The sequence below is a fragment of the Vipera berus genome, assembly GCF_964194415.1.
Source record: "Vipera berus genome assembly, chromosome: 1".
Classification (NCBI taxonomy): domain Eukaryota; kingdom Metazoa; phylum Chordata; class Lepidosauria; order Squamata; family Viperidae; genus Vipera; species Vipera berus.
Window position 1 is genome coordinate 314,148,895 of NC_138202.1, and position 109,628 is coordinate 314,258,522.

The window sequence follows — 109,628 nt, forward strand, 5'->3', positions numbered from 1 at the left end:
AAATCTACGTTCCTGAAGCCCAAGGTATATAGGCACATACTTTCAACTCTTCCCTTCCCCCTTAGTTACTTTCTTCACAGGTATTGACACTGTCATTTCTTCAATCAATTCCACATCATTAGTCAGTATTGGACCAGACTAGGGACCTTCTTGTTTTTTCTTCAACTTTTTACAAAATGCAAATACCAGCAAAAGGGATATCTGTTGGACATGTGATTCAGCTTTCCAGGAGATAAACACAATAACTGAAGTCTTATCATGCACTCTTGAGAACTTGGTAAGTTAATTTAGAAATACATTTCAGGCATAGTGTAGAAATCTCTCACAATTATATCAGTGTTCTTTTTAACTCTATTTAATCTTACCCAGATTCTTTCAGCAATTTCCTGGAAGGAAAAACACTGACGTGAATAAAGTCTCCTGGACCTAGACATCTATCATTCCTATATAAGCATTACATTATTTATATTCTGGCTTAGTATAGATACATAAAAGTAAATCATGTAGGCCATAATACACAGTAATATGTGATGCTTATGTAACATGGCATGTGCCTACTTGAATACAGGTAGGCTGCTGCTCCCTACAGGATTAAATAACAAATTGCTGTTTTCATACGTAATAAGGTTTCAAAAACAGTGATGCACAAGGCGGCAAAGAAAAAGACCAAGGGCAAACAGGTCCAACTACTAGATCAAGCATGTCAACTTGTGGTGAAATATGGAGTATTCTGAAAAGGGGCCTGCTGAATAATTGCCCAAGTGTATTAGAAGCGCCGTATGTTTTTGAGTAATATTTTAGGCAGATGCAGACTAAAATACAAAACGTAGCAGAACTCAGTTACACACTTTACACATGTGCAAAGGCACTTCCATTTATTATTCTCGAATGAACTCTTCTGTTTGAGAAACGAGGAAGGAAGCCACTCCGAAGCGGGTGGAACAGTACTATTTGCACAAGGCAACTTGACATCTGGGCTACGTTATACAGGGCCCTTTGGCGGTTGAAAGTGGGAATACGTCACCTCACTGAATGACAGAGCAGTTTTCACCTTGCACTGATGAAACGGGGCTGCGAAAATCCGGACAAGCATTCAGACGTCAGCCCAAAGACACAGAAGCCGTGGTTGTCCGAAGTTTCGCAGCCCTTATCCGTAGCCGTGCCTTCCTTTCGTCAGAGCAACTACATCTCCCAAAGTGCCCCGCGCGATCCTAAAATGGATTCCCTTCCGGCAGGGAAGCGACACTAGGGTGATTCCCCAAGCTGGAGGGCGTTTGAGTAGGAACGGAATTGAGGTGGAGAGCTAAACGGAAACGGGTTCTCCTGATAGAGGGGCTGGCAAGGGCCGGTTCCGGGTGTCACTTACTTGGCGACGGAGGTGGAAGGGGGGGGGGGGAAGGAGAAGAAGATGGCGTCCGACATGGAGACAGAAGTGCAGGCCCTTGACAGAAGCCTCCTGGAATGTTCCTCCGAGGAGATTGCCCTGGTAAGGCCCTCTCCAGAAACAGCGGGCGGCACCTGTCTCTGCCGCGGGGCTCCAAGCAAAGCGTAGCAGGCAGGAGAAGCGAAAAACGGACGGAGACGGTAGACAGGTGGCGTCAGAACCGGGTTGAAGCAAAGGATGGTAGAGGAGCGAGGGTGGGAGGGCGCCGAAAGGAGTTGGGCTGTCAGGCCTGTAGTTAGAACAAATAGGCGGGTGGAGGGAGGAGATGGCGGGGGTCTGTCCTGGAGAGACGAGATCCAGGGAAGCTTCTGAGTGTGAATAGCTCGCAACGAGTGGGAGAGATTCAGTAGATAGGTGGCAGAAAAGAGGGCTGCGAAGCGGTGGCTTCCCTTTAGGAAGAGAATGAGGAGGCAAATGGGTTACAAAAGAGGCGATTTGGGGGATGGAAGGAGACGGTTTCGAGTCCTTTTTGCTTTGATCGGCTAGGGAGGCAAAAAAAATAAATTATCATTTGGTAAACGTAGGCAGTGCTCAGTATATCGTAAGTATATTCCAGTCTTTGTTGTGCCATTAGGTTCAAGAGTTGACTGAGAACTGAGCCATCTCAATGAATTGGTAAACGTGGGTTGTTGCCTGCAAGGATTGAAGTAGAGAATTGAAAGAAGTGTTTTGCTTGTTTTATTTTGGAGTTGCAGCAGACTGCAGTTGCTGGTCATGATTTTTCCCAAACACCCCCCCCCACACACACACACACCTTTTAATATTAGAACAACTTGTGACAGTAAATACGGATATAAAGAGAAAAAGTCTTTTAACGTAATTGTTTTGTGGTCTTAGGATATAGTGCTCTATGAAACGGGGAGTGTGAACCAAAAATGACTTGAAGTGTGCTCCATTTACCTTACTTCAAGTGTAATCCCATGTTTTCATTTTCCCACAGTAGAATTTGATTTACTTGATTGACATTTATACTTAATTAACTATGTAGATTATTTTGTAAACATTCTGCAATGCTTGCTATATTGGTCTATTATGGAAAATAATAAGTTTTATAATTTAAAGGTTAAAATTCAATTACAATATTTTTTATAAATGACACCCTACTTATCACTTGCCTATAATTTTCAAAGACAAATTATTTTAGTTTACTTCAAAATATTAAGCATTTAATAGCCTGATACTTTTTGATTTGAAACTATTTGAGGAAATGTTAGAAATTGGCTGTTCACCAGATATATTCCAGTGAGTATAACCTGTGTCCATATTGTAGACGTAGCCCCAATTAATATAGAAAATGTCAGCTTGGGGAATGCTGATGTAATACAGATCCTTAGCACTGTCTAGTGGCAGATTGAATAACTCCTTTTGTTCTGAATAATCAGAACACTATCTTCTTTTATAATAGTGCCAGTGCTGGTCATTTGGCCTATTTTGTTTATGCAACCAGCTCTAAAGGGCAGATTGGATAGTTAAATGCCAATTACAAATTTACTGTTTGCTTGGTATTGAAGGATGATTGCTCCCATATCAATAAACTACTGCACTCATCTCTTAAATACTGCTATGATGTATGGGCAAATAAATAAAATTCGGCCCTTCCATAATAATAATAATAGTAATAATAATAATAATAATAATAATAATAATAATAATAATAATAATAATAATAATAATAATAATAATAATAATTTTATTTGTATACCGCCCTTCTCCCGAAGGACTCAGGGCGGTGAACAGGGCAATAAATACTAAAATACAAAAATACAAACATTAAGAAAAGATTAAACAAAGTGCCCAATAACTTACAACAATAAGTTAAAATACGTTAAAACAATAATAAAACCCAAACCCATCAGGCCAGGCCAGCTACTCCATCACAATAGGACAATTCTCAATCTATATACTTATTAGCAAATTATTTTTGATATCAGCCTTTTAAACTAGTCAAGATTTATGTTTAAAATAAAGAGTTGGTAAATTCTGTTGGTTGCCTCATAATTCATTTATTGAGGCATCAGTTTCCTGTTTGTTCAAAGTTAAATAAATTCAGCTATTTGTAAGGTTTTAAATATTAGAATGTGTTAGTGATTATTATGTATATCCATGTTTATATAGAGAGAGGGAGGGAGGAGGAGGTTGAATTTCTCTATGGTCATAGTCAGGTGAATCCTGTGTGCAGTGCATCTGTCAGAATATTTGTGGGAACTGTTACTCATTTTTATAGTGATCAATCAAAATAGTTTATTGTTCCTCTCAAGCAAACTAATATTTAATATATGTTGAATATGTATTTGTGAAATGTTATGATCATTAAAACAGGAAAGTATGAACTAAAGTGTGAAAAATATTTTGTAGCTTTTACACACACACACACACACACACACACACACACACACGGTGTTGAGTGGAAAATTAAAATGTTGGTATTAAATATTATAATACCCAATTATAATTGGGTTTGCACATTTTCTTCAATACATGCCATGACTCTGATTTTCTGTATAAACTATGCACAATATGGGATTAAAAAACAGACTTGAGTATCTATTGAATTAAATTCACAATTATGTAATATAAAATCTGCAATTGTGTACTTCATTGCAATAGCCTAATTTAGATGGGAACATTGTTCTGTTACTGTTGTTAAAAGGGTAAGAGCCATTACTGCTAGTGTATAGAAGTCTAGGTTAGATTTTAAGAGATCTGGTCCAATGGTTAGATTTTTCTGTATTTTCTTCACCTTTTTTTGAATCAGCTACTTTGATATAGATGGTAGAGGACAGGAAGGCCTGGAGGAACGTTGTCCATGGGGTCGCGATGTGTCAGACACGACTTCGCAACTAACAACAACAACTTTGATATAGTAGTACTTAGATGAAAACTTGTAATGTTTTGTAGCATTTTGGTATGTTTTTGACAAGTTCAACTATGTAATGTGGTTGTATTATGTGTGTTTCCTGGCATTTATCATTGTTTATCATTGTTTATCCATTTCTTTGCCAAGTTACACTGTGAGAAGAGCTGATTATTTTGGTAAATATTTCTCATTTATTTAACAAATTTATATAACCATCCAATTCAGCACAGTGACTTCCGGTAGCATACAACATTAAATCTTTAAGTAAACTTCCATTGCCAAGATTTCTTGAGTAAATTACATGACAATTAACAATAATGTTATACATAAAGCTCTATTGTATTTAGTAGGACTTATTCTAAATAATTATATACTGCATTTCAATATTACATTATCATAAAGCTGACACATATTCTAAAAATGTGTTTTCTGATATATTAAGTTTTAAAAAGCATTAGGTATAGGATTACAATGGGCTACTCATTTTTCCTGAAATGTATTCTGCGGTTGCTGTTATGGACATTTGAATGGTATTATAGCTTTACCTAGTTTTAAAAGAGTGTTAGGAGTTTGGTATGCATTAAAAGAAAATGAGGACTTGGCATGTTTTTAAGAATATTTCTCTCATGCTTCATATGTAATAAATTTTTCCCCTGTGGTCAAAGGCTGCACGTGCATGCGGGCGTATGTGTGTGCGTGCGTACACACACACACACACACACACACACACACACACACACACACAGAAGGGCAGCCAAAAACTGCAAAAAGCATAATAGTCATATGGTAATATTTATGGAGTTGGGAAGGCTAGAATATTCAGTCATTTTAAAAATTTATTTTTGAATTATAGAAATTATTTTAATAATTATAATCATCTAGAAGATTTACACACCAATTTCTTATTCCTGAATTTTCTGTTAAAATCTAGTGAGAAATCATCTTGCTGTTATTACTAAAATTTGGTAACATGATTTTGGGGATAAAAAGGAACTTAGAGTAGTTGTAGCCTTATCCTGGTCCTAAGAAAAACCCAATTTATTTATGACTGAACAAGAATCTTTTTAATTATTATATTTAAAAAAAACTCTTAAGAAAATCTGAATTTGGCAAAACATAGTAGAGGAGAGCTGTGCATATAGGATATCAGAGTCAAACTAAACTAACAGACGTCAATCAGTATATTGGAAAAATCATGTTTTGTAATTAGGATGAAATTGTAATAAATTACATAGAAATATCAGCAGGTTTTTTAATGAATGTAGGTTGTTTTAATTCATCCTTGCTTATCACAATTATACAAAAGTTGCAATGTTATGGTATCGAAAGATCAAAGAGTGACAGCAGCACTATTTTTAGGCTTTATCGTGATATTCCATTACTTGGTGCTTTATCCTATTATCCTTTGGGTTTTTGAATTTCACTGCAACAGTTCACAAGCAGAAACATAGGCATGGTACAGTATTTTTATCTCTTACCCTATTAACTTTTTCATTCTTGTTTCTTACAAGTTCAAGCTAAATGCAAGTAATGCCTTTGCAGAAGAAGGGTGATGAACTTCCACAATTTTAATAGGTTTAAAATAGTTTTAATTTTAATGGGCATCTAGCAGCTATCTATTTGTATGGTGAGCAGAGCAATTATTTTTTGTTACTATTTTAGTTGCAATAAAAAAATAGAAAAAGGTCCAGATGTAAGTTTTGAGAATCTTTTGGTTTTGCACATATATAATGTTGGAAAATGTCTGCACATTACATATATGATCATCATCATTATGACCAGCTTGTGACCAGCTCCAAAGACATATGAGTGGTGGGTAAAAGATAGGAAGCATTTACAGAAATGTTGGAGTACCTGGTAATTGTCTCGATTGATTAAGGCAATTCTTATGCTTTTTTGCTTATAGGTTCATGATAAATTTAACAACTTTTGTTAAATCCTTAGGAAGATTTTAAAAAACCACAAGTTTGAATTCCTTTTGCGTCTACTTTTACACAACATTTATACAGTGTATACAATTTATATAAACACACAATTTATTTGACATTCTTCAAATACAAGAATGTATGGTACATAGGTGACATCAACTTATGGGTGTACAGAGCATTTCAGTATGGTCAAAGTATTCCTGTGAATTTTGGGTGTTAAAGCCAGCTTTAATATTGAGCTTAACGTTTTTCAATCCATCAATAGCTTTTATTCTTAAAACTGGGTAGCTGTATCTTATTTTAATTTTGTACTTTTTCACTTTTTTCTTGAAGAACTGGCTGCAAGCATCTGATCTTCCTAAAGAAATATATAAGCACCTAGCCTATTATGTGCCCCAAATTTACTGCAGAGGTCCCAATCCAGCCCCTGAAAGAGAAGATATGCTTGCACAACATGTTCTTCTGGGCCCAATGGAATGGTATCTTTGTGGTGAAGATCCTACTTATGGCTTTCAAAAACTTGAGCAAGCAAACAAACCTTCACATCTTTGTGGCCGGGTTTTTAAAGTTGGAGAACCTACCTATTCTTGCAGGTAACTACTATTTATTTTAAACTGTCCTTTAAAATTAGCATATTTACTTTGGTATGTTACTAAAATGAGTTAAATGATGGTTATGTGTAATATTATTGAAACAATCCTGATGGTATCTTGATAATTAGGGAAAAAATTATTGATATGCTAATAAAATTGTATTTTGGAACTTAATAACTATTAGTGGGCATCAGTATGAAAATAGTAATAAAAATTAGATCAAATCATAATTTTTCGTGTTGTGCTTCATGGAACATAGGGCTATCTAGAATCTTACATCCTTTTTTATGAACCTTCTGACCCATGAGGTTGTATGACTGACAGGTTTAAAAGCAGTTATCACCTTACAGGAACAGAATATTTTTTTATCAGTTAAATAATGGCAAGGGTCATTGAGTTCCCAAAATATTCTATAGCAACAGGCAACTGTGGCTTAAAGTATGTAATTTGTCCAAAATGTTACACAGATACCGCATTTATATATGGTTATTTTAAAATTAAGATTGGCAGTATGTACTTTTTCAGTTGTAAAATGTTCAGTATGATACCTGTGACCCAATGCTTTCTATATTTATTTTATTTTATTATTTTAATTCCATTTATATCCCACCCTTCTCTGAAGACTCAGGGCGGCTTACAAGCTTAGCAGTAAGCTATATTTATATATATTTTTCAACATGAAGTGCAGGTATTAAAACATATTCTCATACAAACAATAATGTTTATACTTTCCAGGATTTCAGTACAGGTATATAGTAATTTTCAAGCTGGATCCAGAGTAGAGCTGAATTCTGAAATTCCTTGTTTTACTTAATAATTAAAGATAAAAATACCCTGGGATGTGCCTTAAAGTTGAGCAAATAAATCCATCTTTCTCAACAGGCAGTTGTATAATTAGTATGGTAGAAAGGAATTTCTGCTAAAGGAAATGTAATAGCATATGCATTTTCTTAGAATGAGAAATAAATACAAGATCTTTTGATATATACACCTTTCTCAGAATTACATTAATCTTAACTATAATAATCTTGCATCAAAGACAAAGTCATTTTAAAATTTTATACTTCTGGATTTATAGTAGTTTGATGCTATAAATGCATTTCATGCATTTTTATATATAGCATGAAATTTATTTTCTGCTGATTGTTAATATAGATAAATATGAAAATCTAGATGTTAGAAAATAAAAAGAGACTGAGTGGGAAGACCATCATAACTTTTAAAAAGACTACAGTTTTTAAAATATTTGATTCATAGCTCTAATGAGAAATAAGCAGAAACAGCAATACTTAACAAAGAATGAAAGCTAAAAAAATTTACTACCATGGAGTTGGAAGCCATTACCGTAATAAAGCCTGAAAAGTTTTCAGTTCTCCAAAGAGGTTACAAAAAAGTAGAGTTAGAAAGTGACATACTTTTCTACTTGGATAGAAAATGAAACAATCTCTGGATGCCAACACATGATCTTAGAATAGAAATGGCCAGTAATTTGGCAAAACAATAAATTTTCTCTTTGAGAGGGATCTTTTGTGAATGTTTAGGAACTAGATTTATATCCATCCATTTCTTAGGGTTAGAGCTCAATCTACTTTTAAATATAATGCTTTTTTGTTTCTTCCTAGTAAGTTTTGGTTGACATTTTTTCCAAATATTTTCTTAATTATCTTAATTCCTAAATTCTATTTTATTTCTGAGATACATTGATTTAGATTAGAAGACGAAACTCTCATTTTTCAAGCAGTTATGAAGAAGTGAAGTCTGTTTGCATAACCCATGATAAATATAGAATTCCATTCAGAAGTTTTGTATTGGATTGAATTGTCATTTTAGAAAGATGCATAAGTGTTAACTATCTCCACTTGTTGCATTGTAGCAGTTGACTCCTATTTGATCTTTTCTGGGAATTTTCATAATGGCAATTAATTACGCTTATAGGAAAAGGTTACAGTGTGATTTCCTTAGAAAGCTTGTAAATTTACACTTACATTTAATTATTAAGTCAATATGTCAGAATTCTATACAAACACGAAATTAATATTTTTATCATGTGCAAAAACCCACGACCCCATTATATTACACGCTAATCATATTATTCAGCGTAATATTTGACTGAATCTTTTAACTTTGAATATACAATGTATAGGTCTATCCATTGCATCAATTACCGGTAAATGCATACATATATCTGCTATCCAAAAGAGTCCAGAATAATCTTATCTTTCCATTTAATAATTGTGTTAATTATTTCCATTTAATGATTGTAGAATGCATCCATAATTTTTCACATAGTAATAAATTTCAAATTTGGGGTATATAATTTAAAAGCACATTCACATGGTTGTTGTACTGTTCAATATAGGTATTCCTCGACTTATGACCAATTGGGATTAGAAAATTCATTGTTAATTTGTGCAGTCATTAAATGAGACATCATGGGACCACAGCTTGTGTCTTTCCCTGCCAGCTTTCCCATTGACTTTGCTTGTGGGAAATCATCTGAGAAGGTTGCAAATGGCAGTCAAGTGACTGCAGGATTCTGCAGCTGTGATAAATGCAAGCTGGTTACCAAGTGCTTGGATCACAAATCACTTGACTGCAAGGATGCTGCAACAGTTGTAAGTGTGAGAACCAGTTGCAAGTCATTTTTTTCAATGCTGTCATGACTTTGAAAGTTGCGAAAGGAATGATCATAAGTCGGGGACTTACCTGTATTAACAATTTTGCGAATATCAAACCAAAGTGGGATATTGATTAACACACTCATACCACATAGATAAATGTACCTTCATTTGTATTGCAGTTTTAGCATAATTGGGGTCATAGTCAACTCTTTGAAAATATTTTTAAAGGAATCTAATAGACACAAAAAAAGATTATTTTTTGATTAGCATCATTTGGTAGGAGATAGTCTTAATATTAAGTCTTCCATTAACTCAGTATCTTAGGAAATAATACCTTATTCTAAAACTCGTAACCATTAATGGCCACCTTGATATAGTTATAATTTTTAATGGTTTTAAGAAATTGCTATAGGTTTGGAAAAGTCAAAGTCATTCATATTTCAGGAGTTTTAGATAACATCCAGGCCAAACTGCAATTCAAGAAATGTTTGTAATTGAGTATATCAGACATGTCAAACACAAGGCTCGGGGGGCCAGATCCGGCCCACGAAGTGGTTTCATGCGGCCCGCGAAGCCATCCTGGAAACAGTGAGGGAACGGTCCCCACTGCCTTGGCCCTGGCCCAGAGACCCTCCTTCTGCCAGAGACCCTCAGATCTGTCCCACTCCTGCCCAGGCCCCCATAGGCACCCTTGATGCGAACGATGTAGAGCTGGCCGTGCCCACCCAGTAGGCCATACGCACTCTAGCCACGCCCACCCAGGCCATACCCACCCGGCCCCCTGAGGGCAATCGCAATGCTGATGCGGCCCTCAATGAAATTGAGTTTGACACCCCTGGAGTATATGTCATTTCACAGTTTCACAGAGTTTAAACACTTCCTGTAATAAACAACTTATTTAAAGTATTACAGGTAGCCCTTGACTTATGACCAATTGTTTAGTGACAATTTGAAGTTACAACGGCCCTGAAAAAAGTGACTTATGACCATTTTTCACACTTATAACTATTGCCGCATCACGTGGTCAAAATTTGAACACTTGACAACTGGCATATATTTATGACAGTTGCAGTGTCCCAGGGTCATGTGATCACATTTTATGATCCTCTGACAAGCAAAGTCAGTGAGGAAGCCAGATTCATTTAATCGTATTACTAATGTGTAACAACACAATGATTCACTTAATAACTGTGGGAAGAAAGGTTGTAAAATGGGGCAAAATTGACAACAATTATCTTGCTTAGCAATGGAAACTTTAGTCGTAATCTGTAATAATGTTTTGTGCCTTTTAAGAAAATTATTTGTTTTTAGCTAAAATATTGTCTATTTCTGATGTTACCAGCTTTTTCTCATAATTTCATGACATAAATAGTTAAAAATACTGCTGCTTATTCTTAGAAATGGATGCCTGAAGGACAAAAATCATTTGTGCATATATACATATGTCTAATCCCCTCTCCTCATTTTCTCTCCTTTACTCCCATTTGTTACCCTTAGCTAATGAACAGGATTTCTATGAATATAGAATGGCCTGAATTACTTCCACTGTATTAATTTTCTTGAGCATTTAAAGTATTTTTGTGCATTTCCTTTTCTTTTTTCCTCCATCAGAGATTGTGCAGTTGATTCAACTTGTGTATTATGCATGGAATGCTTTCTGGGAAGTGTTCACAGGGAGCATCGATATAGGGTTAGTAAGCTTGCTTATTACTTTAGTGATTCTTTTTTTACTTTGAGTTTATGCTTTATAGGGCTGTGCAAATCATTGCCAGGCATTACCAGTAAAACCAAAAAAATACTGCTCCTAAATACACTTGTGACTTCCAAAAGGCTCACTGGGGCTATTTTGAAAACTAGAAGTGTGTAGTATTTGGGTCTGAAGAGTGCAAGGATCACGCATGGCTACCTTCACTGTACCATAAGTTGCTCTTTAAATAAGCTGTTGCTACTTGCAAGGCATGAGAAAGGTGGCATACCTTTAAAGAGTAACTGACAGGTATAATGAGGGTGCCCCTGTCAGATCTGAAAAATCCTTTTGCACTTCAGATTCAAATTCTGCACATCTGTCAAAGACCTTCTGAGATCATCTGTATATAATGCTCATATACAGAAGACATTTCTACAAGCATTTCTGTTTTGCTTTGCTGTCAGTTGTGGCAAAAAAATGTCTTCTGGATCTGTGTGCAGATGATCTGAGAAGGATCCTTAAATAATTGAGCAGAATTTTTAGGAGGACACTGTTGCCTCTGCATTTCAAGGAGAGGCATTTAACTTGTGGTGCTGTGTGATTAAAACAGTTTTCACCACCAAATAATTTGTCCAGCTATTGTGTCATAATTCATAATTTCAGCAAATAAAATATAACAACAATAATAAATTTCCTCCTTTTCCCTTCCTTGGGTAGTCAGCTTTCTTCTTAGGTTGTCTCCATCCCTATTCTAGCCTCATTTTTTGTTGCATTTGTAGAAGTAGAGAGGTATTTTTGTATGTATGTGTAATTTTATGTGTCTATATGAGAGCATTGGTATATACATGGTATATGCAGATTGGAATTTTATAAATTGGATACCTTATTTTAGAGAAAATTTTAATAACTAGAAATTCAGTTAATATAACATGCATTTCTTTCCTTGGGCCTCAGACTTTGTTTGGAATTTGACTCCTGGCATGTGTAGAGCATGTACATAGACATTAAAATATGTTAACACATACATACACACATGAATACACACACCCGTACATATACACATATAACCACATCGACATAGACAAACATATGCACACTTTCATTGGGTGGGGTGGAGTTGTAGTATTGGTTCGAGGAGAAATTGAAAACCCATGGTTGATAAAATTGGAAACTTGGGCATTGTACAGGAGTTGTATCAATGTTTAGCAGTTGATTATTTATAAGTCCACTCTTCCTTTGGAGTAGGGTCGTGTTAAATTCTGAGTTGTCTTCTTCTGGGATAAATAATAAAATGTAAAGTTTCCTGGAACTTAAATTGTTGTCTTTATCACCACATTTACTTTGCATAGTGGAATGAGGTTCTTGCCATAGTTACTGAGATAAATGCTTTTTTGCCAATAGCCAGGAATTGGTAGCAATTGTAACCCAAAGACGAGGCAGCCATTTTCCATCAACTAGGAAAGTGATTTTGGAGTCAGTGAAATTGTTGCATCGATGTGCAGCTGTTGTTGAAAAAGAAGCCAACTTCCCCGTTAGTATTCATCGTTAATAATATATCTATACAGCTTTTCAAGTTTCACCAACATGACATAAAATACGGGTAGTCCTTGTCTTATAACCATTTGTTTAGTGACCATTCAAAGTTTTAATGACACTAAAAAAGTGACTTATGACGAGTTCTCAGACTTACAACCTTTGCGGCATCTCCATGGTCATGTGATCAAAATTCAAGCCATTGGCAACTGGCATGTATTTACAATCGTTGCAGCATCCCTGGTCATGTGATCACCCATCATCTTCCCAGCTGGTTTCTGACAAGCAAAGTCAAAAGAGGAAGCGGGAATCATGTAGCAGTTACACGATTCATTTAACAATTGCAGTGATTTGTTTCACAACCCTGGCAAAAAAAGGAAATAAAATTGGGCAGGACTTACTTAAAACTGCCTTGCTTAGCAATCGAAATTCTGGTCCCAATTGTGGTCATAAGTCAAGAACAATCTGTAATGTGAAAAAAAAATAACTAGGAAAGATCCCCTTCCCCTGTTTCCCCTAACATTAGTGTTTAATTTCTGCTCCATGAATTTAAGCTTTAATTCTAAAACGTCACACGTAGGTTATGTTACTTGCAATTCTTCCCTAGGAAATGCTAGGGCTAAGGAACTGTAAGTAGTTATTAACTTTTGCATGAGTGTTTATTTGTGTTTTCATTTGACCAGCATTTTTTTCCCCATTCTTGCCCATTTTAAATAATATTTTAGATGACAACTTCAGGTGGAGGAGGTTTCTGTGACTGTGGTGACACTGAAGCTTGGAAAGAAGGTTTTTACTGCCAGAAGCATGAACACAGTACTTCAGAAACGGAGGAGAACGAGGTAACAAGATGTGTCATCTAAATTACAGTAGGTGACACTGAGATATTGTGTGGAATGAAGAAGGTAGAGAGTAAAATTTTAGACTGTACTACCTAGGCTTATCCAGCATAGAATTTCTTTACTTAATCTTGTATGAACAAATAATTTTATTCAGCAGATTTCTGTTTTTGATTTTTGAGGGGACTTTTTAATAATAATTTTATTAAACATTTCAGTTAAAAAAGATTTACAAACTGAAAAAGGAAAAATTGTACAGAAAATAAAAAAATAAAATAAGAAAAAAATAAGAAGTAGAGTAAAAGAAATAGCCCAAGATAAATACAAAGAAATGACTTCCCCTTTTATCACAAGTATAAACAATGTTAGTAGTTTATCACTTCTCTTAAAATATAACATATGATCTCTTTTTCCCATATCCTATCTCTTATCTATAAACAAATCAGTAAAAGCTTATTTCAGTTCTGATGTCAGCAAAAATCCAGTAATGGTTACCAGAGATAACATACCTATTTTAAACTTGATCAAATAAAGGCATGTCACATCCCTTCCTTTTAACAATCTGTATCCTTTATCCCTTCAAATAATTTCATGAGAGCTTGATTACTTTACATTTTTTTTACCTGATCCTTCAAAATTTTAACAAGTTTCCTTTGTAAATCCAATATAGGAATGCTATCTGGGCCACTCTTTTGATCTGACATTTGTATATTTCTTTTAATTATTAATATATCAAGCAGTTTAATTTATATATCCAGTGTTTAATCTTTTTCCATATCATCCTTGTAGGCTGTCATTTTTAAATTCACTTTCAAATTATGGCTCAGTCTCATCCTAAGCCTAACCCGGTATAACTTGTTCTTCTTCTATAGCATCTTTTAAAAACAGTCTTATCTGTATTATGGCAGATACTCTAAAAGTTAAGATTTACTTTTAATATTGAGGCTATGGTTCACAAATATCCTTCACTATCCAGTGCCAAAGTATTTTGGTCCATTCTGTGTTAATAGATTAAAATTAACCACACTTCTTATTTAATCGAAAAGTATAAATAACCAACCTTTATTTCCTTCTGGTTTCCTCTAGTATCCTACTTTCCAAGTCTTGTCCTGATATGTTTTGTTTAAGAATTCAAAACAATAGCATTTTCCCACAGGAAGGATTCTTATAATTAATTTCAAAATCTTATATCCATCTTGACCTTTAGTCCATTTGTAGTTTTTTGCTGTTTATTCTAAAAAAAAACATTTTAAAGTCCTTAAATTTGTATTTAAAACTTCTTTCACTAAGGATTGAAGTAAACTCACCTAGTGTTATAAAATCTCTTGATCCAAGGGTTACTAATGGCTGAAAAGCAATTAAACAGATATCCAAAACTGATTAACAAAAGAGGCTTAGTGAACATTATGGGCTGCATTACAGCTGTGAGCTTGATTGAAATTTCTCAACTCTCAGTGTTCAGTTCAAGAATCAACCACAAAAACTTCCATTTCTCAGTCCACTCACAAGGGAAATCTCACATTGTCTCCATTTTCTGGAGATCTGCTAATCTCCAATCTGTCCCTCCTCCTTCAGGAACGTTTAAGTTTACTTTAAATCTTCAGCAGAAGTTCTTGTTTTTTTGTATTTTTACTTTCAGCAGATTCTCCTTTTGTGGAAATGATCCATAATACTTCTGCCTTGGAAAGAATATCCAATTAATGGAAGCTAGAGAAATACCGGGGGGAAAATTTGCAAAATTCTTATAAAGCATGTCACCACTATGTTTTCATACTGTCTACCCATGAAAAAAAATACCTTAATTTCAAAAATTTCAGGTAGTTTAGCTCAAACATCTAGAAGTACACACTGATTAATAGGAATCATAAAAATAGTACCAGAGCTGTTTTATTTTGCCTAAGGTAATAGTAGTGTTTAATTTCTTTATCTTCCCTACTTTTTAATCTGATTATCTAAATCTTGTTATTAACATATACCGTATATACTTGAGTATAAGCCGAATTTTTCAGCCCACTTTTTGGGCTGAAAAATTCCACTTCGGCTTATACTCCAGTCAACAAAAAAACTTACCGAGGACTTGTGCGCGGCCGAGGCTTTGGTGCTTCCGGGATCGCGCGCACCTCTCCCAAGCCACCGCCGTCCGAGACCTGCCGAAGTTTGGGGAGGTTTGGGGAGGTGCGCGCGCACCTCCCCAAACCTCCCCAAACGTCGGCAGGTCTTCGTTCCTCCGCGCCCTACCTGCCTGCTTCTTTCCGCAGCGGAAAGAAGCAGGCAGGCAGGGCGCGGAGGAACGGAGACCTGCCGACGTTTGGGGAGGTTTGGGCGCCTCCCCAAACCTCCCCAAACGTCGGCAGGTTTCCGTTCCTCCTGCCGACGTTTGGGGAGGTTTGGGCGCCTCCCCAAACCTCCCCAAGCGTCGGCAGGTCTCCGTTCCTCCTGCCGACGTTTGGGGAGGTTTGGGCGCCTCCCCAAACCTCCCCAAGCGTCGGCAGGTCTCCGTTCCTCCTGCCGACGTTTGGGGAGGTTTGGGCGCCTCCCCAAACCTCCCCAGGTCTCCGTTCCTCCGCGCAGACCTGCCGACATTTGGGGAGGTTTGGGCACCTCCCCAAACCTCCCCAAACGTCGGCAGGTCTCCGTTCCTCCTGCCGACGTTTGGGGAGGTTTGGGCGCCTCCCCAAACCTCCCCAGGTCTCCGTTCCTCCGCGCAGACCTGCCGACGTTTGGGGAGTTTTGGGCGCCTCCCCAAACCTCCCCAAACGTCGGCAGGTCTCCGTTCCTCCTGCCGACGTTTGGGGAGGTTTGGGCGCCTCCCCAGGTCTCCGTTCCTCCGCGCAGACCTGCCGACGTTTGGGGAGGTTTGGGGAGGTGCCCAAACCTCCCCAAATGTCGGCAGGTCTGCGCGGAGGAACGGAGACCTGGGGAGGTTTGGGGAGGCGCCCAAACCTCCCCAAACGTCGGCAGGAGGAACGGAGACCTGCCGACGCTTGGGGAGGTTTGGGGAGGCGCCCAAACCTCCCCAAACGTCGGCAGGAGGAACGGAGACCTGCCGACGCTTGGGGAGGTTTGGGGAGGCGCCCAAACCTCCACAAACGTCGGCAGGAGGAACGGAGACCTGCCGACGTTTGGGGAGGTTTGGGGAGGCGCCCAAACCTCCACAAACGTCGGCAGGTCTGCGCGGAGGAACAGAGACCTGGGGAGGTTTGGGGAGGTTTGGGGAGGCGCCCAAACCTCCCCAAACGTCGGCAGGAGGAACGGAGACCTGGGGAGGTTTGGGGAGGCGCCCAAACCTCCCCAAACGTCGGCAGGTCTGCGCGGAGGAACGGAGACCTGCCAAGGTTTGGGGAGGCACCCAAACCTCCCCAAACGTCGGCAGGTCTGTGCGGAGGAACGGAGACCTGCCGACGTTTGGGGAGGTTTGGGGAGGCGCCCAAACCTCCCCAAACGTCGGCAGGTCTCCGTTCCTCCGCGCCCTGCCTGCCTGCTTCTTTCCGCAGCGGAAAGAAGCAGGCAGGCAGGGCGCGGAGGTCCGGAGACCTGCCGACGTTTGGGGAGGTGCGCGCGCACCTCCCCAAACCTCCCCAAACTTCGGCAGGTCTCCGGACGGCGGCGGCTTGGGAGAGGTGCGCGCGATCCTGGAAGCACCGAAGCCTCAGCCGCGCGCAAGTCCTCGGTAAGCTCCGGGCTGTCACTTGCTTCGCGTCTCCTGAGGGAAGGGGGGGGCGACTGGAGCGGGCGTGTTTCCTCGCCTGCTGGGCGCCGCGATTTGCCCGGGGAGGGGAACGCGCGGGCCCCGAATGGCAGCGTGGAGCGAGGAAGCGGACAGCCAGGGCTTCCCCGAGAGCCGCGGCCACACAGGGTATTCCTGTGTATTCAGGCTTGCAAAATGGCGGATCGAGCCTCTGCTGGCGGCAGAGGCTTGCAGAGCGCGGATGCAGCCTCCGGCGGCGGAGGCTTGCAGAGCGCGGATCCAGCCTCCGCCGGCGGCGGAGGCTTGCAGAACGGCGGATCGGCTTATACTCGAGTCAACAACTTTTCCCAGTTTTTGGGGGTGAAATTGGGGGGTCTCGGCTTATACTCGAGTCGGCTTATACTCAAGTATATACGGTATCTGAATCCTTTATCTAATTTGATTCTGAAAGACAGAAGAGGAACAAAGAAAGCATAGTGAATGTTACATAAATATTAAGAAAATCGTGAAATGAAATATTCAAATTCATTAGGTGTATTCACAATCAATATATTAATAAATCCCCAAAGATCATTCCTGTAGAATATTGTGGTAGGAAAAAACCTAAGAAAATGTCTTGGTATAATAATATTGTCATTGTTTTTATTTTAGGATCCTCTTGTGCATTTGCCAGAAGAGATGATAACGAAAGTGTATGGTATTTTTGCAGTTGTCTTTCAGTATGCTGTAGATATATTAACATGGGAGAAAGAAAATGAGTTGCCACCAGGTTTAGAAACAGCGTAAGTAGGAGACCAAATTCCAACATTTGATTCCTAGTTTTACTAAAACATTATGATTGTTCTTTTAAATACTAAAAGAAAAATATATTATATAGGAATTGTTTGTAAAATGTGACTTGAATTTGTAGTAACTTCATGTAGTCACTTCAGGCAGTAGTACTGCAAAGAACTTACCTCAGAATTAGAAATTCAGCTTCATAGACAAAGACAAACCAAATCAAATTCCAGCTAGAGTGCGGATTTGATGGCTGTCTTCATGACCGGGCATTGTGTCAATGTCTTTACTTTGTTATTGCTTCCTAATTACCAGGAGTCCCTAAACTGAGTCTTGCCAAATTTAGAATTATATTTTATACTATCGGCATGTAGCAGAATCAGGCTGGCTTTATTTAACAGTCAGAATTGGACTTAGGTAGTAATTTGATGGGAGACCATCTAAATTTCCTTGGCTATAGTGTAGCCTAAATAGTTTTTTTTAAAAAAAAGCCTATGAAGAAAACAATAGCACTTCTTTATTGTTGGTAGGAAAGTTTAGTCTCTGTACTCAAACCTATATTTTCACTTTTGTTAGAATTTTATTCTGCTCAGTTTGAATATTAAAGACAGCTAACAGTAAATGATATGCAGAAAGTTGTGAATAGCAAAGATAATTTGTCCAGATAAAAAGCCAATAAAATTTGTAATGGGATAAGTGTTTTGGTATTACTATATTAGTATTACTATATAATAATACTAATAACAACAACAACAGCAACAACATTAATAAAATAATAATAATACTTTAGTTGTTTTCTTTAATTAACAAGCTGTACTTGTTCTTACTGCATACTTTCTATACAGTACATAAATTGCAATGAATAATGGAAAAATGATGCCAAAAATACTTTAACTGATTGAAATTGCTGAATGTATTTGTGATGCTGTCGTTACAGCAAGAAAAATGATACTTATTACTGCATGCTTTTTAATGATGAAGTCCATACATATGAGCAAGTTATTTATACACTTCAAAAAGCAGTGAATTGTACACAGAAGGAGGCCATTGGGTTTGCAACAACTGTGGATAGAGATGTAAGTAATTTATTTAAGCTTGTTAACTTTTTTCTTAGAAATTTATTAGTCTTTATATTATAAGTTCCTTGGTATTGATTAAATTAAATAATACAGAGTCTCCCCCAGTCTCTTCTGCTGTACAGTGTATACTGTAGAACGTGGAGCAGTTTGTACTGGATGCCTTCCCAGTCTGAGATTTTTTTGCAGTATAGCAAGTGGTCATAATTGTGACTCTAGGAAAGCACTTTTTTATTTCAGCATACCAAGACGCTTAAATTTATACTTTATCAAGCACATCAAATGATTTAAAGTGAGTTATGCATACATAGCATATATTTGATCTGGTACAAGTAGCTTATATATTTATTATAGCCCCCATTTTACTATCATACTATCACCCAAAAATTCTATCCTTTTAACTTATCAATCCGTATTTTAATTTATCAATCCCTATCTATATTGGCATGTATTTGTGGTTCCTGGGGAATTCCATAGTTTTATTCATTCTCTTCTTCTATATTTGTGCTTAAGCTATGGAATGTATGTAATTTTCAAATTACAACTATTTGTTTAGCAAGCGTTCAACGTTATGATGGTGATGAAAACAATGACTTCTGACAGTCTTTGCACTTACATCATTGCAGCATCCCCATAGTCATGTGATCTGATTTGGGCACTTGGCAACTGGCATGGATTTATACAACAGTTACAATGACCTGGGGTCACATGAACACAATTTGCAAGCTTCCCAGCCAACTTCTAAGAGGCAAAGTCAATGGGGAAAGACATATTTGTTTAATGATGACACAATTCACTTAAAGACCATTGTGATTTGCTTAACAACTGTGGCAAAAAAGTCATAAAATCAGACACAACTGAATTAAATGACCAGATCACTTAGCAATGGAATTCCCGATCCCAATTGTTGTTGTAAATAGAGGACAACCATATATGAATTTATATATGTGTATAGAAATACACATATTTTCATCACTTTGAAGCCTACCTGCCATATTTCCCATTATGAAAAAAATCAGTGGTCCTTATGGTGTGTTCCTTTAAGAGTTATGAACATTTACAGATTGAGAGAATTTGTGAAATATTTAAGAGGAAAGAGGGACAATAAGATTGTAATTGATGGTGAAAAGAGGGTTGGAAGTGATTTATATATTTCTTAACTTTAACCTTTTAATTTTCTTACACTTTTTGTTCTGAATTTTTCTTTTGTGTATGATAAGAAAATTCTTAATATAAATTGAAAAATTTATGAGCATTTGTTTGACATATTTTTCCTTTTGAAAGAAATGTCAAAAACAAATCCTTTTTCATCATTTTGAATGAAAAATAGTAGGAAAAATATATTTCTGTTATTTTTGTGCACAGTTTTAATTTTACCACCAACTTGCATAGCCATGTATATGCTTATTGTAAAATAAAATTCCATAGGTTAACTTACTGAATATGCAGTCCTTCATTTTTGTGTATGTACTGAATCTATAATTATTTAATATTGTAATAAATGTAAGTCATTGTTGATATTTGGCAGACATAATATAATTCAAGAATAGACAATATAGTTGACTGCAGTCTTGAACTATATGGCATCCAAAGGATTTAACAGCCATTTTTTAAACTATTCAATGTGCCATTAAAATGCATTATGCAGTCGTTTTTCTGTTAAGAGTCTGTTTTGTCATGTCATTTTTAGATACTATATAGAAGTGGTAATTGATATGGAATTAAATAGTTGGCACTAAAGCTTTTTCTCTCTACAGTAATGGATTACCTTTTTCTTTCTGTTGCATAGAAGACTCTGTGAGAAATGATGTGTAACTATTAAGAGGTCTTTAATGATAGTTTACAGAAAGCTTTTGAATTTAGGTCAACTAATCCCTATTATAAAGTTTAAATTATCTGTGAATTACTTGCTAATTGCCATGTGATTATTTAATAGGGGCGCAGATCAGTTCGCTATGGAGATTTTCAGTATTGTGACCAAGCCAAATCTGTGATAGTGGTAAGTTACATTGTTTAACCTTCCTTAATTAATAGTAAATTATTTGTTCAGCAATACCATCTCACAATTATAGCCTATCTGTACTTATAACAAAATGCATGCTTTAAAGTTGCAAAGAAATAAAGAAAATAATTATTCAATATTGGAAAGGCAAAGATTATACAGGCAAACAGGAATGAAATATGTTTGCTCCTTTGTTGCAAAGGATATTGGGAAAAATGGTATAAGAATTCAAATTGACATATGATGCTATTCTTTTATCAATTTGTAAGATAATTCAAAAGCAATTACTGAATTAAAATTGTTGGCATCTTGTATTAAAAATTGCAAATAACATTTTCCTTAACCTTTTTAATGTATAAGTGATTACATCTTACACAAAAAGGATTTGTTTTAATGAAACATTTGACTTTTACACCCTTCTTCTCTTTCTGAACTTAAGAGAAGTACTACTCGCCAGACTCGGCCATTGAAGGTTCAAGTTATGCTTTCATCTATTGTTGCCCATCAAAGCTTTGGTCTGAAGCTTCTCACTTGGCTGAGTAACATTATTGGATATTCAGGTACTGGAGTTAAAATATCTTTAAAAAAAAGATCTGAGGAAAAATGTATATGAATGAAAAACTAGAAAATATTTTCTATATACTGAATGATAAGGGTAAATATAAACAAAATGTTCTAATTAATTACAGGTTGTTTTTTACTCAAAACTAGGAGCCAGAATACTTTAAATTGGAAGAAATATGTAATTGGATTTCTTAATATTACTTTTCTAAAGGAAGCTGCAAGAATATTTTGCACTGAAATCTTATTGTGGGAGGGTATTCTTTCTTGAATATTCAGTATTCAAAGTCATCCCATGGAAGGAAAATGTTAAAGGCACAATTGTGCCTCATTTATACCAATCAAGATAGAAAAGGTTAACTTGATTTTGACTTCTCTTGTTTATATTACGTGTGGAGAAACTGTGTCCTTTTTTTGCTATTTGACACATAAGGGATGACAGCAAATATAGTTCAACAGCAATTGGAAGGTAGCTGATCTCTCCGTTTCAGCTATGTAATTAAAAGCAAATTTAGCAGTATTTCACTTTGAAAATTCTGTTGCAAGGTCCATTTTCTTGTTTTGAGATGGGAACTTGTGCTACGCTTTTTAAAACTCTTAGGAACTTTAAAAAGTGCAATTACTATTATATATAGGTAGTTTTAATTTAAATAGGCAATGTAAATACAGTGCTAAGGTTCTGAATATTAGTGATTAAATGTCATAAGTATAACAGAACTAAATGTATGAGAAATTTGATTATGGAGGCAGACCAATGCCCCCTTTTAACTCTTCTCTCCTTTTTAATTAGATGGTTTTCGTAGAATATTGTGCCAAGTTGGTTTACAAGAAGGACCAGAAGGAGAAAATTCTTCCCTTGTTGATAAATTGATGCTTTCTGATTCTAAACTTTGGAAAGGTGAATTATTTGTTCTTTTTTTAAAAAAGAAATCTAATATCACCAGGTGTTGATACGTTTTATGTAGCCTGGTATGCATTGCTTGCTTCTTTGGCCATTTTCCTGCATGACCAAAGAATATGTATTTTTTTCTACTTGCCAAGTATCAGGCTATTTTTAAGCATTCTCTTAAGTGATTTCAATACCTGTTCTGAATAAAAATGCAAAGGGTTATACTGCAATCCCTTTATAATTAGTAGAACTAACTTTACAGGGTTGATTAATTTCTGACCAGGATTTGGGAGCACAGTTTGAAGTTCATTCTGATAAAACAGCATCTTTCTCCTCAGAATTTGTACATATTTATTGTAAATATTTATTTTTAAATATCTGTAAATATTGAAATATTTATTAATTTGTAAATATGTGTTGTGAATATTGTGGCAGCCCCTCAAATATCAGAATTTGAGAAGTTCCACAAAGAGGAAGGGGTCAACCTATTTTCTAAACCACCAGAAGGCAAGACAAGAAACAATGGATGGAAACTAATTAAGGAGAGAAGCAACATAGAACTAAAAAGAAATTTCCTAACAGTGAGAACAATTAACCAGTGGAACATCTTTCCTTCAAAAGCTGTGGATGCTTCATCACTGGAGGCTTTTAAGAAGAGACTGGATAACCACTTGTCTGTAGTGGTATAGAATAGCAATAACAGTAGCACTTAGAGTTATATACCACTTCATAGTGCTTTACAGCCCTCTCTAAGCAGTTTACAGAGTCCGCATATTGCCCCCAACAATCTGGGTCCTCATTTTACTGAACTCGGAAAGATGGAAGGCTGAGTCAACCTTGAGCTGGTCAGGATCGAACTGCTGGCAGTCAGCAGAGTTACCATGCAATATTACATTTTAACACTGCACTACCACAGCTCGCTTACTTGTTCAGGAGGTTGGACTAGAAAACCTCCAAGGTCCGTTACAACTCTGTTATTCTGTTAAATATATACTCATCATCTGGATAAGCAACATTATACAAAGCACAGAAAAAAGTAAGAAATAATTCAGTAAACAAAAATAAGGCGGGAGATAAAAGGAAATCTAAAATTCTTTTATACTTACACGATTCACCATACCTTTCCATATCTTTCTGTGCTTACCCAACATCCTTGATTCCACCATGTTCTGAAATTAATTCATATATACTTTACCTCTTGCTCTTTAAACTTCTTTCTTTCTGAGAAACCCTTTAATGTTGACAAGCACAACTCTTCCTTACAACCCAGTCACTCTTCTTTCATATAACTGTTTAGATTTTTCAATAATTTTTTTCTCCATATGACCAGACCACTTCACTGAACTTTCTTCATAGTGATCATAATTTAATATCCATTCATTGATTCATTCATTGATTGGTTGATTCATTCATTCATTCATTCATAACCCTTTTCTTGTTTTAGCTACACAAGGTTCTTACATAACTCATTCCCACTGCAGTCATCTTTTATACTTCTCCTGACGCACAAAATTAATCATAGGATTAGAAGGAATCTTGCAGGTCTTCTCATCCAACCCCTTGCTCAGTGTAGAAATCTTCATACCTTCCTGTCAAATATTTGACCATTCTTTTCTTGAAAGTTTCCAATGATGGAACACCCATAATTTCAGGAAGCAGGCTGTTCCATTGCTTAGTAGCATATTACAAAATGGGCAGAAACATACTCATATATACAGCCATATTCACCCATTTTGACAAATATTCATTTTCCACAATAGTCAACATACTATCTACTACTGTTTACCAACATTTTTCTATTTTAAGATTCTCCATTATTTCCCCTATTTTTTTAATAAGCATTTTGCCAGTATGCATTAATTCATTGTTTTATGGGGCCATCTGTTACATAATAGTTCCATGGGGTAAAAATGTTTAGTGTTATTTAGTATTATTTTTTAATAGACTATTCTTATGAAAGTCAACATCTAATATATACATTCCTGATGATTCCCTACTCTACCCTCAGGAGCTAGAAGTGTGTATCATCAGTTATTCATGAGCAGCCTACTTATGGATTTGAAATACAAGAAACTGTTTGCTTTCCGGTTTGCCAGAGTGAGTAATTTTCAGTTACAAATTCTTTATAATATTACTGATCTGGCTTGGTTACAACTTTGATTCTGGATGAAGTTGCACTCTCCCTACAGAAAATCATCCATGGTTTGGGAGTCCCTTAAGACTGATGGCACCTGCTATAGCAGCAGGCAAAAGCCAATTGTGGGCCTTTTAGAATCAGGAGACCGTTGCAACAATGACGTGTAACCTTACACAAGTTCAAAATGCAGCAACCAGTCCACTAACTAGAGGTAGCAAATTAATTAGTGTTACACTTCTGTTGTGATTACTGCAATGATTACAAATATGATTTTAGAGCAGATTCAAATTACTCTACATAATTTGACCCCCAAATGTGTATAGAATAGTTTTCTCATCTAGTTTGAGATCACCCCTTGCGGTCTCTGAAGGATCACCATACAGATAAAGTAAACGTTAGTTCTTCTCAGTGACTATCTTTCTCTTTAGAATATCTTGCCTCCTAAGATATAAAATGCCCCTAACTTAATAGAATAAATGAAGATTCAAATTTTATGAGGCATTTTTTGATACTCAAGGTAAAAAAGTGTCATTTCACTAGTTGGTTGAATTGTTATTATGCAACTTCTAATAAATATCATGTTATTTAAGTGGCCTTGAACTGAATTGAAGTAATAATGTTCAATTTTCCATTAACTCTTATTCTGTTGTGTATATTGTAAAAAAGATTTCTATATATTGCACAACTCCAATTCACTTTAAATATTGGTTGAATCCAGAAATGTTTCCTATAACAATGGATACATTTGGTATTTGTATTTAATTTCCTATTGTCCCCCTATCTATAGTTTAGTAATTTGAGATATAAACAGTTGCCAGTTTTAGGACATAGTTTTCCATCACAAATAAGAAACTTAGAGAAAACATCCAATCAGTGCAGATTAGAGGTGAATTTCCCCTTGTTGTTTAGAATTATCGGCAGTTGCAGAGAGATTTTATGGAGGATGATCACGAGCGGCCAGTGTCGGTGACTGCTCTCTCTGTTCAGCTCTTCACTGTACCTACTCTGGTGAGTAGTGCTATATTTTTTTAAAAAACTGATAGTTGGCACTTTTTGCCTTTTTTGCCTTCTTCTTAATAGAATTATGAGCGATTGCAAAATGATTATGTGAAAGATGACCACGACAGAGAGTATTCAATTGCTGACCTCTCGGTGCAGATTTTCACAGTACCTTCTCTTGTAAGTATTTCAATGTTGAGTGAAACCTTCTGTTTGCTCTGAAGGCCACTTAAATCTAGTACAGATTTAATATATTATTATTATGTTTGGAATCCTAAATATTGATTGAGTCTTATAAAATTTCATGATTAAAGAAGACAGAGCCTGCCTGTAACGTAATTATAATCTGTTGTTTGAAAAAAAGAGAGCCAGTTTGTGGTAGTGGGTAAGGCGCCAAACTAGAACCCAGAGGCTATGAATTCTAGTCCTGTCTTAGGCACATAGCCAGCTGCACAGAAAAAGGTATCATCTTTTAACTTCAAAATATGAGTCCAATAAATGGGTCATCTAGATACATACAGCATACTAAACTTTTGGTCCTAAGACCAAAACATTTGGGAAGCACTGTGCTATACAAATCCAAGAACAGCCTTGAATTGTAGGAAGTGCATATCCTGTCTTATGTTACAGTTTGATTTTGGGGGGTGGGCCTAATAAAAGCCCTACCCCAAAAATAAGTCCTAGTTTTGGGGCAAGGCACAAACCTAAAAATCAAGCTAGGTGGGGGTGTGGAGATGCTCCACCCGCTCCGCAACCACTTACCTTGCAACCAGACCTCTCCTCTCCAGCCCACTTCTTCTGCAGTGTCCCCAAGCCTGCATTTCACAGTCAGAGGCCTTTCTGGAAGACCACTGTAACCGAGAAACGAGCTATGGATTCAATCCATAGCTCAGTTCTGCAAGGTCCTGCAGTTGAGAAGCAAGTTATGGATTGAATCCATAGCTTGGTTCTCCGTGGCAGTGGCCTTCCAGAAAGGCCTTTGACTGCGAAATGCAGGCCAGAGCTCCATTACAGCTTCAGAATGAAGCTGTTCCTTTGGCCGCAAAAGAAGTGGGCCAGCTGGGCAGGACTGCCAAGGTGAGTGGAAAAGACACCCCCTGCCCCCAAAATAAGACCTGGTTCCTCTTTTGGAGGCAAAAAAGTCCTTCGGGAAAGGGCGGTATATAAATCCAATAAATAAATAAAAAAAAGATAGGGTCTTATTTTGGGGGAAACTGGGTAGTCATTTGAAGTTGCATAGAAGTAAATTCTGCTTGCCTGCTCTAGTGATAAAAACACTGTTCAGCAGTGAAACCATTTATCTAGGGAGATGAATGTTTGAAAGCGGAAGCTAAACATCTGTCTGTGATACTTTGATTTTTCTACCTGCATTGACTAGGGATGGAACTCAGTGATAGAAAGCTTCCTTGCAACTTGATTCTATTCATATTTTGGAGAAATACGGGTGGATGCTATAAGAAAAATGGGTATCCTCTTAAATTATCTCAATAGCACACATTGTAAAAATGTGTGCTGCTGAGATAATTTCAGTGCCTTATAGCTTCAGCAAATTTGTATGTTCATGTTCTAAGCAATTATAAAAAATGAATGTGATTACTATTCATGAGATCAGAGCACTTACCAGATGTTCATTCTTAATAGATGATATTAACTATGATGCAAAATTTCAGAATAATAGTATATTTACTTAAAAGTAAAAATTTTAGAGGCATGTATTTCTAACAATTTATCCTATCCTTCCTTTAATTATCTTGGAACATGATGATTCCGCTGGTTTCCCATTCAGAAACTATCTGCCATTTAGTGCTGAAAAGAACAAATAATTATTGGAAGCTGTTGCTTCAGTTTCTGCAGTTTCTGATTAAAGCACACTTTAAAATGTACTTTTGCTTTAGGCAAGAATGTTAATTGTAGAAGAGAATCTCCTGACTACTATAATCTCAACATTTATGGATCACTTACGACACAGAGATATACAGGGGAGATTTCAGTTTGAACGGTATACTGCACTACAGGCATTCAAGTTCCGACGAGTGCAAAGCCTAATTCTGGATTTAAAGTAAGTGTTTTTACTTTATTTCTCACACAAATATATTTTTATATAAATACAAAAATCAGCTTGCACATTTATTTCTGTTATACATAGGTATGTGTTGATAAGCAAGCCAGTTGAGTGGTCAGATCAACTGAGGCAAAAATTTCTAGATGGCTTTGATGTCTTCTTGGAATTGCTGAGGTGTATGCAAGTAAGTAATTTACAAAAATTGTACCGCATTAACTGCATTATTACAAATGAGATAGTGAAAATTGTTTTTCATATAGTTGTTACATTTCCAATACCTTTTACGTTAGGCTTCTCTGTTCTTGGGGGTAGAATCACTTTTATTGAATGATTAATGTCACCTCAGTTTCAGTAAAGCTAATTTCTCTGCAGTCCTCTTTATTAATCAAGATTTTCTTGTGAAGAATTGTTCCTCAAGAAGTCAGGTGCTAATAGCAATGGGGTGGTGAGCCAGAATTGTAATGGATATAATTTTCAGCATTGCAGGTTTGTCTAGTTCCTCTACCACAAATGAAATTAGGATGATCAAACTACAGGAAGCCCTTTTTCTATTTTGGCTATAGACAATCACTAGGCAAAGACTTGCCAGATCTTGAGCGTTCATATTTCTTGGTTGTTTTCATCTGTGTCTGAAGGGTATGGATCCAATAACCCGCCAAGTAGGACAGCATATTGAAATGGAACCAGAGTGGGAAGCTGCATTCACACTGCAGATGAAATTAACACATGTTATCTCAATGATGCAAGATTGGTGTGCTTTAGATGTAAGTTGTTAAAATATTTCAAATATATTTGAATGAGGGGAATAAAGAATCAATAAGCTTGATAAGTTTGTATCAGTAAGCTTCAGTTATTTAAAATGGAAATTCAAATGCTCATGATTTTTAAGCAAAAAACATTGGAGTAAAATAAATTAACACACAATCTTCAAGTCTGGCCTAGGATTATTTCAGAAGGAATAAAAGGAAAAGGAGGTGTTCATTAATATGAGATTGATTATTTGATGCAAAAAATACTGTGAGTTATATATTGGTAGCTTCAGTTTTGTGTTCCCTCGCTAATTTTCTTTGGATAATTTAGAGGCTCTTTAGAACAGGGAGTAAAATAAAGGGGAATTTCCCCCCTTATTTTACTTATTGAAAACAGGCTGTTAAAAAAGTCTGTCATTAGCACAGAGGCACAAATGTATCCATTGAGATACAGAACGGATTTAATGAAATTCATACTATTGTAGTGATTCTGTGAATAACAAATGATAAATTATTTAGAAATAGATATGTGGCTGAGACAAATCTTTGTATTCGAACAAACTGATACAATGGGAGGCAGTTTGAAAAATATTTTCTTTCACTTTTTTGCCTACCTCTGAAAATGATATCCTGAATGTGAATATGGCTGGATGCATTTTTTTAATGAAAAAAGAATATTTTGATAGCTTCAGACATGGCAGGAGATCATTGTGTGAGGAAAAGAGCTAAAATTCATAATCACTAGATGCAAAATGAAGTCTAGTAAGCTGTCTCTGCCAAGGCCATCCTCTCTACTCTCTAGAAGTCTGATAAAGGAGAATATTTGTAGTTTAGGGTTGACATGAGGAGTCTTTGGTGTTCTCTGAGCTTGGTTGTTTCCCTGCAGATATTTCATTACCCAGAGTAGGTAACATCATCGGTCTCTAGAAGTCTGCTCTAGAATGAAATGATAAAATATCCTAGAAGAAAGTACTAAGAATAATAATGCAGCTCCCATTGCAAAGCAAGCCCTAGAGGCTAGAATAGAAAACTTTTTCTCACCCGTATTTTCCCCTGTTATTTGGAGATAGATAAAATCAGAATTTAAAGTGTCTTATATGTGCTTCCTATGTTCTTATTTCTGCCACTAAAGTTTTCTTTGTAAGATGGATTTGTATATCTCCCGCTGCCTACTATGATACAGTTCCAACAGTTATTGAAACAGCATTGGCAAATACACTCTAAATAGGTTAGATAATCAATTTTCACTTGTTTATCTTGATTATAAATGCATGATAATTTTGTTACAATTTTAAGAGCTGTATTTCCTGTAAATATAATTACCGTTAATCTTTACAGGAAAAAGTGCTTATTGAAGCATATAAGAAATGTTTGACTACTTTGATGCAATGCCACTGTGGTTTTACTGATGGAGAACAGCCTATTGAACTCAGCATGTGTGGCCATTCAGTTGAAACTATTAGATACTGTGTTTCTCAGGAAAAAGTTAGCATTCATCTTCCTGTTTCCCGTTTACTTGCAGGTAAGACCTAAATTGCTTAGTTGATTTGGTGGTTAAATTTTAATGTGGTTTGTTTTCCTAGTTGTAACATAAATTTTGTCTTTTGATTGGTATCGATCATTGTTGGCTGCAAATGAAGTCAATTCACTTTACAACAAAACAGCTAGTAGGCTGTATGAAACCTTTTTATATATATTGTCAGGTTCAAATTCAACTATTCTTATCATTATAGCAATTTATCATTGTTGCGTGTGTGTGTGTGTGTGAGAGAGAGAGAGAGAGAGAGAGAGATGTAACTAAATCTTGCATACTGTAAGGAATGGTATCCATCTTCTATTGGTCCAAGGGCCACAACGTTTTTTGGGTAGCAGTAAAAATCCATACTTTAAAAATGGACATCTACAAAGTTCTTTTGTGAGGTAAATTAGATTCATTCATAAATATTTTCCCCCTAAACTGCAAAAACCTTTCCCAATTATTTTATCCCATCCATTTTGTGGGAAATATTGAAGCCACAAAAAGAATGCCCAAAAGTATTTGCATGGTTCCCAGCATATATTTTTTGTAATCTTAGTGTGAGGCTTGCCCAGAAAATAGGTTGCAGGATGCTGTATGTCAGTCTATTAGTTTTGTATGCATAGACAAGCCATAAACTTATTGCTTCTCAAGACACACCATGCACTATAAATGGATATTGATTATAAAGGTTGAAGATCTCACAAGTGGAATCTAAAAACAATTTTATAATATTCCAATAACGGGGTGTAAATTTTCATCCACAGATAAGTGATTTCATGTAATAACCAGGTTGTGTTCTGCCCAGTCTGGTTGTAATATGTGGAGTAAGAATGTAAAATCTATCTGCCACTCTTTAAACAGACATGACTTCTCCTAGGATCCACACCTAAACCAGTTTTGAAAATAACTTACTCTATTAATGTAACTGCTCTTCCTGATTACTTTTTTTTACCTGAATGGGAGAATGATCCTTTCTTAGTTCTTTCAAATCTGTCATCAGCCTTATTTACTATTGATTCTAGTATCTTTCTGAGTAGCTTAAGAAGATTGATAATCATGTCACTATATTACAATGTTTCAGCACTTCACTAAGTGAAGTAGCTTTCTGTCACTTCTGGCTGTGACTTCCTTTGAAGAAGCAAGTCAGCAATTTGGTGGTTGTCCTAGTCCAGGGGTAGAGAACCTTGGCTCTTTTATGACTTGTGGACTTCAACTCCCAGAATTTCTGAGTCAGCATGGCTGGTTCAGGAATTCTGGGTATTGAAGTCCACAAGTCATAAAAGAGCCAAGGTTCCTTACCCCTGTCCTAGTCTCATGGTTACTGCTTGATCAGCAGGCAAAGGCTATGTCTAGGAGAACCTTTGCTGATCTTTGGCTGGTACACCATTTGCAATCTTTTTTGGAATTGGAAGCTTTATTCCACTGATTCACATTGTAATCATCTCTGAGCTATCTAAACATGGCTACTGTAGAAAACTGCCTTTAAGACTACATTTGCTATAAAATATAGCAGTTTCTTTACTGATAAGTGATAGTCATTACAGTTATGTGACATTGATTCTTTGGATGCTACACTGCCCACCAGTAGACTTCCAAGTGCTGTTCAAAATGATGGTTTTTAATTTATAAATCTTTCATGGCTCAGTACTAGATATCTCCAGGGCAATGTTCTTCAAGTACAACCATCCATTTGTCCCAAGCAGAGTTGACACAGATCCCATTTTATGTTAACTGCATACGTGAGAATGTAATGTTTTTCTGTTATGGTTTCAATTCTGTGGAATAGCCTACACAAGATCCTGTTGGCCCATTCTCCGATGGTATTTAGAATGACAGGGGTTTCACATATATTTAACCGATAATCTATAATTTAAACATAAAAAAGCTTTTAATTAGCAGATGGCAGCTATTTTGTGGTTTTTACATTTCATGTTAGTACTATTGTACTGATCAAATTACAAACCACCAGGAGTGTTTTGGGGATTCTGGTAGTATATAGGTACAAAAAATAAATATTGTAATATAATCAATATAATGCATTTTTGTTTTTAATATAGGTCTACATGCACTTTTGAGCAAAACAGAAGTAGCATACAAGTTTCCAGAACAACTGCCAATGGTGAGTAGTAGTATGTTAATAAACCTCTACGACTCAGATACAAGTGAACTGTTAGAGAGATCCAGAGTGACAGTGCCAGAACCATAATAGCCATAACTTCCTATTTTTTAAGTCATGGAAATGGATTTTTGAATGCTCTTTAAAAATATAAAACAAATACATTGAGTTTTGTGTTATCTTCAATTGATACAGAGTGAACTTAGTCCACCTATGTTAATAGAACATCCCCTGCGATGTCTAGTTCTATGCGCCCAAGTTCATGCTGGAATGTGGCGGAGAAATGGATTTTCACTTGTTAATCAGGTAAGTCCTGAATCGAAAAATTTATTTAATCTTTTTCTTTTATCAGAATCGTAGAACAGTTTGATTTTCTTATTGCTAAAGAGTAAAGTGCTCTGCATAAACGATTAATTTTAAAGCTGTGGTCTGATTATTTTATATGTTTTCCTAAATTTGTTAATCAAGGGTAATTTTTTTGAACTGGAAAAGCTTGTTTATTTGTATGTATGTATGTCATATTCAGTATGTGTGACGCTGAATAAATATATGAAGTTTTAATCTCCTCTGCAAGCTGTGGTACCTTTTTTTAATCTCAACTTTATTTTTTTTTATAAATAACTCAAGATGGCAAATATCTCTAATACTCCTTTCTCCTATTTTCCCCACAACAACAACCCCTTGAGGCGAGTTGAGAAAGTATAACTGACCCAAAGTCACCCAGCTGGCTTTCATTCCTAAGGTAGAGCTAAACACACAAATTCCTGGTTTCTAGCCCGTGGCCTTCACCATAGACCAAAAGAATTTCACCTACAAGGTTGCTGTGAGAAATATGCTATGTACTTTGCAGATGAAGTCTCTTGCATTTGTTCTACATTGGATTCCAGCTTTAGAGCAGTGCCAGTGGAGGTTACAGGGCTAAATCGTGCAAGGTTATTTGAGGAGCATTTCATCCCGTTGCACCTGAGCATGTGAACAGGACTTTTGCAGCTGCTAGTTTGGCCGTCTCAGTGTTCCACGTGTCTTCTGGCTGGCTAAAGTTACCTGGGTGGAGACATAACTGGGTTTGAGAGATGGTTAATAATTTCTTGAGGGCGGGGTGGTCCCATTGGCTCTCGAGGAGGTGGTGGTGCAACCTCTCCAGAAGGGGCCATTGCTTGACCTAATCAGTCTGGACAGCTTTTGGGTCTGTCAGTCTCTAACCTCTCATTTTTGGTATAGTTGTATAGAAGGTGGTCACATAGCAGCTCCAGAGAACCGTGAATGAAGTGGATTATATGGAACCTTTTCAGTTAGGCTTCAGGCTGGGTTACTGGACTTAGATGGCATTGATCATGCTCTTAGATGACCTCCGGCAGGAACTCAATGGGTTGTCTCTTCTCTCCTATTTAACATCTACATAAGGCTGCTGGATGAAGTGACGGTTTGGGGTGAGATATCATCAATATGCTAATGATACTCAACTTTATACCCCCACCCTTGACTGCCTGAGTAATGCTGTGAATGTCCTGTCCCAGTGCTTGGAGGATATCAGCATCTGGATAGGGCATAATGGGATTTGGTACACCAAAGCGCAAATGAATGGCTTTGCGTATTTGGGCTAATCAGCTATAGACTTGTGAAGTTTACATTAGCAATCCACAATACAACATCCAAAATATCTAACCAATTCAAAATGTCCATGCTAAAAATATAGAATTAAACCATAGAAACAGATGGAGTAAATTTAGTTCAAATAATATTAAATGCAGGTGGTGATAGTGGTGCTACAATATACTAACAGCTAAATTCTGTCTTGAAAAACTTCTGAAATATAATCAATGAGGCAAACCTTAATTCTAAAGGGACACAATTCCAACAATTGTGCAAATTATTCCAACTGTTTTCTGCAATAGAAAACAGTACCTCCAGGCCTCAGTTCCTCTCATTTCATGAAAGTGAGGCTATAATTAAGAGCTTTTCCAAAGATAAATGTACCAGTTAGAGTTATTCAGTAGAAAGAGGTAGATACATATAAGGCATTATAGGTAAAAAAAACAGATCACATCTGGGAATTTATTGGAATGAGGGGCCTGAAACTGAGGTATAATGTACCCATTAATAAGCAAGCCACTCATTCTTTATCAATTTCCAAATGATTTTCAGCATAGAGTGCATTGTAATCATATAGTGATGACAGCATGAGTTTCACTAAAATATTACGTCCATATAGGACCCTAACTGGCACAATGTCCAGGGCTTGGAAGTAGCACTCATGGCCATGGCTTCCATCTTCCAGACCAGTAGCCATGACTTCCAAATAATCGACCTTCTCCTTTAGATATTTTGAGAGACAATATTGGAGTTGTCTAATGTCCTCAATGAATAAACAATAACTCTTGCATGGATGCATTTTTAGCCTGTTTCATTGTGTCCTCAGCCTCAAGACACAGGTTCAAGACTTTCACAACCTCATTACTATGGACTGGAGTGGCAGTGTACATTTGAGCATTATGAGCATATTGATGGTCCTATAACTCAAACCAACGCACTATCGCTTCAATGGTATTATGTAGATTGAGTTAATGGGGCAAAGGATCAAGCCATGAGGCTCCCCACAAAAAAGAAACCACTAAGTCAATCTCACCTCCCTAGTCACCACTGAGCAGAACTGCCTACAAGGAAGAAACAACAATTGTAGAACAGTTATTACTTCCAATCTTCAAGAGTGGTCCATAAAAATTTGATGATTGATGGTACTGAAAGTTGCTGACGGATCTAAGAGGACCAGGAGGGTTGGGGAGTCTTAGATCCTGATAAAAGTCATCCACCAGTCACATGCCAAACCCTGAATTATGACTGAAAGAGAGGTAACAGTAATAGATTATAATAACTTCCTCCACTGCATTCTATAGCTGAACACTCATGATCCTCTTAGTAACTTTAGTGAAGGTTGGAGACAGAAAAATAGTTGCAAAAAATGGCTGTATCCAGTGACAGGAGCTTCCTTCAGGACTGCAGACATCATCATCTCACACAGAACAGACACTGACAATCTCCTAAACATGCCTCCACTTGCCTGCAAATGTGCAGAATGCAGCTGATGAGAATCATGTGAGAAAATCCCCTTTTTACTTTATCAGAGTCTACAAGTCAAGAAGATTCCCAGGTTATATGGTAATTTATTTTAACTGATCTTGTTCTTGTGAAGTCAAGATTTTGATGAATCTGAGGAATGTTGTCAGCAAAATGCAATGTAAAGTGGTTATAGCAACAAGACATCAAAATCCAAATTGAAACATATATCAAACTCTGAAAACTTTCTCTTTCAGATATACTACTATCATAATGTAAAGTGCAGAAAAGAAATGTTTGACAAAGACATAGTAATGCTCCAGGTAATATTTTTGTTTGGATAATATACCTGCCTTCTTAAAAAAAAGTTTTTTAAAGTATTTACTTACATTTTCTCTAATCAGTTGAGTTCTTTGGGGAAAAAATACTCCTTAGGTATTTGATGCTTCCCAGTAGTCTGACGCTCTGTGCTTATGGGCATTTTTTTTTCTTTTCTGGTTCAGTGGCAAATTGAGGATCCTGGGAAGGAGGGCCACGTGTTTTCTTCTGTGCATAAACTTACATTAAAAAATAACACTCAGAATAGTCCTTTATGCTGTCAGGTTTTTTTCCCCAATGTACTTACCCTTTTGTGGCTATGGAAAAGTTATATATTAATATATTCTGATAAAACCAGTATTTTTAAAAAGTACAAAACTTGGAAAAACAAATATTCAGTATGCTACTTTTGCTTGAAAGAGAGATCACAGTTAAAAGATTTAGAAAGGGCTATAATATGAATTTGTTGACATCACCCTGTATATAGTCAAGGCTATAGTCTTCCCAGTTGCAATGTATGGCAGTGAAAGTTGGACCATAAGAAAGGCTGAGCGCCAAAGAATTGAGGCCTTTGAACTATGGTGCTGGAGAAGACTCCTGCGAGTCCCTTGGACTGCAAGGCGATCAAACCGGTCAGTCCTAGAGGAGATCAACCCTGACTGCTCTTTAGAAAGCCAGATCCTGAAGTTGAAACTCAAATACTTTGGCCACCTAATGAGAAGGAAGGACTCACTGGAGAAGAGGCTAATGCTGGAAAAGATTGAGGGCAAGAGAAGAAGGGGACGACAGAGAATGAGGTGGTTGGATGGAGTCACTGAAGCAGTAGGCGTGAGCTTAAATGGACTCCAGAAGATGGTAGAGGACAGGAAGGCCTGGAGGAACATTGTCCATAGGGTCACGATGGGTCGGACACGACTTCGCAGTTAACAACAACAACATAATATGAAGACTCATGCTGCTTCTTATGCAACTATTTTATTAAGTATTTGTATTTATAAAGGAAGACAGATTTTATATGTGAGTATGGCCAATAGTACAATATTTCCATGTAAGTTTATATCATTCTGTTCTCTTCATCTGAACTTCCTTTTTTTTTAGACAGGTGTGTCTATGATGGATCCAAACCACTTTTTGATGATGATGCTGTGTCGCTTTGAACTTTATCAGATATTTAGCACTCCTGATTATGGCAAAAGATTCAGTTCTGAAAATACCAATAAGGTACATCATGAGATGTTGAAGATACAGTTTCAAAGCTTTAAAAACGTATTGCAAATAAATTACAAACTGTTATATCTTAATGTGAAAATATCTGGAAGTGCTTCCTAATATATTTTAGTCCTTGTTTCTTTCAGGATATGGTTCAGCAAAATAATACCCTCATTGAAGAAATGTTACACCTAATTATAATTATTGTTGGTGAGTTTATGCTTTTAAGTTAATATCTATTGATTAATTTTATGATTAATTCTAATTATAGTTAGAAGTCCTCCTATTTATAGAGGTTGTTTAAGTTCGTTTATTAATTTACTGTACTTACAACTCCAAATGAATGAAAGTACAAATTTCTTCCACTTCTTATGCTCCTTGATAAAATAAAATTATTTTGGCGGTGTTTATGATCATGACACAATCCTTGTATCTTGTCATATGACAATATAAATATCTCTTCAAATGTTTTACTAGAAAAAGTAGTCACTTCAGTGGCTTCTATTCGGCATATGCATAAAATGGAATTGATCATTGCTTACTGAAATTATTGATTTGTTTTATAGGAGAGAGATTTACTCCAGGAATTGGGCAGATTAATGCTACAGATGAAATCAAAAGAGAGATTATTCACCAGCTGAGCATCCGACCCATGGCTCATAGTGAATTAGTAAAAGCATTGCCAGAAGATGTGAGTCTTATTAAAAATATTTCAGTTATACTTTTTAAACTGGTGGGTGATCTTTGGGTATTTCTAATATGTTGGAATTGGTGATGAAGATTCCTTCAGGTAGCAAGGAATTAAAAGTTTTTATAGAAAATTTTTCCCCAGCAGGCTTTATGGATGTATTAAATACGTTCCCCACAATTTTATACTCCCTAGAAATTAGTAGATATATTGAATTTTCCAACTTACCTAGAGTACTTTATTTTGTTGCAATTTAATCACAGTGACTGTTACTACTAAAATCCTAAACAGGAAGGTGAGATATGGGAAATAAAATTTCAAAAACATAGAAAGATATTGTTATTCCAAATTATTTTGCATTAAAATTGTTGTGAGATTATAGAAAAGTTATAAAAAGTATAGTGACTCAGTCACAATAACTAATGTTAAGATAGCACAGTCTTAGAGACTCTTAAATTGTTAACACTTCTAGGTTACCAATAAAGGAGAATATTTGTAGCTCAGAGTTGAAATGAGGGGTCTTTGTTGCTCTCTGAGCTTGGTTGTTTTCTTGAAGATGTTTCATTACTCAAACTAGGTAAAATTATCAGTGCTAGTAAAGAGTGGGGTTCACTCTTAGTTTATATTCTATCTGGTGGGAGTGGTTCTTGGAGGGTCTTCTCCAAGTGGTCTTGGAGTATAAATTAACTCCAAGATTAACATCAGACCAACAGCCAAGAAGTAAACAATGCCCAATCAAGGAACTGCCAAACAAGCTAACAATAAACAGCCAACCAAAGAACCTCCAAGACTAGTCCCACCAACATTGACAGGGCCAGCCACTGAAGCAAACCTTACTTCTCACTAGCACTGACAATATTACCTAGTTTGGGTAATTAAACATCTGCAAGACAACAACCAAGCTCAGAGACCACCAAGCAGCCCTCACTTCCAGATTGATCTAGCCGATTATTACCTTAGGGAATGTATGTATGTAGGGAATGTATGAAAAGCATATACATATAAACATATTTTTCCTTTGATTTCATAGGAAAACAAAGAGACCGGAATGGAAACTGTCATTGAAGCAGTTGCCTGTTTCAAGTAATGGCTTCCTTACAACAAACCTCTTTAAATGTGTAAAATAGTATATATTGTGACCCAAACCTAAAATACTGTTTAGGACTGAGTTATACTTCATTTTTAAATCCTGCTTTATGAATGGTTTAATTGAAAATATAGACTTTTTACAAATTTAAGAATTGACAGTTGTTAGAGATAATGTAAGAAGTAAGATTCTGCATGTTTTGAGGGACTTTTTTTGTTAAAAGTACTGACAAAGCATTTTTTTTATTGTGATGAAAAATACTACATGGAAAAACTTCTGAGAAATATAGTTATATTAGCAGGAAAAATATCTGTTGTGCCTCATCTCCCCAAATACACCAAACATGTATTTGAAGACCAATTTATAAATTTGGATTTAGCCATTTCCTTGTTTTTGAAGGGTGGTCTTGCTTCAACAGGAATGAAGAAGTTGTTATGCTCCAAAGCAAAATGTTTAGTGGAGAAGCACTAAAGGCAGAAACCGCCAGTCTTGATGGTTATTGTCAGGGCAGTAGAGCTCAGGAGAAAATGAGGGTTTCTTTCTCATCTTGGGTTTAGGCAGCAACAAGAACGGGTTTCTTTACTATTAATAGCTTGACCATAAGCATGGTATCAATTGCCTGTGTACCATATATCACACACCTGTCATTTAAGAAGCTACACATTTGTCTTATGTGATGGTGAATTGAAGGGCTGTCAGTGGACCCCATTGATGACCTATGTGAAGTCAAATATAAGGATTCAGGTGGAAGGGAAGTCCTGTTTACCTGGCATCATTCAGTCATCCTTCCAGTCAGTCAGAGGCCCTGAGTCTTATTTTTGCCAAAGTAGAATCTGTGCTTGTGAGCAAATAAGCTTTGTGCAGTCATTAATACTGATAATTCAGTTAAAAGTATAAGATGTCATTCATATTGATGGGTTAGTGTGCTTGTTGTTTCATGGAGTAGTTTAGAATGCTGTCATTCAATTATTACAATGCTGATTATACATTTCCAATTATCTTTTAGGAAACCAGGATTAACAGGAAGAGGCTTATATGAGTTAAAGCCAGAATGTGCTAAAAATTTCAATTTATACTTTTACCATTTTTCAAGGGCAGAACAGTCTAAGGTAATTATGCAAAATGGAAACTTTCATTATATAATTCTATAAAATTATGAAGCCTTGTACAGAAAACAGTTAAAATAATGACCTAAATTTGGATTCTCTTTAGTCAATACGTTGCAATGTAATAAGTGCACCCTGAAATAAATGCCTGCATTATAGATTCAGATTGAGCTTATAGCAGTAGAGTATATCTTTGAAAGAAATAAAGTAGATTGGTTGTTTTGGTAATTTAAGTGTGAGTAAAGAGAAACAAAAAAATGTTGCATGGATAGTTTCATGAAGGAATTAGAGATAGAAATTCTCTGCATGAAGACAATAGCAGACTCAGTTACAGCAGGAGAAAACAGTTCATTGAGAAACATAAACAGTTTATAAATCTCTGAAGGAAGTAAGATATGGGCAAGAAATTTGAGGCAATTGGTGAGGCATACAGGATAAAGGTAATAATATATTACTAATGAGGAGGAAACAAATAAGCAAAATTAATGATGTCAAGGTAGATGAAATATATGCCAGATGCTTACAGAGCTGGGGGGAAAAATTGACTGCATCTTTTCTGGTTTTGAAAATAGAAGGGTGTTATAAGTTTGGAATTTCTTTTAAGTTTGATTTTTTGCTGCTATTGTAACTTTTGGAATTATTTTTCAGAACAGTAGTTGAAACAATTTTAAATGAAAAAAGGTACTGAATAACAAATGCAACCCATAGAATGTTTAAGATTCTTAGAAACTCATCTGCCTATGGCCACATTGTTCGGTCTGGAATCTGGCAGTTGTCTTGGGCTGTATCACATTTCTGTTACAAATCACCATCATTATCTTGAAAGTGTTACTGGGGAGCTGGAAGTTACAGCTGCTTACTATTGAGGCTTAGGTAGTTCTTGGCCAAAATGGCAGCACCATGACAAGATGGTACAGGAGTTACAATTTTCTCACTATTTGATCTTACAATAACATGTCAAATGTCAAACTCCTCCAAATAGTGGGTAAGATAATGGTAAAATTAATTTTGACTTTATAAACAATTATGACTATTCTACAATCATATTTCATTATTTCCCCCCTGCTGGCACATTCAGTGTTACAGTTTGATAACTGTTGAAGGTGTCTAGGGGCTGCACTCAGGCCTTTGATGATTGCATCTTGGGCCTTCAGGTTGTTTAGTTTATGTTATAAAGTCTATCCTGATACAAATATGAACAATAGAGATGAATGTTTTTGAGTTCAGGTAAAATAAGAAATTGGAACGTGAAATAAATGCCAAGAAATAAATTAGCTATCCAGAAATTATGTTGTTGTCTTTAGTGTTTGCATTGTTTTTCATTTTTTAAGGCAGAGGAAGCCCAAAGAAAACTAAGACGACAAAACCGTGAAGACACAGGTACTTATGCTTCTAGTTTGTGTTATACTCTCCGTATTTGTTGCTCTCATTTTTTTTAATATACTGAGAAAATCATATTGACTTTAAGCTAGATGAACAGATGTTATGAACTAGTGTTGTAAAACACTATTTTTCTTTTTTTCCAATCAAAAAATAAGGCTGCCATTAAAGCAAACAACTGGGTATGCCATAAATCAGAGCTCCCCAACCTTTCTGGCTTGGTGGCCCAGAAGGAAAGGGGAGCAGCAGGGAAATGTGCGCACATGTGGCCCCACGCCTGCGTGTGGGCGGTACTAGTGTGCATGCGCAAGTGGGCTGCACCAGCTACGGCATGTGGGTGGGCATCCACGTGCTGGTGCAAACAGTCCACTGGCGTCCATGTGACGCTGGTGGTGGTGCTAGCGTCCCCGCGCATGCACAAATGGGGTTGCTAGTGCCTGCGCAGCAGTGCTACTACGAGTGGGGGGGCAGCTATTCCTGGGGCCCAATAGCCAACAAGCCACAGCCCAGTACCAGGCCACAGACCATAGCCATAAATGACTACATTATTTACCTCACTGCATTTGTATATGTGACATATTAGGCTGCTCCAAAATTTAGTATCAGCTAAGAATTGTATCTCAAAACTCATAACACTTCCCATACTATACACATTGTTCTTCAGATTATTCTTGCCTAATTTGGGATTCGTGAAATGAATGTAGCCACTATGTATATAATGTATGTAATGCATTCTAGTGCTTTACTAGCTACCTGTATGGTTTCAAGTAACTCAGGAAATGTGTTAAGTGCCATACATTATGATTAGTGTTTGTGTTGATTTTCAATTTGTACTTGCCTTAAATAAAACTTTTTAAAGATCATATTATCTGTGGTTTTCTTAACATATCATGCTTGATTTCCCTAAGCAATATAGTTTGAATTTGCTTATGCCAATAATGAAGTATTACAACACAATATATAGAAGACTTTATAGAACTAAATATTATCAGTTAGAATGGTGTGGCAGTTAATTTTTCATCTCTGGATCATTTATTATAATGTTTTCATAACAGATATCATTAGCTCTGTCAGATTCCTTGACAGAGTATTACCCTCCAGTGTTTCTCCATTCATCAAAAGTTATTAAATTGCATTGGATGCAATATGTGCCAGTTTGAGTTTTGGGACATTTTACTTGAAAAGAAATCTCTTACTGAGTTGTTTACATCTCTCTAGGGCAGACATGTCAAACTCGTGATGTCACGTGACATTGCATGACATATCAGAGCTTTTTTCCCATTGCCGACAAAGGGGTGGGCACGGTTTCCTGGTGATGTGTCCGGGCCGTGGGCTGGCAATTTGACACCCCGCTCTAGGGATAGATACAGTGGGTACGGGTAGAATTGTATTAAAAATACAATAAACTAATTTATTTTGTTAATTTGAAAAGTTCCACACCTATTCTTATATGTTCCTAATATACTGAATTACCTAACTATAACTTTCCCAATGTATTAACAACAATGTATTAATTTTTGTTTCAGCACTCCCACCTCCTGTATTACCATCATTTTGCCCTCTGTTTGAAAGCCTGATTAATATTCTACAGTGTGATATCATGTTATGCCTTATGAGAACAATCCTTCAGTGGGCAGTAGAGCATAATGGATATGCCTGGTCAGAGTCCATGCTACAAAGGGTGTGTAAATTTGCAGTTTTCATTAATTCAAGAATACAAATTATTTCTGATTTGCACTTTTGAAAAGGAAAATTTTGTCATTTTTTCCTAGATTCTCCACTTGATTGGAATGGCACTACAAGAAGAAAAGCAACATATTGAGAATGCTAGTGAAGATAATCTTGTGACTTTTACATTCAGTCAGAGGATTGCAAGTAGGTTGCTACTTCTGCGCAAATTGCAATCTCTTCATATTTCTTTTACCTAATGTTGTTGTTGTTAGCTGCGAAGTCGTGTCCGACCCATCGCGAACCCATGGACAACGTTCCTCCAGGCCTTCCTGTCCTCTACCATCCTCTGGAGTACATTTAAGCTCACGCCTACTGCTTCAGTGACTCCATCCAGCCACCTCATTCTCTGTCGTCCCCTTCTTCTCTTGCCCTCAACCTTTCCCAGCATTTGGCTCTTCTCCAGTGAGTCCTTCCTTCTGATTAGGTTGCCAAAGTATTTGAGTTTCAACTTCAGGATCTGGCCTTCTAAAGAGCAGTCAGGGTTGATCTCCTCTAGGACTGACCACTTTGATCGCCTTGCAGTCCAAGGGACTCGCAGGAGTCTTCTCCAGCACCATAGTTCAAAGGCCTCAATTCTTTGGTGCTCAGCCTTTCTTATGGTCCAATTTTCACATCCATACATTGCAACTGGGAAGACCATAGCCTTGACTATATGCACTTTTGTTGATAGGGTGATGTCTCTGCTTTTTAGTGTGCTGTCTAGATTTGCCATGGCTTTCCTCCCCAGGAGCAAGTGTCTTTTAGTTTCTTGGCTACAGTCCCCATCTGCAGTGATCTTGGAGCCCAGGAAAATATAATCTGTCACTACCTCCATTTCTTCCCCATCTATTTGCCAGGAATTGAGAGGGCCAGATGCCATGATCTTGGTTTTCTTAATATTAAGTTTCAACCCAACTTTTGCACTCTCCTTCTTCACCTGCAACAAGAGGCTCTTTAGTTCTTCTTCACTTTCTGTCATTAGAGTGGTATCATCTATATATCTTAGGTTGTTGATATTTCTCCCAGCAATCTTAATTCCAACTTTTGATTCATCTAGCCCTGCCTTTCTCATGATGTGCTCTGCATATAAGTTAAATAGGCAGGGCGACAGTATACAGCCTTGCCGGATTCTTTTCCCAATTTTGAACCAATCAGTGGTTCCGTGTCCAGTTCTCACTGTTGCTTCTTGACCCTCATATAGGTTTCTCAAGAGACAAATAAGATGGTCTGGTACTCCCATCTCTAAGAACTTGCCATAGTTTGTTGTGATCCACACAGTCAAAGGCTTTAGCATAGTCAATGAAGCAGAAGTAGATGTTTTTCTGGAACTCCCTAGCTTTCTCCATGATCCAGCATATGTTGGCACTTTGATCTCTAGTTCCTCTGCCTCTTCAAAATCCTGCCTGTACTTCTGGTAGTTCTTGATCCACATACTGCTGGAGTCTAGCTTGTAGGATTTTAAGCATAACTTTACTAGCATGTGAAATGAGTGCAATGGTGCGATAGTTTGAACATTCTTTGGCACTGCCTTGCTTTGGAATTGGAATGTAGACTAATCTTTTCCAATCCTGTGGCCACTGTTGAGTTTTCCAAATTTGCTGGCAAATTGAGTGTAGCACTTTTAACTGCATCGTCTTTTAAGATTTTGAATAGCTCAGCTGGAATACTGTCACCTCCACTAGCTTTGTTGTTGCTCAGCTTTTCTAAGGCCCGCTTCACTTCACATTCTAGGATGTCTGGCTCGAGGTCTGTGACCACCTCATCGTGGTTATCAGGGACGTTAAGCTCGTTCTTGTATAGTTTTTCTATGTAATTTTGCCACCTCTTCTTAATCTCTTCTGCCTCTGTTAGGTCCCTGCCATTTTGGTCCTTTATCATGCCCATTTTTGCATGAAACGTTCCCTTCATCTCTCCAATTTTCTTGAAGAGATCTCCGGTCTTCCCTATTCTATTGTTTTCTTCTATTACTTTGTACTGTTCATTTAAGAAGGCATTCTTATCTCTTTTAGCTATTCTCTGGAATTCTGCATTCAGTTGGGCACATCTTTCTTTTCCTCCCTTGCCTTTCACTTCCCTCTGTCCTCAGCTATTTGCAAAGCTTCCACAGAGAGCCATTTTGCTTTCTTGCATTTCTTTTTCTTTGGGATGGTTTTAGTTGCTACCTCTTGTACAATGTTGTGAACCTCTGTCCATAGTTCTTCAGGCACTCTGTCTATCAGATCTAATTCCTTAAATCTATTTGTCACCTCTACTGTATATTCAACAGGGATATGATTTAATTCATACCTGAGTAGCCTAGTGCTTTTCCCTACTTTCTTCAATTTAAGCCTAAACTTTGCAACGAGAAGCTCCTGGTCTGAGCCACAGTCAGCTCCTGGTCTTGTTTTTACTGACTGTATAGAGCTTCTCCATCTTTGGCTACAGAGCACATAGTCAATCTGATTTCTGTGATGTCCATGTGTAGAGCCGTCTCTTGGGTTGTTGGAAAAGAGTGTTTGCTATGACCATCATATTCTCTTGACAAAATTCTATCAACCTGTGCCCTGCTTCATTTTGTACTCCAAGGCCAAACTTGCCTGTTTTTCCGGTTATCTTTTGGCTTCCTACTTTAGCATTCCAATCCCCCATGATGATCATGGGTCGGCAACCCGCGGCTCCAGAGCCGCATGTGGCTCTTTGAGCCATCTCCTGCGGCTCCCAGCCGCCCGGTGCACACGCACCTCTTCGAACGGGCAGTGGTGCGCGCGCACCTCTCCAGCTCTGTAGACTGGCCGCGGCAGCTTTCTCAAGAAGCGGCACCGCTGCCCATTCTGAGAGGTGCGCGTGCACCTCTCCGAACGACCGTAGGTGCGCGCGCACCTCCCCAAACCTTTGGAGAGGTGCGCGCGTACCTCTGCGCGAACGGGCAGCGGCGCCGCTCTTTGAGAAAGCTGCCGCGGCCCATCTGCAAAGCTGCCGAAAGCGGCAGCTTTGCAGACGGGCCGCGGCAGCTTTCCCAAGAAGTGGCGCCGCTGCCCATTCCGAGAGGTGCGCGCGCACCTCTCCGAACGACCGTAGGTGCGCGCGCACCTCCCCAAACCTTTGGAGAGGTGCACGTGTACCTCCGCGCGAACGGGCAGCGGCGCCGCTCTTTGAGAAAGCTGCCGCGGCCCGTCTGCAAACCTGCCGCTTTCAGCAGCCTGCAAACGTGCCGCGGCAGCTTTCTCAAAGAGCGGCGCCGCTGCCCGTTTGCGCGGAGGTACGCGCGCACCTCTCCAAAGGTTTGGGGAGGTGCGCGCGCACCTACGGTCGTTCGGAGAGGTGCGCGCGTACCTCTGCGAGAGGCTCCCACTTTTTTTATGTGTGATGGAACCGGTTCCCAGTGGCTCTTTTCCTTTTTCAGGTTGCCGACCCCTGCCCATGATGATAAGGACATCATTTTTTGTTGTTATTTCTATAAGGTGCTGTAGGGCTTCATAGAACCAGTCAATTTCATCCTCTTTAGCACTGGTGGTTGGGGCATAGACCTGGACTACCGTGATATTACTTAATACATAGTAAGATATATTATTCAGTTTCAGAATGAATTGGTTATATTTAAAAACTTACTTTTATTAAACTATTAGAAATAATAAGTGTATGTGGAGATTCTCAGTCATCCAGGTCATAATTGTCTCAAAGGTGCTTTTTTCAAAAGGCAACTGAATTGCTTTTTCCTTGAGGAAAAAGATGTTTCACTTCTCATCTAAGAAGCTTAATTGCTTCTGGCAGGATGGTGGGGACAATGGAGGGATTAGTTCTGACAGGATGAGGGGAGGGGTTGGAAGGATCACATTTCTTTGCAGTCATCAGGTTGTTAGCACTCTCCCTGAGACCTTTTGAGGCCACTTGGGAGTTTATCTGTGCCTTCAAGGTCACCTTGGTATTGCTGAAAGGACTGCATCGTAGACAGGAGATGGGTGGTGTCTTATCCTTCCTCCCTCTGTTGTGAGAGGGCTACTCAATATTACATAAGTAGCCTGTTTTACCCCTCTTTCAAACCAATGGTCCTCTCTATCAAGAATGTGGACTTTGCTGTCTTCAAAAGAGTGACCTTTATCTTTCAAATGTAGATGGACTGCTGAATCTTTTCCTGATGGGTTTGCTCTCCCATGTTGTGAAGTGGTTGTTTTGTTTCACCAATGTACATATTGCAATACAATACAATGAGACATGTTACAGGGAAAATACACATATTAAATCTGAAGAACCCTTGCCCGCTTCAGAACTGCATACCTCCAAATACAAATATATTTGTATTGTAATTACCTTATTGCTGATTACAAATATTTTATTATAGTTTTGTATATAACATTTCTGTTTGTAAAAACACAGTCTCCTTTTCTGGCTAAGAATTATCCTCTTGTTTTTACCATGTGCGTATGATGCATTTCATGTACAGCTGTCTCTGTCTGTCTCTCTCTCTCTCTCTCTCTCTCTCTCTCTCTCTCTCTCTCTCTCTCTCTCTCTCTCTCTCTCTCTCACACACACACACACACACACACACACACACACACACACTCAAGTTTCCTGTAGTTCATTATAGAAAATAAAAGATTTATCTCCATGTAAGATTTATTGTGGCGTTTGGTTCCCCTATTTTATAAGAAATTAAATGGATGATAATTTTGCAATCAAGGAAGAAATGTTTAATAAAGGAAAGACACCCATTGGATTTGTGTTCCTCTATACAGCCAAAATAGATGCAAATAGATTTCCTTTATTTTTGTTTGAAACAGGGCCTTGTGAGACACCCCGCAATTCCCCAAGTATATTAGCCATGCTAGAAACTTTGCAAAATGCACCCCACCTAGAAGTGCATAAAGACATGATCAGATGGATACTAAAGGTAAATTGTACTATACCCTACTATAAACTTGTTTTATAGTTTTGTGGCCAAAATAAAAAAATTGTAGCAAATACTAACATACTTTCTTGTTCCAGACGTTTAATACTGTTAAGAAACTCCGAGAGAGATCTTCTACAAGTCCTGTTTTGGAGACTGAGGGAAATTTTATGGAAGAGGTAATATCAATGCAAGGGGCAAGCAACACAATTTGGGTAGATTCTAAATATAATATGATAATCTGGCCAGCAAGTTATTTTACAAATTATTATACATTACTATGTAACGTGTCTAATAATTGTTTTGAGTTTTCTAATTAAAAACATTTTAATCACTAGTAGAGTAGTGGTAGTCACAATAGGCAACTAATGGTGCATGGTAAAAGCTTTATTATTAATTGATAATGATTAACTGAGGAATGCGGCAGCTCTGCAAACAGGCCGCAGCAGCTTTCCCAACGAGCGGCGCCACTGCCCGTTTGGGCAGAGGTGCGCGCGCACCTCCGCCCATTTGGAGAGGTGCACACGCACCTCTCGGAACGGGCAGTGGCGTCGTCCATTGGGAAAGCTGCCGCGGCACATTTGCAGGCTGCCACCTTCCTCTGAAGGCGGCAGCTCTGCAAACGGGCCGCGGCAGCTTTCCCAACGAGCGGTGCCACTGCCCATTCGGACGGAGGTGCGCGCGCACCTCTCCAAAGGTTTGGAGAGGTGCGTGCGCACCTCCGCCCGTTCGAAGAGGTGCGCGCGCACCACTGCCCATTCGAAGAGGTGCGTACGCACCGGGCGACTGGGAGCCACAGGAGACGGCTCAAAGAGCCGCATGCGGCTCCGGAGCCACGGGTTGCCGACCTGTGCACTAGGCCATTAACTTGTGCACATTTTTATGATCACATTGTACTAATGCTGAAAGAAAAGTATTGGATGCCAATTGTTACTTGCTTAGTAGAAATAGTACATTTAAAAACCTTTATCTAAGGGTTTGACTCTTGTTATGAGTTAACTTGAATATTATGATCTGCAAAGTAAGCCTTACTTACAGGAGCTATTGGTTGGGCGTCTGATAAAGGGCTTTCTATTGTGTCATTACCATCTTGTAGAACATACACACTTTGAAATTGTGATTGGTCTCACTTTCTCTGCTTTCAGAAAAGGCCTCAATAGATCTTTCCATCTTTTGGATCTTTAATGTTACCTTTACACATTATTTGAAATGTTAAAAAATATAATGCATCCATAAAATTGTTCTGTGGAGAGACATGCTATAACTTTAGTTAATAAAAATAATTTTAAGAAAGATTTTCTTTAATGAACGACAGCAAGTGAAAAAGTGCCAAATATTGCCAAATATTGCTGTGTAAGAATGCTTGACTCATTTTGACTTAATACTAATCTAATGTGTGCATTAAATATATAAATTACACATTTTCAAAGACTTAAATGATTAGTTGTCTATCATCATCAACTTAACAGAGCTCACGAGATAAAGAAAAGGCCGAGAGGAAACGAAAAGCAGAGATTGCTAGATTGCGAAGAGAGAAGATCATGGCACAGATGTCTGAGATGCAGCGGCATTTCATTGATGAGAACAAAGAACTCTTCCAGCAAACCATAGATGAACTTGAAACTTCTACCTCCAGAGTGCACGATCATAGGTAAGATGAAAGTGTCAATAAACTTTGGCAACCTAAATATTATTTAATTTTTAAATAATTTCATTTTATTCTTTTGCAGTAGCAATGCCATTAGTATTCATATTTCTAATTTCCTGACTGTTCAACTTATGTCTCCTTGTGTCGTCACAGAATTGTTCCAATTCAGTTGTATCTGTTACTCACAGAAAGGGGAATGCAGTGTTGAACAATTCTCTCTCATTTGGACACTCACTCTGTTTTGAACGTTAGAATAAATTGAAAGGTTTGATATAAATTAAGTAATAAATTTACCCCCTCCTCCAACCAAGCTCCCAGTACAGCAGACAAATGAAGCAAATGAAGAGAAGAGAATTGACACTTGGTTTTTTCTCTCTCACCCCCTCACCCCTTTTCTCTTGCTGTTAAAACGAGCATCCCACAAGCAAAATTCCACTTGTCTGGTGCTCCTTCTGCTAAAAAGAAAAAGTTTCAGCTTGAGTAATTGTTCTTTCATTGTAGTAGTGATACATATTTTTAACATTTGGCCCTCAACCTCCACATCCAGAGTTGAGGATTGCCTACTATGTTGTAAAAATAATAATATAAGTACAAGAAACTGACCAAAATTGTTTGAGTAAAGTGCAGCAAATACAAGTAGTCGACAATTGGGACCAGAGTTGTTAAGGTTGTTAAGTGAAGAAGTAGTTAAGTGAGATGGCCACATGACCACTTTGCTTAGCAACCACAATCTCAGCACTCCCCATTTCAGTTGTTAAGCAATCTCACACAAACTAAATCCCTCTCCATTCCTGAAGAGCTAAAGGGAGTGAGGCATTTTGAACTCCGTGCCGATAGTAGGCAGTAGCTTAAAATCCTTGTCTCCCTGCCTCTTCAAGGCCCTCCTGCTGCTGAGGTTCAAGTAGGCATGGAAATTCTCAATTTCCAAGCCCACTTGAATTTCCAAGCAAGCAAGGAGCTCAAAATCCCTCTCTGCCTGCCTCTGTGGAGCTCTCCACAAAGGTGGCAAGAAAAGGATGCCAAGATCCATGGCTGCCAGAATTCAAGTATGCATGGAGCCCAAAATCCCTCTCTCCGTGCAGAAGTGGGGTGAGGAGGACCCTAAATTCTGCTTGCATTTTGGGAGAAGAGATCCAGGCATGTATGGAACATGGACCCAAACACCCACATCAGATGACCCAGGTCACGTGGTGTGAGTAACAATTTGTAACAGATGTGCTTACATGCTGTAAGCATCCTAACAGAAGGGACCTTGGAGGTTTTCTAGTCTTCCAGTCCAACCCATTGTAATTTTGAATGCTTGTTAAGCAAGGATTACCTGTACTAGCCGCCATTAGTAAGGCTGAGAGAACTTTTTTTGTCATTTAATTGGCAGCAATTAGAGCTGAATTCTAAAATGGCTATTTCTATTTATTTCCATCTTTTTCTTTTTTTAAAAAAAGTTAATATACACTTTCTAGTTTGTACTTTAAAAACCAGTTGATATTAAAGGAATCTATACTTAAGACATAAGCAGTGGGCTTTTCTGGAAAGTCTTCAGACACTGAAGATTCATCTTGTATGTACCTCTTGCTGGTTTCTGCTGTAGGTATCAATGAGGATCATTTACAAAAGACTCATTTTATTTAATTGTTATATCAGAGTATTGTTATGGATTGTTGGTTATTGGTTGTTTCAATATTATGTTATCATGAATGATTTATATTTTATCTCACATTTTATATGTTCATATAATTATTATTACATATAATTCATGTAATTCCATGGGAGTTTTAGTTGCTTTTTTGAAATTTGCCATGAGCCTGTATGGATATAGTGTCTTACAAATAAATAAGCAACATTATGCTTCGCAGTAGGTTGGGGTGAGCTATGCACTTCTCACTGTAGGGAAGAACAGTGGCAATACTCTGAGGATTTGCAATCTCTGTTGTTCACATCTGAAACGTCTGAAATGTAATTTCAGTACATCCAGGCCTGTTTCTGTACTGGTGATGGACACAGTGGATTACATTTAAAGCCTCTCCTCTTGCTACTAACTTTAGCAATCAGAATAATTTTATCATATTTTGGTAAATGTATATGTTTTTATTTCACTAGAATTTTGGTAAATATTTATATTTAATAGTTTTCTTCAACTTCCAGAGGGTTCCAAAATATTACTCTGCTAATATCTCAATGGAGAATTCAGTCTAAATAACTTTCCATATCTCTGTATGCTCTGAAAATAGTTTGAAATCGTTATAAAAACTGTAGCACAGTTACTGCTTCACATATGTTGCTTTTATTAAGGCACACTATAGAACCTTTCTGGAGAAGAAAATATAGCATAAGATGAGTTGGATAAAAATATTTGCATTCAGTTATACATTACTTCAGTAAATATTCCAATTAAATGCTTACTCATGTCTTTTCATTCTAGTCCTTCAGTTGCAGATACCAGGCTTATTGCCTTGGGTCCCGAGCAGACTAAAGTATGTGAACAAAGACAAATAGTTACTTGTATTTTATGCCAAGAAGAACAGGAGGTCAAAATGGATAATAGAGCAATGGTGTTGGCAGCATTTGTTCAGAGATCAACAGTCTTATCCAAAAATAGGAATAAAGTGATTTCAGATCCTGGTGAGTAGTTTATATACTATTTTGAAGGACCATATAACATTCAAACGCATAATATTCTATTCTGAATTATACAGGAAGCTTTTATTCATTACATTATAAAACAGTGTTTCTCAACTTTGGCAATTTTAAGAAGTGTGGATGGCATGCTAGTTGGGAAAATCTGGGAGTTGAAGTCCACACATCTTAAAGTTGCAAATGTTGAGAAACTCTGCTATAAAATAATAATTAAGTCAGCCCATTCACAAATATCTAACGCTAGCTTAGTGTACTGGCCTTAGATTATTAGGATTTAAATAGTTACATGGTTTGCAAAACGTTTCATTTGTGTGCATGTATAAGGAATGTGAACAACCTTTGTGAATATTATCTGTTATTTTTCATATACAGAAAAATATGATCCATTATTTATGCATCCAGACCTGTCATGTGGAACACACACTGGTAGTTGTGGACATATTATGCATGCACATTGCTGGCAAAGGTAATTTTAAAAAAATATCAAATGTCAAAGCAGCTAAGATACATTTTTTCCTACTATGTTTGGCCAGTCATGTAATGTATGTTGCTGTATTATTGCCAAGAAAATTGTTTTATTCTTGTTCAGGCTTTCACTATGTATTGCTTGATGAAACGTAGCTCTCTTGGCTTTTTTTTTAACACATTTGAGGTGTAAGAATGTTAGTGAGAAAGCAAATATATAAAAATTTCTTTCCTGAATTATTCTGTTTAGGACTTACTGCTTAAGACAATGTCACACTTAACTCCATTTGTATTTTCTGATGGCAAATAAAATTGCAGCTTGTTTCTTAAAATTAATACTCGCTTTTCGAGTCGACATTCTTGTTTTGTCAAACCAGTAGAACAACAAAAAATGCTTTAGATATTAAATGAAATTTATTAGAAGAAAGTTGTTCAAAAAGATTCTTCAGAATAATAAACAAGTATTATAATAATTTTCTTTACAATAAATCAGCTATTTTGTTACTAACCTTTCAGATTAGATAAAGTACTGTTCAGTGTAGAAATTTTGCATGATATATTTCAAGTCTGGGCTGAATTTGAGGTAGGGTTAGGAGTCTCATGGCTGCGTACAACACGGGTGATTGTCATGAGTGATAAAGTTATGACATAATAGGTGAAGAATGACTGAAAGTTTAGTTTTCTTTTGTGATGGCCAAAGACCAAAAAGTTGCATTAAACTTTACACAGGTTTAAGATTCAATTTTGCCTATTATCTAACCTTTTTTAAAAAAACGGGAAAAAATAATGTGATTTTTGGAAGGTTGGGCAAGTTTTAAACTGAAGTTACCCATTTTGTCTCTTAAATTGCCTTCCCCAGCTTTCCAGAAAAAAACCTAAGACCGATATTTTTGTATTGCTCATTTGAGGGATAGTTTGCTATAAAACAAGAGCATCAGAAGGTCCACACAGAAGTTTTCTATTCCTGCAGTATATATTTTGTGTCTGTATGTGTGTGTTAGATAGATAGATACAGTAGATAGATAGATAGATGATAGATAGATAGATAGATAGATAGATAGATAGATGATAGATAGATAGATAGATAGATAGATAGATAGATAGATAGTATTTATGAAGACAGCATATATATTGCATGGGTCAGAAGGAAAACTGAGAAAATATTTACAGACCCATCACATAATAACAATAATAGAGTTGGAAGGGACCTTTGAGATCTTTTAGTCCAACCCCCTGCTCAGGCAGGAAACCCTATACCATTTCAGACAAATGGTTGTCCAGTTTCTTCTTAAAAGCTTTCAGTGTTGGAGCATTCACAACTTCTGGAGGCAGGTTTTTCCACTGATTAATTGTTCTAACTGTCAGGAAATTTCTCCTTAGTTCTACATTGCTTCTCTCCTTGATTAGTTTCCATCCGTTGCTTCTTGTCCTGCTTTCGGGTGCTTTGGAGAATAGCTTGACTCCCTCTTCTTTGTGGCAGCCCTTGAGATATTGGAACACTGCTATCATGTCACCCCTCACCCTTCTCTTCATTAAACTACACATACCCAATTCCAGCAACCGTTCCTTATATGTTTTAGCCTCCAGTCTCCTAATCATCCTGGACATAATCTGTTTCAATTCCTGCCTTTGGGATGCCACTATAAGGCATTGCATGTCAAAACAACTAGACACAGCGATAATATTTTTCCCTCATGCCATGACTCTGCTGAACACCTAACTCCCACAATACTTCCTTATGTCTAAGTATATTTACCCATGTGGTATGGCTGTAGTAATATTATTATACTTCTCATCTTCTCTACTACCTCTTATTGGTATCATTATTATAATTATTATTACTCTTTTGTTTTGCATTTACACTGAGAGCTTCCGCACTGGAGACAAATTCCTTGCATGCCTAATCACATTTGGTCAAATAAAATACTCTAATTCTAATAAAGTATTTTAGTAGCCAACTAAACTAGTATTAGAACTAGTATTATAATATGCTTGTTATGTTGCTTTCTAAAGGTATTTTGATGCCGTGCAAGCAAAAGAACAAAGACGACAACAAAGATTACGAGTGCATACAAGTTACGATGTAGAAAATGGTGAATTCCTTTGTCCTCTCTGTGAATGCTTAAGCAATACTGTCATTCCTCTTCTTCCTCCTCCAAGGACTTTATTTAGCAGGTTAGTAATTCCATGAAATAACTTGTTTGTTAATTAATAGTTACTTATGTACAGGTAGGCCTTGATTTACAATCAGGCACTTAGCAACCATTCAAAGTTACAATGGGCCCCCGAAATTATGCAATCTGTATTTGAAGTTCTGATGGTCACACACAGAGAGAGATACATGTGATTGCATTTTGCATACTGTGCATCCAGCCTGTATTTATGGTTGTTTATAGCATCCTGCAGTCATACGACCATGATTTACAATGTGTTTTTTTCCTGGAAACTGGAATCTACTTCTAGTTTCTGGCAAAAGGCGCCCATTTTAGACAATAGGTTTGCTTAATGACTTCCACATTCGCTTAATGACCACTGCAGAAAAAGTCGTAAAATCACGTGCAGGCATTTGATGACCTGCTTAATAACTGGCATAACTTATAACTGTAATTCTGGGCCCAATTGCAATCATAAGTTGAGAACTATTTGTATACGATAGATGTGGGTAGTAGAGTGCTTCAGTTTGGCAAGATTTTGTTTATACATGTGGAAACAGTAAAGAATTCAGTTTGAAAGTATCACCATGCATCATTCTTGGGTTTTGGGCTCCACATGGTTACTATTTGCCTTCCCCGTTGACTTTCCTAGAAAGTCAATGGGGAAGCTGTCAGGGGAGTCACAAGTCACTGGGGTAAGACACTCCTACCTACATACCCAATCCCAAGCCCCTTTGCAGTTGCTCCCCCAGTGTATCCTTCTGACCCTTGCCACACCTCCCTGGCATACTCATATGCATCCTTCCTGACTTGTACTGTGTTTCTTGAACATACTCTTTTACTCACCCTGCACCCATCCCCACTTGTGCTGTGCCTTTCATGCATTTTCACAAACCTTCCTGACTCATGCCAACCATTCCTTTCCTCCCCACACAATCCCTCCTTCTTGTCTCCCACCTGATAACAGCCATTTACCTGACTTTGGTTGTTGGAAGCCACCTGGAAGTTTCCTCACCTGTTTATCGGTGAGCAGCAATGGGACTGCAGAGATTGCAGTTGCTAAGTGATGCATTTGCATTTTAGACCCCATCGCTTATCAATAGAAATTCCATTCCCAATTGCTATTGAAAGTCAAGGATTACTTATAAAAAGAGCTTGTAGGTACTGTTTTAATACTTAAGTAATATTTTACATTTGTTCATTTTTGATAGATTAGACTTTGCAAAAGAACAAAATCTAGTTCAGTGGATAAGAAGATTATCTCAGCAAATCAAAGCATTGGTAATGCTTCGAGATCAGGAAAGTGCCAGTAAGTGTAAATTTTTCATTTATACTGCCACGTATTTCTTGAGAGACACTGAATACAGTAATGTCTTTTTGGTTTTTCTTTTCTTTTGAGGAGGTGTTTTTCCTTAGTATTAATACTAATTCTGACCTTCAGGACAGAATTAAAAGTACTACCTCATCCTATCTAAAGATTTCAGGCATTATGGATAGTAATGATAATTTATTGTTAAAATAATATATTGTTGTTATTTTTAGATAATCTTCCTTGTAATAAGTCAGAAAAAATGGATGAAGCACAGCTACCTGAAGGATTTAGGCCAGAGGTTCAACCAAAGTATGTATTGGTTGCATTGATTTATCAGTTATTAATGTATATAATATAAGTAGAAGAATTTATGACATTAGCTTTTCAGGTAATATTTTACATATTTGTATTCATATTTATCCATATAGTATTCATCTTATGGAGACAAACAGATATACTGACAATACTTGACTCCCTTTCTTTCATTCTGGGATAAAGAGTTGTGTCAGAATCAACCTAGTTATTATGTTTATGCCATTTAGAAGTCGACTACTTTGCTTAGTATTTGCTTTATTGTAACAGTGTAAGTTAGTGGCTTGTTTGAATGTACAAAATCTAACCACAGAATGCCCAGCCCACAGCATTCAGGGGTAATTAGCATTCAGGGGTTGCTAAAAAGAAGAGGGAGTCAAGCTATTCCTCAAAGCACCTGAAGCAATGGATGGAAACTAATCAAGGAGAGAAGCAGCCTTGAACTAAGGAGAAATTTCCTGACAGTTAGAACAATTAATCAGTGGAACAACCTTTCCTCCAGAAGCTGTGAATGCTCCAACACTGGAAGTTTTAAAGAAGAGATTGGACAACCATTTGTCTGAAATGGTATAGGGCAGGGGTGTCAAACTCGCAATGTCATGTGACGTATCACGACTTATCACGACTTCTTTGGCATTGCCGGCAATGGGGTGGGCGCTGGCAGTTTGACACCCCTGGTATAGGGCTTCCTGCTTGAGCAGGCGGTTGTGCTAGAAGACCTCCAAGGTCCCGTCCAACTCTGTTATTCTATTCTATTCTAATTAGAACATTCTGTGATCTTTTTTTAGGTATGTTAAAAAAAGAGTTGCCAACTGTGATTATGTTAACCATGGGTTGGATCCAATTATTCATTTTGCTGGCTGATATTCTACCAGCAGAAATGATTCTTAATATTTATACAAACTCCCAACTTTGCTCTGAGTATTGGGAAATTCTATCACAATATATTTATAAAACAAAAAGCATTTTGGAGTAAATGTATATTCATAAGCTTCTACAGGACTGATTCACTGGTTGTTCTTGCAATATTCTCAGAAACAGTAAAAGGGTGTGTCAGCCCATCCCAATGAAAGTTTTGTTCCTTGCTATTTGGGGCCGGCAAATAAAGTTTAGCTTCTAAATATCATCTCATAACATTTGTGGGTAATGGTGTCTATTTTCAATTAAGGAATCCATATTCTGACAGCATTAAAGAAATGCTGAAAACATTTGGTACTGCAACATATAAAGTTGGCCTGAAAGTTCACCCCAATGAAGAGGATCCACGTGTACCTATAATGTGCTGGGGCAGTTGTGCATTTACAATCCAAGCAATAGGTAATATTTATTCATTAAAATGTTGACAATCAGTGGAAAGTGATCAAGTTTAGATTCTGTGTTCTTCTCATTTAATTATGGTTTTTATATTCTACAGAACAAATTTTAGCTGATGAAGAAAAACCATTATTTGGTCAATTGTCTTGCAGACAGGTAAGAGTAACAACTACCATAGCCTAAATGATTGAGGGATAGGTATATATGGTAAGGTTATGACACTTACTATGATTCTACTATGATGTTAGAAAATAGCATTTTATAACATAAACAATAAGTTGTGATGAATACTGTGACCCTGTTTCCTTTAACCAAAGACCCCTGTATATTAATTACTCTAGAATTTGAATATGACCAATAATAATAAATATATATTATGTATGTAAGTATGTGTGTATTTATCCTTACATACATCCCTTATTATTTTACAAATAACTCAAGGTGAACATATCCAACACCTTTCTTCTCCTATTTTCCCCAGAAGAACAAGTCGGTGAGGTGGGTTGGGCTAGGAAAGTGTGAGTGGCCCAAGGTGGCCCAGCCAGGTTTCATGGCCAAGGCAGGACCAGAACTCACAGTTTCCTGCTTTCTAGCCTAGTGCCTTCTAGTTCTTTTAATTGTTAATAATTAACTTACTAATTATTAACAATCCACAAATTTTAATGTTCATTATAACAGTACAAAAGAATGAACATGGCTTTTGTGAATGATTGTTATTATGTTCTATTTAGGATGACTGTCTTACTTCATTAACACGATTTGCGGCTGCACAGTGGACAGTTTCTTCACTATTAGCAGTACAGGGTCACTTTTGTATGCTTTTATCATGTAAGTTCAACATTATGGTTTATTTAATTTCAGTTACAAAGACAGACTTTTGAGTACATGAAACAGCTTGAATAGTCTTAAATATGTGAGACATCAACTGATTTGTACAGATTGTTGTTGACAGAAATTTTGTGTTCATTAAGAGTATATTTCCATATGAGTTGTGTCATTTATTATCATGGAATACAACGAACAGGATATATAGGAAACTTTGGCTGTGGGTAATGCTTTGGATGGGACGTGGTGGCTCAGTGGGTTAGGACGCTGAGCTTGTCGATCAGATGGTCGGCAGTTTGGCAGGTCGAATCCCAAGTGCCGCGTAACAGAGTGAGCGCCTGTTACTTGTCCCAGCTTCTGCCAACCTAGCAGTTCGAAAGCACGTAAAAAAATGCAAGTAGAAAAATAGGGACCACTACGGTGGGAAGGTAACAGCGTTCCGTGCGCCTCTGGCGTCTAGTCATGCCGGCCACATGACCACGGAGACTTCCTCGGACAAGCGCTGGCTCTTCGGCTTTGAAACGGAGATGAGCACCGGCCCCTAGAGTCGGAAACGACTAGCACGCATGTGCGGGGGAACCTTTACCTTTTTAATGCTTTGGATAGAGTCTTCAATTTGGGGCAAAATGTGCTTTAAATAATGTCTTTTACTAAAACACAATTATGATTGTTGCTAATGAGAGTAACTCTACTTGCCCTAAAAGAGATGTGAGTTTTAAAAGTTACCCTTCCCAAACATAACAAAAGACTTAAATTGTTGGTTTGCCCTGTGTACAGGAGTCAACCACAATAGAGCCCAAAATTTATGTTGCTAAGCAGGACAGTTGTTAAGTGAGTTTTGCCCCATTTTATGACCTTTCTTGTCACAGTTGTAAAGTGAATCACTGCAGTTTTGAAGTTAATATGTTGTTAAGCGAATCTGGCTTCCCCATTGACTTGGCTTCTCAGAAGGTCACTTAATTTGATCACATGACCCCAGGACACTGCAACCGGTTGCCAGGCCTCTGAATTTTGACCATGTGACCTATGCTGTAAGAGAGATGAAACCTATAAGACCTATGGAATGGTCAGCCTCTCTGATCACTTTATGAGACCCTTCATCAGTTAAAAAGCTGATTCTCCAAAGTGCCTGAAGGCAGGACAAGAAGCAGTGGATGGAAACTAATCAAGGAGAGAAGCAACCTAGAACAAAGGAGAAATTTCCTGACAGTTAGAACAATTAATCATTGGAACAACTTACCTCCAGAAGTTGTGGATGCTCCAACACTGGAAGTTTTTAAGAAGAGATTGGACAACTATTTATCTGAAATGATATAGGGTTTCCTGCCTGGGCAGGGGGTTGGATGAGAAGACCTCTAAGGTCCCTTCCAACTCTTAATTCTGTTCTGTCCTATTCTGATGAATGTGTGAATCATCAACACAATGAAGTACATGAAGCTTTTCAAGTGGTTATGAATTTACATTATCAACCTTCCTTATCCAACTTGCCTCAATAGGAGATTAATTTTCTTTTGAATTAATTGTATCAGTTTTAGACACTGAACAATTTCAATTCATGTCTGATCAAGTGGCATGGTTGGAGACACATCTCCCAAACAACCTAAAAGTTTTAGAAGGCTCCAAATGAGAAACTGCAGTTCTGTGCAGATGATCACTCACAAATCTTGGGAAAGTTGCAGTTCTTGTAAGGAACGCTTGACAGGTACCCCAGTGTGTTCATGCTAGATCCAAAGCATACTTACCTATTGCACATATTTTCCCACTACTGTATCAATAACAGTTTTCTAGTATCTTCAGTGGAAGTTTTTCCTAGTTTTGCTAGCTGACAGTTTTCGAGTTGGAAGTGATAAGACTCCAAAATTGAGAATGAAAATAATGGATATAATTATTCTCTATTTCTATGTTGTGGGCTTTTGTCCTGTAAATCAGTTATTTTGCAACCCACATCTTAAGAATATATCAAATAGATTCTGAAACGCATGAAATTTCAAAACCTAGATAAATGACCTAATTCATTATTTGGATTCTGTTGTTTTGCAAGTACACTGAGTGCTTCTGTACCATATTTCTTGTGTATCTAACCACACTTAGCCAAGTAAAGTATTAACTTTTTTTATATTTTAAACATCCAGCACTGGTGCCTTATGAAAAAAGTGGAAATCTTCCATGCGTTCTTGATATCGACATGTTTCATTTATTGGTAAGTGATTAAAACTCCCAATAGCATTGCTGTAGAAAATATGTTTAACAAGATGTTTTGTTAAATATAAATTGGTTTAGCAAGTTATTTTATTAAGCATATAGCTCAGAAAAAAATTTCAAAGAAGTTCACCATTTGTATATAGTCCAGAACTTCTGGAGTGTGAAATTTCCTTTTTTGTAGCAGCAGAAGTAGTGATTCAAAACTGTTATCATTTTGCTTAATGCCAAGGAGGTTTCGTCACTTACCATTTTTCCTTTTATCTGCAGGTATGCTTGGTATTCTCTTTCCCTGCTGTACATTGTCAGGATTTTTCAGGAGTCAGTCTTGGTACAGGAGATATTCATATCTTCCACCTTGTCACTATGGCACATATTGTGCAAATAATACTTACCTCATCCACAGGTACAGTATACTGTCGAGGCTATGCTGAATTTTGTTTAGGAAAATTAGGATTACAATGACTTTAATGGGAAATGTACATGGAAGTCTGGCTTAGGTTTTATTTTAGAGCAACTGAATATATATATTTTTATAATATTTTATTAGTTTTCTAATTTTACAATTAAGTATTTAAAAAGCAACATGGTGGCTGGGTTAATCAATAGTGCAATAAAATACATAAATCTTTAGTACAAATCTCAAGTTACAACATCAGATATTTCCTCTCTTTCCTTTCATATCTACTATCTTAGGCTAATACAGTTATTATTATTATCAACTAAGTAAAAACATCATTATTACATTTATCAATAATTTTAGCTTATTCATATCTTAATTGTGTTTACATTCAATCCTTATATACAGTCAATGTCCTGTTATTGCTTTATTAATTTCCCATCAATATTAAAATAACATTTGATATTTATAATTTCCAAGCTTATCTCAACTTCTTTTTTCCCTTTTCATAACAAAATCTAATATTCTAAATACACATCTTATCTTTTTGAGTATAGTCTTGTTCTGTTTTTTAAATGTTATCTATTTTCCACCATATTAAACCATTTTATTAATAATACAGTATCCCCTTCAATAAATCAAAACCATTATATGAATTGTCTGGGCTAACCAATAAATCAATAATATTCATATATCTTTTGTTTGGGTCCAATTTTTTTCTGATATCTTTTATCTCATATTAAGCAAACAGAATTCTGATTTTCAAGTGAATTCCAAATATTTTAAATTAGGTGACCAAAATTCCCCTTATCTCAACTTCTCTCTTTTTCCCTTTTCATACCAAAGTCTATTAATCTTGTTACACATCTTACCTATTCAATTATAATGATACTTTATTTTCTAAAAAAATTCTATTTTCCACCATATTCAACCCTCTAATTAGTAATATGAAATCCCCTCTAATAACTCAAAACCCTAATTTTCTTCAGCCTTAAAAAGGTAAAGGTTCCCCCGCACATGCGTGCTAGTCGTTTCCAACTCTAGGGGCCAGTGCTCATATCCGTTTCAAAGCCGAAGAGCCAGCGTTTGTCCGAGGATGTCTCCGTGGTCATGTGGCTGGCATGACTAGACGCCAAAGGCGCACGGAACGCTGTTACCTTCCCACCGTAGTGGTCCCTATTTTTCTACTTGCATTTTTACATGCTTTCGAACTGCTAGGTTGGCAGAAGCTGTCACAAGTAACACCCTGGCTTTTTTCCTTTGCCAAATAGCCTTCCAAGTCAGTGCTTTTAAAAAACCAAATAGTTCTTCCTCTATTATTATATATATTATTTGAAATAAGAAAGGCCATTTACTTGCAGGTTTTTTGGAAGAACTACCGTATTTTCCGGCGTATAAGACGACTTTTTAACCCATGAAAATAACCTCAAAAGTTGGGGGGTCGTCTTATACGCCCAGTCGTCTTATACGCCGGAAAATCAATGGGTGGCGTCTGGCGGGAGCCGGCAGGGCAGGCCTGCGTAAGCATGCACTCCCCGGCTGCTCCTTAGCAGCCGGGGAGTGCGCGCGTGTGCAGGACTGCCCTGCCGGCTCCCGCCCGACGCTGTTCCCTCTTGAGGCAGCTACTGCCTCAAGAGGGAAGAGCCGGCTCCCGTCCGACGCTCTTCCCTCTTGAGGCAGCAGCTGCCTCAAGAGGGAAGAGCGTCGGATGGGAGCCGGCAGGGAAGTCCTGCACGCGCGTGCGCACGCAGGACTTGCCTGCCGGCTCCCGTCCAACGCTGTTCCCTCTTTAGGCAGCTGCTGCCTCAAGAGGGAAGAGCCGGCTCCCATCCGACGCTGTTCCCTCTTGAGGCAGCAGCTGCCTCAAGAGGGAAGAGCGTCGGACGGGAGCCGGCAGGGAAGTCCTGCACACGCGCGCGCACGCAGGACTTCCCTGCCGGCTCCCGTCCGATGCTCTTCCCTCCTGAGGCAGCAGCTGCCTCAGAGGGAACAGCGTCGGACGGGAGCCGTCAGGGAAGTCCTGCTCCCGTCCGACGCTGCGCTTCCGCCGGGCAGTGCTGGCCGAGACGAACCAGCAGGCAGCCGCCGTGAGCGCGGCGCTGAGGGGCAGCGGCAGGACGGCCAGCAGCCCCACCCGCCAGCTCAGCAACAGGTCCGAGCACAGGAGCCGCACCGCCAGGCTGCCCAGGAAAAGCAGCCACACCGAGAGGCTGCACGCCCAGTCCAGCTCCATGAGGGGCAGGGCGGGAAGCCGGCCGGGAAGAGGGACCGGGAGCCCGGGCCCAGCGCGCCTCGGCCGACGGTGAGAGGGAAGCGGCACATGAAAAAGAGGCTGTGGGCGGAGCTGCCCCGCCCTGCGCCGAATGGGAGAAGTTCAAGGCCTGGGGGGGGAAGCAGGAGGGGCGCCGGCCGTGGCGGGGTGGCGGCTGCCCTCTGGCACTGCCTGCCACCCGAGAAACGCTGCGCCTCGGGGGCCGGCAGAAGCACGGGAGCAGCGGGAGGGCCGGCGGGGCCAGTCGGGCCTTCGCCTCCTCTGCGACGGACAGGGAGGGCAGGGCATGTAAGTATTTTCCGGCGTATAAGACAAGAAACCTTGAAAAACCTCTTAAAAGTAGGGGGTCGTCTTATACGCCGGGTCGTCTTATACGCCGGAAAATATGGTAGCCCATTTGTATTCATTAGATCTCCTCCCTATTCCCATGATTGTTCTGATAGGTTTATCTTCCAGTCAATCTGTTCTTCTTCCTTCTCCTCAATTTTCTTGTGATTTATATAGAAAGTCTTTTCCATTTTCAGTGTTGTCACTCCCTTTTCTGAATTTTCTGTTGGCTGGATTTGTTGGTCAATTAAGTCATCTGTCTTAATTTGGTTGTTCCACTTCTCCTGTTATTTTCTGCATTGTTAGTCCTTTGGTTGTAGTTAAGATCTCGATTTGTATATCTAAGCTGGCATCTTGTTCCTTTATGTTGCATCTTATTTTGTCACAAGCTGAGAGAATGGTTTCGTGTATTGATTTCAACATGGAAAGGATTTTTTCTTGATCTTCATCCATATTCTCTTAACAGTTTATCAAGTTGAAGACTTTAGAATCAGTTGTTAAAAATAGTTTTTTATAACAAGGTATGGGACATCTAATTCACGTGTTATAGGTGGTCTTTATAGTGGAAGTTGTTTGTCAAGTAAGAATTTATAATCCAAGATATTCCATCATCTCTTGTAATAACAGATGCTTCTCATGTAAAGAAATAGGAAAGCAGTTCCACACGTATAGCTCTAAAAGTCAGTAAAGATTGACATTCATAGTTCAAGCAGGCCAAATATGTCGCCCAGAAGTTTTCTTTACAGCTGAGTTTTTCACAGGTGGTATCTGTCAAGGTTAGAAAGGTTTTTTCTGGAGGTTGGGCTTCAAGCCAAGTCTCTTTTAGGCAATAACAAGTTGTAATACCATACTTCACCACAAGATGTCACCAAAGCTGCTTAAAGCTTCTTAAATCCAAAGTTTTTATGATAGTTTTTCAAGTTTTATTTCTTTTTTTTTTAGATAAAAACAAACATCTCCAGTAACAATAGGAAAATTTTTAGTCCCCAAGTTTTAAAAGCATATAGATCCAATTAGATTAAAATTGTTCTTATAGTTGCTTTGATTCCCCTGGGTAGTTAGTCGCCGCTTTTCTTGGAGGGTGGGGTAGAAATTCCCTTCCCTCTCTACTCGCAGGTGGAAAAATACTTTGGGCAGCTTTTTCAGGAAAAAAATACTTAAAGTTTTAAAGAAAAGATCAGATCTCACCCTGTTTCATCCGCCTTGCTTTAAAGGTGCTTGATGGTGATTTTGACTTCGGCTGTCAGCAGCTTAGTTACAAGCCATATTGGTATGGCCAGTCTTTCCTCCGTTGGTTTGGAGGGCTGCTCCGGATCAAGCGGAAGGGCTGCTGCCCTCCAATGATCAAGTGGGGGTCCCCTCCATGCTCGTCACCCCTACAGGGTGACTTTCTACCCTTTCCAGGGTCCCCGAGTGGGATGAATTCGGACGCGGAAGACAGAGCTCGCTTTCCTGCGTCCGCAGGCACTGCGATGGCAAACCAGAAGTCGGAGCAACTGAATATTTTTGAACAAAGACAATATTGATCATTGCAATGCAATGGTATATGTGTATTTGAAAATTAAGGGTTGAGGTTTACTTTTCTTTTTATTATCTGTATATTTTCATTCCATATTTCACTGTTGTAAAATATCTACAATTGTTTACAAATGGAAATGGTTGTTATATAAATTATTTAAATTCTAAATTTAAAATGTTTATAAAGTACAAGTAATACTTTGTAATGTAGCATTGTTTTCAACGTAGTTCAGCAAACGTACTTGAATCAAAAGTAAATTTGAATGAAGGGCTTTTTGAGTATTACTGGAGAAACCTACTGTCAATTTAATGGGCAAGGTAAACTATATAAGGAATGCAATGGGAAAAGGAGTTGGCAGAAGCTGCAGGCATTGTGTATTGAAATCACACTATGAAATTTGATAGATATAAATATATTCTATCAAGTTTCATTGATTGTTGAAATTGTACTGGTGATGACCTATAAAGCCCTAAATGGCTTGGGTCCGGGATATCTGAGGGAGCACCTGCTGCCGGCATCAAGCTCCCTTCGTCCTGTGCGCTCCCACAGGGAGGGTCTTCTCAGGGTACCGCTGGTAAAAGATTGCCGGCGGACAATACCCAGGGGGAGGGCCTTCTCTGTGGGTGTGCCTGCCCTTTGGTATCAGCTGCCTGTAGAGCTTAGGACTGCCCCTGACCTTTGCTCATTCCGCCGGGACCTGAAGACCTGGCTCTTTGTGCTCTCTGGCCTGGTCTGAGCATATTAACTGGGATTTTAACTGTTTTTAATTGGGGTTTTATAACAAGGTTTATATAATTCTTTTTAATTGATTTTAAGTTTTGTACTGTTGTATCTGTTTTTTAAATAACCTTGTGAACCGCCCTGAGTCCTACGGGAGAAGGGCGGTATATAAATTGAATAAATAAATAAATACTGATAAAATTGGTTTAGAATAGGGTAGGTAAACTATTTGACTTTTGAATGTTCATTTTAACCTTTCTAAAAAATTTCCAATGCTTTTCTGATTATTTGAGGAGTTTGAACTTAAAACTTCAAGTTCAAAATAAAACGGTTTTGAGCTTAGTTAGAATAGTTCTATCAAAATAGAGCAGTTTGTACATTGCTAGTTTACGTTTTGTGTTTGCTTTTTCAGAAGAAAATGGCATGGACCAAGGAAACTCCACTGTTGAAGAAGCTGCTGTTCTTGCTTTACATAAGCATATTGGCCAGTGTGTGGGCAGGTAAAACAGATTGCTTGAATCCTAGTTTTTTCTATGTATTGTTTTCTTTCCCTTGTCTTGTGATTCTCAGATTATCTTAAAGAATACAAGAAGATTCTTACAGACTAGCAATGTTGCAGATATTCTAGTTCTAGGTTATTTGGACTTTAAAGAAAGTTATTTGAAGATATTTGATATTACTGGAAGGCAGTGTTGAACAACCATGCTTTAAATTTGGTTCTTATAGAACCAGATTTAGCTGACCAAATGGTTGATATATTCTGAAGCAATCAGTGTTTCCAAGTGTCTTTAAAAATTAAATTAAGCATTACCAAGATATTTATGTGGTAGGATTTTTTTTTATCCAAATAAAAATGCTAATTTTGTATATTATAATGAATCAGCTGCCTGTTGTTTTCAGTGTAACAATAACATTGCTCTACTGGGGAATTATAAAAGGAGATTAGGAGTTAGTACCTTTATTTTAGAACTAGTCAAATGGAAACATGGCTAGCAAGCCTGGAGAATTGTTACCTGATTGTTTAGATTCTCAATCTTTCCCATTGCTGATAATTTTTAATTCAAGTTTGTATGGAAAGAAGAAGCCAAAGTGAGAAATATTTCCTCTTATTTTGCCCCCTTTACATTAATTCCTATGATTCTAAACTAATCAAAAAAAGCAGAGGGACAAGATTATGCTGCCTGTGTCCCTATCTTTATTTGGAGTTAAAGTACAATCGTTAGTTCACATTCTAGGTATTCATGTACGAATTATAAGAAACCCAGCCTACTTACCCATTTTATTTTGGAAAATAAATTTACCTATATAAATTTATTCAAGATAATGTTTTTACTATTCAGTTACCTGAATGGTTGAATAAAGGTTCAGCAGTGGCAGTACCTAGTCAAATTTGACTGATCTAAAAAAAATAATATTAGGTTTGAACTTTGTATATAACAGAATACCAACAAATTGAATCTTCCTTAGTTCACAGATGCACTTGTGTATCAGTAATAATTATTTAGATTTATTCAAGCATTCAACTGAGATGATGATATTTTTGAGAAGAAGACTAGTTCTTTAGAAGATTAACTTTAGAAGATAACAAATGATTGTCTTCTTATTGTTGGAGGGATGTGATGCACAATGTTTTCTCAAAAAATATGGGAATTCAATGTGATAAGTATTAAGATTTCTCATAGTTACTGTGATGCTTTATCACAGGGTTGTCAAACTTGCAACGTCACATGACACGTCATGTCATATCGTGGCTTTTTTTCCATTGCCAGCAATGGAGTGGGCGGGGTTTCGGCATGACACATCCGGCCTGTGGGCCGGCAGTTTGACACCCCAGCTTTATCATGTTATCCTTGTTTAATACTGTACCTTGATATAGAGGTATAATTCAAGTGGCACTTAGAAGTCATGAAGTACCACTTTGTTAATCTGGCTACCTTGATTAAAAAGCTTAGTCAGAAGCTTCTATTTGCCTCAAAGAACCATTTTCATCCATATGGTTTCCTTTCATTATGACTGCATATGATAACAATACTCCACTTTCAGCTTTCTGAGGTTCTATTGTCATATAAATGATTTCATGTATATATACATTTCTTACCCGTGTAGGATTTTGACTTTGTAGTTATAAGACAATAAAGTAGTTTTTAAAAACAGGCTCAACAAAATTTCCCTTCCAGCTGCTAGAGTCAAATCTAGATTAAATGCATAATTTTTAAACCTAAAATTTACTTTGGTGAAAAGCAAAATGATTTTATTTCTAGTGCCTTGAAAGAAATTTCTTCTGGATGGCACCTATGGAAAAGTATAAAAACTGGGATCATGCCTTTTCTGAGGTGCTCTGCTATGTTCTTCCACTATTTAAATGGAGTTCCCATACCACCAGAATTGAAAGGTAATTTTTAGTTGGTTATATTGGTTTGCCTCCTAATAATGCTTTCTGAATAGAATAGCTTCAGACTACTCAGATGAAGAAATGCAAAGGTATACAGGTGTAGTTAGGATAAAAAAAACATTGAAACATGTAATTCACTTGAAAAGTGTCATAGATATAAAGTCCTGCTTTGGACTAGTGATACATTCTCAGCCCAACTCACCTCAAAGGATTGTTATTGTGGGGAAAATGGGAGGAGGAAAGAGTATGTTTGCCATCTTGTGATATTTATAAAAATAAAGTGGGATAAAAAAATAAATAGAATACAAATGATGTGAGTGTGAATACATTTTCTACCTTTTAATTTAACAAGGATGTAAGGGAACTAAAGTAGACTATATGTTTACACTATTACTTCTTTGTTGTGATTTATGCATATAATTATTGTATGTTATTTAGCATGTAACAATAGAATTTTTTGCAAATATAGCAATTTTAATTGTAGCTAATTATAAATATACTTTTTTATGTACAGCCAATGGTGCAAACCAGTTTGAATACTTATGTAGTTATCTCTCCTTGCCAAGCAACCTAATTTGCCTTTTTCAAGAGAACAGCAAAATTACAAATACATTAATAGAAAGGTAGGAACTATATGTTATCCATTTAAATATACAAATATCTATTTAAAAATACATATCTTCCATGGTGTTGATGAAGTAGACTATAAGAGGGAAAACCAAGCAATAGCAGTGCAATTATCTGTGGGGGGGGAAAATTAACGATAAAAAATTCTTTTGAACTGATGTGCTAGGTCATAAATGTGTAGTATATTCTTTCCAATATTTGACAAGCATTACAAGCTTTCTCACCATCACTGTTTACCATTTGGTGATTTGGAGAGGATCTGGATGGTGACAAAGAGTATAATTATGGTTATACAAATTGAATAAATAAATAAAGAAATGATTCTCCTATGTTATTTTCACTAAAATAAAATAAATTCCCTTTTTAAGAATATTTGCATTATACTGGATGATATTCATAATTGCCTACCTATATGCATATATTATAGATGAAGGAAATAAAGGTATATGATTCTTCAGTTATTTCGGAGGAAATTAAAAATATTTTTTTCACCTGTTTTTAAAGTTGGTGTAATAACAGTGAAGTAAAAAGATGCCTGCAAGGTCAGCGACAAGCCATAAGGTGAGGATTTCTTGACTACTGAAGATACAGTGACAATTGAAAAATAGGAACATAAAGCTTGTAGTTTATTGAAGCTAAGCGGTACAGGTAGTCCTTGACTTACAACAGTTCATTTAGTGACTCTTTGAAGTTACAACAGTACTGAAAAAAATGACTTATGGCCACTTTTCACACTTACGATCATTTTGATCACATGACCACCCAATGGTCATGTGATCAAAATTCAGACTCTTGGCAACTGGCTCATATTTAGGATGATTACAGTGACTTGGGTTCATGTAATCCCTTTTGCATCCTTTTGACAAGCAAAGTCGATGGAGAAGCTAGAGTCACTTAACAACCATGCTACTAACTTAACACGTACAGTGATTCATTTAGTAACTGTAGCAAGAAAAGTAGTAAAATGGAACAAAACTCACTTAACAAACATCTCACTTAGCAAGATAAATTTTGGGCTCAATTGTGGTCATAGGTCGAGGCCCACCTGTCTGATAGGTTGGCTGGGGTGTTAATATCCCAACCAAACTATGTTTGGAAGTAGCATCTCAAAACATTTGTAATATGGACTGGTCCAAAAGAAACATGGGGGATGTATCTGTTCTGTATAACAGAATTATTTGTTATAAAAGTTACTATATTATCTTACTAACTTATAGGTAATACTATCATACTTTTTAAAGATTTTTCTCAGGTAAAGCTACCATACAGCTAATAGTCAATTCAATTTTCTGTAATAGGTCAAACTATTTATATATTGAGCTTCATATGCAGTTTTAAATATTTTGTGACATATTTTGCATTTATATGATTTCAGCTATCCACGAGAGTCTAATAAATTAATAGAACTTCCAGAAGATTACAGCTGCCTAATCAATCAAGCATCTAATTTTTCGTAAGTCAAGCAGAAAGCATGAGGTGTTCCCTGATCCTCCAGTTTCTACTAGTTTTCTCCATTCTGTTGCTCTGTTCTGTTTTCCACATTCTGCATTTCATATCACTCAACCAGAAACAAATTTTGTGCGTGGGGTAACACGATGATACAAGAGGGAGAAAATATGGGGTAATTTCTGTTGTAGCATTGCATTTTCACTTGCAATACTTTGAATCTAAGACATAGTCTTTTACCTGGAGAATGTATATTTAGTACATCATGATAACTAATGTTTCACTATATTAACCAAATGTTTTATTTCTTTCAAAGGTGTCCAAAGTCAGGTGGTGATAAAAGTAGAGCACCAACATTATGCCTTGTCTGTGGAACTATGTTGTGTTCTCAGAGTTACTGTTGTCAAACAGAGCTAGAGGGAGAAGATGTAGGAGCATGTACTGCACATACATATACCTGTGGCTCTGGAGTTGGAATTTTCCTCAGGTAAACATACGGTTTTAAATTAGCATTTGGTCAATTTGCTAAATTGTTACACTGTAAGAAAAGAGTAAATAATGACAAAAGATTCAGCAGCAAAATCAATTTATTTCTTTATGTAATTTATATGGCTGACCATCTCATTATGTACTTAAAAGCTAAAAACAAAAACAAATAGCAAATAACATAACTATCTTATTGACTCTAATTGAAATTTGATTCCCATGCCCAGAAATTTAACCATGTCTTTAAGGCCTTACAAAAGGCCAGAAGGATTGGGGCCAATCTGATCTCCAGGGGAATGCTGTTCCAACAGAGATGCACCACTATGGAAACTGTTTATATTTTGGATCTCATAAAATGTCCCTCTTTAATTGACAGGAGACATAGCATGACCCCTGAAGGCTCTGATAGGATGAGTAAAAGTGATCAAGGAGAGATAGTCCTGAAAAAGGTCTCATTACTCCTGTTTACTCTGATATGATAAATTCTAATCTCTAGAAATGTATGGAATAATTTATTGGACAATATTAGGAGATTGGATACCATCTTTATTCTGTCTTTTTTTTCAGAGTACGTGAATGTCAAGTGCTATTTCTTGCTGGAAAAACAAAGGGTTGTTTCTATGCTCCTCCCTATTTAGATGACTATGGAGAGACTGATCAGGGACTCAGGTAGTTTTTCATCATTTGCTTTTGATATGAAGACTGATACTATATGCAAATTTCATTTATCCTGCTTTGAAATGTTTTCCAAAAATGCATAAATGAACTATTTTTGTTGCAATAATCAAAATGGTCACTTTACTCATTTCTGTATATCCAGTATATACATTGCAAACTTGAAAGAAACAAAATATTTTTTAAAATAGGGTAAATCTAGTAGTAATAGTTATAATAATTTTAAAGAAGTTGAACTGAATTTCAATGAGATAATTATGTCAGAGTGAATCTTGTTTTAGTTTTATAAAATGGACTTGAAGATCAAAACCCCAGGGGTATTGCTTAATACATAAATTGAAGTATTTGAATAGAGGAAAGCTTCATGGAAGCTTTATTTAGTTTACCTGACTCTCTTCACTCACTGTAGCAATCTCAGGTAAGAGTAAAATCCACATGCAACTAGGTCATTATAAGCATTTGTAGCCACTTCTGGTTTGCACTCGTAATGCATGGCTGCGTGTGAGCAGATCTCTGCTCCCCACGGCTAATTTCGCCCTGCCTGGGGGACCCTAGATGGGTCCGAAATCGCCCCGGAGAGGTGACTGCGAAGGAGGGGTGCCCCGCTGATCACAAAGTGACGATTCGTTCGATCCGGGGAAAGCCCTCCAAACCCGACAGGAAAAAGGCTAGCCACACACCAGCATCTAGCCCAAGCTACTGCAGCTGAAGTCCAAGAGCACCACCAAGAACAACGCTGAATAGTGTGCTTGGAACTGGTGAGAGTATTTGATCTTCTCTCCCTTATTTTAAACCAGTCCTTGGGAAATCCCCAAAGCAAACAACCTCTGAAAATGAGGGGAGGGATTACATTCCCATTCCCCCATAGACGGAAGCGGCAAATTAATTTTTAAGGAGAAAACTTTATTGAAATTAAATTCAAAATACTATAATTTGATCAAACTTAGAAACTAAAACAAACTGCTAAGATTATATTCTAAAGAATTTTGATCAAAACTTTTGTCTGAAAGAGCTGAAAAATATTTGCTGACATCTAGTAGACAAGGAGAGTATAGCATACTAAAGACAAGGCCCAGAAATAAAGAATAACAAATCTGTTCCCATGAAGCTGCTAAGGAACAGAGAAGAGATTTCATACCGGGCTGGTATGGAAAGTGTTTAAAGGAAAAGAAATGTTCTGATTGTGGTTTAAATTTATGAACTGTTTAAAAACTTTAATCTATGATAAAGTGTTGAGAAGGGAAGTTACAGGAAGGATTTAAGCTGGTTAATTATACTGAATTGACAACTCCTGAAAGAAAAGAATTGTTATAAAATATTGACTTTACTGAAACTTTGACAACTGAAAATTACAGTGGATTACAAAAATTGTATATAACAAGAACTATACAAAATTGAACTGTATGAATGTTGAGTTTTGGTTAGCTGGACAAGGCTAACTACAGAGACTGGCATTTATGATGGACTACTCGATGTGGATGGATGGATATACTTACCAAAAATGATAGAAAACCACACCTAATATCTATTCCTGAAAAATTTAGCTTGAATGATCAAAGACCTTTAGAAGCACTTCAAGACAAGATGAAATTTATGTAATGCTATGACAGATACAAACTACAATAGACTTAAACCACGAGGAGATTAAATATAATTTTGATACTATAAGTGAATATACTTTTAAATCTACAATAAAAAAAACATTCAAAGAATTATGGTAAAGAATGAACAAACAATCCAGACAACAGAATGTGAACTAGAAAAAAATTATTTGACTGGTGAAGTTGCAATTGAACAGAATTATACCTTAATACAAACAAGAAAAAACTTACAAGACTTGGAGACAACGATAAATATAGAAAAGATACCTTACACATTAGAACATCAAAACAAACCTGAGAAGAAAGAAGACTTAACAAAATGGACACTGCTAGGAGAATTATTGTTTGGGAGACAAAAAGCCCACATCTTATCTACTATGTATCCTCTACTCCTAACAATAACTACAAAAATACAAGAACTGAACAAGTTGACAGTATTAATTTGGAAAACAATTTGGCAAAGGAAGAAGATTAGAGATGGGCTGAAAAGACTGGATTCACCCTACTACATGGAATACTCTATGAGTAAACAGCTGTTTGAATATGGCTAAACAAATAAATAACTTTGGCCATAAAGGGACTTTAGGATAAGTGGGATAAGAGATAAAAGTAATACAGTATTTTTTTTTTATAAAATACAAAATGTAAAAATATAAGGATGTTGTAAGTGAAGGAAAAGTATGAATTTTAAAGACAAATTAAGTTTGAAAAGATTTAGGATTAAGGAAATATTGAAATATTGAGGGGAAATCAGGCTTAATAAGAATTCTGAAAAAAGGATATTACTGATTTAACTAATTTCTACCAATAGAAGTGAAATATCTGATTAGAAAGATGTTATCGATAGATGTTACGAGACATTGTATAGTATAGTATCTCTAATATATGAAATATGAAAATACTGGGATAATATATTTAAATGGAAAATTTAGATATTTAGATGTTAAATACTGGGAAAATATGATTGACAAGAATGGCTTGAATATTACAGAGAAACTGAGCTTAAATAAGATTTATGAAAATAAGATAACATTTTAAGTTAATAGGATGATTCTTACGAAAATAACAAGCTGAAAAAAATGCTATATATGGATGCTACTGTTGGTATAAATATAGAAGAAAATGTTTTTATTTAATCATTTAAATATGGAAAATGTCAATATTAGAAATTATATTTGTTAAATGTTATAGAAGGAGAATATCATTGGGTGAAGAGAAGCTCTAGGAAATATATTTACAATTGATATACTAATTATGGAAATATAAAAATTAATTACTATTGATTGTTTATTATTATTAATTGTATATTTTTTCTAAAACATTTATGCACCAAGACAACATGCTGTACACCAGGCACTAAGGATGTTATTATAAAAAACCAATAAAACTTTTAGAAAAACAAAATAAGCATTTCTAGCCACTGGGCTACATTATTTCTATCTGTATATGGAATATTTTGAAAAAAATCATACATATTGTATTTCATAAATATTATTACATATTTTCAATTTATATGTTCCTTTTTCTTCCCTTCCCTAGGCGTGGGAATCCGTTACATCTGTGCAGAGAAAGATTTAAAAAGATTCAAAAACTCTGGCAACAACACAGTATCACAGAGGAAATAGGACATGCACAAGAAGCAAATCAAACTTTAGTAGGCATTGACTGGCAGCATCTATAATTTATTTTCTGAGTTCTAGAACTGAATAATTCTTTTGTAATCCATCATAATACATCAAGCAAAAAAGAATTAGTAAACAAAGGATGGAAAATAATAAAGAGAAGAATTAATTTTTTCCATTTTTGTTTTATACATTTATTGGTTATCATAACCATATAACTTTACTGTGTAGCATATTTAATTAATAGTATTATTTGCACTGAGCTTCCTTCACAATCTCTGTTGATGTCTCTAACTTGACTGAATGAATTTGTACAAAGTTATACTTGGAATCTACTGAAACTTCTTTAGATATCTGAAGGAGGAGGAAAAATTTGGCTGAAATAGCATCTTGATCAAGCACAATGCTGAAGCAGTGTGGTCTCCTTTTTGTAAGAAATCTGAGCCATTTTGCATTTTAGTACTTAAACTGTTCAATACTTGGAATTAGCTGAAAAAGGTGCAAAAATGTAGCAATGGATTTATTTACAAGAGTGCTAAATAACACTCATATTGAAAATGACTTTGTAATCTGCAGTCTTGCATGATTCCTTTCTTGCTATTAGTCCTTTTAACTAAAAGAGAACACTTCATGAGGGAAACTAATTTAATTATCTTCTTGAAGTTATGGACACTTTAGGAGTATTTTATGTGGATTGTGATATAGACATAGTAAGCAAGGACTGTTTTTCCACAATATGATTGGTAGACTTTGATATTACATTATTTTTCTTAGAATGTAAGATAGCAACTTCATCCCTTGGAGGAGTCATGTAAATCTTGATCTCAAATTGAAGAAGCTGAGAATAAGAATTTTTTAAATATTTATTCCAGTTTTCAAGATTCTGGATATATTAGCCTTTTTACAATTCTTACGATGAAACAGAGGAACCCAGTATCTGTGGGGATCCAATTGCAAAATTTAATAGTTACTAATTTCCTTCACAGGCACCAACAAACACATGAATTTGCACTTGGCTGGCATTCAGTAAAGAAGTTTGTCTATAGTATACTTTATAAGTATATTGAAAACTGCACAGATTTTGCACATGGGTGCCTGAAGGCAGTGAATTTTCTAAATACTATACTTTCTGGAGAGTTATCATCTATCCTTTAAAATACCATTTTTTTAAAAAAATTGCTTTATTAATCATAATCTTTAATCTTATCTAATACTGATAAAGTAGGAAAATTTTATCACCAGAACGCTGCTGAAAAGCCATCTTTTAATATGCATTTTCATGTTATTATAAATTATTTTTTTTTACGAACAGGATGTATCACTTCATGCTGTCTTGTCAGAATAGTTGCTATTAATATATCAGACACGTACAAAGTTAGATGAATTTGGCTGCCTTTTATTAGAGTGAAATTGAGCAGCCTGATTACAGTCTTCCTAATGCATTAGTAGTAACCAAGGCTCTTTTTCCTCTATGTGTTGAGTAGTAGTAGTTTCATTTCCTTCTTCCTCAGTCTAGATTGTAGATACTTGGTGTGACTGATGCATTTAATTTGTTAATTCTGCTCTAACACAATTTATTTAATATAAAATTTGCTTTAAGATATACACAGTAACAATGCATTCGATTCTATGGAGTTTATCCCCCCCTTGTGATTGCATAGATAAATCAGAAACAAGAATAATAAAAGTTCTGCTGCTTTTTAAAAAAAGAGAAATGTACAAAGTAAATATTGGGATAAATGCCCCCTCCAGGTACTACAGATGAGATGAAGGTCAAATAGGTGGTGGTTTTAAGGTCATGACACATAAAGTGTGTAATTTATCCTGGTTTTTAGCAAGGTTGCTTCTTCTTCAATTGCCCATTTTCTTCTTTGTTTTTCTTTCAGCATGTATTTATGTTAATTATAGAAATATTTATATAACAAGCTTTCACTATCAGGAATTCATACCTGTATTGAATGACTTTCATATCTGTGAACTTGTAAAAATTAAAATGTATCATATGTATAAAATATAAGAATAAATGCTTTAGGTGTTGTTGATATTTAATTAATGCTTGAATCTTGCTCACTTTTTAAAGATTCTGTTCTGTTGAGGACTTTAATTGCTAACTTGTTAAAAATGCCTTGGATACATAGCATCTCTGGTTTCCATTTTTAAAAGTTTTAAATATTGCAGTCAGCCACATTATTCTACTTTCCTTCTCAGGGTTGAGCTGAAACATAAATAAAATTAGTATCTCAGAAGTTCCTTTTAAGTAGTTTTTGTGAATGTATTACACTATCACATGATTATTTATAAATATCTAAAAATAGTAACTTTAATAACTTGATGATTTAATAATATTTTTACACTTTCCAACATTATTCCTGAACAATCTTTATTTTCTTCTGTAATCTCTTCAATATGAGTGAGGTATGGAAAGATTATTTTTAGGATAATCTTTCAGCTCTAGGAAGCAGGCAATGGCAAACCACTTCCAAAATGTTGCCAAGAAAACTGCAGGGACTTCTCCAGGTAGTTGCCAGGAGTCAACATTCACTAGAAGGGACAAAGAGAAAAAGAAAGAAAGAAAAACAGAAAAGAAAGAAGAGGACATCTAAAGCCCTGGTAACTAAGATGATAAAAGTTTGTATTTTAGTATTTCTGGAATATTATTTTTTAAAATTACTTTATCATTTATACGCTGGCTTATTAATTCAGCACCAAGATACTGTTAGAATAAAGATGCTTCTGTAGCCTTCTCTTGCTCTGGCTAAAAAGTGTATGCGTAAGGAAGCAACTGATGTCAAGCATTAGGTGCCCAGAACAGAAGAATGTGTGAAGGTTAATCTTGTAAATTGTATTAAGGTTACTTAGGAATAATTCGCTCTGACAAAGCCGTGTGTATTTTCCACTCCTAGAATGTTTCATATTGATGTATAAGAAAAATAAGAAAATGTTCCCTTACTTCCCTTAGTATCACATTTCTAAATTTAAGCAGAAATGGAATTGCTACACATCTTAACAGGAGGAATATTAGCATACAATAAACTCCCCACAAAATGTACTTTTTACAGTCATAAATGTTTGTACTCAGTGCTTTTTTTGTAAAAGAAAAAGGTGCCGGAACTCACACATGTCATACAACCCACCTTGCCTACCCTACAAGGTTCCATCCCAAAAAGGTGCCGGAACTCCCTTCTGGGCGTTCTATGAGAAAAAAAGCCCTGTTTGTACTTGTTTTTCAGCATGGGCATCATTTTTGAAGTTGATATATGAAGCCTGAAAAAAGTTGGGCTGCCTAAGTGAATAGTTGAGAGATGCTAAAGCATTTCTTCCAAATAATTTTCAAGGATGCAGAGCCTTTCTGCTTTTACTGCTCTACCATATTTTTTCACTATTTTGTATATTAAATTTAAATTGAAAATTACGTCAAGACATTTGGCAGAAAAGGATAATGGTAATTAAATATTCTTACAATTTTTTCTAATACTATCTACAGCATATTCACATTTGGAAAAATCATATCTATAACCTCTTTTATTTAACAGGACAATTATTATGAACTGCATAATATAATATTAATTCCCATCTTCTACAATAGTGATTTTATGATTTCTAGAAATATTCTTGATCAATTTTTCTCTTCCTTCCAAATTACAGTAGTTTTAATACTAGGCACCTTACTGAAAAACGGTTAACTAAATCAAATGGAAGATATTTCCACTTTCTTCCTTCTTTTGATCCAAAGAAAGCAACATAATAACTGACGTGATGCTACTTCAAGGAAACATGAACAAATTCTCAAATATATGTAATTGTGATGTGGGACACAAATCTGATTCTGGTCTTTTTACTGATGACAATGAATATCCTTGTGATGATTGGAAATGAAATAAATTTGCATTTTCTGATACAGCAATAAAAGAAAGTATTGAGTAAAAAAATGAAACTGGATAAAACCCCTTTCAATGAGAAATGATAGTTTGAGTTGAATATGTTTAGATTTGAGGAAAATTTTAATGCAATACAATAAAATTCTGGAATATTTACAGAACATTTGTATAACATATAAAGAAGTAGCACAGTGAAATAGCCCCAATGAGATTTCTGAAATCTTCCTAATTAAACCTTTTACCAATTGCTTTATATGAATACTTAACCCATATTCATCTAATTAGATCCATGATAAATCAGGATTATACAAAATCTAAGGATTCTGTTATATGTACATTCTGAGTCTTCCAATTGTGGGAAATAGATTTCCACTTTCCTTCTTTTCATCTCTGGTTTCAAAAACTATCATTATGGAACAATCACAAAACTCAGCAAAGACTCAGAGGACTGTACTAATACTTTAAAATATACCAGCATATATAGTAGGATTTGGATATTATTTGGGGAAATCCCCAAAATGTCATTACAAAAAATGCAAGTAAAATGACCACTTCAGAAGAAAGATAATATATGGAGAATTGAATAAAGGTATAAAGATTTTCCTACTTTTCATATTCAAGCAATTATCAAACAGTGACAGTTCTTCAGTTTTGACACTTGACATAAGTGCTATTATTAAAATCCTTGCCTGAACATCATCGCCTCTTATTGGGACTATTACAATAATAATTCCTTGTGGCATTTCTACCTTCTCCATTTCTCCTCCCCTACTTTTGTTTTATTGCTAACTCTTCCTTGATCATATAAGCTTTCAACCATATTCCATTTCATATCACCTTCAGTATCACATTTTTTTATTTCAAAGGTTTTGCTATTTTCATGGCTGGAGCTTCATAACTAGGAGAGAATAATCAACCACTTACTGATTTTCTATTTTCTGCACCGTTACAATGCCATCAGTCAAGCAAAGTTCCTAGTTTTAGCTGCTGCCTCTTCCAAATAAATGGAATCCAGGGCCCAAAACTCGGGAAATGGGCACCAGTGAAAATAGAGCTGCCAAGGTGGACCATTTATCTTAAATATAATTTAACTTAGACCTCAGAAGCAGCTTTGTCAACAAGCAACTCCTGTCTGTAACTTCCTTTGCTGCTACCTGTCTCTGAGCAACTTTATTCTGTTCTATTGATCATAATAACAGTTTGTACATCATTACTCTTATCAAAGGCTACAAAAGTTTTGGGTTGGCTCCGTCCTACATCTAACTAGACTGCTGATTAATAGGCAGAATTCTCTGCTTTCTCCTGGGAAAGGCTCACCTGGCAAAGATGTGTTTATGTAGTGTCTGTGTGAGTGCTTCATGTAAGACAAAGATATTTATTTAACTCCCCATGCTTCATTCAAGCTTATAAACATTAAAAGATACCTGCAGAATAATATAACACTAGACAATCTTAGTGAATACATTTTGTATTAAAACACATTGAAACAGTAATATTCCATATATTACCATAACAGGCAAATCCAAGTCTTTCTAAATAGCATCTAATTCACTAAATTAATGTGCAAATCTTTTTACTTGCTTCTCAGTGCCAGGAAAAAATCCTTAACCCCATTTACTGAATATGATAACTGTTTATTTTGATGAGGGTTACAAATAGGGTTTCATGATTCCTTCTTAAAAGACAGCTTAGTTTTTGCACCAGATTTACAGGTGAGCAAGTGTCAGCAATTTAGGTTAAAAGTTATACTGGTTTGCAAAGCTATCTTGCTTTATAAAATTACCAATTTCTGTCAGTGCATAAAAATTCAGTGCAACTAACTTTGTTATTGCTATATAGTCAATAATCATGATTGAATACAGTTCTTCAATTGCAATTTTAAATATCTGTTTTTTGTCCAAAAAGAAAAAGAAAATTAAAATGCATTTTTCTATATACCTTTCCAATTTTCCAGTCAATTTTTTTTGTCCTATCATAGATATGCATAATCCAGCATACATATTTTCCAAATATTTGTAAACTTAAAATACAAAAAATAATTACATTTCTTCCTTAGTTTCCAGTTCCAGGGATCAACAACAAAATGCTCAGTGCCAGAATACCAAAATAGAAGTTAATGCTTGAATTTATGTTAAGTGTTATTAATAAATATGTAGCTGTGATGGCTCATTTTTCAAAAGTTAGAATTCACAATTTTCAGTCTAGGTAAAGTCATGTTAGCTGGGAAACTCAGCTGACAGTTGCAACAACTTGGGGTTTTGCACCTTCGTCTCCTGCACCTTCAGCAGCATTCACTTGGCTTCCCTTACCAATATTTTTCAAATTTTCCAGGGTAGATTTAAAAGTATCTTTCAGGCTCTTCTCCAGGACCCATCCTTCACTTTCACATTCAGGATCTTCTGGATTGGTGATACTTTCCAGAGAGGTATGCAACAGCCTCAACCCTATCATTATTAACATCTGAGTGAGATACAAAATGAATTGTCAGTTAACTTGACTAAATAGACTGGCTCATTTCACAGCCCATATATATTTAAAAGAATCTTAATCATTAACAATCAAAAGTCCCTAAGCAAGAATATTCTTTACAAATCTACAGATAGAAGAAAAATTGGGAATATATGATATTAGCTTACACTTCAAATTACCCTCTATAACTTGAGCTGTGCATACAGGTTGTCCTCGCTTAATTATGGTAATCGGGAACCAGCATTTCTGTCACTACATGAGGCTGTCATAAAATGTAACATCGCGTGATTGTGCCGATTTACAACAGCAGCTCTGGCACTTCCAGTGACATCCATTAAGAAAATTGCAGGCAGCTGTTAAGTGCAATGTCACCTGGTCACCTCATGCAGGCTGCCCCATTAACTTTGTTTTTCGGAAGCCATCAGTAAAGATTGCAAATGGTGATCATGTGACTGCAGGATGTTGCAACTATCAAATTGTATGTCAGTTGCCAAGCTCCTGAATTGTGACCATGTGACTACTGCAACATGGAATTTCAAGTACTGGTGGACTTAAGTTTCACTTGTTCAGTGCCATCACCACTTCAAACAGCTACTGAAAGAATGATAGTTAATACTGATTCTTGTGCCCTATAGCACCACAATCACTGGTTGAAAGTTATCTTCTTCCACTAGGGCTACTACCATAGATTTTAATAATTATGCCTTGTTATGGACCTTAACCATAGGAAATAAACTAAAGTCCACTGACTTATCATATTTCCACTAACTCTGACCAGGCTAAAAGGATGCTATAACAAAACCTGGAGGATGTAAAACTATTTAGCTCTGTAACACGGCTTACAATGTTCATTATCGGGATTAGCTGGCAATTTGTAACTCCCTAAGCACCCTAACTTCCATTGATTCCTAGGCAAACAGATATGTTTTATATCAATTTGCTACTATCATATACTAAGCGAAGATACAGCAGCTGGCTTCTCCCAACTAATTTGAAACTTCATTTTCTAATTGTATTCTAATTTTTCCTCCTATTAAACTCTTTCTTGTAAACTGAAAGTTATTACATCTACATGTTTCTTTTTGCATAACTTCTGTTCTTTGATTTTCATAAATTTTAATACGAAACTCATAGGGAATCAGCTACTTAGAAGGCAATCAGGATTAAAACTAGTATGTATGTAAAAGCATGTATGTAAAAGCAAGAATCAGTACTTGAAATTGAGGCAGGAAAAATAGAGTTGGAGCCCACAATAAGGATGCATATAGAAACTACTTAGGTTTCCCAAGAAAAACTCTTGGAATAATCTAGATGGTCAGAGAGTATTTCATTTTCATGTAGACATATATGCTTCAAAAAAGCATATACTGTATTTTAAGAGTTTGCAGTGATTGCAATATCTCATTTTTAATATCCCTAGGTTCTCCTAACACGGAGTTATGGTAGCTATGAAATACCTGTATAAATGATTTATGGAACATTGGGAAGAAAACTATGGCTGCAACTGTTTCCGTGACTGTGAGAATGCATAGCTTTGGATTCAATTTTCTTAGATCACACTGGAAACTTTCTCAAGGGTCAGTTATAAATGATAACATTCTAGAACAATGCATCTACAGATAAAATGTGCAAATAATGTTTTTCCTTTATTTTAATAAAACAACCCTTTTGAACTAGAATAAACAAACACAGAGAATAAATATAAATCAACCATACAAAATTAAATAGAAATCATAAAAGAAATACCGGTAACATATATAGAAAGCTGGGAACCCTGTTGCAAAGGCAGACATGTAATTTTAAGGAGAAATACAGACTATATTAATTTTTCATGGTTTACAAATCCTGAAGACAGTTCAATTGGTGGACAATTTATCAGATGTTCTGATCCTAAATTCAGCTTGCCATTGGCATTCTGAAGAAGTCCAATTCTGATATATTTTTTTAAAAAAATCAATTTGTAATCTACTTTGGCAAATCTTTTAATGGCATCTGGAGACAGCAAGTTAAGTAGAGGTTAGTAGGTTTTAGCATAGTATCTTACAGTTAATACCCTTCTAACTGACTCAGCAGTGTTGTTTTTAGAGATAAATCCAGACTCTTGCTGTTTACAAGTGTGTTTAACCTATTAATTAATAAAGGGATAAAGTGATAATTTTAAATAAGTTGTTAACAGTAAAATAAGCCAATGACATGTCAGAGATCTGTATTTGTTTTTTAGAGATCAATAAAAAATACATTTTCAAGTCACAATTTTTAGTACTCATGAATATACCATGGTATACTGTTTTAAGTCTATTTAAAATATTTCATAGCGTTCAAGGCCAAACCATATCAATTAGAATGAATACTTTGTCTTTTGTTACTCCTTAAGTTAATATTTATATTAATTAATTCAGTGAGGTTGGAGATTATTGAGTAATAATATCAGAATTATTGCAATTGTCCCATATATAAATGCAAGAAAAATACTTTGTTGACTTTAAAGCTTTTTAGATTTCAGTCTTCTCATTCAGGCACATGACATATTGTATTTGAAAAACATTTGAGAGACCATTTTTCTCTAATTGCTTTTTTCTACGCATCCATTTTGATAGGGTTCCTATTAGATCCCCTCTATTAAGCAGCACCATCTTATAGTACTCAGAGGACAGAGGCTATGTCTTTTTTTAATGTGGAGTAGCATCTCCTCCACAAAAATCATGATCTGATTTCAAGAAAATTTGAAGACCTGGCTTTTTCCATAGGGTATCCACTATTGAAGATGTGTTAACAGTTCCTTTTTTCTCCCAATATGATCTGTTATTTGTGGTTTTAAAGTATTGTTTTCTCTGTTTTTAACTTTTGTACACTGGCCAGAGCCATTGGCTGAATGGGCACTCCTAGAAACTTAAATCATACATGAATTAAAATTTCCCAAATATTCAGAAATGCATACTTTTGTTTAATGTCTACATAAGTAACCCAAGGAGAGTAGAGAGAAAAATGGGAACTGGGGCTATGTCATCAAGTTGGCAAATGGACCCCTACAAGAAGGTATGGATCTATCTGTATTCCAAGATATCCAACATGCATCAGGTTTTTTTTTCATAAGAAAAAAAATCCACTTCAGCTAGGACCTTTCATCCTACAGGACCAAAGCAAGATACATGAATTCTAACTGAGGAAAGAAAGAAAGACAGTGGAAGGAGAGGAATGGCCTGCATAAATCTAAAACACTTCTAATATTATAGAGGACAGGGGATTAAGATCAATAAGATATTTTTGGCCCAATTAAAATATCTCAACTTTACCACACTAAAGGAAATGCCTCTCCATTTCTGCTATGTAGCTAAAACTAATCGGATTTAATACGGCAACAGTGTCAAATCTGATGTCTTTATGATCCTATAGTACAGCCTAGATGGGGGAAGGGGAGAATACCTGTTTCTTTTCCTTCTGAAAACTCCCTCAAAAAAAATCTGAACAAGGGCGGGTACCTGTGTAACCCTGCAATATTTTCTACAAAATGGCAATTATTTACCCATGATAATTGCAATTGATAAAATTCTTTGTGGAGAAGTGCCCATTATGATATTGTGAACAACTGAAAGAGAAATTAGCTTGCCAATTGTATTACCTCAAAAAGCCAGACAAAGAGGACAACCACTCCCATGGAGGTCATTATGCCGCTGTAGTAATTAAGCAGAGCCTCTCTGCAGCCACGAGTCCAAAGATTGAGCTCTTCTGTTTGGTGGTCATAACTGTAGTGAGCTGTGTTATTAGAAACCTGGTACTGGATGCATGGCCGTGGAGAACTTGGATTGCAGCAGCTGAAGGGAACACTGTCCACCAAGTATTTGCCATCCACGTTACTTTTAATGCGACTGTAAATGAATAAGAGCAAATCTGTACTTAGGAATAGCCACTAAGGAAGATGGAGCAACATTACTTCCAATGATTTCATCTGCAGCATGTGAATTAATTTGCATTTTCCTCAGAACATCTGGATATGATTTTTCTCATTTACAACACCTGGTATTTTGTTTCTTGAGCTAGATTGAGAACAGCCTTCTGGTTTGCATGTATGTTACCAGAAAGTCTCAAAAAATGGGGAACTGTTTGGCAGATTTATATGCTAATGAGGAATTAATTTGTGTTAAAAGTGGATGCAATATTAAGATGTTGGACTAGGACCAAGAAGGCCAAGGTCAAATTCTCATGGGATTACTTTGAGCAAATTGCTTTCTCTTAGTTTGACTTGTCTCACTGGGTTAGTGTTGTGGTGGAAAATGGAAGGGAGGAGACCTATGTACACTGCCTGAAGTTCCTGCACGAAACGTACAATGTAAACCTCACACAAAAATAAAAAGTAGGGTTTTTTTAATAGTTAAAAGAAAGTCCTCAATTTACTGTGGAAAAACGTTGATTACATATTAATACAAGAAGGAAGGCTACATGGCATGGGTCCGGACTACCTACGGGAGCACCTTCTGCCAATGTCAGCACCCCACCGTCCTGTGCGCTCCCACAGAGAGGGCCTCCTCAGGGTGCCACCGCTCAAGGAATGTCGGCTGGTGGCCCCCAGGGGGAGGGCATTCTCAGTGGGTGCGCCAGCCCTCTGGAACAGCTTACCAACCGAAATCCGGATGGCCCCCGACCTCCGCACCTTCCGGCGCGAATTAAAAACTTATCTGTTCCAGCAGTCTGGCCTGGCCTGATAGCTCTAATCTGGGGTCCCAGCTTGTATTTTACTATTGTTTGTTTTCACTATTGTTCATTCTGTATGCCTACCTTATTCTGTACACCGCCCCGAGTCCCTCGGGAGAAGGGCGGTTTATAAAAACAAATAAATAAAATAAATAAATAAATAAATACTTGATTGTCTCATCATATTAAATCCCCAACATTGAAGAACATTTTTCTTCAAAATATTTTTTATTCATATTCAAATACTATTGTATTGATTAATAATTAACATAAACTTGAAGATTTGGAGCTAAAGAATTGTCAGTAGCTGTTCACCTCCCCCTGCAAGCTTTTCCTGGAAATCAGAAAATGGTCTGCGCAAAGAATATCACCACTGAAATTGATTGATTAATGCTATAATTCTGTACTGTTCTACTGACAGTAATGGGAGTGGAAGGTAATGGGAGTGCACAACTGAATAATATATACTGAAATGTAGTGTAGATTATAAAAGGAAGGAAGTTAAGGAAAGATTTCAGTAATCAGCAAAGAATGATATGCATGTAATCCTTGACTAAACCTTTTGTTTAGTGACCATTTTAAATTACAATGGCTCTGAATAAGGTGATTTCTAACCGTTTTTCATACTTAGTTTGTTACAGCATCCTTCTGGTCACGTGATCAAAATTTGGACACTTGGCAACTAGCTCATATTTAGGACAGCAGTATTGTCCCAGAGTCATGTGTGATCCACTTTTGCAGTCTTCTGATAAGCCAAGTCAATGGGGAAGCCAGGTTCACTTACTAACTGAACAATTGCAGTGATTCACTTAACAACTTTGGCAAGAAAGGGGGCAAAACTCATTTAACTGTCTCGCTTACCAACAGAAATTTTGGGCTCCATTGTGATCATAAGTTGAGGACTACCTGTACAAACTATATGATTATTTGTACCGCATTTCCGGTGATTGGAGCAGATAGCTCTACTGTGAGTTACATGGATGGGTCCATGCTTTGCTTTGGCAACAGTGTGGAAGTAGTTTCCCATTGTCATTTATACTCCCCATGTTTGATGGGGATTTCTTCTCCAACTACTAACTAGTTCTTCCAAAACTGCTGAGTTTTCCCAGGCTCCTAGGTGGATTAGGTAGAAGCATAGAATAGAATGTTGTCAGAGAAAAGCACAAGGCAGTAAAGTATTCATTATAAACAAGGCTCGGATGTAGGTGTTGGTTTACAACAGAAACGCCAATAACTATTTTTTATATATCGTGTAGGATCAAAAAGTATCAGGATCAGACAATTTTTATAATGATAATTCATTATTATTCAGTCTGATGAAATCACCAAAATGGAGAGGTATGTCTATTACTGAAAAACCTTTAACAATTGTACCATATGATAAAGGACATGAACAGGTTTAAATACCATTAAATTCCGGGAATTATTTTGTGCACATAAGAACTTACTGGAGTAAAATTAACAGCCTATTAGTTAAATTCTGTATCAAGTCAGCTTCTTTGATATCTCTCTGCCTGCTGGCGGAAGGAAATTCAAAAGAAACTGCAATGGCTAAATTAGATGAAAACTCCAAATGCTGGAAAGAGCCACAGAGAAGTTTCTGTCTTGCTGATAAAAGAGAATATATGTAGCTCAGTGCTTCTAGCGCTGATGATGTTATCTAATTTGGATAATGAAAGGTCTGCAAGAAAACAACCAGGCTCAGAGAGCCCCAAGAACCTCTCAAGTTTCTGTCTTTAAGTTTTTTAAAACAGAAAGAAGACCTCTTTGGAGTATCTTAATATTCAGGGAAATATTGTAGAAGAAAATGGATAAAAAAGGAATAGGAAATGAAGGCATCAGGCTTGAATAAATAATTACTGTGGTTTGATCATACAGAGAAAATGAATGCCAAGCAAATTACAAAATAACTAAACAAAGAGTAAATGGGTAGTTTGAAGGACCAACAAAGTCTTATGGTTGGTTGGATGGAACTTATGAGATACTCAAAAAGAGAACTGTCAAGAACAAAAGGCAATGTACGAATAGATGTATGGACATGACGGAAACAAGGATGGACCTACTACGGAATAGTGTTAGTGTTTAAGTTTCTTTTTATTTTCTCATGTTTTCTTTTGCTTCTTACCTCTTATACTTTTTCTGCATAACTTTACAAACTCCAAAACTGAATAGTATTGATAGATAGCACGTATTAATATATGTACAATTGAACTAATTTTAGTTCATTGGCTGCTTTGAAAAATGGGACACAAATTAGAATCTGAAGGAGAGATGGTCTCATAAGTATTGCACCCTCCGTCACCTTTTGGCATAACACCTGAGTAAGGCAAGTGTTACATTAGAGAAATGGAATTGTAGCTGGGCATGACATAATCGTTTCATGTTCATGAGTGCTATGTGAAGTATCAAACAAATGGAGTGCTAATGAAACAAATTATTATAATTCCATTTACACGGTACAGCCTCTTGAATTATATTGTATGGAACAGAACCTGCAGCAATCCTTGTTAGGTGTTTAAAGGCAGTCTCTAATCTGGCTCTTCACTTAAGCCATCACAGAGAATAAGGTTCCTCATTTCAATGTGTTTGCCATTTTTTCCTCTTTTTTATGTTTTATTTATTTCATTGTAATTTTTTGAGTGTTGTGAGACACTCAGAATTGTTGAAAGTTGAGGATATGCAAGTTTAATAAAATATTGTTATGACTGGTTGCAGAGTCAGCCAGATGTTTAGATTGGATTTGGCATTGTTATCCACCTACCAAGTGCTGCCAGAGGTGTTTAAAGTATTGTTGCAGGATGTTATCTGTTCCAGGTAAAGCTGCTTTTTGCAATTGACTGTGACTTTGTCAATGCCAAATGCTGTTCAAGTGGTGCTCCAGATGTTTTGGAATTGCACCCAAGGCACCTATTAGTATTGGTACTATCCTTGCTTTCTTTTGCCACAGTTCTACTTTTATTTGCAGGTCTTTGTATTTTTTTATTTTCTCGAGTTCTTTCTTTTCTGTTCTGCTATCTCCAAATAGTACAATAGCCATACTTTTCTATCTTTCTTATCAACAATTGTTAAGTCGGGGTGTTATGTGGCAGGTGCTTGTCTGTTGAATTCTAAATTATTATCATCACCTGAGGAATCTGAAAGTGATTAAAAGACCCTTTTTCCTGAAGATAATCCTGACTATTTATAATCTCCAAAGTATTATACACTAATTAGATAGCCTTATCCCCACTCAGTCTCCTGCTGATTTCAGTATGAACTGGATAATGTGCCTGGGACACTCAAATACATTCTGTACTTAGATAATGTAAGCACTGTATTTATATCCAAAATAAAATGAGGAATCACAGTGTTTTCCTAGATATTGAAATTAAGTAATGAGATTATTTTTATACCTGAAATTCTATCGTCATTTTACACATATGTCTGACAGTGTAATCTCGTTTTATTTCTCACGTACTGTCCTCCTGTGGATGGATTAAACTCAAGCTCCAAATCTTCAGATAATGCCAGCATAGTGGACATCTCATTATACTTTTCCATGTAGTTATTTATATCAAGACGTAATTTGAATGGTTCCCATTCATATATTTGTTCAGCATAACATATCAAAATAAAAATAAAATTGGTATTTATTTAATTTTACTACTTTAAGACTACAATATTTGGGTAAAAAATCACCACAAGCAAACCAAAAGGTTTTTTTGCATTCATCTTGAATAATTCATATTTGTCACTAAAGAAAAAATTATGAAAAAGTATTCAGATATACAACATACAATGGATGGAAACTAATCAAAGAGGAATAAAGAGATATTAATCAACCTAGAAATAAGGAGATATTACCTGACAGAACAATTAATTAGTGGAACGACTTGCCTCCAGGAATTGTGGATGCTTCAACACTGGAAGTTTTAAAGAAGAGATTGGACAACTATTTGTCTGAAATGGTGTAGGGTTTCCTACCTGAGCAGGGGGTTGGACTAGAAGACCTCCAAGGTCTCTTCCAACTTTCTTATTCTGTTAAATGTATTTAAGTACATTTCAGTGAGGATTTATTTATTAAAATTCAGAACTTCAGCACTGGATCTCTATAATCCATCCATATCTACATATTTTAAATGCAATTGGAACTAATGGATTTGCATTAATCACAATGAACTTCCCCAAGCTGCCTATAATGCAACTGATAGTGAAATTCTATGTATCTCTTATATATTTATTTAATCATAAATCCCACTGAATTCAATGCAAAGAAAACTGCTAATGCAGTTCACTGTTAAGATACTTTATACATGTGAAAGCTGTTTATTCATGACAATCAAGAGCATTAAAAATCTTAACCATTTGAAAACTAGCAATTTCTTCTTAGCATAATTAATTATTGGGGGGAGACTGAATATCTTCCTAGGATGAGAAAGTAATGATAGGATATTTTCAAAAAATATCTATAGCAGAAGTCACCTGATAGGACAAAATATATCCAGCCATACTTTCAAGACTGAGAAATAATTAGAATCCTTGAAAATAAAGTAAGAATTCAGTTTTATACATTCAAGGGCAAAAGAAGTATGTATTGAGCATGTGTACATTTGTAGAGCTCTATAAATCCATTTATCCACCTAGAGGAGAAAGCCAAGAATAGCTACAGAGTGATTTAACAGAGGTCAGAGTTTTCCTGCATAATCCTTATCAAATCAAAGAGAGTGGCATAAATTTTTCAATGAATTCTGATGTATTATTCAAATACTTTGGTTTTTTGGGAAGAAGCAGGCACAATGGCCAAATAACAATATAGTAAATGGATGAATCATAAGCTAGAAAGGAGTAGTAGTGAAATACTCCTAAAATAATTCATTGTTAAAGTTATAATGCTATGGTACAAGACAAAATTAAGTATACTGGGAAAATAAAATTAATCAAGTTATATATTTGAAAGTCTGAATTAAAGTAATGATTTATATTACTCTTTATTGCTGACCTTAGTTTGCCATTCACAATAGTACTTCTAAAAAAAAACCTGAATGGCATGTAAACACAAGATTTAAAAGCAAAAACCATACAACAAAATTAAATTCTTTCCCACTACTTACTCTTTCACTTCCTTGGAACCAAAATCTAAGTATCGGTTGCTGATCCACTGAATCTCAAACCAGTCTCTGTAACCATTATTTCCACAGCATTTGAACTCAATCTGGAGCATATCAATTGTTTTCTTCATGAAGCACCTTCCTGGAGTATCTGTGTCACGGTAGAACTTCATACTATTTTTTAACCCTTCTGCCAGTGTACTGTCAAGAGAACCCCTCATCAGAAAGCAAATAAGAGCAATGAAAAAAATGAAGACATTAAAAATTACACAAATGACTAAATAGAGTTTCAAGAAAAATTTCCATTTTTCAAATTTAGCAGGATCCAGGGAATCGTAGCATATCTTGCCAGCTAGAGCATTGGATGCACAGGCAAGCAGACCTACCAGTATTAAAGAGTTGGGCACAAAGTGGCTTTCAGAATTGTCCATCATTTCGCTTCGCTTCCTGAGCTCAATTTTCAGAAAAAGTCCCATAGAAAAAACAACAATTCCAGCAAACACTGAAAACCAATTCATGAGCCATAATCCTTGTGCTAGTTTTACTCGTTTCTTCTGGTTAAACTTGATTTTCATCACTGCCATCTTTTTCGCAACGCTGGTTGTACCAAGCTTCTCCTCAAATCACCCCTTCTTTGAAAAGGGTTAAGAGTAGAGCTGGAAAGATATGCCACCACTCAGGCCTTGAAGATTCAAAGGGGCATCCCTCTTGCTGGGACATTATTTAATTTTTCCATCTTCCTCAGCCCAAAATTGAAGAAGTGCAGATACATTTTTCAAATCGGCAAGATTTGAGATTTTTTGTTTTTTTTAAATCACACTAATAAAAGATTATTGGCAAATAAGATATGCAACTATTTGTGATCGTCCCTTCTATACAAAGGAGAAACTGTTTCAATTTCAAATAATTAAAGCTGGATCTATACTACGTCATTCCAATACTAATTAGTGTAATCCAATTTAAGAAATCTCTGTCCAGAGATAAGCCAAGAAAATAATCCTTTCATTTTACTATTCGGTAGGTTTGTGCTTTCACATGATATGACTGAAAAAGAAGATATAAAAAGCTTCCCAGTTCCTAGACTTCCACCTCCTCAGGAAATAAGTCTTGAAACCTATACCAGGTGCTTTTCATACACTGACCTACAAATGAGACAGTTTATCATACCACTTATCCGTATGTCATTCACCTTCAATGACATGCTCTGGGACTTAGGCATCTTGGGGATGGAATTAGGTCATGTTTTCAATGATTTTCAATCTAAGCATTTTAAAGATAAAAACAAGAATTACCAGCTTAATTGTGACAACTTTACTAAATCATCACAGGACCTGTGTCAAACTGCCAAGATATTTGGCCCCAAAATAGAGCAGTTTACAGATTAATCACAAACAGCCAACAATGGGCTAGCTGAGAAAGGAACTTCATGTACAAGGAAAAGGGTGTAATTATCTCAGTTAAGGGGACTCTAAACTCCGTCGTTGCTATTTAAGGTAGAAAAGTGTCTTTTATTGTGCTAGAAAACGTTAGTAGGGTGCTGTGATGGAACTTATAGCACTGTATTTATTTTATTTTATTAAATTTATATACCGCCCTTTCCCGAAGGACTCAGGGCGGTTTACAGGGCATTTAAAACAACCAATATAAAAGTTAAAAACAAATTAAAAAAGATTAAATCATCCCTAGAATTAAAAACCCCAGTTAAAAATTCTCAGCCTGGGCCGGAGAGCTCAAAGAGCCAGGTTTTCAGGTCCCAGTGAAATGTGCGGAGGTCGGGGGCAGTCCTAAGCTCCGCGGGCAGCTGGTTCCAAAGGGCAGGCACGCCCACAGAGAAGGCCCTTCCCCTGGGTGTTATCCGCCGACAGTCTTTTATCGGCGGCACCCTGAGAAGACCCTCCCTGTGGGAGCGCACTGGACGAAGGGAGCTTGATGCCGGCAGCAGGTGTTCCCTCAGATATCCCGGACCCAAGCCATTCAGGGCTTTATAGGTCATCACCAGCACCTTGAATCATGGCATCAGAAGCTCCAAGGCTACAAATCGTGCAACCCCTCTATAAATCAGCTTGTGTTATAAACACACTATGCTTATTAAGTTTTAACAAGAGGTGAGCCAGTGATATTGGATCAGAAATGGGGAGACCCAGATTCAAGTCCACCATTAGTCACTGGGCTTGACTGGTTTTGGAGCAATCACTCTCTCAGTCCAATTGACATCACCAGGTTGTTGGAGGAAAAAGGGGGTAAAAGAGTACTATTTTGAACTGATGGCCGAAATGGTGGCATAGAATTCTAATAATAGATGCTATAAATTTGTGACCTGTGCACTATGCTTGGCTCTTACTGAATATTAGTACTAGGGACATGCTTGGTTCATTTTTAAATGTGAGCTGTGCAGAAATTGTAAAAAAATCTACTGTGTCTTCCATGAACTTGTTTATCTTATGCTTATTTTTGCAATAATGAAATAGTTATCCCCAAGATACTTAAAATCTTTGCAATATACCCAAATATACCTAACATCCACAAAATTAAAGGGAAGATGAAAGTCTCACTTTAAACAACAAAGACCTAAACTTTGTGAAATGAATGACTGAAAAATGAATCTTGCATTATTTGATCTAAATCTCTACAGAAAGATGATAAAGATGTAAGCTCAGAGGAGTAGGTACACATCACCAAGAGGTAACAAATAATATTGATTGGCTAGGTAGTTTTATACAATCAAATGCTAAACTATTAAATTGTATTTAAAAAAATAAAACAAGATGTGCCAAACATAGATTTTTCTCGGGTAATATTACAATTGCAACATTTCACCTTCAAAATGTAAGGAAACTGGAGCGGAAACCTCTATTACATTACAAAGCAACCCATATTGATAGATTTCTATGTCATGGTGGGTGATGAAATATCATGGTGAGTAGATTTGGGGGCGGGTTTCTTCTGTTCAATCGTATCCAATTCTCGGACACTTCTCCACCCGCCCCCCGGCTCATATGACCGTATTTCAAGAGCTTGGCAATCTGTTCACATTTATGACCAGTTGCCAAGTGCCCTCTCACCATGCAATCGCCATTTGAGACTTCTGGGAACCAGCCGGGAAGGTTGCAAACAGAGGAGACTGTGGATTTGAAGCTTGTTCCTTCAGTGTATGGAGGGATTTCCCTTCTGTTCTGTGCAGGGAGGGGCATCCTCTCCTGTGCTAAATGAGCCGAGTTTAAATCTGACAAAATATTAACAAACCTGATCTTCCAAAAGGCTCTGAGCAGATGCCAGCTTGACTTCGTGTTTCCGCCTCTGGAGAGGAGGATAATAGTGAAATCTATTATCTATCTACTTCGATTCTGGAATGCTAAAGGTTCCAAGTCTCAGCATTCTGAAATATTGAGGTTCAGAGCCTTTCAGAATGCTGGATTTGCATTTTCTGAAGCAAAAAATGGTAGTGAACATAATCATTTTCATGGTGGTTTTGAAGGCCCCTTCTCCAAACTGTGCAATTTGGAGAAGCCTTCTGAACCATCACAAGAATGTGACCCATGTGCAGGATGGAGTGAGGTGATGGAAAGGTAAGTGGACCAGTGTGGGGAATGGCAGGGATAAGGTCTATGTGTTGGTGGCCTGGCTGGACAATGCTTCCCAGCCCTAGGCAGGTTTCCACACGCTGGTGGGCACCCCTGAGCACCCCCACTTAGTTGTTTAATGACTGCAATGGGGAGAGCTTGTATTGTGGTTGTTGAACAAGGCGATCACAGGGGCACTTTTCTTAAAGACAGCAATGATTTGCGACCAAAATTCCGGGCACAAGTGTGGTTCTAATTGAGGATTACCTGTGTAACTTCAAAACATTATCAGTTACCCTCTTTACTAGACACAAAACAGCAGACAACTAATATTCTACAGTACAGCAACTGAATTTTAATCTATTAAGGAATATATTCAACACTTGTTTCCAAAGGGTCAAACTAGTACTTAAGACTCTTGTGGCTGTTTTCATGAGTACTGAGATAGCCAAGAACAATCGTTGAAGCAGCCCCACAAAGCTTGCCAGCAATACAGTTGCTTTAATATTTCAAAGCTATGGGTTTTTATAAGAACTCCTGTGCACTGTTTAGCACTTCTTGCAGAAGCTTTGGACAGTTCTATCTTCACAATACTTTGAAGCTTCTATATATCTTGTTTTACTTTAGTATAAATATTAAGAAGGAAAGATAATGGAGGCAGTAATAAAATTGTTAATAAATAATAACCCAAATAACTGAGAAATTTTCAATCAAGGTATTGTAAACAAATAAAGTGGAAATAAAACAAATATCTTAAAATGTTCAAATTGTGAAATATTTCTGAAATGTACATTAAGTTATAAATGTACGTTATATAAAATCTTACATTATTTTATTGCAGAAATATTTTATTCAAAATGTAGCAGAAAGGTATAAGGCAAACTGACTTTATCTTTTTGCTTTTTATTAATTTTAGAAGGACACTCAAGCACCCACTAAATTTTCTGTCACTTAAAGTGCATAATTATGTCCCAGGGCCTATATATATATATATATTTGGTCTGTCCTTTTAGATATCTATCTTCAAAATGCTTACAGGCACACAAAAGTAAAAGCACATACTCTGCGATCCAAAATTAAGCACTTTTACAAACTCATCAACCTGCACGATGTTTTGTAAAAGTGAACTAATGCTGACATAGTTTCTGAATAATTTTCAGAATGATCTGCAAATTAATTTTATAGAATTCTCTGGCTTGGTACTATTAGATGAAGATGGGTCCCGGAAAGAATCTGCTTCAGATACACAGCATAAGTTACACTATTTTAACAAGGGAAGATGCTAAATGTACTTCTGAAACCATGCATCTCTAAATTATTTCTTATACAGTTGACGAAAGTTAAAAATCTTCAGCCCCACTAGTTTTCTTCCTAAGAGGACAAAAAAATAATAATCTTACAGCTACAACTGCAGACCCCAGCATACACAATACTAAACTTTAGCACCAGGACACATAATCAGCAAGTAAACAGTTAAAGGTTATTAGGACAAGTGTTTTGGCAACCTAATCATACTCCTTAAAGAGTTTCCACACATCATTCAGGACTATTTAACGCATCTTTAATTCTCTCCTTTGAAAAGTCGGTCCTCTTCCTCAGCACCGCTGTTTCGAAGTCCTCTACAAATGCAGGCTGCCAACTCAATTCCAATTCGTGATCCGCTCCTTTTCCGGGATCACACACCAATTCGGGGAGGCCTGATCCTTGGCCAGCCAATTAAAGTCGTCCACCTGGTCCCAGTTGTTCTTGCTTCTATCGAGCCCAGCAGTCTTGAAGTCAGCATCGAGGCCGGCATAATCCCACGAATAGGGGGCGAAGCGCACAGCGCGGCAGTCCTCCAGCATCGCTCGGCTAGACACGTGAACATAGAAGCTCGACTCCGTCGTGCGGCGCGTCCGGAGCTGCTGGCAGGCGAGGGCCACGAGGCAACCGCTGCACCCATCCACCCGCGCCGAGGTCGAGACGGGCCCGCACAGTATGGTACAATCGTCGCAGTCGAGCACCAACAGCGTGTTAGGGTTGCCCCGCAACAGCACCCGGCAGCGCCTAAGGTGGCACAGCGCCACGTCCTGCTGCAGCAGCTCGGTCGGCCCGAGCTGGAGGGTCCGCCCCTCGGCCCGGCTGAAGCCGCAACCTGGATCCACCGGCGCGGAGGTTGCCGCTTTTTTCTGCTCTTTGGCGGAGCTTTCCCGGGGCGGTTGCTGAGCGGCAGACTTGGCGGGAGCCGAGGCGGAGTCCTTTTTCAGGCCTTTGGTAAAGGCGAAGCGCTTCTTCGGCTTCAGCTGGAGGCGCCGGTCGGAGAGCTCGCCCTGCAGCTTGTTCAGCGCCGCCTGGGCCTGACGCACCTCATACGGAGCCAAGAAGCGCACCGAATCCGTCAGCAGCCGCTGCAGATCCTGCAGCCGCCCAGCCGCCTCAGACACGGCTTCGACAGCCGTCTCGGCCTCCTGAGCCGGCTCCGAACGCAGCAGCAGTTCGATAGTCTCCCGCTCCCGGGCAAAGGAGGCGGTGAAATAATCGCTCTGCTCTTCTAACACCGACTGCGCGTCGCGTTCTCGTCGCCTCCTCTCTGCCTCCTCTCGCCGTCCCGTTTCTCGCTGATGCAACCTGTCGGGAACCAGGGCGGAAAGGCCGGCAGCCAGCGGCACCCGCTCGCCCTCCACCGGCGCCGCACCCTCCGAAAGAGCCTCCATCTTTCTCACTCTCTATCTCTCTGCAGCGGCTTCGATCACCTCGTACTAAGACGGAGGCCGATTGGTCCCTTCCCTGACCCCGCCTAAGATTTGTGAAGTGACCTCCCGGCGGACGTGGGCGTGTCTTATCCATTTTGTTTTTAAAGGGATCTCGGTTCAATGGCGGGCGAGAAAAATGTGTATGGCGGGGCTCGTTTTCCTTTAAGATGCAATATTAACGTCAGTGAGAGCAACCAACCGTCTTTTAGGTGAACAATAGCGCGCTGACTCTGAACTCACTTTTCGTCCAAATAGCTGACAAACCCGTCTTCCCACTGACGTGCAGAGAACGGTTTTCTGATTGTAAAACAGTAGTTTAAGAGTACATGTATATCACATACTCATCAGATTTCGTTTTTTGGGTAAGCAAAGGAGTTGCAGAAAAAGAGTAAGATAGTATACCAAGCCAAAAAAAATTCAAGGCAGGGCTTCCGAGAAAGAAACTAAAGCTATGTGTAATATCTATTACTATATTTTCTGTCCATAGCAATCCTTGCTTTTTATATATATATATGTGTATATATATATGTGTATATATATATGTGTATATATATATATATATATATATATATATATATATATATATATATATATATGTGTGTGTGTGTGTGTGTGTGTGTGTATATATATATATATGTATATGTATATGTGTATATATATATATATATATATATATATATATATATATATATATATATAAATTTAATTTAATTTAATTTAAATTTAATTAATTTAATAAATTAAATTATATCGTCACCCAACTCTTGCATGTAAAAGACAGAATCATATATTGTGGGTTAATCTGAAATATTTTTTCTATTCTGGTTTATTTAATTTATAAATTTATATACGGTAGGTACGTTGTTGGTTGTCTATCCCTGAATTATTTAATCAAAGTCTTATTAAAATTGGAAAAACAAGCTTTAGCCTGCTGCCAGTCACTAAAGCTGATGGTCCTAACTTATCCAAGACTCTCCAAAATAATTGTTTTAATAGTTTGTAGAAACCAAGTACAATTAGGGGAGGGGGGCTTTCCCAAATTATTGGCACAGTTACACAGAAAATATGCCTGCAACTTTTACTTTGTAAAAGTGGAATCATAAGGAAGTTCTCTCGAAGTATACAAGATGGGAGAGTAGAAACTAGGCAGAGAAAGTAGTCTGAAATGTTATGTACTCTGAGTCAAAACATGTAGGCTTTAATTATAAAAACAGAACTTTGACTTACGTTCAGAAGCTAATAGGAAAACAGTGCAGGGCTAAAGGAGAAATGTAATGTACATACATCAGCACCTTGCAGTAATCCCAATGAGAGGTAATAAGGCTTGAGTTGATAATTACTATTAGAACAATTTTATACAATATTAAATGTGTTGCTTTGATTTCAAGTTATGTAATGTTGTGAATGCTTTTGGTGAAAATGGGTTTGCTTCATTTGTGATACCGATGTGCTGGCCTTGGTTCCAGTCTCTTTGATATCTCTCTGAGCAAAAAATAGAGACAGTAGTTTTAAACAAGGATTAGCTGAAGTTGCAGGCAGAGAATGGCCTACATACCACTTTTACTTTGTGAAAAGTTACTCCCTGAGAAATTTTCTTAACAGCAGTATTTATTTTCTCCTAACAGATAATTTGAAAGAATGAGAAAAATAACAAGAAGCAAACATCTGCTTATGAGGTAAGATTTTATAATAGTAAAGGAAATAAAATAATTCCAAATGCATACATTCTTTTAATCCATTTCTCTTCTAAACTGTTCAATGTATATATGAAAATTGCATTCTATTCTAATATAAAATAAAGGTACTTTGTATTCCAGAGAAGTCCTTTGTGTCTGCCTATTTTTTTAGCCTGGATTTTCTTCATTAATTTCTCTATTATGACATTTGTCCACAAGATACTTCCTCACAACCTCATAAACAAGGATCCCTCGAGTCCTGCTCTTGGCAATTCTATGACCAGGTCTGTCCACATCTTCTGAAAACAATAGTGAAACAATATATCAAAGTAAATTGCACTGCCCCATGCCTAAACTTTGTTGTGTCTCTGCAGTGAAAGCCAATTTGGTCTAGTGGTTAAGGACCAGGGTAGAAACTGGGAGAGCATGAATTCTAATCCTGCCTTAGCCATTAAAGACAGCTGGGTGACTCACTCAGCCTGACTCACTTTACAGGATTGTTGCTGTAGGGAAAATAGGAGGGAAGAATTTTATATATGTTTGCCTTGAGTTGTTTATTAAAAAATCAAGGCAGGATATAAACAAGCAAATAAATAAGTCAAGGATGCCATCCTCATATGTTTCATGAGGGACAGTTTCGAAGGTGGCTCGACAGTTTCAAGGCAAGTTTCATGGACTCCCTGGCTTCTTTCCATTCCTACCCAGCCTCACCTATGAGTACAGGAAAAAACTAATTATTCTTTATTCATAACTTCATTGCAATCTTGGAGAACTTAGCTACTCCCTCCATCTTTATCTTCCTGGGTATTCTACTCGTTGTCTCTCTCTCTCTCTCTCTCTCTCTCTGTGTGTGTGTGTGTGTGTGTGTGTGTGTGTGCGTCCGCACGTGCGCCCCATAGGACTATCAATCTGTATAAAAAACTAACCTACAAATTGCCCAGTGATCATATGCACATTGGTACAGATCTTCTCACCACCCCTTCTATCAGATTTTCCTAGTAAACAGGAAAGCATTCATTTAATGAACAAACTTCTCAGAACCTTGATAAATAATCTATATGCTATTAAAATTGTCTGTAACCTTTAACTGATGGAAATGGTGCATCATGAGGCAAAACCTTTTCAGCCAAGGTTCCTCAGATAAAGCTAACTTACAGAATGCTACGACCCGTTACTATTGAGGAAATGAAATTTGGCAAAGTTGTGGCTGCTTTACCACTGCTGGACTGTTGCTGCTTTGCTCTTGCTGCTTTAGTCACATGATCCTCATTTTCAACATTCCCAAACAACTTCCATTCCTGAAATCCCTTGTTTCCTTCCCCACCAATCAGCAGCTCTCTGCTGGAAAGGGAAGGAAGGACAAAAGGAGAAAGGAAGGAACAAATGGAAGAAGAAGGGAAGATGGAAGAGAAAGGAAGGAAAAGCAGGAAGAGGGAGGGATGAAAGGAAAACAAGAGAAGGGAAAAGGGAAGGAAGAAAGGAGCAGAACAGAGGAAAGAGGAAAAACAAGGGAAATAAGGAACAAAGGAAAGGAGATAGGTAGGAAAGAGGTGGGAGAACCCAAAGAAGCCAAATTCTTCCCCTCTTTAATGTCCACTTTTCACTAGTTACACCATGACATTACACCTCCATGGTTTGACATTCCATTGGTTTGGTAATCCATCAACTGTAAATCCATGAGCTATTATTATTATTATTATTGAAGTTTTTCAATTTTTGTTGTTGTTAGCTGTGAGGTCATGTCCGACCCATCGCGAACCCATGGACAATGTTCCTCCAGGCCTTCCTGTCCTCTACCATCTTCTGGAATCCATTTAAGTTCACACCTACTGCTTCAGTGACTCCATCCAGCCACCTCATTCTCTGTCGTCCCTTTCTTCTATTGCCCTCCATCTTTCCCAGCATTAGGCTCTTCTCCAGTAAGTCCTTCCTTCTCATTAGGTGGCCAAAGTATTTGAGTTTCAACTTCAGGATCTGGCCTTCTAAAGAGCAGTCAGGGTTGATCTCCTCTAGGACTGACCGGTTTGATCGCCTTGCAGTCCAAAGGACTCGCAGGAGTCTTCTCCAGCACCATAGTTCAAAGGCCTCAATTCTTTGGTGCTCAGCCTTTCTTATGGTCCAATTTTCACATCCATACATTGCAACTGGGAAGACCATAGCCTTGACTATACGCACTTTTGTTGATAGGGTGATGTTTCTGCTTTTTAGTGTGCTGTCTAGATTTGCCATGGCTTTCCTCCCCAGGAGCAAGCATCTTTTAATTTCTTGGCTGCAGTCCCCATCTGCGGTGATCTTGGAACCCAGGAAAATAAAATCTGTCACTACCTCTCTTTCTTCTCCATCTATTTGCCAGGAATTGAGAGGGCCGGATGCCATGATCTTGGTTTACTTAATGTTAAGTTTCAACCCAACTTTTGCACTCTCCTTCTTCACCCGCAACAAGAGGCTCTTTAGTTCTTCTTCACTTTCTGCCATTAGAGTGGTATCATCTGCATATCTTAGGTTGTTGATATTTCTCCCGGCAATCTTAATTCCAACTTTTGATTCATCTAGCCCTGCCTTTCTCATGATGTGCTCTGCATATAAGTTAAATAGGCAGGGCGATAGTATACAACTTGCCGGACTCGTTTCCCAATTTTGAACCAATCAGTGGTTCCGTGTCCAGTTCTCACTGTTGCTTCTTGACCCGCATATAGGTTTCTCAAGAGACAAATAAGATGGTCTGGTACTCCCATATCTTTAAGAACTTGCCACAGTTTGTTGTGATCCACACAATCAAAGGCTTTAGCATAGTCAATGAAGCAGAAGTAGATGTTTTTCTGGAACTCCCTATCTTTCTCCATGATCCAGCTGGCAAATTGAGTGTAGCACTTTTACTGCATCGTCTTTTAAGATTTTGAATAGCTCAGCTGGAATACTGTGACCTCCACTAGCTTTGTTGTTGCTCAGTTTTTCTAAGGCCTACTTTACTTCACATTCGAGGATGTCTGGTTCGAGGTCAGTGACCACCTTATCGTGGTTATCAGGGATGTTAAGCTCATTCTTGTATAGTTCTGTGTAATTTTGCCAATTTTCTCCAATTTTCTTGAAGAGATCTCTGGTCCTCCCTATTCTATTTTTTCTTCTATTTCTTTGCACTGTTCATTTAAGAAGGCACTCTTATCTCTTCTAGCTATTCTCTGGAATTCTGCATTCAATTGGGTGTATCTATGTTTTTCTCCCTTGCCTTTTGCTTCCCTCCTTAGCTATTTGCAAAGCTTCCTCAGACAGCCATTTTGCTTTCTTGCATTTCTTTTTCTTTGGGATGGTTTTAGTTGCTACCTCTTGTACAATGTTGCGAACCTCTGTCCATATTTCTTCAGGCACTCTGTCTATCAGATCTAATTCCTTAAATCTATTTGTCACCTCTACTGTATATTCAACAGGGATATGATTTAATTCATACCTGAGTGGTCTAGTGCTTTTCCCTACTTTCTTCAATTTAAGCCTAAACTTTGCAATGAGAAGCTCCTGGTCTGAGCCACAGTCAGCTCCTGGTCTTGTCTTTACTGACTGTATAGAGCTCCTCCATCTTTGGCTGCAGAGCATATAGTCAATCTGATTTCTGTGTTGACCGTCTGGTGATGTCCATGTGTAGAGCCGTCTCTTGGGTTGTTGGAAAAGAGTGTTTGCTATGACCATCGTATTCTCTTGACAAAATTCTATCAGCCTGTGCCCTGCTTCATTTTGTACTCCAAGGCCAAACTTGCCTGTTATTCCAGTTATCTTTTGGCTTCCTACTTTAGCATTCCAATCCCCCATGATGATAAGGACATCATTTTTTGGTGTTAGTTCTATAAGGTGCTGTAGGGCTTCATAGAACCGGTCAATGTCTCATCCTCTTCAGCACCGGTGGTTGGGGCATAGACCTGGACTACTGTGATATTGAATGGTTTGTCTTGGATTCGAACTGAGATTATTCTGTCATTCTGGGGATTGTATCCCAGTATTGCTTTTCCTACTCCTTTATTGACTATGAAGGCTACTCCATTTTTTCTGAGGGATTCTTGCCTGCAGTAGTATACCTGATGGTCATCTGAATTAAATTCATCCATTCTTGTCCATTTTAGTTCTCTGATTCCTAAGATGTTGATGTTCAGTCTTGTCACCTCTTGTTTGACCACGTCCAGCTTGCCTTGATTCATGGATCTTACATTCCAGGTTCCTATGGAGAAAAAAATCTTTACAGCATCGGACTTTCCTTTACCACCAGATACATCCACAGCTGAGCGTCCTTTCGGCTTTGGCCCAGTTGCTTCATTCTTTCTGGCACTACTAGTACTAGCCCTCTGCTCTTCCCCAGTAGCATATTGGACGCCTTCCGACCTGAGGGGCTCATCTTCCAGCGTCATATCGTTTTGCCTTTTGGTACTGTCCATAGGGTTTTCATGGCAAAGATACTGGAGTGGGTTGCCATTTCCTTCTCCAGTGGATCATGTTTTGTCAGAACTCTCTGCTATGACCTGTCCGTCTTCGGTGGCCCTGCATGGTATAGCTCATAGCTTCATTGAATTACGCAAGCCCCTTCGCCATGACAAGGCAGTAATCCATGAAGGGGTATTTCAATTTAGAAAATAATATACCTGTGTAAGTCAAATGAAAACAATATGGTAAGGGGAAGTCTGTCTTAATTAAACCTGTGTCCCCCAGTATCTCATTCTTAAAATTTGAACATTAAAATATAAAGTTGATGCACCTTGATGCAAACAGTTATCACTAAAAGCCAACATGGGTTTGTCAAAAACAGATCATGCCAGACAAACCTTATTGCATTCTTTGACCAAGTGACAAAACTAGTGGACCAGAGGAATGCTGTAGATATAATTTACCTGGACTTCAGTAAGGCATTTGATAAAGTAGATCACAACCTACTACTTGATAAGATAGAAAAATGTGAGTCAGATAGCATCACCACCAGATGGATTCGTAGCTGGCTGACAGGCCGTACTCAGCATGTGGTCCTCAATGGAACTGCATCTACATGGAAGGAAGTGTGTAGTGGGGTGCCCCAGGGCTCTGTTCTGGGCCCAGTGCTCTTCAACATCTTCATCAACGATTTGGATGAGGGGATAGATGGGGAACTCATGACACCAAGCTGGCAGGAATAGCCAATACTCCAGAAGATAGGCTTAAGATACAGGAGGATCTGGACAGACTCGAACACTGGGCGCTATCTAATAAAATGAAATTCAATTGTGAAAAAACTAAGTTTCTACATTTAGGCAGGAAAAATCAAATGCACAGGTATAGTATAGGTGGTACCTTGCTCGATAGTAGTAACTGTGAGAGATCTCGGAGTCCTAGTGGACAATCACTTAAATATGAGCCAGCAGTGTGCTGCAGCTGCCAAAAAAGCCAACACAGTGCTAGGCTGCATTAACAGAGGGATAGAATCAAGATCACGTGAAGTACTAATACCACTTTACAATGCCTTGGTAAGGCCACACCTGGAATACTGCATCCAGTTTTGGTCACCACGATGTAAAAAAGATGTCGAGACTCTAGAAAGGGTACAGAGAAGAGCAACAAAGATGATTGGGGGACTGGAGGCTAAAACATATAGGGAACGTTTGCTGGAATTGGGTATGTGTAGTTTAATGAAGAGAAGGGTGAGGGGTGACATGATAGCAGTCTTCCAATATCTCAGGGGCTGCCACAAAGAAGAGGGAGGCAAGCTATTCTCCAAAGCACCTGAAAGCAGGACAAGAAGCAACGGATGGAAACTAGTCAAGGAGAGAAGCAACCTAGAACTAAGGAGAAACTTCCTGACAGTTAGAACAATTAACCAGTGGAACAACCTGCCTCCAGAAGTGGTGAATGCTCCAACACTGGAAGTTTTTAAGAAGAGACTGGACAGCCATTTGTCTGAAATGCTATAGGGTTTCCTGCCTTAGCAGGGGGTTGGACTAGATGACCTCCAAGGTCCCTTCCAACTTATTATTATTATTAAGTTTTATCTAGACAGCAATCCAGATACAATTAACAGAATAACAGAGTTGGAAGAGACCTTGGAGGTCTTCTAGCCCAACCTCTTGTTCAAGCAGGAGACATTCCAGACAAATGGGTGTCCAGTCTCTTCTTAAAAGGCTCCAGTGGTGGAGCACTCACAACTTCTGAAGGCAAGCCATTCGACTGGTTAATTGTCCTCACTGTTAGGAAATTTCTCCTTAGTTCTAGGTTGCTTCTCTCCTTGATTAGTTTCCATCCATTGTTTCTTGTCTTGCCTTCTCATGCTTTGGAAAATAGGTTGACCCCCTCTTCTTTGTGGCAGCCTCTCAAATTAGGAGACTTTTATTTCAGATCTTTAGTCAGCTTAAAGTTGAATTTTTATGTGCAGGATTTGAAAGAGATGGAGGGAAATGAAACTTTATTTTTTCTTTCTTTATCTTCCTGGATATTTTTCACTGAAGTGAGTGGCTTAAATTCATAGCTAGCTGCCAATTTAGAACCTCAGTTCTAGACATAATGTTTAAGGCAAGGAGAAAGAGTTAGAGAGAATTTGATTTCACCCAGTACAAATTTCTTGAAATAGCAGGGGAAAAAAGCAGTTGAAGATGACATGCAGTTCTCTGACTGTAGTACCTTTCAGGATAGTAAAAACTAGCTATTCCCTAGTAGGACACTTCCGTACTATAGATTTCCTACCTCCCAGTACCTCATACAGCACTTTAAAACTGACTAGCAATTACACTGATTTTGAAATGTAAAGAACAACATAATCCAGTCAGTGCTCTGCTTCACCTTTTTCCTTCCGGCTGACCAATGGAAGAATGCAAAGAAAATAAAATCAGTGCCTAGCACTTAAGTTACCACGTTATGGAGTAAGATCACTCCCAATCACAATGAAATGAAATTTCTAATGTCTCTCGCCCATATTTTTCAATACATGTAAACCTGAGAACCTGGGAATGAAGTTAAAAAGCTATGTGATAAAAAACAACTATTGAGAATGTAGACAAACAACGCCCCCCCCCCCGAAAACAATGACATAATTACGCAGGTTTCTATTCTAAAATGTAAAGGACCATATTTTAAAATTCTGCTTGCAAGATCTGGCTTTTTCCCCAGAATTTCCAATCAGAAATAATTATAGTAAGTTGCCAACATTAAGCTTAACCTCCTGCTATCCTCTAGGCCAGGCATGTCAAACTCACAACGTCACGGAACTTTTTCCCCATTGCCGGCAATGGGGTGGGCACTGTTTCGGCAGTTTGACATGCCTGCTCTAGGCTGCCTGGGTAAGGAGTTCTTAAATGTTTTATCCAGGACTCATTTTGGTCCTGTTCCAGGAAAACAAGCCAGAAATACACAATACTACCAATTCTGACATACAGGGGGTATCAAAATAATAATGCAATTTTAAGGTAAAGGTTCCCCCACACATGCGTGCTAGTCGATTCCGACTCTAGGGGCCGGTGTTCATCTCCGTTTTAAAGCTGAAGAGCCAGCGCTTGTCCGAGGACGTCTCCGTGGTCATGTGGCCGGCATGACTAGACGCCAAAGGCGCACGGAACACTGTTACCTTCCCACCGTAATGGTCCCTATTTTTCTACTTCCATTTTTACATGCTTTTGAACTGCTAGGTTGGCAGAAGCTGGGACGAGTAACAGGCACTCACTCTGTTACACGGCACTCAGGATTCGACCCGCCAAAACTGCTGACCTTCTGATTGACAAGCTCAGTGTCCTAACCCACTGAGCCACCACGTGCCTGATGCAATTTTACATGTAGGTAAATTTGGTAGGGTAACAAAAAAAAGACAACTGAAAACACAGAATTTGAAAATCAATAAGTCAGTCCAGCCAAACTACTGCAATTATTTATTACCTCTTTGAATAGATTTTGGGATTCAGCACATACTTGTTTAAACTGGAGAGAGATTATCTGGGCATTCTGTTTGGATGTCCATAAGCAAGTCCTTTCCCCCCCCCCGCAGCTTCATAGAATATGACTTGCTTTGCCCAAAATAAAATTCCATCTACGACATCTTGGATTTAGCTAACAAATTAGATTTTACCCATTACTAACTGGTTCTTGGTGCAACTAAAGGTGCAATCTGGTTTTCTTCAGTTCTTCCTTTGAATTGCATAGGAGAAACTCTTTTGGGAAAGAAAAGTAGAGGCCAACTAATAAAGTGCTTTAAGGTACACTGAAGTGCATACCAAAAGGAGAGTTTTGTCTCAGTTTCTCAGATACCTTGTCACCATTCCGCTATTACATCCGAAAGGCCCTATGAGATTTGAAGGTGAAAGGTTAATGTGTCAGCAACTATCAGATGCCTGACCACAGTTTCATATTTCTATGACTGAAGTAGTGAATGTAGTTTCAAATAAATTAGAGCAGATAGAAATAAATGTATCTGTTATCTAAAACAAATGAAAACATGACAGTGATCTTAGAATATACAAAGTTCAGGAAAGCTCTGTGAATTAATGTATAATGTACACTTAATTTAGGAACCTAGTTATGATGGTTTATACCTAAAATAAATAAATATAAATATAAAAGCAAAGAGCCAGCATAGTCATACTCCACTCAGTATCAAGGATGCAGCTGTAGAGATGGTCAACAGTATTAAGTATCTGGGGGTGCAGATACTAACAATCATCCTTAGTGAAACGTGAAAACCAGCATTTGCATTTCTTGCGTCAGATGAGGAGAGCACAACTTTCTCCTTCTGTCCTGGCCACTTTTTACAGAGGCATGATTGAAAACATTTTAACCAACTGCATCACTGTCTGGTTTGGTGGCAGCAGTGTCTCAGATAGAAAATCCATACAGAGGACAGCTGAGAAGATCATAGGAAGCTCGCTCCCTGACATTCAGGATGCTGCTTATAAGCGCTATGTGCTTCAATCTCAAAGCATTGTTAGAGACCCCACACACCCACTTTACGGTCTGTTTCTGTTGCTCCCCTCTGGGAGGAGGTTTCAAAGTATTTCTAGCAGGACTACCCGATTCTGTAATAGCTTTGTTCCTTATGGCCATCCGTAAACTCCCAAGATTGGTTTTTCTCACCATGTATATGTATACATAACACGAACTAGACTGTTGTTTCTGTGTCATATAATATATGTGGGTATATGCATAATTCTGTATTTATTTATTTTTCATATTTATGTAGTGTATATGGGAGGTGACCCTTTGACAGCTGTATGCAACAAAATTTCATTTTAATGTATGCCTATTAGTGTACATTCAAAGTGACAATAAAGTTATTATTCTATTCTATTCTATTTTATTCTATTCTAATAAATTATCTTTCAGCAGTCAGACATCACACTCTTAAGATATGCCTATGTTTTCAAGTGCATGTGTACATATAGTTGAAGAAAAGAATAGCTTAAACTTCTTTCTAAAAACAGTGGAAGCAACGGTATTGAGGATGGGGGATTGGCAGGGCTTTTCTTATGTTAGTAAACATTCCATAGAAGGAAATGATCAATTTAAAATTAAAAATATGGTTCAAACAGGATATTCTGTTCACAAAATAACAGAAATGTGATTGTAAATACATTTCTTTATACGTTTAACAGTTAAGTGTATTTAAAAATTTAATTTCTGTCTTTTAGGCATACACAGCAACAGACACCTAAAAAGTATTTAAAAAGTGCTTAAAATTACCTGTAAGATATTTTTAATTATAGAGTAAAAAGAATGGAGAAGTTGGAAGGCACATTGAAAATAATCTAATCCAGCTTTCTCCGCAGTGCAGTAATTCATCACTACAGTGTTTTAGACAGATGCTCATATATCCTCTTTTCAAATACTTCAGTCTACTAGCTCTTGGGATGGTCTGTTCCATTGGTAAACTGCTTTTACTATTTGCAATTTTTTCCTGATGGCCAAACTGCTCAGTTTGTGATTCATCAAGATCCTTTTGGCATATGACTTTTGTTTAATGTTTGTTTGACGAGATCCTCCTGAATCTTGGTACTTCATGAAATATATTATTGAATGCTTTGCTGAAGTTAGGGATTCTCTGTCAACACTCCCTGTGATCAATTAAACTGGTATTCTCTCAGAAGATTACTTTGACTTGGCATTACTTATTCTTGATAAACCCATCGTGGTTCTTGCCAAGCAATGCATTATTTTATAAATCCTGATGAACTGACTGCTCAATAATTTGTTCCTTGATCTGTGTCAACATCAAGCTGTCCTGCCTATAATTATTTAATTCCTGGTTTTCTCCTTTTTTGAAGACAGGAAAACATTAGGTCTACTTCACTACACCCATTCTTTATGATCTTCAAAGGTCATAGAAAGAAGTCTTGAGATGATGTCTGCAAATCCTTTAAGCCTTTTTGGAGTCTTAAACTTGTTAATGGTAGCTGGGTACATCTTATTCATTTACTTCGAGTTGCCGCTCCATAATTGTAAACATTGTTTTACATAGGTCCATTTCAACACAATTCCTCCTGGGGTTAAAGACAGAAGCAAAGTAGGATCTGAGAACCTCTGGTCTTCCCTTTCACCTCTTATTATTCTGCCAACCTCTCTGAACAGCTGGCATTTTCCTTTCTTTTCTACTGACAAGTGAGCTCCTTTTTTGCAGTTAACTTTCCTTTGCAAATCTAAATTCCCTTTGCACTTCAGCCTTTCTTTTGTTTCTAAATTGGACCAAAAGAAACAATGAATATTAAGTTTATATCTTTTTCTTAGTATTCTGAAACATTTATGAAGCCCATTAAAATTGAACCAATCCATGGTAATTTAAAATATTACATTACACAACAAAGAAAAATCTTTAAATCAAAAGAATGAGTTATGTTTTCATTTCTATATTTATCTTTGTGTTTGGATAGCATTAACTACAGACACAATTTTGGGGATGTGAGGGATATAAAAGGATGCATTATATACTATAAAGTTAAATTTGCTGTGTTGCAACTTGCAACTCTAGTTTGACAGCACGTTGACGGAATAGTAATAATAATAATGAAAAAGGAGGTCAGGACCGAATAAAGTTGGTAGGACTGTGCATGGGCAGCTTTCATTTTTTTAACCTCTAACATTCAGTTCCGTTTAAAGAATTCCAAACCACTTCCTTTGTTTA

General features: G+C 37.2%; 3 protein-coding genes across 5 annotated transcripts; 1 reads left to right on the top strand and 2 right to left on the bottom strand.

Moving 5' to 3' along the window:
- Positions 1-812: 812 nt before the first annotated feature.
- On the top strand, positions 813-76,481 carry UBR2 (ubiquitin protein ligase E3 component n-recognin 2). 3 transcript variants are annotated; one of them, XM_081313697.1, is made up of 47 exons: positions 813-1,486; positions 6,563-6,822; positions 11,055-11,133; positions 13,389-13,502; positions 17,839-17,969; positions 18,902-19,040; positions 20,977-21,039; positions 21,482-21,602; positions 22,394-22,501; positions 24,501-24,589; positions 25,539-25,637; positions 27,524-27,687; positions 27,775-27,874; positions 28,326-28,454; positions 29,778-29,961; positions 32,016-32,077; positions 32,270-32,380; positions 35,386-35,451; positions 36,545-36,667; positions 36,802-36,865; positions 37,222-37,346; positions 38,374-38,426; positions 39,437-39,539; positions 40,868-40,916; positions 42,443-42,597; positions 42,689-42,791; positions 47,384-47,493; positions 47,589-47,669; positions 48,960-49,141; positions 51,558-51,757; positions 52,145-52,238; positions 54,251-54,412; positions 55,602-55,699; positions 55,933-56,011; positions 57,183-57,331; positions 57,429-57,484; positions 58,060-58,156; positions 60,286-60,353; positions 60,623-60,758; positions 66,003-66,090; positions 67,852-67,982; positions 68,497-68,605; positions 69,114-69,170; positions 69,985-70,062; positions 70,372-70,542; positions 71,109-71,210; positions 74,357-76,481. In XM_081313697.1, exons 1-47 carry the CDS (start codon positions 1,409-1,411, stop codon positions 74,496-74,498), a joined length of 5,262 nt encoding a protein of 1,753 aa, XP_081169823.1. In that variant the 5' UTR covers positions 813-1,408; the 3' UTR covers positions 74,499-76,481. The 3 variants fall into 3 exon arrangements, 2 of the variants coding, with proteins under 2 accessions (XP_081169823.1, XP_081169822.1); XM_081313696.1 differs by lacking the exon at positions 25,539-25,637 and adding an exon at positions 25,710-25,808; XR_014024597.1 differs by lacking the exons at positions 25,539-25,637; positions 38,374-38,426; positions 39,437-39,539; ... (22 more) ...; positions 71,109-71,210; positions 74,357-76,481 and adding an exon at positions 25,710-25,808 and having other exon boundaries at positions 36,549-36,667; positions 37,222-37,264.
- Positions 76,482-78,421: 1,940 nt separating this feature from the next.
- Positions 78,422-91,146, bottom strand: PRPH2 (peripherin 2; the record flags this gene model as incomplete). The annotated part of the gene is made up of 3 exons (XM_081326627.1): positions 78,422-80,777; positions 84,406-84,652; positions 90,566-91,146. 3 exons carry the CDS (start codon positions 91,144-91,146, stop codon positions 80,547-80,549), a joined length of 1,059 nt encoding a protein of 352 aa, XP_081182753.1. The 3' UTR covers positions 78,422-80,546.
- A 3,332-nt stretch (positions 91,147-94,478) lies between these two features.
- TBCC (tubulin folding cofactor C) lies at positions 94,479-97,035 on the bottom strand. Its single transcript, XM_081339756.1, has one exon. It carries the CDS (start codon positions 96,813-96,815, stop codon positions 95,763-95,765), a length of 1,053 nt encoding a protein of 350 aa, XP_081195882.1. The 5' UTR covers positions 96,816-97,035; the 3' UTR covers positions 94,479-95,762.
- Between the last annotated feature and the right edge of the window lie 12,593 nt (positions 97,036-109,628).

Excerpts from the sequence above, each read along its gene's own strand:
- UBR2 (XM_081313697.1), top strand. The coding sequence starts at position 1,409 with ATGGCGTCCGACATGGAGACAGAAGTGCAGGCCCTTGACAGAAGCCTC. Across the intron at positions 56,012-57,182 it reads AGGCCAGAGGTTCAACCAAA|GAATCCATATTCTGACAGCA; the intron begins GTATGTATTGGT and ends TTTTCAATTAAG. Across the intron at positions 60,354-60,622 it reads TCGACATGTTTCATTTATTG|GTATGCTTGGTATTCTCTTT; the intron begins GTAAGTGATTAA and ends TTTTATCTGCAG.
- TBCC (XM_081339756.1), bottom strand. The coding sequence starts at position 96,815 with ATGGAGGCTCTTTCGGAGGGTGCGGCGCCGGTGGAGGGCGAGCGGGTG.